At 45.5% G+C, this 144,179-nt stretch overlaps 1 protein-coding gene across 1 annotated transcript; it reads right to left on the reverse strand.

Moving 5' to 3' along the window:
• Nucleotides 1–3,866: 3,866 nt before the first annotated feature.
• Nucleotides 3,867–77,099, reverse strand: LOC129698901 (Krueppel-like factor 7). The gene is given in 5 exon segments (XM_055638318.1): nt 3,867–12,093; nt 12,929–13,052; nt 22,130–22,604; nt 22,606–22,680; nt 76,856–77,099. Coding segments are annotated over 5 exon segments (828 nt in total). The 5' UTR covers nt 76,958–77,099; the 3' UTR covers nt 3,867–12,041.
• Between the last annotated feature and the right edge of the window lie 67,080 nt (nt 77,100–144,179).

A 144,179-nucleotide genomic window follows, 5' to 3' on the forward strand; every position in this document is an offset into this window, starting at 1 on the left:
GCCTGTACCCAACTCCCACTAGCGTTTTCAGCCCCTTAGTGTTTCGCAGCTCTACCCATAACGATTCCACATCCTCAAAGCTAATGTCCTTCCTTTCTATTGCGTTAATCTGCTCTCTAACCAGCAACGCTACCCTACCTCCTTTCCCTTTCTATCTATCCCTCCTGAATATTGAATATCTGTCTCTAAACTAAACTAACCTAAACTGTATTGGTTAGGACACAACTTGACAGACATTGCCAAACATTGGGAAAACTAGATTGCTCTAAGGAGGATGCAATGAAGCAGGATGGAGTGTTTCATCTATCAGGTGAAACTAGATTGGCTGGGTTCGATTTCTGTAGAGAGGGGAATTGAGGACTGACCTGCAGAAGTGTACAATATTATGAGGGGCTCGATAGGATAGATAATGGGAAACTTTCCCATAGCAGAAATGGCAAACATTAAAGGGCATGGATTTAGGGTACTCTGTGGAAGAATGTTTTCACCCAGAGGGTGGTTGTAATCTGGAATACACTGCCCAGAGAGAGTGGCAGAGGCATGTACTCTCACAACATGGACCAAATATCGAGATCAGTTCTTGAATTGTCGAGGCATGGTGTTAATAAATAGGATTAGAAGGGAAAGGCCCAGACCATCACACAAACCTTCCATCCACATCACACTGCCTCGGCAAGGCCACAGCATAGTTAAAGATGAATCTCACCCCGATCACTCCCTCTTCTCCCCTCTCCCATCAGTCAAAAGGTATAGTGAAAACACACATGTCCAGATTCAGGGACAGTTTCTTCCCAGCTGTTATCAGGCAACTGAACCATTCCATCAACAACTAGAGAGCGGTCTTGAGCTACTATCGACCTCATTGGAGGCTCTCAGAATTGGACTTTATCTTGCACTAAACGTTATTCCGTTAATCATGTATCGGTAGATTGTGGATGGTTCGATTGTAATGATACAGTCTTTCCGCTGACTAGTTAGCACAAAATAAAAGCTCTTCACAGTACATCTGTACTTGTGACAATAAACTAAACCACTACTACCAAGATATTTGATGATCAGTATAAACTTGGGGAGCTGAACACCTTTTCGTTCTGCTGTATGTCTCTATGACTATATTTTTGGATATTTTATGCATTCATTCGGATCAGCATGGGCTCAGATTGGGTAACCAGATCCACAGCGAGGTCATGCAGAGAGAGTTGGGAACAGCTCCCTGTGCAACCTGCGTTCTCCCGGCCATTTGCTCGTTTAAAGTCCCACACTGTGTGAACCTCAGTGCATTAATTGACCAGTAGCTGTGCCAATCTGATCCATCCCCTCGTTCGATCCACCAACCGCAGTCCAATCCAGTGCAGTCCAATCCACTCCCTAGTCCAATCCCAGCGAGCAGCAGGGCTGGGAGTGTTCCCGGAGGTCGGATGGGCCGTGGGAAGCAAAGGGGGTCCCAGTGTGGAGGGGGTGGGGCTGCAAAAACAAAGAAGGACCATTGGGGACTGTAATGAACACTGAAGAAGGGTCTCGATTCGAAACGTCACCCATTCCTTTTCTCCATAGATGCTGCCTGTCCCGTTGAGCTACTCCAGCTTTTTGTGTCTCTCTCTGAACACGTAACTTTGTTGACACACTATACATACGACTCTTTGCTGGTGTATGGTATGCAAATCAAAGAATTTCACTGTAACATGTCACATGTGATCATAAAGTATCAATCAATCCATCCCAGTCTAATCCACCTCAGTCTGATCCATCCCATCCACCTCAGTCTGATCCATCCCAGTCCCATCTACTCCAAGGACAACAGTGATCTAGGATGGGTGACCCGAAGCCCACCCCAACAGACAGGATGGGGGGCCGGGGGCCAAAGCCGAGCAGCCGGGTACAAGGTGGGGGTCTCTGGAGCACTGTTGTTGCCAGGCCTGATTACCAGAGCTCAGGGTGAATTATCCAGTCTGGGAAGGATGATGCAAAGATCCAGTGGAGTGCTCGCTGCCTGAACCCCTGCATTTCCCTTGCATCCCCTCTCTCTCCACCCCCCATCCTAGTCATCATACTAGTTACACTGCCACCCTGTTGAGTTTAGAAGCATAGAAAATAGTGCAGGAGTAGGCCATTCGGCCCTTCGAGCCTGCACTGCCATTCAATATGATCATGGCTGATCATCCAACTCAGTATCCTGTACCTGCCTTCTCTCCATACCCCCTGATCCCATGATCCACAAGGGCCACATCTAACCCTCTTATATATAGTTTCAGTCTGTATAACTCATATTCACCTATCCCACAGCCAACAATGGACCATTGTGGGCTCCATTGTTCCTTGATCATCGTTGCTTTTTGAATATCTTTCATTCATTTGTTCTCTGTACCTTCCATTTCTCTCGTTTCCCTTTCCCCTGACTCTCACTGACAAGTGTCTCGCTCCGAAACGTCACCTTTCTCCAGAGATGCTGCCTGACCTGCTGTGTTACTCCAGCTTTTTGCGTCTGTCATTGTTCTACCTGGTGTGTTGGAGCAGCTCTCCCGCACTCTGCACCGCCTGCCCTCTGTCTCTGACACCAGTCCCCCAGCCATCAGAAGAAGAGACTCCAAGAGTCTCCCCCTCCATGCAGATCATCCTTCATGAAGCACCCGTAATCTCTCCTTGTTCTGGGGTTCTGGTTCCTCTTGGTTAGTTAGGAGCTGCAGGGTGAGCTCTCTGTAGCCCTGGTGGGTTGGGAGGGGACTGGTGTGCCGGCAATGACACCCGGCCCGTGGAGGAAGAGCCTCTCTGCCTCGGATCACTGCTCTGGGTGAAGATTCACAACTGCATCCGATTGGGTTGGGGGGGGGGAGTATCTTGAAACCTTTATATATCTCAAAACTTCACAGAGACATTGCCGAACCAGGCCCTGATGCAAACAGTCAGGATATTGTCTACAGTGCATCTACAGAGTGGTGCTGTGTGCCTCTCAAGCCTCATTCATCAGAGTGCACGATGTACACTCTCCAGGTTGGGGTCTGTGGGCTGGAAAATTCCTCCCCAATTCCAGCACTTCCCCTGGCCGGGATTGAACAGTAACAAAGAATCCATTAGATATTCAGAAAATATGGGCTTAAGTATTAGATTAAACTGAAAAACTAAACTGATTAAAATTAAAGATTAATCTGTCTAGACACCAACTCTAAAGTTACAGGTTGTCCAGGAATGGCAAGCGCTCCTCTGATTAAATCACTCACCTCAGTTTGCTGAATCAAATCAAGTTTAATATCATATGACCAGGTATATGAGGTGCGGGTAGGATGAAAATCTTGCTTGCAACAGCATCACAGGTACATAGACTCCTTCAACACATAAGACAGACACAAAATGCTGGAGTAACTCAGCGGGACAGGCAGTATCTCTGAAGAGAAGGAATGGATGATGTTTCGGGTCACCCATTCCTTCTCTCCAGAGATGCTGTCTATCCCACTGAGTTACTCCAGCATTCTGTGTCTGTCTTCGATTTAAACCAGCATCTACAACTCCTTTCTACACATACAAACATAAATGATATATCGATGAGTGTGAAAAGAAAAAGACTGTGCAAAAAATCAGTATAAATATATACAGTTAGAAAACAAGTCAATGGAAGAGCAAGAGTGGGTCTGTGGTGTTCCATTGCTGAGGTAGGATTAGGATTTTGTGGGTCATTTCAAGAACCTGATATTTGTAGGAAAGTAGCTGTTCCTTAACCTGGTGTTGCGGGACTTCAGGTTCCTGTGCCTCTTGCCCCATGAAGAAGAGAGAATGGTCTGGGTGGTGAGCATCCTTGATGATAGATGATGACCTTGAGGAAACACCTGATTTAGATGCTTTTGATGTTGGGGAGAGCTGTGCCCATGATGGACTGGGCTGAGTCCACCACTCTCTGCAGCTGCTTGCATTCCTGTGCATTGGAATTGGCAAACCAGGCCATGATGCACCGTCAGGATATTTTCTACAATGCATCTAGAGAGGTTTGTTAGAGGTTTGACCAGGAAAGATAGTGATAGTTTTCAAATCAGGATGGTGTTTGACGTGTTTGGGAACCTAGAGGTGGTGGTGTCCCCGTCCTTGGCTGGCAGAAGTGGCAGGTTTGGAGGCAGCCAGTGGAAGGAATGGCAGTGCTTACTATAGACAATGCAGCCACTGGAGGTTATAAATGTTTAGTGCAGTGAATGGGTTACTGCTTCATCCCAGGTGGTTCCAGCAGACTCCTGACATACGTTGTAGTTGTTGAAAAGGCCCAGGAGTATCAGGTGAGTCACTCACTGTAGGGTCCTCAGTCGTGACTCTGGCCGACACAGTATTCCTTGACAGACCAATGCTGGCCCAGGATGGCGATGGAGATGGCAACATCATGGAATGTCAGGGGCATGTGGTTAGACTCGCTTGTTGGAGATGGTCAGTGTCTGACACGTGTGTGTGATGCTAATTCTCAACCATACGCATATCTCCCTTTGTAAGTTTGGCTCTTGACTGATAACCTCTCACCGTCTTTCCATTCACATTGGAGCCATTGCTGGGACAGATGAAGAATCTGAGGCATGTGTTTGCTAAGTTACGTGATGTGGCCAGCCACCTATCTCACAAACCCTGTTTCAGCTAAGAAGTTGCACAATTGAGAGTTAAGGGCCTGTCCCACTTAAGCGATTTTTTCAGCAACTGCCGGCGAATGTCATACTCATAGCAGGTCGTCGAAAACCCGCTGACTGGACCCCCCCTATGACAATGTCTACGACAATGTCTATGACAAGCTACAACAACCTATTACCTAGTCGACATCAAGCTACGGCAAGGTACCGACAACCGGCGACCTATTAGGACATCCACCTACGACCACACCTACGGCAACCTACGTCCACCTGCGACAAGCTATGACAAGCTGCGACCCTGTCGGCAACAACTGAAGACAATTCAGTCGCCGGTATCTGTGGCCGGTTGACGTAGGTTGATGTAGGTAGTCGCCAATGGAATTCACCAAAGTCAGCATCGGCAACAAACTATGTCACCTGGCGACAACCTACGTCATCCTGGCGACAACCTACGACAGCACCTACGTCAGGAGAAGTCATGCTACACTCATTGGTATCAAGCTCACTGTTGCCGAAATGTTTTGAACACTTCAAAAGTCCAGCGGCAACCAGAAAACGCTACGACTCTTTATGAGACTATTCATGACCATACAGGTGACACCTCGGCGACCATGTGGCAACAGCCTAGTCGCCTAAAAAATTGCCTAAGTGGGACAGGCCCTTTATGCTCCAGCCATCAAGGTACTGCACTGATGGGAGCATCAGTGTGTGCACCATGGCTGCATCTCTGTGCAGTCCTCTATGTTGCTGTGAAAAACTGAGAGGAAGAGCTTTTCTTTGGAGAGATTACATAACCTGGCACCCCGAACAAAGACTTAATTTCCCCTTTTCACCTTCAAGAATTTAGTGAGCATAATATAAATTTCAGCTGTCGTCTCCCACTGGTTAATATCTCTGAGGGTTGAATTATTATGTTTGTTCTTCCCCACCCTACCTTCATGCAGTCACAGGGCAAATTCCCCACCACTGTGCAACATACCCACAGCTGCATTTGCAAAGTTAGCATCCACTAACCGGTCACTAATTCAGTCACAAACCAGATAGATGGAGCTACAGTGAACAAAACACAAAGTGCTGGAGTAACTCAGCGAGTCAGGCAACATCTGTGCATGGACTGAATAGGCAACATTTCGGGATGTAACCCTTCTTCAGACTGCTACTGAAGATCTACTACAATTAAACTGAATGGTAGAATAGGCTTAATGGGCGGAAAGGTCAGTCTTTCCATTACATGCAGTTTTTTTTATGGTGAGGAAATTAATATAAAGAAAGCCCACATTACTTTAGTATCAAGGCACCCTGTTACCAAGCGCTAGATGAATAATCAACAGGAATTTCAATGGAAACTTTGTTCATGGTTTGCATTTTTTTAATTACGTGTTCATAAATTGCACACATCAAAATAAAAAAAGGACAAGCCATATATCCCAGGCCGAGCATATTCTACTGTATTCCACACATATTACATTCTTAAATAAAAATGCTCCACATAACAAATTTTGCATAGATATCTTACAATACCAATTTAAAAAAGAATTAGGAAACAGACCAGTAACAAAAATAAATTTTTCTTCTGTTAATAATTTTGTAACATTAACGTACTACCATCATATAATACAAAGAATATTTTTTCCTTAAGACTCTTTGTACAGTAAAACTGACAAACAGCAGAACAGAAAAAGAAAACAAACAATAGAAAAGGAAGACAAAGAACAAAACATACAAAAAAAATGTTTTTGGGGGCAGGTGCATGGGACTCCAATGATCTAAGCAAGGGCATCTCACGCTTTTCGAGATCCAATCATTTCTACCTTCTTGAGTCCAATATATATTCCCAAATATGTCACTCCCTTAATCTACCATACACTAATGTACTGGTAAGTGTTTCGAGTGGATGGGGTCAGATTTTCACACCTGCTTTGGAGTTATAGAATGAATGTATTCAACTGACAGAGAATACGGGGAGCATTGTGTTGGATGGGATTAGCGCAGTTGAGGAGCGTGGGACTAGTAACTGCACGCTGGCACTGGAGAAGCCTCCTGGAAAAGCACTGCGTCATCTGTCGTTAGAACAATCCTGGACAGTGAACATTACAATTGCAAGCCCATCCCCTCCATACCCACCAAAACCATCCCCACAACCAACTTCCTTCCAAACTCTAATTATTTCAGCTGCCATACATGGGGTGCACCAAATGGAAGGGGAGGATTGCCAGGAAATAGTAAGGGGGGAGGGGGGGGGGGGGTGCAGCAGAGATTTCAGAGTTACGATAAACTCTACATCTCAATTTTTCTCCATCATCACAGGGTAGGGTTACCGACCCTCTGGGATTGCCCTGAATGTTCCAGGAACTGAACAATGACCTCCCTCAGGAGCCGCTATAAGCACAGGAAAAGAACCATATTTTATACACATGCGCACAGCCAGACTCCTGCAGATAGAGTTGCTTCGCGATCCAAACAAATGTCCCAACCCTCCAATGCAAACACATAGACGCACAAAATAAAATAACTAACCCAAAGTAAAGTAACAGGACAAGGAAACAGAAAATATATAGAAACAGGAGTCAGAGTGGAGTAGGTACCCTGTATAGAACTGACCCTAATCCATACCAATAATAAAAACACAATTAAACAGCTGAAAGACGTGGTTATATTTGATCCCTCGATTATAAATGTAAAGCCTTACGTTGGCATTAAAGAATTATGCACCAGAACACAGGAGACATATTTTCAACTGAAGTTTGGCCTAAGACAATTCCAAGAAGGTCGCCTTGGATACATATTAGGCTTTGTTGTTATAGTTCAAAGGCAGGAAATTGGAGAGGGCAGAGACACGAGGGGTAGATCAGTGTTTACACATGAATATAATAGTTGCTCTCAATTAACAAGCTTGCTATTGTGAACATTATATTTATCGAGGTTAGGCCTGGCCCCGACCAGTGCCTGCTGTATATCACTCTCCCATCTTTGGGCTGGCTACACTGCTGGTAGGCAGGGTTACAGGACCCGGAGAAAAGGAGGGCAAGACCATTACTTGCCATTCACCACCTCACCCCTGCCCTCCAACGACAGGGAGGAGGCAACCTTCTCCCATTGAAATTGGAGCCTTGCCCTGTGAGGATAATCAGGCATGAAGCTCAACTGCAGGAACTAGATCTTTGGGAGACTGTTGCATGCAAATATCTGCGGAAATGTCAAAGGGTAAATCATTAACTGTCTTTGGAATTTTTCATTGCCTGGTATCGGTAAATTAAGGGTAGTTGGAGAGGATGCTCGACCAAGGCAAGATGTGGCCCGGACAGTTTCAGAAACCATTGTCCAGTTTCCAAGTGGCCAGCGCAACTGGTGTACAGTGAGGATGGGCAAATCAAGTGACCAGTGGCAGGATGTTTGCTGATCACGTGGCAAAGGTCAAGAAGTATGAAGGACCAGAATTGGCAACCATGGTGCTGCAGGTCAGAGGTCACCGTGAGTGACTGTGCTCGATCTCCACTTTCTAGTGGAAGGCAGTCAGCAGGCAATGGTAGACCTCAGATTCAGTGGACAACATCGACTGTCCTGTTACCTCACGGAGCCGAGGGTTTGCAAGGATGCCAAGTATTGGGGTGGGAGGGGAGGAGCCAATAAGAGTGAGGCAGAGGGCATTCTGCTATCTGGGCTCTCTGTAACCCGGGCCCATCTGCAGTAACACAGGGCTTCCATTGGGCATGTTGGAGTGTTGACAAGGGAAGGCTCATGAACCAACGTGCCTGATCCAGAGATAGAAGGCATCAGGAAGATGCTGAGCCGAGGGCAGGCTCAAGGAATTGGGGCCTTCTGGTCAAATCCTGTTGTAACTCTAAAACGCCACTGCTGCTTCTGTAGTAAGGCTGCAGGAGGGGAGCAGACAGCAGCACAAGTGTTCTCAGAAGGGAGGAATAGTGTGTGGCTTTGGGCTGAGGAGGACAGGTGGGTAAGGGCTGGATAGACATTGTTGTGAACTACTAACCCCCCCCCCCCAATTACATTGGCTTCAATACAAGGTTAATCATCGGGAACCAGCCAAACACCAGGACTTGGAAGCCAGGGTTCGAGGGAGAGGAGTAAACACCATTAATAACAGGCCGTTGGCATTGAACGGCTTGAAGGGAATATTCGGCACAATTGGCATATTTGGAACCAGGAAAGTGAGAAGATATAACAGTACATGACAGCCCCGACTGCCCCTCCCTCCCACCCGGGGAAATGATTGAGACGCAAGTTCCCAGTGCTAATGCCCTGGAGGTGCACCAGCAATTCTGCTTGGAGTGCACCACTCAACAATGGTGGCCAGTGCTCTGAGATACTGCTTCACTCACTCTGCGGACTGTCCATCGACAGTGTTGATGCACAGACTCAACTGAGCCACGAGCTCAGGGTTCTTGCAAGTGCAATGAGCTAGGAGAGTGAAAAATCACCAATCGCCATTTAAACTGGTTGTCATGGCAACTGAAATCTAATCGATCCGATTGGGCATTTTCGTGTTGTGGCTCTATCAGTGTGACTACTTGATAGAGGAAATATCCAATCAAAATCTTGGACTGATGGAACGCACAAATCCATCCGGAAGGATCTGTCCAAACAAAGGCTGGATTTGACATCCAAAAGAAAAAAAAAATATTCAGTTACAAAAAGGGAATTATCTCAATGGAATGGGGTGAGAACAATGAGAGGTGGACAATTAATGAACCAAATCCTCCATTTCCAAACTTGCAATGGTTCTCAGTCACCTCCAGCAGTTTGCAAAATGATGATAGGTTTGGGCAAAACCTTCGCCTTTCTCGGCGACGTTGTGGGTAATATTTTGGCGGATCAGAGAGGGAAAATAACCACACAGAATAAGACATAGATAACATGAGGCAGAGAGAGAGGAAACACAATAAATATTCAATCTATATAATATAATAAACACTGGTGTTCAGATTTCTGAGCTACTGAAAATGTCCAGGAAAGAGTTCCAATCATTGTTCAGTGAAACAAAGTGATACTTTCAAAAACAAATACAACTTGCCCGTTTGGATATATTCAGCATGGTTCAGGTCTCCAAAGGGAAATTAAAGTGTCAATTTAAAAAAACAAATGCCTGCCAGTTGTGTTTCCCCCCCCTCATAATCTACATTGAAAGAATCCCCCTCCCCTCCCCTCCCATACCTCAGAAACAAACTAAGCCAGTAAGAATGGAACATGGTTGGTGAAGGTAGACCTTACTGGGATATCCAAGGTGCGTGTGTGTCCCTTACTGTTTGATGGTTATCGTGAGTGGCTGGCCAAGCTGAGAATGGTCGAAGCCTCCAGAAGAGCTGTTAAGGGGAGCAACTGGAGGTCTGTTGGGTGCCTTGTAGGTTGATGCCTCCGTGGATGAGGGGCGGCAGTCTGGGACCTGCACTTAGGTAAGGCACGATTCTCAGTGAGGCAGGGCCCTTGCGGACTCTCGTTGGTAACACCTAGCAAGTGTGAGTTGGGTTGAGGAGAGTCCAGACACAGTAAACTGCCCACGCACCATGGTTCAGATCTAGTGGGTCTAACTTTGGGGCAAGGCATAACCCAGCGGTCAAAAAGAAAATAGTCTGGTAGCCCGGATACAGGGAGGTTAATGAAAGCTGAGGGTGGAACAGGCTTTATCGTTTAATTCCTGCTATGATGCACAGGTACCTTAGCATTTTACACACATCTCTTTCCCAGTTAGCAAGGACGATGGCTCACCTCTGGTTCATTAATTGGAAGGAAGGATTTTTGGCCATAGCTCTCTCCTCTCCATCTACTATTGATGGGGTTGGCGCAGTTGGGTTTGACAACCAGAAAAGCCGACACAAGCCCAGTTGACCAAGGATCTGGTCAAACTGTGACCCAATGTCTTACCCATTGTAAGGAATTACCCAGTGCTAGGCACCTCCCTGAAAGCCATCTACCCTATCCCTTCCATTAGAAACGTTCATCAGGGAACACTCTTCCCATCAACAGCAGCATGGCTATCATGATACCAGGTGTTTATTGACCAAGGCAAGGCCACAAGAATGGTGGAAGGCTCGGGCCAGGTGTTAAGACCGGGTAGGCTGGGAGTCACTGTGTTCCCTTCAACTCTAGTGGGCGGGTCAGTGGGCACCAAACAAGTCCCTGGTTCCAACAGTGCAGTGAATATCCGTGGTGTAACCAGTGATGAGTGGGAAGGCCTGTGGAGGTGTGGTTGGGAGAAGGGTCCGGTGTTCCTCGATGCTGGTTGTTTATCCCATTCTTTGGTTTGCCAGGGTGGCCTTGAGCTGTGCACCGTTGACACAAGGCAGGCAGCTGAAGGGGGGGTGGACTTGGCACGCCGCTGCCATCAGAAACTGACTTAGTCACCGTGCTTCCGATCGAAACGGAAAGGGAGAAGGCGAGGAGGCCAGAGATAGGAGAGAGGTTGGATGTGTTGGCACATCAACCAAAAGTTGGAGCATCACAACGGGAACACGTGTTACTTAAAGGGAAGAAGGGAGGGGACGGCAGTATCCTTTAAAGCTACAATGGCAACAGGTCCCTGATCCACAATGGTCAATTAAGCATTGCCCTTTACAAATAGAGGCAGAGGTTGAAATCCCCTTGAATGAGCGTTTTCAGCAAGCCCTCCTCCTCCCCTCCCACCTATTAGAAGCTGTCTACACAGCCTGGGTCATTTATCAGCCAGACATTTGTTAAGTCATCCATCCACATCCATCCCATCCCAGCGCAGCCCAGAGTTTTCGGAGCAGCACTTGGGGAAGTGTGGCCGGGTCGGGATGTCACCGGGGACTGCCCACTGTTCCGGGGCGTTTCATGTGCGTGAGGAAGGTTGAGGAAAGGGGTAGTGGAGGGATTGTGGGAACGGCCTGTCAGCGACCTTCAACGTCATCATTAAGATGTTCCCTTCAGAGCGTGCCCAAGCGGGTGTCCCGTCCTGCAACAGTCACAACAGTCACGGAGAAATCCACAAGAAGTTGGCATTGTGCAGAGCCGATGCCATACCCTGGTCGCGATCACCATTGCTTCCGTTTGCAACTCCTGCCAGTCAGTCTTCTGAAGCCTGCCGTTGGCCGGTGTGTATGTGGAGCGGAGCAGAGAATGTTGGAATCCACAGTTAGGAGGCCGGGTGATGTATGCGTCCACACCGCAAACGCTTGGCAAAGTGGTGTCAGGTTTGTAATCCCCTTTGGTTTCCATGGCAACAGAAATCCAAATGCATTGTAAATCAGCAACTGTTTGGCAGTGTCTAATCGACTGGGTAAGGCAAGGCCAAGAGAGAGAGAGAGAGAGTGTGTTGTGTTTGCATCTGGAGTTAAGAGTGCGCGCGCACGGGTGTGTATGCACACATGCTCACTGCAACATGGCAATAAGGCAACCGTATGTCTGTGCTCTTCGCAAAGAAGTCCGTCTCCCGTTAACAGTCATGCCTGTCCTGTGGGTCCTACCCTCGGCTCAGACATGTCTCTTCATGTGAAGGGCCAGGTGATCCGACCGGGAGAAACATCTAGGAGAGAAACAGAAGGAAAGCCGGTGGCATCAAACACACACTTTGCAGCTGGCTCACCCCCTTCCCTCCTCCCCCGACCAGCCTCATCCATAGGAGGGTCAACGTTCCTCTGGCCCAGTACCAGGCAGACGTGTTATCCCTCTCTTCAGAACTCCGCCATGTGAACCTTTAGGGAGAGCTGTCCAGGGCCCTCCCAGGCCCCTAACAGGGCTGTACGGTTTTGCCCAACTCTGTGGGATTGAGAACTCTTTGGAAGTTTCCAACAATTAAAGACAAACATTCAGCATTAAGCAAAAGGTCTTTGGGGCATTAAATACGTTGAGTGCCAGATACAGTCCAGTAAAGTCTGATCAAAGATAGTCCGAGGGTATCCAAGTGCCTGAATCATCCGACCAACAATTAGAGAGCAGGCCTGAACTACTATTTACCTCATTGGAAACCCTTGGACTCCCTCAGACTATCTTTGATCGGGCTTTATCTTGCACTAAACAGTTATCACATTATTCCCTTAATCATGTATCTGCACACTGTGGATGGTTTGATTGTAATCATGTATAGTCTTTCCGCTGACTTGTTAGTATGCATCAATGCTTTTCACTGTACCTCGGTACACATGACAATAAACTAAACTCATAGCTAAAACCCTAATGACTCCACTGTACTGTGATCGTGAGGTCGGAGTACGGGGGAAGAGAGATGGGAAGAGAGGTTGGGAGTGAATTGTGCCGGGAAGCGGCAGAAGGGACTGCTTGCAGCGTGACCACCAGCCCGTGATCTCCCCCCCCCCCCGCACTCTCTCCGCTCGCAGACACGGTCGCAGCCGGCTCCTCACCTGTCGCAGTGGTTGCATTTGAAGGGCTTGGCTCCCGTGTGCTTCCGATAGTGTCGGGTCAGCTCATCACTCCTTGCAAATCGCCACTCACAGCCTTCCCAGGAACACTTGTAGGGCTTCTCACCTGTGGGGACGGCAACAAGCCAGGGCTGGGGGTTAAACAGGAGGACACGGGGAGGGAGTGCGCACACTTCCCCTGCACCATGCAGGTAAGCCCAGGATCCGGAGAGCACTGCACCAAAGGCAGTCCCATGCCTGGAGTGCACAGCACCAGAGTGTAGTTTTGGGTCTGCAGTGCACAGCACCATATAACAGTCTCTGGTTTATACATCAATGCACCTCAACAAAGATGTAGGTATGTTACAAAACCTAACTGAGCGTTGTTTGAGAATCTGTCCCAGCCCCGTGTGAATGATTTTGGCGCTGTTTAGAGGGGGCGGGTTTAAAACGCGATTTTTACTAGGCTGTTGCAATCGAAAATGTTCAGCCTAGTAAATCATTAACGGAAAATCGCTGAAAGACCCCGTCGCAAAAGGTATTATTAGTTTTTATGGCCTTGTATAATAGTTATAGTAGTTTAAAAATCACTCTCTCAACCCACAACCTCTCGCAGCCCCAGGGTTTTATAAAGCAAACAATTAAAGGTATGTACCTTATTTTTACATTAAAAGGGGCTTCTTAAGAACCCTGTATATAAAATTTTCTATAGCGAATAGTTCATTTTGGGCTCTTTATATCCCGCAGTATTTTTCTGGGCATTTGAGGGCACAAATCCATTGCAATGTGAACGTTCTAAACCAGCGCGTTCACAGGAACCCACTAGAAAGCTGATTTAAATTTACTTTAATTTACAGCAATTGAACACTAAATTCCTTCCATTTGGCCTATAAATTGATGTAAATGAGATTTAAAAATCATGTTTTATTGTGAATTATTTGTGAATATTATTTGGACACTTAGGCTATTTAAAAATGTTAATCATTTATTAAGAAATGGATAGATGTTTAGATCTAGTAATTGAAGTTTGAAATTAGCTACAATTGGGTAACTAACTAATTATATGCTTTAATTTCAGGTCATCCAAGTAAGATTATTTTATATTTGTTTCAGAATGGTTCAATCTATAATAACTGAAAATTTCATTCAGTTCTCTTAATTTTTGAGAAGGTTATGGGCTTTTGACTGTTCAAGATCACAGCTTTTTTTGTTATGTCCATAGAAAATCAATAGGGAACAAGATGCTAATTTCCGAGTATGAAAATGGCCATAACTTTTTTATTACTTGAGATATGAAAGTGAATTAGGTGTCAAATTAAACTTATTGTTATGCTTTATCTGATGGGATAAATTGCAGACTTGATTTTTTAAATCTCAAAATTTTGTAACATTGCTAAAAGATGTGCTCTTACAATACACAGCACCAGAACACATACCCGGGTATACAGCACAATACACCAGAACATGGTTCGGAGCACGCGGTACATTACACCCGCATGTATTCCAAGGCATGCAGTACACTGCACCAGAGTGCATTCCCAAGCCGACAGGATAAGGCACCCTGCTGCAGACCCGTTCAGGCCTACGGTTCACAGTATCAGAGTACAGCCCCTGTAGTGCAGCATTTTGCGCTACAATACAGTACTAACTTTACATAACTCAATACAAGAATACATACTGTACCTGGGCCAACAGAGCACTGCACCAAAACACAGCACAAAACCGAGGCGAAAATACAGCAACAAGTCAACAGTGTATGGCACCAGAATACACAACACACTCTGCCGTGTACAGAGCTTAAATAAAGACCAGGCAACAGTACAAGGTGCCAAACTACAGTTCAAAGCTGCATAGCAACAGAACTTTGTTCCCTACTTGTAGTTCACAGTATAAGAAACAGTACTGGTAAAGAGTGTCAGCTGCCTGAATACAGTCCTGGATCTACACTACACAATACCAGAATATGGTCATGGTCATAAAGGACAAAAACAAACCCTTCGGCCCATCTAGTCCAAGCTGATCAAGATGTTCCAGCTGCTAACCCCATTTATCCTTGTTTGGCCCATATCCCTCACATACCTCTCCTATCCACATACCTTTCCAAGTGTCTTTTACAAGTTCTTACTGTATCTGCCTCAACTACCTCCTCTGTCAGCTCATTCCATATGAGGTGCAACTTCGTGAAAGTTCCACCTCAGGTTCCTGTTAAATCTTTCTCCTTCCACCTTAAGTCTGCCTATGCCTTCTCGTTCCGGTTTCTTCTACCATGGGAAAAAGACTGCACGTTCATCTTATCTATTTCCTCATGATGTTATATGCCTCTGTAAGATCACCCCTCAGCCTCCTGCTCTCCAAGAAATAAAGTCCTAGCCTGACCAACCTCTCCGTATGGTTTATGTCCTCGAGTCTGAATAACATCCTTGCCCAACAGTACATTGTACCACAACACAGTCCCAGGTCTACAGTACACTGTACCAGATCACAGTTCAAGACATGTACCAGAATACAGTCTTGTGTCTACAGTACATTGTACCAGAGTACAGAGTAGGCAATTTAAGATCAAGACTTAAGTGGTATTGGGTCACGAAGAGCATTAAGCTGGATATTTGTACCATGTGCATATGGAGTGTGAGGTTCCTGTTTGAGTACCTGAAAAGGCAGCGCTTCAGGTTTAGCTGCATTTCAGCACCGTGCTCCTGATCTTTGGTCACTCAGTACATGGGGTGGGGAGGGGGGGGAGTTTCCCTGTCAGTTTGCTCCTGGACCTAGCCAGGATGGCCATTCACGGGTCCAGGCAGTAGCGGGTTTTGCCCGAGTTGACCACCTGGCCCTCTTCTGGGCTTACATTCATGCCCATGTGTCACTAGAGAGGGAACTCGCGTTGTTCACAGGTACTTGAGGCCTTCTGTGAATGCTGGTCACCGCGGGGGCTCCAGTGCATTGTGGATACAGAAGGCAATGTTGTAATCTGATGGTCGATGTTTGCAAACTGCATGAATTCTCCCTGGCGATATTGTTTCTGGACCTGGCCAAGGAAAGCGGGCAGTCTAGGGTTTTACCCAAGTCAAGTGCCTCTTCCAGGTTATGTCCGTGCCCATGTGTCCTCGCAGAGGAAGTATGCAATGTTCACGGGAATTCTGGAGGTCTTCAGGGAGTGGTGGGTGCCAAGGGGTCTCGAGTGCATTGTGAATACGGCTGATAATGTTGTCATTTGATGGTTGTTGTTTGTAAGCTGCACTACGAGCAATTTTGATTAACGCACTAGGGGCCGTACAGTGGCGCAGCTGATAGAGCTGCTGCCTCACAGCATCAGAGACCCGTGTTCGATCCTAACCTCAGGTGTTGTCTGTGTGTAGTTTGTACATTCTCCCTGTGATTGCATGGGTTTCCTCCTGGTGTTCCGGTTTCCTCCCACATCTCCAAAAACATGCATGTTGGTAAGTTAATTGGCTTTGGTAAACTGCCCCTAGTGTGTAGGGTAAGTGGGACAACATAGAACTCGAGTGAATGAGTGATCAATGTTTGACGTGGACACGATGGGCCCGATTCAGTTCGATGCACTACTTTGTAAACTGTGAATATGTAAGAAAGGGTCCATGTTAAGGGAAAAAAAAATACAGTGCATTTAAATGCAGTCACCAGCCTCCAACACATTGTTCTGGAGTACAGACCCAGCCTCCAACACATTGTTCTGGAGTACAGACCCAGCTTATAGCACATTGTTCTGGAGTACAGACCCAGCCTGTGGAGCAGTGCACCAAAATACAGTTCCAGACCTAAAGGACACAGAGCTGGCATTTAGTCCTGACTGAAGCACACTTGATTAGTCAAATGTCAGCATTTTCTGGAGGTGAACAGATTCTGAGCATTTCCATGCTGTCCCTCCTGTGGAAAATACTACTCTGGCACCAGTACATCCTGGAAAGGATCTCCATCTATCCTGTGAGAGAATGAAAGGAGTGCTGTTTCCAAGTTTCCCGTCACCAGCGAGCCCGCTTGCCTGCCTGCCTCAGCTGCCAGTTGCTGCACCTGGCTAGTTGGGCAACTGCCAGAGCACCTGAGGCAAACTGATAGAGGAACTCAGTGGGCCAGGCAGCATCTGTGGAGGGCAATGGACAGATACGTTTTGGGCTGGGATAGACACAAAGTGCTGGAGTACCTCATTGAGTCAGGCAGCATCTCTGGAGACAAAGGATGGGCGACGTTTCGGGTGGGGACCATTCTTTAGACCACGGCATTTATTGTCTCGTGTGGTCACAGCTGATCCTGGTGTAGAGGTCAGGAATTCCAGCTGCCTCTTGATTATTAAGATGGTTATTGTGGGAGAAGGTTATGGTTGTGGGAGTCCTGGGACATCGCTCTGGGAGTTCCTAAGGGCATTATTCGTGTCCCAAATATCTTCAGCTGTTACACTTATGACCTTTTCTCTGTCACAAGGTCAGGGGTCGATGATGGTACAAGTCTACTCACAACGACTCAGCAAATGGCGCAGACCTTGCCTGCATGTGGCTAGGCCAAGACAGCATTCAGGTAGAGGATGCGTGACAAGCAACATTGGCACCACAAACTAACAATTACCCTCTCCTATTAGACTTTAGAGATACAGGTCCTTTGGCCCACCCGTGCCGACCAGCGATCACCCCGTACACTAGCACGTACACTAGCACGTACACTAGCACGTACACTAGCACGTACACTAGCACGTACACTAGCACTATCTTACTTTCTGTGTAAAAAAACCTTTAAACGTTGTCCTTCTCACCCTAAAGTTACGCCTTCTAGTCTGACATTTTCACCCTGAGAAAAAGGTTCTGACCATCTATTCTAACTATGCCTCTCATAATTTTACAATTTTCTATCAGGTTTCATCCCAGCGTCCGATATTCCAGAGAAAATACTCTAAGTTTGTCCAATGTTAGACTGAGAAGCTGGGGTGATTCACCTGTGAGTAGGGGAGGCTATGAACAGTCAGGGTGGAGATTTGCTACACTGTTTGGAGTAAGGGCGGACTAGATAAGAACTGCTCCATCCTGGGTAAGAATCACTATCCAAGGCATGCAAAAGTAGTACAAATCATGGGAGGAATAAGTTTCTCTTATTAGAGAGGAGTGGGTATTATTGATCCATGGAAAAGGGATGGAGTGGAGGCAGACTCAACCATTGTGTACAAGAAGGACATTTAAAAGAAAAGCAGATCCCTTAAAGGAAATAATTTGCACGGGTTGGCAAGAGGGCAGTGTATTGAGACTGACTGGAGGTCTCTTAAGGTCTCAATGGCTTCAAACAGTGCTGTTACCAAGAGCCGGGATGCATGGGGTTGACAGGGGAAATGGATGGTGGAGGACAGGAGCAGAGGAAGTGGAGTGCAAGAGGAAAATGTTAGAAGAAGGAGAAAGGATGATTGGAAGGGAAGAGGATGAGAAGAGGAATGGATGAGTGCATGAAAGAGAGGGAAAGCTGTGTATAAAAGAGAGAGGGGCAAGGGAGAGGGGTTCGAGTGAGTGGGAGGAGGTGGTGAGAGAGAGAGATGGGGGGGGTGTGAGAGGGAGAGGGGGGGCACGCGAGAGAGAGAGGTGGTGAGAGGGAGAGGGTGCGCGCAAAAGAGAGGGGGGGGGCACGAGGGAAGGGGGGCCATGAGAGAGAGGGGGCGCACAAGAGAGAGAGAGAGAAAGAGAGAAAAAAGAGGGGTGCGTTAGAGGGGGGGCACGAGAGAGGGAGCACGTAAGAGAGAGAGAGGGAGCATGCAAGACAGAGAGAGGGAAGGTGCGTGAGAGAAAGCGTAAGAGGAGCAGGGGTGGTCACACAAGAGAGGGGGGAGCGAGAGAGAGAGAGCGAGAGGGGGAGAAAGAGAGAGGGGGAGACAAGAGAAGGGAGAGCGAGAGAGAGGGGAGAGTGAGAAGGGAGAGCAAGAGGGGAGAGTGAAAGAGGGAAAAAGAGAGTTGGGCAGGGAGGGGGAGGAGGGAAGGGAGGGAGAGGGAGAGAAGAGGGGAAAGGGGGCATAAGATCAGATTTTGTATGTGTATGCACATGTGTGAGAAAGAGAAAAAGAGATAGAGAGCGAGAGAGCATGCAGAGGGTGGAGGTAGGCAATGTGAAGGTGTTATCGAGAGAGAGGGATGAGAGGAGGAGGAACGAGCTGGCAGAGACAGAAGGAGAGACGCAGACACATCTATCCACACTGCGAGGAGTGATGAGAAGTTTCAGCCTTGTCTGGGGCACTGGATGAACGTGTCAGAGCCCACTGCCATCAGCAGGGATGGAGAGGTGCCAGACTGCATGCTGATTTAATTGAAGGGTTCATCCCCCCACGGGAGGAGTCAGGATGAAGCAGGTCCCAACTCGCAGCTCAGCCAATTACTGCTCCGTGCATGGTGCTGATGCAGTTGCCTGGCAACCCGAGTCTGCCCCCCTCCCCCATCCTCAGGCTGCTGCTCGGACTAATTAAGGGCCTGGCTCTCTCTGCATTGCTGCAAGCTTCTCTCATCAGCTAATTCCCTGGGGCTTGGGGTGGAGAGGCAAGAAGGATTCTCCACGCGGCACTGTAATTTTCGTTCACAGCCTTTAAGCACCTGCCGGAAATTGGGGAAAAAAGACAGCGAGCAAAATTTTTCCTGAGACTTTTGCAACCTTTGAAAAATAAATGAATCCATCAGCTGTGTGAGTGTCAGATGTCATGCTTTCTCAGAACAGATCAAGTCATCTTTGAGCTGAAGAGGATTGGACAGCAAGATCCTTGGCTGAAACACACCGGGGAAGACCATCCATTGCTGAGAGAGAGAACACCCTCCGGCCCCCCTCCCCCCCTCCAGCTTGTGTGGACATCCCAGACTCTCACTGTGATAACCACCATTGCACCACTCCATTGAATATTTATCACGGAATAGGTACGAGAGCAAAAATAGAGAGAACTTTGTCGCTCCTCTTTTTATTGTGCTGGGAATATTTTGTTTCGACCCTAACTAGGATCCTTCATCTGAAGGGTGCACCTCAGTCAGTCAGTGCTGCATCAGCACCTTAAGCTAAATATTCCACTCTTAGCTAAATATTCCACTCTTAACTTTACACCTCTGACTCATTCCAATTTCACTCGATGGATTATTAGAGTAATCGTTAGTCCACATCAATAGTCCAATCCCTAGTTATTTCCTCTGTGGTTTCAAGATTCAAATTCCAGTATATCCTCTGTGGTGTCAAGATTCAAGTCCCACTGAGGAAGCCAGGTATGGGAGCAGGTAGACCTAATTGGCAGCACAGTAGCACAGCTAGTATAGGAAGTCCAGTCTCACAAATTTATTTTGAGGGGACGACAAAAGTAATGATGAGGGTAGGGCCATGGATGTTATCTACAGGGACTTTAATAAAACATTTGACAAGGGCCTCATGGTAGACTGGCCCAGAAGATTAATTTACATGGGACCCTCGGTGTGTTGGATACAAAACTGGCTTGGACAGAGAACACACGGGGGTAGTGATGCAGGGATGTTTCTCTTACTGGAGGTCTGTGACCAGTGGTGCTCCGCAAAGATCAGTGTTAGGAAGGAACTGCAGATGCCAGTTTAAATCGAAGATAGACACAAAATGCTGGAGTAACTCAGAGGCACAGGCAGCATCCACAAAATGCTGGACCTGCTATATCTGAATGAAATATATATGTGGTCAAATTATTAAGTTTGCAGATGACATGGAAAATGGTGGAATTGCAGATAGTAAGGAAGGTTGTCAAAGGACTCAGCAGGACTTAGACCAGCTGGAACTTGAGATTTGGGCAGAGAAATGGCAGATAGAGTTTAATCTGGACAAGTTGGAGGTGCTGAATTTTGAGAGGTCAAATGCAAGAAAATATACTGTAAATGGCATTGACCATTAGGAGCACTGATTTACAAAGAGATCTTGTGGTGCAAGCCCACAGAACACAGAACTGTACAGTTGGCCCACATATTGAGCATTATGCCAAATTAAACCAACATCGTCTGCCTGCAGTGATCCATATTCCTCCACCCCCTGCATGTCCATGTGCCTTTCTAAAATCATTTCAAACATCACTATCATACCTGCTTCGACCTCCACTGTAAAAATAATTTGCCCCGCACATCCACTGTAATCGTCCCCCCTCTCACCTTAAAGCTGTGCCCTCCAGTATTTAATATTTACTATCTCGGAAAAAGGTTCTGATTGTATCCCCTCTCTACACCGTTCATAATTTTAAAAACTTCTTTTCAGATCTCCCTTCAGCCACTGATGCTCCAGAGAAAACAATCCGAGTTTGTCCAACCTCTCCTTATAACTAATGCCCTCGAATAAAGACAGTATCCTGCAAATCTCTTCTGCACCCTCTCCAAAGCCTCCATATCCTATCTGTGCGGGGCAACCAGAACGGCACGCAATATTCCAAATGCAGCCTATGCAAAGTTTTATAAAGCTGCAACATGTCCTTCCTGACACAATCTCAATGTTCCAAAACAAAAAAATAGCTCTGTGAGAGTGGCAGGTGATAAAGACATACGCCATACTTGCCTTCACAGGTAAGTGTACTGAGTATAGGTTGGGAAGTCATGTTGCAGTCATAGATTGATACAGTGTGGAAACAGGCACGTCAGCCCAACTTGCCAACACTGGCCAACATGTCCCAGTTATACTAGTCCCAGCTGCCCGCGTTTGGTCCAAATCACTCCTAACCTGTCCTATCCGTGTCGTTGTATTTAGGTTGCCCACGTCTGCAGTTCTAGTCACCGCTCTACAGTCGTTGCCCGTCGTATTTTCTCTCACACATGGTATGATTTTACTGGATAGTATGTAAACAAAGTATTTGACTGTTTTTTGGTGCAAGTGACAATAATAAACTATTACCAATACATTGCTCCAGAAAGAAAACTAAAATCTGGAAATCTAAAGCAGTTACTGGCTTTTAAAGAAAAGTCCACAAAACAGTCACAAAATCTCGAATCACTTTACTACCATCCTCCTGGGGTGAATTTGTATTGCCCTCGCCCCGACTGAGCCTTCAGGGCACTCCAGCCCCTCACCAATGTGGTTGACTCTGCCTTCTGAGAGGACAAGTTGCCCAAAGGAGGGGAATTGCCCCGGGGCAGCTGAGGATGGCGATGTTACCAGCAAATGCCACTGCCTGAGGCATGTAGGGCAGTGTTGGGACAGTATATGGCATCCATGTCCCCTCCCCCCGCTCCCCTGATTCAGACAACCTACCTGTGTGCGTCCTCTGGTGGGCCTTCAAGTGCGAGCTCTTGGTGTAAACTTTCCGACAGTCATTAAACTGGCAGCGGTGGACCCTCTTCTTGTTGTCGGGGGAGATCTCCAGCTCGCCCTGCCCGCCCTTGGTCAGGCCCTTGACCAGGCCGAGGCCTGCCTTCCTCTGGACGGCCTTGACCGGCCCGCCATCGACCACCGGGAGGTGGGGCGGCTTGGTCAGGTGCCTGCCCAGCTCGGGCGAGGAAGGAGGGGTGAGCGACGTGACGGCGTTGAGCTGGGCCGGGTTAACCAAGGCGGGGGGATCGATGGGTGGCTCCGCTGTGGTCTGCAGGGTGAAGGGTGCCTCTGGCGGGAGCTTGTGTGGCGAGGTGGGGGTCGAAGGCAGGTGGCTTCTGTCCGGGTGCTTCCTCAGCTCGAGGGGCTGCAGAGTGTCCGACAGATCCTCCTCCCCGCTGATCGCCGAGGAGGCGCTTCAGCACGCACTCCAGCAGAGGGTCCGACAGCTTCCTGGGCTCCGTCTGAAGGTATCGCTCCAACTCCAAGCATGTCTGTGGGCAATCAAGCACAAACAGAAGTATGAGCTGACCACACTTATATAGCACCACCACCAGCACTTGAACCACTAATGGGCTTGTCCCACTTAGGCAATTTTTTTGGCGACTATCATAGTCGTAGCGGGTCGCCAAAAAAACGGCGACTGGATTAATGGGCCTGTCCCACTTAGGCGATTTTTTAGGCGGCTGCCAGCAAATCCAACAATGGAATTCACCGAAGTCAGCACCGGCGACAACCTGCGCCTCCTGTCGACAATCGACGACATCCTGACGACACCCTACGACATCCTGGCGACTCCCCACATTAACCTGGTGACAACCTACGACAACACCTACTTCAAGCTACGCTCATTTAACATCAAACCCAAGGTTGCCACTATCGCCGAAAAATGTTCAACATGTTGAAAGATTTTCGGCGACCAGAAAGACGCTACGACTCTTTGGGCGACTGAGGAGACTACTCACGACCGCACAGGCAACACCCCGGCGACCAGCGGCGACCGCATAGTCTCCTGTAATCGCCTAAAAAATCACCTATAAAGGCCCATAAAGAGGAATCAATCAAAAACAGCAGAAAATGTGATGCCAGATAGTGCAAAATGCCAGATAAACTCAGCAGGTCAGGCAGCGTCTAGGGGAAGAGAAATAATCTTGTTTCAGGTCTACGATGCATCGTCAGAAGTGGGAAAGAGAGATCTCCAAGTGGTGTCCAGAAGAAGACTGTGTAGACCAAAAGGGATACTTGCGAAAGGATGAATTGACCTGGCATCAGCTGACCAAAGGTCTTTGAGCTGAAACAATGACAGTTCCGCCTCTCATAAATGCTGCCTGACCTATTGACTGTTCCCTGCTTTTTATTTTAAGTTCCCAACATCAACATTTTTTTACTTGATTTTTCAGCCCCTATAAAGCATTAATAGTGAGGGGTGGTACTTGTCCAGACTTACACCAGCACAAATAAAAAACTGAACAGGAAATTATTCTTTCCAAGAAATGGAAAATGCCAAAAAAAATCTTGCAGGTCTGGCAGCGTCTGCGGAGAAAGAAACAGTTGCTGTGTCAGACCTGTGAAAGAGAGAAACATGGTAAATGGGATTGATATACTTGGTGGGCATGGTATGATGGGCTGAAGGGCCATCCAGCCAGAGTTCTGTCACACCACCTGTCCCGTCACAAACCCTGCACTCTACACCCACCTACAGGGAGCTCAGAGATAGAAAGAGCCCAAGCACTTGGTTGAGGAATCAGAGATTGGACACAGCACAGAAGAAGGTAAATCGGCTCATTGTAGTCCGCCACCGTAACAGCCTTCTCATTCCAATCACTGGCCCCTTCCTTGGGCAGCTTGCAAATGTATTTATCCAATTCCTACCTATGCCCAGATGCCAAATACACTGCATATAAAATATGTTTCTCCTCTGAATTTTTACTCAGATACTTATAGTTCAATCATGCCCATGACGAGCATAAAACTGCCGATGCTGGAAATGTGAGATGAAAACAGATTTCTGGAAACATTCAGCCGGTCAGGCAGCATTTGTGGAGGGTAACACAGGGTCAATGTTTTAGATCTGGATCTAGTCATCAGAATTATTTTATAATAGACCAAGTGGCACACGGGAGGTCTGGTCCTCCAATGCAACCCGTTCCCCCAATGCAATATCCCACCACTCACACATAGCTCCCAAATGCGCTGGGACGGCTCATATCCCCTCATCCCCCAGCACTCCCTCCCCCTCCTCTTCGGCCTCCCTCTTTTTAAACTTTTTTTAAAAAGTGCAATTCCACACTGCCAGGACTTTAAAAAAGAATCCCCTACCTCCCCCAGCACTCCCTCCCCCTCCTCTTTTTAAACTTAAAAAACTTGCCGCCAGAACGCGGTGCTCTGTGATTGCAACATTGTTGCGGGCAGGGCCAGCAAGGATTTGGATTTTTGACACTGGGAAGTTAAGTGAAAAGTCACATTTTTAAAGTTTAAAATGTGAATAACTGGTAAAATATACCATCAATCTGAACAAAACTTGATACAACACACAGAACAATGGTGAGTAAGGTGGTTCAAGAATTGTAGCGCTATCATGTACCATCTTGGCGTAATTCAGGCCATGAATCGCACGCATGCACACACACAGACAAGATGAGAGTTTTAGTAATATCTATATCTTGACCACTTCCTGTTGTTCTGTATATTGATTTTAGAAAAAACACTGCCACTTATGGCTGTGATTTTGGGCCATCTTCAGAGTCCCCCTCCGCTGTGCAGGACAAGAGGATTTTTCCCATCGATGAAAAATAAAAGAGTTATTAGTGTTTAGAAAATGTTGAGATTCTCTCTCCTGAAGGCCACTCCCCTTCTGGTGGGACTATAAAACCCAGATGTGGTGAGTGCCACAGTCAGTCTCTGCAAGATGGGGGAGCAAGAGGGTCATGTCTCTCATTCTGAGCTGTGAATAACACTGAACACATGTCTACTAAACTGTGAGTGGGTTTACTGACCTGTCAGTGCCCTTAATGTGGTTTGAAAATATAGTTTGGAAATGCTAAATGCTAAAGCTGTGTTGCCTTTGGTTTGGAAGTGCTAAAGCTGTGTTGCCTTTGGTTTGGAAATGCTAAAGCTGTGTTGCTTTTAGTTTGGAAATGCTAAAGCTGTTTTGTCTTTGGTTTGGAAATGCTAAAGCTGTGTTGCCTAATTAAAGTTGCCATGCCTAATTAAAGTTGCCTTGCCTAATTATAGTTGCCATGCCTAATTAAAGATGCCTTGCCTAATTAAAGTTGCCTTGCCAGCTATATAATTAAAAGTCTAATCTTGACGATTTCCTGTTTGCGCTTTATATTGATTTTAGAAAAAAAGGCTACCACGTATGGCTGTAATTTTGGGCCATCTTACTCAGAATCCCCCTCTGCTCATCAGGTGCCGAGGATGAAAAATAAAAGTTATTAGTGTTTAAAAAATATTGAGATTCTCTCTCTTGTCAATCATGCCAATGAAGGCCACACCCCTTCTGGTGGGGGGGGGGGGGAGGGACTACAAAACCCAGAAGTGTGGAAATGGTTCAGTCTCTGCAAGATGGAGGAGGGAGACGACTCGCTGTCTTTAGTGGCCTTGTACCCTGCTTGAAATGATATGAAACTGCACTTGAATTTGGTGGCCTTGCATCTAGTGAAATTTCAAAGAATAGCCGTGAGTCAACTGCCAACCCACTAGCCGTGAGTGAGTGAGCTGTTAGCACAACAGGCTTGAGTGACTGAGCCGCCAACCCAAGAATCCATTCGGCCCACAATGTCCATACTAGCCCTCTGGAAACCAGTCCCTTCAATGCCCCCCATCCACTGGCCACCAATATTGGAATTGGTGGTGAGGTGGAATATTGCGTTGGGGGACCAGCCCTCCCGTGTGATGCTGGGACCCAACTGGTCCCACTTAGTCTAGTATATAGATAGTTCCTTATGATGTAGAAGTAGGTCAGTCGGGTATTGAGTTGATGCATGCATTTAGTGAAGTCCAAACAACCCCATTGCTCCATTTATCTCCCCCTTGCCCTTTAAATCACTGCCAATTCTTCCACCATGTAACCAACACCTGGGAATTATTTTCTCCTCAACCCACCTGACTGCAAGCTGGGAGGAAATTAGATCACCTAGAAGAAACAGGGCAGAAAGGCAGCTCCCACACAGACAGCAGCCAAGGTCAGGATTGAGCCTAGGTTGCGGAAGCTGCGAGGCATTTGCACTACCCACAGCACAACTGCAATGCTCTTTAATCTGCTATATTCCCCATCTGCTATAATCCACCCATTCTCAATATCTGAACCCAAAGTGCAAGTGCTTGCAATAGAGCAGTGAAATAAAAATGCCCCCCTTAAATCTAGGCAATATTGTAGAGAATAGCAGCCCTCCCACTCTTTACTAATTGTAAAGACATCTGCAAATCAGCAGGATCCACAATCCATGGAACTGTGGATCTCTGCAGCATAGTAACAGGCTCTCTCAGCCCAGCTCATCCATGCCAACCATGATGCTTATTTGTGTTAATCCCAGGTGTCTGCATTGGGTCCGTATTCCTAGGAACATAGAAAATAGGTGCGGGAGGAGGCCATTCGGCCCTTCGAGCCAGCACCGCCATTCATTGTGATCATGGCTGATCGGCCCCAATCAATAACCCGTGCCTGCCTTCTTCCCATATCCCTTGATTCCACTGGCCCCTAGAGCTCTATCTAACTCTCTCTTAAATTTGCCTCCACTGCTCTCTGTGGCTGGAAATTCCACAAATTCACAACTCTCTGGCTGAAAACGTTTTTTCTCACCTCAGTCTTAAATGGCCTCCCCTTTATTCTAAGACTGTGGTGCCTGGTTCTGGACTAGCCCAACATTGGGAACATTTTTCCTGCATCTAGCTTGTCCAGTCCTTTTATAATTTTATATGTTTCTATAAGATTTCCCCTCATCCTTTTAAACCGGTGAATACAAGCCTAGTCTTTTCAAACTTTCCTCATATGACAGTCCCGCCATACCAGGGATCAATCTTGTGAACCTACGCTGCACTGCCTCAATCACAAGGATGTCCTTCCTCAAATTAGGAGACCAAAACTGTACACAATACTCCAGATGTGGTCTTACCACAGCCCTATGCAACTGCAGAAGAACCTCTTTACTCCTATACTGAAATCCTCTTGTTATGAAGGCCAACATTCCATTAGCTTTCTTCACTGCCTGCTGTACCTGCACGCCAACTTTCAGTGACTGGTGTACAAGGACACCCAGGTCTCACTGCACCTCCCCCTTACCTAACCTAACCCCATTGAAATAATATGCCTCTCCTGTCCAAATCCTTTTTAAACATTGCAATTGCCTCTACCACCTCCTCTGGCAGCTCACCTAGTGAACTGTCATGGTGTGCATGGGGAAAACGAAATTCTCAGATCTCATTCTTTACAGCTTATTCAGCTACAAAGCAATTTTAGTTTTGCTCCTGCTGAACGCCCACCCTCTCCATCTATGGTCCAAGGTGCACAGAGGGCAGTTACAGGGGACAACAGAGTACAAGGGATGGGAACTCAGCGGGCATGGAAAATATACAAACCAGCAGACTCCGAAAATCTGAAATAAAAACAGAAATCGCTGGACCCACACAGCAGGTCAGGCAACACCTGTGGAGAGGTTATGGGGAGAAGGCAGGAGAATGGGGTTTGGTGGGAGAGATAAATCAACCATGATTGAATGGTGGAGTAGACTTGATGGGCCAAATAGCTGAATTCTACAATTTCTTATGACCTTAGTAAAACAGAGCCAATGTTTCAGGTCAAAGGCCCTTCATTAGAACTGGTTTGTTTTTGGTGGCAGAGAATCTCTCTGCGGATGCTGTGTTTCCAGTTTTCTGATCATTGTTTTTGAAAGCAGAAGAGGGTGGCTTTGGGTTAAAATATTAATAAGAACATACAATTAGTTGATAAACTGAACTTGTAATGCAGTCTGCAGTTAATTGTAATTCACCACCCTTTGTGAGAAGGCATTCAGGGAAATTCAGTTTAAATGACCACCCTCATCCCAGGCTTTGTAGCTATGTCCCCTTGCTCAAGCCTCAACCACTAGTGGGAACTGTTCAACATCCACCATTCTCACAAAGGATCCTATATATTTCAGTGAGGTTACCACTCACTCTAATAATATTCGCAATGCTCGTGGGTTTGACAGCTGTGACAATAAAAAACGTGGAGAGCGAAAATAAAAACAAAGTGTTTTACCAGGGTTCAATTACACACTGATGCAAGGGATTGAGGTGATGGACCCAAGTGCAGAGACAGACCTATGGGAAGGTGAGTGTAGATGATAATCTTGCAGGGGTTAATGGCAGCTGAACATTCCTGGGCACTGAGGTCTTTGGCAAGAAATCCATGGGGAGCAATTGGAATGAGAGGTAACAATGTTGTTTGAGATAAAAGCTAAAGCCATGAAGATGGATATGGATCATGTGCAGGCAGAAGAGATTTATTCAATTTGACATCATGTTCGGCACAGGCATGCAGGGCCAAAGGACCTGTTCTTTGTTCTATGGATGATATAAAAGCTCAACAAATAAGGATATATAGGTTGAATTGAGGAGCAAAAACAGGGCATTTGAGAGGTATATTTCCTAACAATAAAAGGCCATTCTGCCCATTGAGTCTACGCTGCTGTAGATCAGTGTCATTCATGTTATGAGTCATGCTTTTGTAGTTACGCCTACTAGCTTTACCCTGCCTGCCTGGTTCCCTCATTATTAGAAAAATGTGCTAGCATGAAGTTACCTGTGTTATGTCGTTAATAAAGTCTTTGGACCTTTATCATGGTGTAAGGCTTCAGTTATTTAGACAGCCGCAACACAACAGCTGCCTCATAAAACAATTGCATTCCTACTAATTCCCCCTGTATTCTATTCTTTGCATAATTCCACCATAAATAAATGGGGGGAAATGGTTATGGGGTGAGTGATCAGCCATCATATCGTGGATAGGAGAAGAGGCTCAAGAGGCTAAAGGTCTACTCTTGTCTCCACTCCTCGTGTGTAGGAAGGAACTGCAGATGCTGGTTTAAACCGAAGATAGACACAAAAAGTTGGAGTAACTCAGCGGGACAGACAGCATCTCTGGAAAGAAAGAATGGGTGGCGTTTCGGGTCGAGTGTGAAGAAGGGTCTCGACCCGAAACGTCACCCATTCCTTCTCTCCAGAGCTGCTGCCTGCACGCTGAGTTACTCCAGCTTTTTGTGTCTATCCACTCCTTATGTCCCGCTCTTAAGGAAAAGGGCCAAGGCAGACAGTTCTGAGGCACGGCAATTTGGCGCTGATGATACTTGGCAAAGCAGAATGAAGCAGAAGGCAAATCAGGATCGGTGCAATGCAGGTGTCCAGGAGGGGTGGTGAGAAACACAGGCCATGCCCAGAAAACAAACAGGCTCTGTTTTACTGACGTCCATTACTCAATTTAGTCCATGTTGGAAAAATACACATAATTCACTCAAAAATTATAACAAAACCTCCACAACATTGAAACGGATGACATCAAAGTTACATCAGACTGATAAAAAATAACAATTACTTTAGAAGTGGAGGGAAAGAAAAAGGAAACTGATTTATAGAAACACACGAATGTCAGATTTTAACATTTATTAGTGTAGCAGCTCCTTCGTCTGTCTAGGGGTGTTCATATGTCCCAGAGTTATACAGCACGGAAATAAACCCTCGTCCCAACTCATCCCTGCCGACCACTGAACATTTGGAGCCTGTACTACCTTGAGCTAATGAGGAGGTAGCTCACTGCCAACAGCTCTCCTCCAGCTGTACCTTTCCTTGACACAAAGAAAGGTCAGAGTAGACCTTGGGGAGGTGAAATGTTGGCCATGGTCTCCTCCATCGTCCCGAATGCTGGAAGATGACTATCAGTCTTGAGCTGCCAACAGTTTATCAGCCTTGTTAATAGAGACCTTCGGAAGGACCATGGGCCTTGGCATCAGCCGTTGGCCAAGCTCCCTGGGAGACCAGAAATATCACCCCCAAGGGCATGCAGCAAAGCGTAATATACCCGTCCCTTTCAAATTGAAGCCGGCCTTCTTTCTGGAAAAAGATATACGCCAAGACTGAATTTAAAGGCTTCTAGGAAGATGATCTGTAGATTTTTACCTTTACTTTGACATGGAATGTTTTTGAGAATGTAGTTTCTACAGGGAAGGATTCCACAGAGTACAAATGAAGGTTCTTTTTCAAGGTTTCAAGGTTCATGTTGTTAGTTATGGGTTCAATATTGGCCGAGGACAGGGATTGTTTAATGACTCCTATGAAAAGGCAGCTACTTGACAAATAAATAAATAGACTATTTACTTCTATAATGCAGCACCAACCTATACAATGCAGCACCACTGTGCCTTTCGCTCCAGAGAAAGACTTGAACCCACCACCTCCTGACTCAGGGATGGCATTGCTGCTGACGGAGTAACTGCAGCTCCACATGACCTAGCTGCTCATGAAGGTCTTTGGTCATAACCAGCTCACCACCTCAGGCCACAGGGATTCCCCGTCCCACTATCACCACCCCCTCAGTGACCCCGTCTGCCACGGCCCGCACTTACACACTGACGTTTTGTACAGGGCTCATGCTAAAGCACACAGCTTGGACCCAGCCTTCTCATGTGTGGTGAGAGGGATAATACTGGAACACATGAATGGAAATGACTCCAGTGATGAGATGATCTCCTATTTCCTCCAGAAGGAACTGAAGGCTTCCCAACATCTTTCTCCACTACACACCATGGGTGGCGATAGAGTGCAGTTGGAATCATATTTAGCATAAAGGAAGATGGATGTGGTGGGTGGAGGTCAGTCATCTCAGCCACAGGACAACTCTGCATGAGTTCCTCAGGATGCTGTCCTGGGCCCAACCATCATCAGCTGCTTCATCAATGACCATCCTTCAATTGTAAGGTCAGAAGTAGGGATGTTTGCTGACAATTGCACAATATTTAGCGCCCACGACTCCTCAGATAATGAAGCAGTCCACATCCTACAGCTGGAACTGGACAATATCCAGGCTGGGGCTGAGGTAATATTCACACCACACCAGAGAAAATCCAGCTATCACCCCCTGAAATTCAATGGCATTGCTCTCATGATCAATATCCTGAGGGTGACATTTTACCAGGAATTGAATTAGATTAACCATATACACATTGGGGCTACAAGAGCAGGTCAGAGGTTAGGATTTCTGTGGCAACTCATCTCTTGTTCTTGTTCATCATAAACAAGGATCAAGTCAGGAGTATCATGGAATACTCTCCATTTGCAACAGTATTCAAGCAACTCGATGTCTTACAAGACATAGTATCTTGCTTGTTAGGCACCCCATCCAAAAAATTCCACTCAAGGTAGCAGCAGCTTTCTACCTCCTTTGGAAGCACCACAGCAATTCACCAAGGCTCATTAGACAGCACCTTCCAAACCAGTTAGAAGACAAGAGCTACTAAAGAACACAAGCAGCACCAATAGAATTTGCCCTCCAAGCCAGACAGCATCCTGATTTCAAAATATATCACCATTTCTTCACCATCACTGGACCAAAACCCTGGAATTCCCACCCTGACGGCACAGTGGGTATACCCACACCTCAAGATCTGCAGTGGATAAAGGAGGCAGCTCACCACCATCTTCTCAATGAAAGCTGGCAATGAACCATTAACTGTGGGCTTGGCCTGTGAAGCTCACATCCCTTGAATGAATAATAATGTCTTCTACCGCTTTAGGAATCCCACACAGGAATCACATCTGTGGAAGCCCACTTTGGCAGTGATTCTCACATTCTCGCCAATGCACTAGGGTCAATTTACAGTGGCCATTTAACCTACCAACCCGTAAGTCTTTGGTGTAGGGGGAACTGCAGATGCAGGTTTACACCATAGACACAAAATGCTGGAGTAACTCAGCGGGTCAAACAACATCTTGACAAATCTGTGAGAGATGGTGCCTGACCTGTACATCTTTGGGATGTGGGAGGAAACCGGTGCACCTGGAGGGGAGTTCTGTAGGGAGACCGTGCAAACTCCACAGAGGCAGCACCGGAAGTGGGGATTGATTTCAAGCGGCTGGAGGCACCAGCCCTACCAGCTATGCTAATGTGCCACCCTGTGTAGGTGTTAGCAAAATCTCAAATCTTAACAAATCTTACAAAAACAAAACTTCACATTGAGATGAGATATTGATGACAATGGGAGGAAAATGGGGAACCTGCAGGGGGAGTCAATGAACAGACCATCTCAAGAAAACAAGGGCAATTGTAGGCCACCCAGCCCCTCTTTCCTATCCTATATATGTGTGCACCATGCCTTAGACGTTAGAGATAATGCATGGAAACAAGCCGTTTAGCCCACCAAGTCCAAGCCAACTAGCGATCACCCCGTACACTAGCTCTATCCTATACACTAGGGACAATTTATAATTTTGCCGAAGCCAATTAACCTACAAACTTGTACGTCCTTGAAGTGTGGAAGGAAACCGGAGCACCCTGAGAAAACCCAAGGGGACACATGAAGAGCATGCAAATTCCGTACTGACAGTACTCGTAGTCAGGATCAAACCTGGGCCTTTGGCGCTGTGAGGCAGTAATTCTACCGCTGTACGACTGTGCCATGCTCCTCTCCTGTGCCTGTTCCCCAGGCCCTCAATTCCTCAGAAATACATCCACTGCCTCATTAAACACCTCCAATGATCCAACCTCCATAGCCCTGTGGGTCAGAGAATTCAAGAGATTCCCCCCCTCCTCCCATCACTAAGGTGGACCTGACGGACAGAACAGGTTCAAGATATCCAGTGGCCTGCCCACATTTCTGCAAGTGTAAACTCATCGCCCTTATTTCCCCGTCATGAGTCAACTGCAACAATCTGAAGATAATAAGACATGTTAAAGCCAAGGGGCACAGCAGCGATCATTTTATTTCTAAATCACACCCAAACTCAAACAATTTGCCTCGACAAAGATTCAAATTGTGAGCATTTTCATGGCAGGCTTTGTGTGTAAAAGGAGCCGCTGGAAGCCCAAAAGATGGATAAGGAAGCTGTGGGGAGTTGTTGATTGTTTAAAAAAATATTGTATGAATTATTTTGCTGGAGGACATTCATATTCAGATTTGCGCAGTGTACGGCTCAGCAGACACAATCCATCACCAGAGTTTGGCTGCTAATAGGATTAGACTGAGAGGGAACGACACATTAGCTAATAAGGCAGTAAGTCCCAATCTCCCTTGAATCGCAGCCCAATTTCATTCCATTAGCTTCTTCCATAAGGATTACTTTGGCTCAAATAAGATTGGATGGACTTTTATTTGTTTTAAAATGCAGGTGTTCAGGTCAAATCCAATTAACGTAGATGGATGCTGATGCTTAAATGTTTTGGTTATAAGTTTGTCTGCAGGTTATTCCAGGCAATTTTCTGATGCCGTATTCCATGCTGCTCTGTCAGTCAGCCCCTGGTCACGAGAAGGCACTTACAGGCAAATGTGCAGAAATCCTTTCTTCCAACCATCTTGTTGAGCTTCAGGAATTTGGAGACACAAAAGGTTTGTAGAGAACTGGATGGATTTTCTCAAAGGGAAAGCAAATCTTGGGTGGTGCAGGAAAAAGCAGATAAGTGGCTAATTGATGGCCAGCTCCTTCAAAGAGCCAGCACAGACACGATAAACCAAATGGCAGGGCCGGCCTTAGGAATTGTGGGGCCCAATTGGGAACAATTTTGGTGAGACCCAGGTTACCAGCCAAGGTCTGTAGATTCATAGAAATATAATTAAAGTCTATTATAGACTTTGTATCTCTATGGTAGAATGGAAAATAATCAAATTGTGCACTTAAAAAGTGCCTGCGACTTAATGGACCAAACAGATCTAAGCTACATTTTAATATAAAATTGCATACATGTAAGCCTACAAGTAACAAACAAAATGTGTAGATCACCTCTGAAAAGTACATAGTTACAATACCACTTGTTTTAGTGACTGTGAAATGAAAAAAAAAAGTAATTTAATTAAATAGATCCTGGAAAACCAATAACCATTGGTGAAAAACCAGTCCAGGCATTAAATTTTGGGCTTCAGCCCCATCCTACCCTTTGGGCTTCTACCCCATCCTAACTTAGTTGTGTGTGTTAGTTGTCCGTGCATCATATGTGTGTTAGTTGTCTGTGCGTGATGTGTGTGTGGGAGGGAAGGAGAGGAGGGTGGGAGAGGAGGGAGAGAAGGGAGGGAGGGATGGAGGGAAGGGAGGAAGGATAGAAGGGAGGGAGGGAAGTAGAGAAAGGAGGGAGGAAAGGAGAGAAAGAAGGGATGGAGTGAATGAGGGAAGGGAAAAGAGAGAGAGGAAGGAGAGAGGGAAGGAGAGAAGGGAGGGAGGGCGGAAGGGAAGAAGGGAAGGAGAGAAGGGAGGGAAGAAGGGAAGGAGAGAAGGGAGGGAGAGGGCCGGCGGCAGGAGCGGATGCCGGGGTCCGGGCGGACGGGTGTGAGCTGAGGCCGATGTTTGTAAACGTTGCTCCAACCCCCGGCCCGGCCCTCCGTGTATTGTTCACCGCGTCTCCCCGGGGGAGAGGGGTGGAGCCGGGGCTGTGTGCGTGAAGCACGGCGACTGGAGGGGCAGGAGCGCTGCTGTGAGCGAACTACCCACCCCCCCCCCCCCCCCCCCTTCTCCATTCCCCTCACACCCCCCTCCCCGTTTACCCCTTTCTTCCCCCTCTACTCTCTCTCCACCCCTCTCCCCCCTCCACCCGGGGTAGATCTATCCGAGCCGAGAGTAGATTACTATGGCGTGGGGCTCCCTTACTCGCAGGGCCCAATTGGGCGCAATCGGTCCAATCGGCTTAAGGCCGGCCCTGCTAAATGGCATTCCCCACTACAGTGGAGGGAAGCGAAGGAAGAAGCATCAACCATGATTTTTGAAGAATTGTCATGAACTGCACAGCACCAGAATTAAGTTGCCGATGGCACATTTACGTCAGGTCATCGGGTCAAGAGTTCACATTCACCACATCAGGGGTGACACGGTGGCGCGGTGGTAGAGCTGCTGCCTTACAACACCAGAGACCCGGGTTCAATCCTGACCACAGTTGCTATTTATACGGAGTTTATACATGTTCCCTGTGGCCGCGTAGGTTTTCTCCTGGTGCTCCGTTTTCCTCTCATAATCCATACTCCAAAAAGCATGTTTGTAGGTTAATTGGCTTATGTAAATTAAACTGTATCTAGTTGTGAGGATTGTGCTAGTGTAATCACAGGTCAGTACGGACTTGTTGGGCCGATGGGCCTATTTCCATGCTGTATCTCTAAAGTCTAAAGTCAATCCATTCCTGTGCACTAGGATGTGCTGACTGTCAGAAGTATCTTAAAGTGAGATGCTAAACCAAGTCTAAGGCCTTTCAGTTTAGTTTAGCTCATTGTCATGTGTACCGAGGTACAATGAAAAGATTTTGTTGCGTGCTAACCAGGCCTTTTCAAGTGGATGTTACCACCCCACGCACAACTTACAGTCATACTGCAGAGAAAAAGGCCATTCGGCCCACCATGTCCATGTAATCATCCATATAACCTGTCCATGCTAATCCTATTTGGTCTGCAAACTTCTGATTCAATGTTAGATTCAATTGCTTTCAAGACGGTTCTTAGATGCTGTGAGAGTATCTGCTTTTGCCCTCTGAGGAAGCACACTTCAAACCCCAACTAACCAATGTGTGAAAACTATTCCCCCTTAGATCTCCTCTGAACATCCTACCTCTGGTCTTGGTTTAGTTTAGTCTAGTTTAGAGATGGAACATAGAAACAGACCCTTTGGCCTACCTAATTCATGCCAACCTGTTCATGCTAGTTCTATGTTCTATCACTTTCGCATCCGCCCCGGACATATTATGGGCAATTTATAGATGTCAATTAGCCCACAAACTCGCATGTCTTTGGGATGTGGAAGGAAAGCAGAGCACCCAAAGGAAACGATGCGGTCACAGGGAGAAAATGTATACTTCGCACAGACAGCACATGAGGTCAGGATTAAATCTGGGAACCTGGAGCAGTGAGGCAGAAGTTCCACTAGCTGCACTGCTACAAAACGTATGCCTTCTTGTCCTAGACAACTCTTAAATTGGTGGAAAAAGATTCTCACTATATAATCAACCTATCAACATTGTTCACCTCTATCAAGTTTCCCCTGAAAGATAGATCATGCATGATTGAATGGTAGAGTAGATTTGATGGGCAGAAAGGCATAATTCTGCTCCTAGAACTTATGAATTGAGCCTCCTCTGCTGCTGGTAACTCAAATTTCGCTGTGGCTTAATTGGTACATGTGACAATTAAATTGAATCTTGGATCTTGCAGAAAAAGCAGTGCTAGTCTTTCCTCAATTTTAATGCTTCAATCAAGACCATTTAGTTAGATTTTCTTCCCATTGACCTCTCTGAATTGGATAATCAGCTATTTGTCAGCACAACTGATTGCTGCAATTCTAGACTGCCAACAGCATCAGAATGCCTGCAAAAGTTACAAACCCTCTCATTCTCTTCCTGTGCTTTTCCCAGTCATAAAATTTGGCAGTGATGGAACTGCCCTCTAACCCACAAGCGATTCTGTAACCAGACAAAGGAGGTGGGTCACAGGCTGGGCTCCTGGCTGCCTAAGTACCTACATCCCCATGCCTCTTCTTCAGATCATGCCTCCTCCAGCCACATAGGATTGTAGACCACTTAGTAGGCCACTTTATTCCACCAGCTGGAACCACAATACCTGAGCCACAAAAGTCATCTGTGGTGCAACAAAGAATTGATCACCTTTCCATCCTTAAAATGCAAGAGCCCTGTTGGTAAACAGAATTGTGGGAGGAGAGGTGAGAGGCATTAAATCTCCGTCCCACCACTACTGGTGCAAATCAGGAACCAAGACTCGAGAAGAACGTGGAGAAAGATGTCTGATGATGACAATGACAAACACAGACCCAGCTCAGGATAAAAAGAACACCAGTCCTAACAGGCAATCCCAGGTCCAGCACCATTGTCGACAAGTTTCCTCACTGAAGCAAGTCATCCAGTAGAATTACTGCAGGGAGCCCAAGGTTACAGCTTTCAGCTGCACCTGCCAGCCCTGTGCTCACTGTGGGAACATGGCCTATAATTATTCATCAAAGTGTGCTCTTTGTTCACCAGCACACACGTTCAAATCCAACTGCAACAGTCGTGGAAATGTAGGCACTGACATCTTGGAGACAGTAACGAGGTTTATAACTCAGCGTTTGTCCCATCTGGATTGCCAATTAGCCACATGTGGCTAACATATGGAGCACCACTGGTCTGCAGATGTTGCCTGACCTGTTGTGTGCATCCGAGCATTCTGCTCTTTATAGAACTGGGACTGCCTTGGTACAAGCTCACTCACTCAGTGCACAACGTGAATGTTATGCAGTAAATGTCCCTCAGACAGCTTTTGTAGTTAAAACACTAAGCAGAACGGGCAGTGTTGCAGATATAATGTCGCTTGACATAAAAACCTCGCATTGGTCTCAAACAGGTCCTGCTTAAAGCCCAGCATCCCAACATTCAATACTTTCATTCCCCTGTCTGGTAGCTTAACAAATAAAATTCACTGGCTTAAAACAAGCAGCAGCAAAATAAATTATGTCCAAATATAGTGAAGGTTTTGTTTGCCAATTTCTGGTTTTCCTGTCTTATGGAACACACCATGATCAAGAGACTTGGACTGAATCGAGTGGCGTGATGGATACTCACGAGCTGTGGCTTACACCCTTCACTCAGCAGGTTATGGGGTCAAATCCAGTGCAGTGCTGAGGGAGCGCTGGCTGCACTGCTGGGGGCCTCATCCAAAAACTGGTCTGCTGAAATTTCACCCCATCAAGGAGAGTTCTCCTCAACATCCAGTATTTCAGCCCAAACCATCCCCGAATTCAGAGGACAAAATGGCTGCTGCGTGCCTCTATGTCACATCAACTTCCACTCACCTTCTCGCATAGTGAACAATTATATCTGGCAACGTTCCCATTCAATAATGTGCTCCACTTTCCTAATATCCCGCTCGCACAGTTAACAAGATTCCGCGATACTGGAACTCTGCACCTGGTCAGCATGGACTTGGTGGGCCGAAGGGCCTGTTTCCACACGGTATCTCTAAAAGTAAAAGCTAAAAAACTAAAGGTAGCACAAAGAAATAAAGATTAAACTGCACATTATAGTGAAAGTTACAGAGAAAGTGCAGGTTAAAAAAAAGTGCCCAGGCTATAAAAAGATAGGCTAGAAGGCAAGGACCACACCCTTAGCTTACGAGAGAACTGTATAGGAGCAAGGAAGCAAGTATTCCTGAATCTCTTGTTACATGCCTTCAAGCTTTTTAATCTTCTACCCAGCGGGAGAAAGAGAAGACTAAATGAAGAGTGGTCCTTAATTATGTTGGCTGCTTTCCCTACATAGCGTGAAGTACAGACAGAGATGATGGAAGGGAGGCTGGTTTGGGTGACGGACTGGGCTGTACTCCCAACTCTGCAATTCAAGCTGTGATGCATCCCAACAGGATACTTTCTATGGTGCATCTGTAGAAATTGGTAAGATTTATTGGAGACATGCCAAATTTCTTTGGTCTTCTGAGGAAGTCGAGGTGTTGGTGTGCTTTTTTGGCCATAGCTTCCAATGTAAATGGTCCAGGACAAATTGTTGATGATATTTACACCCAGGAAGTTGAAGCTCTTGACTATCTCCTCTTCAGCAATATTGATGCTCTTACAATGCCGTTGCCTTGCTCTGGCTTAGGAGTGATATACTTAAGTGACTAAACCTTCCTCAGGAGACCTTTGCGGATCTACCTCCATGATCAATCCCATTGGCTACAATATAACCAGGCTGTGTGGAATTACTATAACATTGGAGGCCTTTCAGCCCATCGGGTCCATGCCAGCTTCCCTGTGACATTCCCTTGCATGACCATTTGCTCCCAGTTCACTTGTCTACCATCTACCCACACACCAGCAACACTTCTACAGGCAGCTAATTATCCTACTGGCCCATACTTGGGATGTAGGAGGAGATCTGAGTACTCCCAGAAGACACTGAAGAAACCCATACGGCAGCGAACCACTGGATGTTGGGATTGAACCTGGCTCACTTTGGGAACTTTGCTAACTAATGTGTCAACTGTGATGCTCCAGTGTTATTCCAGGCAACACAACAGTGACAGTGTAAATGAATGGATAATTCCCATCAAGCAAGCTCAGGTATCGGTCTGCTACCCGTGTCTCTAAATGAAAGCGAAAAGCAAAGAATTGTGACATTACAGGGTAGGGGATCTATTCTGTTGCTGCAGCCAATCCCACTACATTTGGTGAGACTGTGTTTCAGAAACACACACGTATCCACATGGACAGCACATTCGAGGATGTACAAATAACTTTTCACTGTACCTCAGCGCACGTGACAATAAACTAAACTAAACTAAGAACCAGAGGACATAGGTTTAAGGCGAGGTGGGAAAGGTTTAAATTCGTACCTGAGGGACAACATTTTCACCCAGAGAGTGGTGGGTATTTGGAAAGTGCTGCCAGAGGAGGTAGTTGCGGCAGGTACTGTAACAAAATCTAAAATACATTTGGACAGGTACATGGATAAGAAAGTTTAGAGGGATATGGACTGAATGTGGGTAGATGGGACTAGCATGGTGGAATATCTTAGTCGCCGTGGGCTGTTCGTGTGATAGGAGTAGAATTAGGCCATTCAGCCCATCAAGTCTACTCCGTCATTCAATCATGGCTGATCTATCTTCCCCTCCTAACCCCATTCTCCTGCCTTCTCCCCATAACCTCTGACACATACGACTCTACGAATTTACTTTCCCCTCTACAATATTCCTGCTCAATCGCTCAACCAACCTGTCGCTCTGCAGCCTCTGCATGCAAGGAGCTCATAGTTTTCCTCCCACCTGGTCTGTACTGTACCAGCAGCAAACCTGGACAATTACACTCAATTCCTCATCCAGATCAACGGAGAATGGCTATCAACAGCTCAGGCCCAAACATGGTTCCACAACTCGGGCCCAAACATGGTTCCTTGAAACAGATGACAAAACTAACCAGGTGGGAGGTAAAGTATGAGCAGAGAGCTCCTTGCATTCCTTAATTCCTACTGTCCTTTTAATATGCTAACCATTCTTCATAATAAAGCTAATAATACATTTCCTCTTAATTTTAAGAAGTGACATTATTATAGCTTTCAATCAAATGATTTTTCTGAAACATGCTACCCCCCCAGTAAAAGCATCCCATTCTCCCTCGTCATAATATAACCGTAAGGGAGTACAGAGAAGGTTCACCAGACTGATTCCTGGGATGTCAGGACTTTCATATGAAGAAAGACTGGATAGACTTGGCTTGTACTCGCTAGAATTTAGAAGATTGAGGGCGGATCTTATAGAAACTTACAAAATTCTTAAGGGGTTGGACAGGCTAGATGCAGGAAGATTGTTCCCGATGTTGGGGAAGTCCAGAACAAGGGGTCACAGTTTAAGGATAAGGGGGAAATCTTTTAGGACTGAGATGAGGAGAACCTTTTTCACACAGAGAGTGGTGAATCTCTGGAACTCTCTGCCACAGAAGGTAGTTGAGGCCAGTTCATTGGCTATATTTAAGAGAGAGTTAGATGTGGCCCTTGTGGCTAAAGGGATCAGGGGGTATGGAGAGAAGGCAGGTACAGGATACTGAGTTGGATGATCAGCCATGATCATATTGAATGGCGGTGCAGGCTCAAAGGGCCGAATGGCCTACTCCTGCACCTATTCTCTATGTTTCTATGTACCCTGTTGTTACATAGTCCCCCATTGACTCTCACCCCACCCCACCGTCACATTGTGTGGTTACATTTGGTTATTCCTAATCCACTGGATCATTGAAAAATTTACAGAAAACCGTCTGGTCACAAGCCAATGTAGTTACCATCTATACTCACTTCTTAAAATCCTACATATGAACAACTGATGCAGGTTTCACCCTTTAGGCTGAAGAAAGGTCCCAACCCAAAATATTGTCTGTCCATTCCCTCCACAGATGCTGCCTGACCAATTAAGTTCTTCCAGCACTTTGTGTTTTGCTCAGGATGAACACCTAAAGTCGGATTAGGGAACCATGTGCAACGGAACACTGGTGAGACTTCAACCACAAACCATATGCAATTTGGTTCTTCATATTTAAGAATAAACTAATGTTATCTCATACAATATATATACTGTGTCAGACAAACCAGCTCCCTTCAATCAACATCTACACCACGCTGCCTCAGGAAAACAACCAAAATAATCAAGGGCCGATCATTGGAGCAAGCTCAAGGAGCAAACTCGTTCACTCCTGATCTCAGTTTTTATCATTTTCATCACGTTTAGGTTTAGTTTACAAAGTGAGTATTGCGGTTTTGAGGTATTTGTGCCGACTTTCGACAAACGTCCCGGCTGTTAGGAAGCTGACGGTTTGGCCCTGCCATAGTTCACCCTGTTTAAGAAGGAACTGCAGATGCTGGAAAATCGAAGGTACACAAAAATGCTGGAGAAACTCAGCGTGTGCAGCTGCATCTATGGAGCGAAGGAAATAGGCAATGTTTCGGTCCTGAAGAAGGTCTGAAGAAGGGTTTCGGCCCAAAACGTTGCCTATTTCTTTCGCTCCATAGATGCTGCTGCACCCGCTGAGTTTCTCCAGCATTTTTGTGTACCTATGGTACCCCCTGGCCTTGCTGCCCTCTCCCACCACATTTCACATGTTTAGTTTAGTTTAGAGATACAACATTATCCTATACCCACTAGGGACAATTTTTTTTTACAGTTACTAAGCCAATTAACCTACAAACCTGTACGTCTTTGGAGTATGAGAGGAAACTGAAGATCTCGGAAAAAAACCCACGCAGGTCACGGGGAGAACGTACAAACTCCGTAGAGACAGCACCCATAGTCAGGATCGAACCCGGGTCTCCGGCGCTGCATTCGCTGTAAGGCAGCAACTCTACCGCTGAGCCACCGTGCCGTGTTGTGTGGCAACAACATCGAGGTGCACCGCACTCACTGACAGCTTACCGACAGAACATCCTTGTTTAACTCCCTATGCAAACAAGGACCAAATCATCCAGAATAGTCAGGAATCTGCTGTGACTTAAGGTGGGCCAGCGACATGGGAAGCCTCAATCCTTGGCTCTCTTGGTTCATTTGAATTTCTATTTTATTTGATTTTCAAGGACAGGGCACAGTTGGCAGCCAATATTTATTGCCTACCCTGACTGCCCTCTTGGACAGCTGCAGTGAAAGTGTTCCCCACAGTGCTGGGAGGGGCAAGAGTTCCAGGATTGAGACCCATTGACCATGATGGATTGGCGACGTATGTGCAAGTCAGGGTGTTGTGTGACTGGGAGGGGAACCTGCAGGAAGTGGTGTTCAGATGCACTGCTTCCCTGGATCTTGTTGGAGCTGGGAGGTGGGTGGTGTGGCACAGGCCGGTGGGGTAGTCTGAGCGTGTGCCCTCAACACAGTCCATGGACTCAATACAATACATGCCGCACTACAGCAACTGAGTGCCAGTGGTGGAGGGAATGAACGTGGCTTGGGACCGACCACCTGCAATACCTGCTCCATATTCTGGGAAACTGGAGTATTGTTTTCATGCCTCCCAACTTTCACAATTCCATAGGAAAGGTGAAGAGGCATATGGGCCAAATGCAGGCAAATAGTACTAGCTCAGGGATGCACCTTGGTTGGCATGGATGAGTTGGGCCGAACGGCCTGTTTCACTGCTGTATGACTCTATGACACCCTGCCCACTCCCATTCCTTCTTATCTGCACGTGGTCCGTCAACAGGCAGCTCACCTTCTATCAGGGATAAGCACGTCACTGCTCAGCTGAAGACAAGAGATCCCATCTGAAAGCAGTGACACTCCAGCTCTCCATCAGTTATCTGGTGACCGTGATTAACGTCAATGCTCCATGAGCAGTTCACGTTCAGCACACCAAGCAGCATGAAATATAACTTCAGCTCGCTACGTTTGACCTCACCTCCGTTCCCTTATGTTACACATCTCTCTGCTGGTGTCCATGTGGACACAGGTTGACTCTCACTGACCTCTTCCCTTCCACAGAAACATGGACATAATTTCAACCTGTATAGGGCCACAAGAGAGGAAAGGAGGAGGCCATTTGTCACCTCGCCCTTGCCCTACAATTCAACAAGATATGGCAGATGCAACCTTCCTGTCCTCAATTTCCCCAACTTGCTTGTGTCTTCTGTTTAAATTCAATAATGTTCCACTTTTTCAGTAAATCAAGGAATCAAAACCTCAATCACAACATTGCAAACCTATTCCATTCAGCTTTAAATTCTCATTCTCAACAGGTTAGCCCACCTTAATGTAACATAGCAACATAGAAAAATAGGTGCAGGAGTAGGCCATTCGGCCCTTCGAGCCAGCACCGCCATTCAAAATGATCATGTCTGATCATCTAAAATCAGTACTCCGTTCCTGTTATTTCCTCTTATGGCTTTTCCTTTAGCCTGAAGGGCTGAATCTAATTCTCTCTTGAAAACATCCAGTGAATTGGGCTCTACTGCCTTCTGTGGCACAGAATTCCACAGATTCACAACTCTGTCACCTGGCAACAACCTACGTTAACCTGGCGACAACCTACGGTAACCTGGCAACAACCCACGTTAACCTGGCGATAAATACGACAGCACCTATGTCAGGAGAAGTCAATTTACGCTCATTGGCGTCAAACCCCTTTCTGGTTGCCAACTGTCTCCGACCATTTTTCAACATGTTGAAAATTCAGCGGCAACCAGAAAGACGTTACGACTCTTTGGGCGACAGAGGAGACTACTCACGACCGCACAGGCGACACCCCGGCGACCATGTGGCAACAGCCTAGTCACCTGAGTTGCGTAAAAATTAGCCTAAATGGGACAAGCTATTACCCTTTACCTTTTTTTTATCCTTTCAAGGAGTGCAGGGGGAGGGATTGAGAGCACGGGGGGAGGGAGAGGAGGGGAGACAGATGGAGTGTGGAGGGAGGGATAGAGAGAGAGAGCGGGGGGGGGGGGTGAGGGATAGAGTAGGAGAGAGAGAAGGGGTGAGCAAACACAAAATCAATAAGATCGTTGGTGCACAGCGGTGAAGTGAATGCTGGAGGGCAGTGAGATAAAGTGAGCCCATTGTTCCTGTCACATCTAATATTGGACAAGCAACAGTGGCTGGCAGTAACCACAGCTCTGCAGGGTGCAGGCAGTTCTAAACCAACCCAGCTACCAGTTTGCCACTTGGATTCCAACAGTGACAAAGGTCATCCTCACAGGCTGGGCGGCTGGGGAAGGTCAAGGGCTGGGGACACGCTGCCCTGCACCCCACCCACTCCATACAGGCTCATACACTGCAGCCGTGCAATCCCCTCTCCCAGCTGTGTGTAGAGCTGCAGCCTCACCCCATTCCGTCCCTCCCCACACTGAACACAGGCGGTCTGAGGAGACACCTCCACCTACTATATGGAGGTGATGGGACTGACGGAGACACTACCCCTGCTAGTGTATACGTACCTCTACAGATCTGAAGTCCTGCTCGCCCATAGAGCCCTGCACTCCCTGAACCCCCCTCCCCACCATGTCCCGATTCATTGAAAACTAAACGGAAGTGGTGGGTGGAATAATACCGCAGATGTTGGAAACCCGAAACAATTAAACGGCAGAAACACTCATCAGGTCAGACAGGATCTATGGAGAGAGAAATAGAAATATTGCCTCTTGTTCTCTCCACAGATGCTGCCTGACTGGCTGGGGTTTCCCATCACCCTCTCTCACTGTAACTGGAGTCACGACTGTCACATACACCAGGAATGGAACATTGAAATTCTTACTTGCTGCAGCTTTACACGGACATTAACGCAACTGCACAACAAATAAATAATCGATAGTACAACAAATGATGTGTAATACACGCTAACCAGACTATAATTTATGAGACTAGCTAGGTTGACCGATTCTCATTGGTGGTCAATAGTTCAGATCCCAAGGCGATTCATGTTAACAGGTTGAATTCACCAACTTTAAACAATGTGCGCCACACCCTCCCTCTTTCATTCCCCACCCTCCCATCTGTGCAAACACATATCTCCCACCATCTCCCACCCACTCCCTCCCCAGCTACTCTGATCGTTTCCGATCCTTCATGTGCTTTTTTCTTATCTCCAAGTCACCCACTCCCCCTTTATTCCCCCCCCCCCTCTTCTCCTCCACCCACATCCCCTTCCACCCATATCCCTTCCTCCAGTTTTACATTTCCCTCCTCTTCTTCTCTCCTTATCTCACATTGTTCTGTCTCCTTTTTACCTCACTTACTCCACCCCTCCCACTCAGAACCTCCCCCCCCCCCCCCCTCGCCTCTATCCACCCATCATTTGCCAGGCTTTGTCCGCCCCACCTCCTTTCCAGCTATCTCTTCCCTGCTCCATCAGTCTGTAGAATGATCCCAACCCAAACAGTTCAACAGATGCTGCCTGACCAGACCTGTACACCAGCACTTTGTGTTCTGTTTAATATTCCAACATTACAGTTCCTTGCTCATAAGTGCATGTCATAGGAGCAGAATTAGGCCATTCGTTCCATTGAGTCTACTCCACCATTCAATCATGATTGATCTGTTTTCCCCTTTCAACCCCTTTCTCCTGTCCATAACCGTTGACATCCTTACTAATCAAGAACCTGTCAATCTCCACTTAAAAATACCCAAAGACTTGGCCTCCACAGCCCTGTAGCAATGAATTCCACAGATTCATCATCCTCTGGCTAAAGAAATTCCTTCTCATCTTCATTCTAAAGGTATACCCTTTTATTCTGAGCCTATGCTTTCTGATCTTATCTCTCCCACTAGTGGAAACATCCTCTGCACATCCACTCTATTTAGGCCTTTAATTATTACAACAGTTCTGGTGGGCATGGGTCAGTCACTATAACACTGGGATACATTACTGGTGGAGACAGGTCTGCCAGTGTATACCACTGTGGTCAGTACTGGTGGGGACGGGTCTGCTTCAGTCAGTCTCCTCCTCCCACTGTAAAGAGGGAGCATTTAGCGAGCTGTGGCAACGAGTGCCAGTGGCTGCCCAGTGTATCGGGCAGGGCTGGCACACGGTGGAAGACAAGCTGCCAACACCCACACACGGTGAAGTTTAACAAACCCGTGGGGCACGATCGCTGCTGGTGCACTGGTCCATCAGCTTCACCCAACATTAATACTGCATTGCACACCTCAGCAAAGATAAACCAGCGGAGAGCCAAGACTCCAGCGGCCACCTCTGACCCCCACCCCCATCGCCCCCCACCTCCCAACTGAATGTTCTCTCAGCTGCAAGATGCCCACAGTCGGCCCTCTTAGGACACACTGGTGAAGTGATGGAATTGACCTCTTGCCCATGGAACCTGCGACTGTCTCTCCCACCACCCCACCCCTCTGCCAACCTGGCAGCTACAGGGGGAGACAGGGGCTGTCGTCACAGGCACCTCTGTCCGAATGGAGATAGTGAGCAGCCTCTGCCTCACCATCTCCCACCCCTGCAGACACAGAGTGCCATGACGACCCAGATGCCTCCATTGTAATCATGTATTGTCTTTCTGCTGACTGATTAGCACGCAACAAAGGCTTTACACTGTACACGTGACTATAAACTAAACTCAACTCTGTGGCATCAGCTCCAGTAAGAGGTGAAGTGGGATCTTTCTCATCCTCTCCAACAGCCAGCATGAGCCTTGGTGTAATGTCTCACCCACAGTGCAACTCTCCCTCTGTACTGCCCGGCCCATCGGCAGAAACACAAGCAGGATTATGCCACTGTTGAATGGCTGGCAGGCTCAACATCATGGCTGATCTTTTACCTGCACCACCTGCCCTCATTAACTTCTTGACCCCACTCCCTGATTTGAATGTAGTTGCTAAATTAATCTCAGCGTCCCGCCTGGATAGAGAAAGGAGGAGATTCACCACAAGCAGAGGGAGGAACTGTGTTTCTCAGTTGTCAACCTATGAGGACATTCGGCCCATCAATTCTCTGTCAGCTTCTAAAGCAACCCCATTCCACAACTTATTTTCATTTTAAATTGCCCCTGGTGTGTACATGTGAGGTAGAATCAGGGGAGTTAAAGTCATAGAGTCATACGGTGTGGAAATGGGCCCTTCGGCCCAACTTGCCCACACCGACCAACATGTCTTATCTACACTAGTCCCACCAGCCTGTGTTTGGCTCATATCCCTTTAAACCTGTCTTATCCATGTACCTGTCTAAATGTTTGTTAAACGTTGCAAAAGTACCTGCCTCACCTCAACTACCTCCTCTGGCAGCTTGTTCCATACACCCGCTAGCCTTTGTGCGAATAGGTTACCCCTTAGATTTCTATTAAATAGACAATAGGCAATAGGTGCAAGAGTAGGCCATCCGGCTCTTTGAGCCAGCACCGCCGTTCAATGTGATCATGGCTGATCATCCCCAATCAGTACCCCATTCCTGCCAATCTTTCCCCCCTCAGTTAAACTTACAAAATGGGGAATGGGGAATGAAGGGAGAATAAAATGGGATCAGTGTAAGTGGTTACTTTATGGTTGGCACGTACTTGGGTGGCTGAATGTCCCATTTCTGCACTACATGACTATATAACATTTCCCTGTAACCTTGCTCTCATGCCCAATCTGCTCCACACATATTCTACCCACCATCCACACTCTGGGGGAAACATACTGCAGCAAATTCACCTACCAACTGGAATGTATTTGGGATGTGGGAGGAAACCAGAGAACCCTGGAGTTACCCACATATTCTCAAGAAGAGCATGAGAACTCCACACAGACAGTGCCCCTGGCAAGCTTTGAGATCTGACACCTGTAAACAGATGTGAGGACAGATCCCTTAATGTAAGCAGATTTGCATTCACCATTCACGATGACACTTTGAAATCTCTCACTTCAGCACCCTTCACTTGAAGCTGACTGGCTGGCTGGCACACAACAAACGCTTTTCACTGCACCTAGGTACACGTGACAGTAAAGTAAACTCAACTAATCTAAGCAGAAACCTTTGCCACCTCTCTGACAGAGACAAGGCCTTGTTGTTTGGAAGTTTGGAGTCCCTGGTGGTGTTTTCTTCCAAAGTAGCATGTGCTCAATGCGGTCTGGACCGATTCCCACAGTCATCACTCATGCATACAGGGAAGCGCATACATGTCCGTCACAAACACATGCGTGATAGTGTTGTGACAATCACGTGCACTACATAAACATCTCAGCTGACTGGAAACACAAAGCAACGCAGGCAACTGTTTTGATCATATCAGTTAAGTGAAGGTTAACATTATATAGTTATTAACTGGAAACGTGCATGATTTTTGCATTCCATAACATGGCGACCATGTCTGGCACCCACGTCCAAGCATTGGGTGCGTTTGTAATGTACGGTGCAGAGGCCAAAACTGTGAATGCAAACTTCTATCAACCGTTCACCAACCAACCAGAATGTCTTTGGAATGTGGGAGGAAACCAGAGAACCCTGGGGTTACCCACATATTCACAGGAAGAACATTCAAACTCCACACAGACAGCACCCCTGGCAAGCTTTGAGATCTGACACCTTATAACAGATGCGAGGACAGCTCCCTTAATGACATGCCATGGTAATGGCGACTGATACCTGTTCCCAGTATGTTAGTCAGATTGGGAGGTTGGCAAAGAGAGTGGAAACTGATCTTCATAGTGCCAAATTCCCAAGGGGTGACGAGTTTAATGGTTCCTTTGGTGGAGAGCACCTAAGACAATGCCGCACTCCTTCAATACAGCACTGCATGCTGGCTGAGCTTAACTCTTCCGTTTCCTGGAGATCCTTCACCCAACTGCACGTCATCACCAAAAGAGCGATGGAATTATGAAATCTCCCTCCCTAACTCATCCATGTCGACCGAGATGTCCGATCTGAGCTAACCCCATTTGGCCCATATCCCTCCACATCTTTTCTAAACATGTGCTGTCAAAGTGTCTTTTAAATGCTGTTATACTGTAGTACCTGCCTCAAACACCTTCACTGGCAGCTCACCATATAGCCATTACCCTCGGAGTAAAAAAAGTTGCCCCTTGGATTTCGATGAGATCTTGCTCTTCTTGCCTTAAACCTATTTCCTCTGGTCTTGATTGTCCAACCATGGGTCAGTACACTCGCCTATCACCCTACACTGTATCCATTATATAGAAAGGGACATGTGCCATTACTGCACTCACTATAAAGTAAACAACATGCACTTTCCAATACAACACCTGTAATACATTGACAGAGCCACACTCTGCTGTACTGAACGTGTCATACCGTCACAGTTCTCTTCAATATTGCATTGTTATACAGTGACAGGCATGCACTCTCCATACTGCACCCATTCAACAATTAAAGACATGCACTTTCCAAAACTGCATCTGTTATACAGTAGATAATTACAAAGTGCTGGAGTAACTCAGTGGGTCAGGCAGCATCTTTGGAGAAAAAAGGTAGGTGACGTTTCAAGTCTGGACCCTTCTTCAGATCAGCCTCAAGAAAGGTCCTGACCGGAAACCTCACCCACCCTTTTTCTCCAAAGCTGCTGCATGACCCGCTAAATTACTCCAGCACATTGTGTCTATCTTTGGTATAAACCAGCATTTGCAGTTCCTTGTTTCTACACTTCTCCGTTAAACAGTGACAAGCCCACTCTTTCCAATACTGTACTTGTTATACAGTGACAATCACACTCCACAAATATTGCACCCATTATTCAATGACAGATGCACATTCTCCAATTCTCCAGGGCAGCATGGTGGCACAGCGGTACAGCTGCTGCCTTACAGCGCTTATAGCGCCAGAGACTCGAGTTTGATCCTGGCTACGGGTGCTTGCCTGCACGGAGTTTGTACATTCTCCCTGTGACCTGCATGGGTTTTCTCCGAGAACTTCGGTTTCTGCCCACACTCCAAAGACGTACAGGTTCGTAGATTAAATGGCTTGGTAAATATTGTCCCTCGTATAGGATGGTGTTAATGTGCGGGAATCGCTTGTTGGTGCCGACTCGGTGGGCTAAAGGGCCTGTTTCCACACTGTATCTAAACTAAACTAAATAGTTGGTGGAGACAGTAGGTAAGCACAGTGGATGTACAATGGATGCACAATGGAGGGTGTGGGACTCTCACTGTAACAAGTGCAGTCTTGGTGAGTACCTGTCTGCAGAAAAGATTGGTATTGGATAGTGCAGGTCTATCAATGGTTAGCAGATGTAGTGTTGCTGAGAGAGTGTTTCTGTCACAATATACTTGTACGATGAAAGACATGCAAGAACCTGTTGAACAGAGATAGGCCCCCACTCTCCAATGCTGCACCAAGTATAGAGTCCCAGCCCCATACTTCCTATACTACATTTGTGATAGGTTGAAAGACCATCACTCTTGAATACTGCACCTGGAATCCAAAATGTGACCTGGAATCTCCAGCACAGTATCTCTTAAATATTATCAGATCCACGCTCTTCAATACTGCAACCGTTATACAATGACAAATACATTACCTGCAGTATTACACCCCTTATAACATCATAGACCTACAATGCCCAACACAGCACCAGTGATACAGTGACAGACGCACACTTTTCAATACGACACACTCCAGTAATGTAGACACAAACAGAGACCAGCACTCTTAAATACTGTTTCCGTTATACAGTCAAACGTTCGCACTCTACAATGTCATTACAGTGTGGTGTGAAGAAGGGTCTCAACCAGAAACATTGCCCGTCCATTCCCTCCCTAAATACTGCCTGACCCGCTGAGTTCCTCCAGCGCTTTGCATAAAGTAACATCCCACTCTTCCAGAATCTATACCTGTAACAGACATGCATTCTCCATTAGTACCAATTTTAACGTGACACTTCACAACCCACACCGTTTGCAAGTCAGAAATGCGGCCGCGACACCCTCGGATGCCGGCAAATCCATCCCGTCGGTTTCCCAAATGCTTATTGTATGTTCTGGCTGTTGTTAAACTGGACATTCATAACATGAGGAGGAATTGTACAGCAACAAGCCTGCTCTCTCCAGTACCTGACCCTATTATACAGTAACGGACAGGCACTCTCTAATTCTGTAGTCATCTTAAAAGGGATTGACAATCCAACTTAGTACCCGCTACACTAGGACAAACATACTCCCTAATGGGCCTGTCCCACTTTGCCAAGTGCCGGCAACTGTCATAGTCATAGCAGATTGCCGAAAACTGGCGACAACGTACGACAGCACCTACGTCAGGAGAAGTCAAGCTACGCTCATTGGCGTCAAACCCACTGTAGGCAAAAACGTTTCAACATGTTGAAAATTTAGCAGCGACCAGAAAGACGCTACGACTTTTTCCGCGACTGAGGAGACGACTCCTGGTGGCCACCGGCGAACATGTGGCGACAAACTAGTCACCTGTAGTTGCCTAAAAAATCGCCTACGTGGGACAGGTCCATAATAGTGGAACTGTTACACTATGACCGACACATGCTCTTCAATACTACACCCGCTAAACAGTGACAGACCTGCACAGTCCAATCTTGCACCTGTTCCACAGACATGTCCCCATCAAGTCTGCACCCGTTATACAGTGAGAATCCTGCACTCTCCATTACTGCACACATTGCACCGGGAGAGACCTGTGCACCAATTATCAGTGACAGACCCACTCTTTCCACAACTATACTACTTTAGAATGAAAAACCTCTCTCTCTCTCTCCATTACTGCACCTGCTATTCTGTGACAGACCCTGTTATTCTCTCAAATACTGTACCCGTCACAGTACACATTCTGGAATGACAGAGCCACATTCTCCAAACTGCCCCCCCATTATACAGTAACAGACACAATCTCTCCAATAGAGTACCCTTTATAGAGTAACAATCAAAGAACCAATCAGCCCAACTCATCCACACTGACCAAGATGCCTTCCTGAGCTAGTCCCATTGACTGTGACATTTCACCTTATCCATTTCTCTCATAGTTTTCTAAATCTCTATCAGGTCATCTATCATTCTCTTTTGGTCCAGGGAAAACTTGCAGCCTATCCTGTCTCTCATAAAACATAGAGAACATAGAACAGTACAGCACAGGAACGGGTCCTTCAGCCCTATCTGTGCTGAACATGATGCCGTTAAACCAATTTCATCTGTCTGCACATGATCCATATATCTCTATTCCCTGTACTTCCATGTGCCTATCTAAAAGCCTCTTAAATACCATTATCTATAACTTGAACCCTCCAGACCCAGCAACATAATGGAGAATATTTTCTGCACTCCATTTAACAATCACATCCTTTCTAATAGTATGGCAAGCAGAATTGCACACAATGCTCCAAGTTTAGTCTCACCAATGTCTGTAACGTGACGTTGCAACTCTTGTACTCAATGCCCCGTCCAATGAAGGCAACAAAGCCATACTCATTCTTCACAATACCGTTTATTTGTCATTTGAACCTCACATGAAGTTCAAATGAAATTTGGTTTCTGCAGTCATACAAGAAAAGAACCAAGACACACACCAACACAATTTACATAAACATCCATCACAGTGAATCTCCTCCTCACTGTGATGGAAGGCAAAGTCTTGTCTCTCCCCTGCTCTCCATTCCTCTCCCGGTCAAAGTCAAAGCCCCCGGCGGGCGCTAGCAAGTCCCACAGCGACTTAAAGCCGCGCCGGGCGATGTAAGACCCTGCTCCGGGTCCCGATGTCGGAGCCCCCGGCGGGCGCTAGCAAGTCCGCGGCCATTTAAAGCCGCACCGGGCAATGTAAGGCCCCGCTCCAGGTCACTTTCAACCCCGCAATTCGAGCGGGAGAAGTCGCCGTTGCCGGTGCCCCGCAAAGCGGTTTCCCACCGGGGACCCACGAGCTCCCGGTGTCACCATCCACCATTCACTACCCTGTCCAACTGTTCTTATACACTCCCCAATACAGTACCTATTGTGCATGACAGAAATACACTCTCCAACACTGCAGCAGTTACATTCTGTAGGCCCAGACTACCCCATATTGCATATATATACGTCAGACCTTTTTCTTCATCAGAGGTGAATAAAACCAGGGGATATCGATTTTAAGGGGGAAAAGATTGTGAGGCGGATATGAGGAAAATCTTTTTCACCCAGAGGTGGGTGAGTACCTGGAATACACGGCTGGAGAGAGTGGAGGAAGCAGAGTCACTGACAGTATTTAAAAAGTGTCCAGGTACTCACATCACCAAGGTAAAGGACCAAGTATTGGGGATGGGATTAAAACAGATGGGTGCCACCCGTCAGCATTGACATGGTGGGCTAAATGGCCTGTTTCCATGCTTTGTCCTCGATGACACTCAATTCCTGCTGCCATAATACAGAGTCTGGCCAAGTCCAAATCTGTGCCCATTGTGTAGTAACAAACCCGTAATCTCCAATGTAGAGACCGTTATACGGTGACAATATCCCACTCTTAAGCTGCACCACAAAACGTACATTTTTATACTGTCCCACTAAACAGCCTCCAATATTGCACCTGTTATAGTGCCAGATACGCACACTTCTATACCACACCTGTTATACAGCGAGAGATCCACACACATCACCACTACATTCATTAGAGTGACAGACATGGATTCTCCACCACTGCAACCATTCTACAATGACAGGCCCATTCTATCCATGGTGCATCCATTTTACACAGACAAGCCCCCCGCTCTATCTAATTCTGCAACAGCTATTCAGAGACACTCTATTATACAGTGCAATATCTCATCACTATACAAGACCTGCTCTCTACAGTGCACCCGTCACACTGTGACATACCCGTACTCTAAAAAACTGCACACATTAAACAGTTACATGCCCACACTGCACCCATCGTACAATCACAGACACACTTGCTCCAGTAATACGCCTATTATAAAGTGACAGGCAGTGTCAGAGATTACAGGTCTTTCACTGTGTAACAGATGCTATATTGGAGAGCACAGGACTCCAATACCGCAACTGTACTAAAGTAACAGACATGCACTCTCCAATACCGCCTCGTTAAACAGCAATTATGCATCCATTATACATTGACAACCAGGCTCTCTTCGACTGCACCCATTACACATGACAGTCACGTACTCTCCAATACTGCACCCATATTGTGACAGATACGCACTCTCCATTACTGTGTCCAATGTAGTGAGAGATTTGCATGGTCCAATACTGCACCTGTTATGCATTGACAAATGCAACCTCTTCAATGCAGCACCAGATATGCAGTGATAGAGCCACATTCCCCAATACTGCATTTGTTATATAGTGACTAACCAATGAACTCAAATACTGCACCCACACTTCAATACTACAACCGTTATACCATTACAATCCTGTGCTCTTCCATGCAGCACCTGTTATACAGTGAAAAGCGTGCATTCTCCAACAGTGCATCCATTCTACTCTCCTAAACTGCATCCATTATACAATGACAAAGCCAGACTTTCCAATACTGCACTCATTATACATTGTCAGACACACACTCTGCTATAATACATATATTATGCAGTGACAGATCCATATTCTGCAATACTGCACTTATTATACCATGACAGACCCGCTCTTAGAAATGCAAGTCCCATTATACAGTAGCAAATGCACACATTTGAGAACTGTACAGACTGTTCCCAAATATTAAATGGGTCTCATTTTTCCAGATATTCATAAAGTCCACAAAAATTATTCACTATGGCAACGCCACCTTCACGATATTGTAATGAATGGCATCAAAACCACATAAGGCTTATAAGAATGAACAATGATTAACAGTTGCGGCAGGGAAGAAATCAACTCTGATGATCGTGGGAAGAAGTGTATGTATGTCGGATTTTAATAATTTTATGGGAACTTGTTTTTATCCAGGGCTGTCCATGTCAGGGTTTCATAAACGGGGGTCAAACTGTACTCCATTCAGTGACAGACCCACAGTGACAAATCTGTTTACCTTCATTGGTTGGGGCATTGCGAATAAGAGTCAGGAAATCATGTTTGGATGAAGTCATGACTTTGGTTAGGCCTCAGTAGGAGTATTGTGTGCAGTTCTGGACACCCAATTACAAATGAGATTAAACGGCATCTTGTTCAGCACAGATATTTTGGGCAGAAGGGCCTGTTCCTGTGCTGTATTGTTCTATGTTCTATGTACACCCATTTTACAGTGACGAATCTGCCTCTGTCCAATACTGCATTTGCAATATAGTGTCAAATCTGCACTCTCTAATACTGCACTCATAATCCAGCGAAGACCCATACCTTTCAATACTACTCATTATACTGCGAGATAGAGTTATAAACCTGCATTCTCTAATACTACAATCACAGTACAGAGAAAGACCTACACTTTCCAATACTACACCCATTATATAATGACAGATAAACCTCCACTCTCTAATATTGCAGATATGATTTGGTGAAAGACCCACACTTTCCACTACAGCAGCCATTATTCAGTGACAGAAGCACACTTACCATCTGTACTTATACATGGAGAATCTCCAAAGCCATACCCAGTATAAAGCGCCAGACTCACACATTCAAATACTGTACTGTATTCTCTCATTATATAATGACTAATAAAACGTTCTTCAGTGTTGTAGCCATTGCACTGTGACAAACTTACACTCTCTAATGTTACACCCATAACACAGAAAATCACATTCTCACGCACCGGTGATACAAAGCATCCTCCAATACTGTACTCACAACACAATCAGACATTCACAGTTATCAATTCTGCACCCTTTATGGGGATCGACTGCATTTTGCAACACCTGTAATACAGTAACATACCTGCACTCTCCAATATTGCACGTTATACACTGCCCATTGCATTTTCCAATAGTGTGCCCATTATACAGTGTGATCTGCACCCTCCAATGATGCACCATTATACTGTGACTGGGCCATGCTCTCAAATATTGCAACTGTTATACAGTTAGAAACACACTCTGCAATACTGTATCCTGCGTAAATTTGCAGATACACACTTTGCAATATGGCATTTGTTAAACAATGACAGACTTGCACTCTCCTGAGCTGCAACCAAGGGCGGAAATCGCTATCAAAACATGGGGAGGGGGGGGGAACAAACGCTTGGCAGCCGCGCGTGCACACACACACACACACGCGAGACTTCGGAGGCTTCGGCCGTGGGCCCTGTGGACGGTAACATCGCGAGCTGACCTGGTTGGTGACCGATTCCGAACTCCAACAACAGCAGCTTCGTCCGCCTCGAATCGTGGGGCTTCAATCGGCCCGTCCGCGGGGCCTTTCATCGCCCGGCGGAGCTTAAAACCAACCGCGGGATCTTCCCCCCAGCGGGGCCTCAACATTGGGAGCCTCGATCGCCTCGACGCAGCAATTTGACCGCGGGGCGATGGAAGATCCCGCGGCTGATTTTAAGCTGCGCCAGGCTGGGCGATGAAAAGCCCCGCGAACGGGCCGATTCAAGCTCCGCTCTATGATCTTTGCTCCACCAGGACGTCTCCCTCCTCCAATCACTGTACTCTATCCTCAGTCCCACCCCCCTACTTCCGCCTCTGACCGGCACCTCCCTCCTCCAATCATCGCGCTGAATCATCATGTCCCGCGGGAATGGGGATCAGTGTGGGATGTAGAGGAACGGTCCCAGGATAAAGGGGGGGGGGTGGAGGGGGTGTACGAGAGAGAGAGAGAGAAGGGGGGCGAGGTGGGGAGGAAGGAAGGTCAGCGCTCCTCGGACAATATCGTCCCGCTGCCTAGGTGGTTGGGAATTCCTCGCCACCGCCTCCCTCCTCCGCCAGCCAACAGCAAGATACGGGGCCGAGCGGTGCAGCTCAAAGATCCTACAGCTATAGTATCTTTGGTGCAGCTGCTTCAGAAGTGTCGGAGCGAATGACGGGTCCCGCACAGTGGCTGCGACAGCGGCTCCATCTCCTCCTCCTCCCTGATAGCGGCCGCTGCTTGCAAACCTGCTAACGGCAATAACCGCTTTTAAAAAAACCCTCCTGCACGCCTTGGCCTCCTCCTCCTCCCTCCCTTCTCCCGGCCTCGGCGTGCGGGAGGGTTTTTTTTTTTAAAGCGCCGTTAGCAGATTTGCAAGCAGCGGCCCTTATCAGGGCGGGCAGGGGGGCGGGAGGAGGAGGAGGTGATGGAGCCGCTGTTTGGTGCCCGTCATTCGCTGCGACTCTTCGTCACCCCGCACCTAACATCTTTCCCACGCAATACAGCCGTCACCGCCGACACAAAACGTCGCGTTCCTTTTCTCCAGAGATGCTGACTGACCCGCGGAGTTACTCCAGTTTTTTGTGTCTATCTTCGGTACAAACCAGTATCTGGTTGCCAAGCCGGGCAAAATGACTCGGTGTTTAGTTGCCCGGCAGCGCTTTGAGTGGTCAAGGGCACCCGGGCAACCGTTAATTTCGAGCCCTGTTCTCCAATACTGCCCTATTAAAGAGAGAGATCTGTAGTCTACAATACTTCACTCTTATACAACAACAGATATGCGTTCTCCAATTTTGCACCTATTTCTTGTGCAGACCCATACTCTCCCAAATTGAACACATTATATGTCGACAGGCCTGCCTGCTCTAATTCTTCACCCATGATTCAATGACATCCATTCTTTCTGGTTCAAGGCTCCTTATACATGGACAGATAAGGAGTCTCCACAACTACACCAATGATGTGGTGGCAGGTTCACACGCACCCATATTGCACATGTTGTAACAGTGACGCACCCTCTCTCTGCGTTATAACATGTCCTCTCCAATAAAGCACCAGTTACACATTCATAGAAACCGTTTAATCTCTTCCCTGTACGGGGACCCGACATTTTTGCTGTCGGGTCTCCGATGTCGTTGGGCCTAACATGAGGGCTCCAGTCGCAGAGCCTGCGGACTTGCCATTGCGGAGCTGGCCGACTCCGGAACGGGGAGAGCTGTGGTGGCGCGCGGCTGCGACCCGACTTCGGAGCTTCGGAGGCTCTGGCCGCAGGCCCGGTGGACAGGAACATCGGGAGCTCACAGGTCCCTGGTGGGAGAACGCTTTTCGAAGCTCCCGCAACGGCAACTTCTCCCGGCGGAATTGCGGGGTTTAAAGGACTCGGACGGGGCCTAACAACGCCTGCGCGGTTTAAACGGCCGCGGGACTTGCCATCGCCCGTCGGGGGGTTTAACATCGGGTGCCCCAGTCGCCTCGATGCTGCAGTTGGACTGCCGGACCGTGGGAGAAGAACAAAGGAAAGAGATAAGATTTTTGCCTTCCATCACAGTGAGAAGATGTTGGAGATTCACTGTGTTGGATGTTTGTGTAAATTGTGTTAAGTGTGGGTCTTGTTTTTTTTTAAATAATGTTAAGACTGTAGAAATGTAATTTCGTTCAAACCAAGCTGTTTGAATGACAATAAAAGGCATTCTATTCTATTCTATTCTATTCTATACGACTGAACCTGCACTCTCCGATACTGTACCTCATATACAGCCTGAACCTGTACTCTCCAATACTGCTACCTGTTACACAGCCCAAACCTGTACTCTGCAATACAGCACCTGCTATACAGCCTAAACCTGTACCTCTCCAATATAGCAGCCGTTATACAGCAGCAAACACATGTAAATACTGTACCCGTCATACGGCAACAGAAAGCACTTGTCATACTGCACCTGTTAATCAGTAGCAGACACGACCTCTTCAATGCTGTACCTGATTTTACTGTGACAGACCCGCTCTCTCAATTATGCTGCTGTTATAAAGTTACAGCCCCGCATACTCCAGTACAACAACTGTTTCCTGTGGCAGGGCCCGTACTCTCCCATACTGAACCTATTATACTGGTTATTTACAAAACCGCTCACTCCAATGCTGCATTACGATTCAGTGACAATCCTTCAACACCGCACCAGTTATATTGTGACATGCACTCTTCAGTTCTGTAGCCATTATACTGTGACAAACCTACACACACCATTACTGCATCTATTATACAGTGACAGACTTGTGCTCGGTAATAAGTAGCCATAATACTATGCTGCAATCACTTTTACTGCACCTGATACACATGCCCTCTCCAATACAATTCTACAGTGATGGACCCAAATTCTCCAATTCTGCACTCAATTATACATTGAGAAACTCATTCTGTCCAATATTGCAGCCTTTATACATAGACCCTGTCCAATTCTGCACTCATTGTTTAGTGACAGACCCGTTCTCTCCAATTCTGCACCTATATTTCCACTAGTGGGAAAGTCTAGGACTAGAGGTCATAGTCTCAGAATTATAGGACGTTCTTTTAGGAAAGAGACGAGTAGACATGTCTTTAGTCAGAGGGTGGTGAATCTGTGGAATTCTTTGCCACAGAAGGCTGTGGAGGCCAAGTCAGTGGATATTTTTTTAATGTAGATTTATTCTTGATTAGTACAGGTATCAGAGGTTATGGGGAGAAGGCAGGAGAATGGGGATAGGAGGGAGAGACAGATCAGCCATGATTGAATGGCATAGACTTGATGGGCCGAATGGCCTAATTCTACTCTTATTCCTCATGACCTATGATCCCATCACAGATCTACATTCTTCAATACTGCACCCATTGTGAGTGAGAGACACGCCATCTCCAATAAACCCGTAATTTAGTGATGGACCCAAATTCTCCAATATTACACCCCTGACAAAGTGAGATCCACATACTGCACAGGTTATACCTGATCTGTCCAATGTTGCATCCATTATACAGTAACCGATCCAACCTCTCCATTTTGTCAGTGGAAGACATGTACTTCCATATACTTTACCGGTTATGTGATATACCTATGCTCTCTATTTCTGCAACCATTATACAATGCCAGATCTGTACTCTCCACGCTGAACCTATTATACATTGACAGGCCTGTTCACTCCAATAAGTCACCCATGATTCAATGATGTACACTCTGCAATACTGCACTCTTTATACAGTGACAGACTCGCACTATGCAACAACACATTTGTTACACAATGACAGATCCACATTCTCCAGTACTGCACACTTTGTATATGGCGAGGAGACACATCTCCAATACTAGATCAGTTATATACAGTGACAATCCCACACTCAATAGTGCACTCTTTGCATATAGTGACAGTCACGCACCCTCGAATATTGCATCCATTGCACAGTGATGGAGATCCAAAGAACTGCAGATGCTGGTTTACAAAATAAAACATAAAGTGCTGGAGGAACTCAGCAGGTCAGGCAACATCTCTGGAGAACATGAAGGACAAGAATAGGTGATACTGTGGGTCAGGGCCCTTCTTCAGACACAATGACGAACCTGATATTTTCAATTCTGCAGTCATTTTCCAGTTACAAACCTACTCTGTCTAATTCCTTATGCACCAACAAACCCACATTTTCCAAATTTACAACCATTATTCCATGACAAACATGTATTCCTCACTACTGAACCTGTTTTGCAGTCACAGATACGCATCCTCAAGTATTAGCGGCACGGGGAACAGCTTGTACAACCATTGCCTAGCAGTGTCAGACACCTGGATTCAATCCTGTCCTTGGGTGCTGTCTGGGTGGTGTTTGCACTTTCTCCATGCGAATTACATGGGTTTTCTCTGGGTGCCCCGGTTTCCTCCCACATTCCAAAGATGTGTAGGTTTACATCTAAACTCTAAATCTAGTATACTTGTTATGCACTGATGAACCCACCCTTTCCAAAACTGCATACGTGATACAGTAATAGACACAGGCTTTCCAGTATTGCACCGATAGTAGACATGCAGTTTTGAAAACTGCACCCATCACTTAGTACCAGACCCACTCTGTAATATGTCATTCATTTTATCAGCAACAGGCACGTACTTCCCAATTCTGCTCTTATAATTCAGTGTTCTTTACTCTCCCATACCTTTGATTTAGTGACACACCCACATTCTACAATACTGCTCATGTACACACTCTCCAATACAGCCCCCATTATATATCGATAGACCTGCTCATTCTCTGTGCCCATTATTCACTGCCAGATCCGACCTCTCCAATACAGCACCCATTTTGTCAGTGACAGATCTGCACTCCCCAATACTGCATTCATATAGTGACAAACCCTTATTCTGCAAAGACACCTGTTATACAGTGACAGAACCCACACCGTGCACCACTGCACCCATTATATACACTCAGGCCCAGCACTGCCCTGTTACAAAATGACAGGCCTACACCCTCCAATACTGTACCAGTTATAGATTGACGGACCCACTCACTCTAATACCTCATCCATGATACAGAGAAAGACCCGTTCTCTGAAACACTGCACCCTTTGTTTATAGTGACATACTCACCAATACTTACCAAACCCACGCTCTGCAATTCTGTGCCTGTTGTACAGTGTCTGACCTGTGCTCTCCAATGCTGCACCCGTGCAGTAACATTCCCACTCTGTGCAGTACGGTAACCAACCACGCTCTGCAATACTGCACACGCTGTACAGTAACTGACCTATGCTCTGAAATACTATTGTACAGTGAAGACCCGCTCTCTCCACCACCGCACCCTAGATAGAGTAACAGACACACACGCTCCTATACTGCAGCCATTATATAGTGACAGAACTGCATTTGCCAATTCTGCACACATCATTCAGCGACAGACCCGTCAGACACCTGCTGACTCCTATACTGCACCCACGTTTCAGTGACAGTCTTGCACTCTGCAATAGTGCACCCTTTGTACACCGTGGAAGTCCTACATTCAACAGCACTGCAATATTATTCTGCAACAGATCCACACTCTTCTATATTGCACCCATTATGCGCACTGACAGTCCCATACTGTGCAATATTACACCATCTTTATGCAGTGACAGTCCTGCACTCTCCTGTACTGCACTGCTACACAGTAACGCACCTGCTATGTCCAATAACGCACCCAAACTGCATTCTCCAACTCTGCACCATCATTCAGTGACAAACTCAACTTCAATCATTATTCCACAATGTACCCGCACTCTCTGAAATTGCACCCATTACACAGTGACATTTGATATTGCATCTGCTCTGCACTGTCCAATAATTCACACGTTCTATCACTGACATTCACAAGCATCCCAATTGAGCACCTCACAGCGCCAGAGACCCGGGCTCAATCCTGACCTCAGGTGCTGTCTGGGTGAAGCTAGTACGTTTGCCCTGCAACTGCACGAGTTTCCTCTGGGTTTCCTCCAGTTTTCTCACATATTAGGTTAGGTTTATTTTATTGTCACATGTGACTAGGCACAGTGAGATTCTTTGCTTGCATAAACAATGTATGTGAATAGCAGCCACGTACAGTTGAAAGCTTTGTTTCACATGCTATTCAAACAGATCATACATAGATACAATCAGTTCAAACGCAATCACATTAAATAGAGCTATGGGGAAGATACTGAGTGCATTCTCAGCATTGTAGTGCATCAATTCCAAAGAAAAAAATCCACTGTCCTCAATGGAGTAGAGATGAATCGGACAGTATCTTAACTTATAGAAGGCCCGTTCAGGAGCCTGATACAAGAGGGGTAGAATCTGTTGCCCAGTCTGGTGGTGCACACTTTCAAGCTTCTGTACCTCATGCTGGATGGGACCAGGGAGAAGAAGGAATGATCAGGGTGGGACATCTTTGATTATGTTGGTTGCTATTCTGTGGCAGCGTGAAGTGTCAATGGATCCCAATGACGTGTGGGTTTGTAGGTTAATTGGCCTCTGGAAAATTGGCCCTAATGTGTAGGGAGTTGATGAGAAAGTGGGCCAACGTAGAATTCATATGAACTGGCGATTGATGTCCGGAGTCGACTTGGTGGGGCTGACGGGCATGTTTCCATGTTGTATCTCTAAAACAGCCATATACTTCCCAATACTGTATCTATTGTGCAGTGACAGATTCACTCTCTCCAATTCTACACCCACTAGGCAGTACCTTCATATTTAAACCATTAGACATGGACAGACTCACAATCTCCAGTACAGCACCCATTACATAGTCAAGGCCCTGAACTCCATACTTCACCTATTTGTCAGTAATAGACATGTACTTCCCAATACTGCACCCTCGGTGCAACGACACACCGTTAAATATTCTGACAGTCCCACGCTCTGCACTGACACACCCAGTGTTCCTAATCCTGTACCTGTGGGGTCTGACCTCTCGAATATTACACCTGCTATACAGTGATAGGTCTGTACTCACCAATATTGCAATCATTTTATAGTGACAAAGCCAACCTCTCCAACACTTCCCCCATTTGTCAATGACAGATCCACAAGATATCCAATACAGCATCTTTTGAAATACCGCACTCCACTTCTCCAATACCACACTCATTACACAGTGACAAACCCTATCTTTCCAATACTGCAACCGTTATACAGTGACAGTCCCGCACTCTACAATACTGCACCGTTTTGCAGTGTTGGCACCGCACTCCAATACTGACCTCTGCTGCTCTCTATGTGGAGCGTGTACGCTCTCCCTATGAACTCCAAACTCCCTATGACTCTCTGGGTCTTGCAAAGATGTCGGTGGAAACCAGCAGGTTAGCTACAAATTATTGCCCTTATTGTGTTAGTGAGTGGCAGATTCTGGGGGGAGAAAGTATGGAGAATACAAAAAGATGGGGTTAATGTAGGATTCACACAGATGGGGCGGAACAGTGGCACATCAGTAGAGTTGCTTCATTACAGCGCCAGAGACCCAGGTTCGATCCTAACTACGGGTGCCATCTGTACGGAGTTTATACATCCTTCCTTTGACCATGCGGGTTTTCTCCGAATGCTCTGGTTTCCACGTTCAAAAAATATACAGGTTTGGAGGTTAATTGGCTTTGGTAAAAATTGTAATATGGCCATAGTGTGTAGGATAGTGCTAGTGTGCAGGGTGATCACTGGGACGAACGTCCTGTTTCTGAGCTGTATGTCTAAAGTCTAAATTAAAGTCTAAAGATGGGTGATTGATGGTCAGTGCAGCCTCGATGGTTGAAAGGCTTGTTTCTGCATCATACGTGTTGTTGAGTCATAAAGTCACAAAAGGAAGATTAGTGACAGAGTGGTAACTAGTAGACATGAAGGAGTCATGGTGGTGTCGGCCGAGAGGGAGTGTAAAGGGTGTGCCTGAGAGTGATGCCATAAAGGAGACATGAAATCTGAAATACCAGGGGAGATGAGAGTAGAATACAAAATGCCAGAAATGCAGATCACAAGACTGAAATGGCTGGTTATCTAAATTATTGGATCCCGATGGTTGTGATGTGCCATGTTGGAAGGTGAGATGATGTTCCTCAAGCTTATGCAGAGCTTTATTGAAGCAAAATGGGAGTGGAACGGAGAATTAAAATGGCAGGAGACTGGAAGCTGGTCAGCATGGGCGTTGGGTCAAAGGGCCTGGTGCCATGCTGTGGGAACCAAGATCACCCTGATATTGGTAGTGCCACGTACCAAGACGCTGTGCAAAAACCTGTTTTGGGTGCTATCCATACAAATCATATCGTACAAGCCATACACAGATCAGATTCAGATTCAGATTCAATTTTAATTGTCATTGTCAGTGTACAGTACAGAGACAACGAAATGCATTACAACAGGTTATGCAAAGAGAGAAAGACCAGAGTGCAGAGTATGGTTTTACAACGTACAGTGTTACAGTTACAGAGAAAGTGCAGATGACAAATATGCAAGGGCCGTAATAAGGTTGGTTGGGAGATCCGGAATACACCTTTAGCTTATAAGAGCGCCAATCAGTAGTCTGATAACAGCAGGAAAGAACTGTTCCTGAAGTGCGGTTCGTACTTTCAACCTTTTGTATCTTCTGCCCGATGGTAGAATGGAGAAGAGGGAATGACCAAGGTGTAAGTGGTCCTTGATTGTGTTGGCTGGTTTCCTGTGGCAGCCGGGTGCAGGTGGAGTTGAAGTGGGAGAGGGGGTGGAAGCTGGTTTTGTGCGATGAACTACACCGCATCCACAACTCCCTGCAATTTCTTGTGGTCTGGGGGAGCAGTTGACAAAGCAAGTTGTGATGCATTCCAACATGAAGCTTTCTACGGTGCTTCTATAGAAATTGTTAAGAGTCATTGGAGGCGTGCCACATGTTCTTAGTTTTCTGCGGAAGCAGAGATGTTGCAATGCTTTTATGGCTCTAGTGTCAATGCAGTTAATCCAGGACACATTATTAGTGATATTTAAGCCTAGGAACATGAATCGCTCAACCATCTCCATTTCACCGATGCTAGAGGGGGGCATGTACACCACCTCATGTCCTGAAGTAAGCGACAAGCTCCTTTACTAATGCTGAGGGAGAGGTAGTTGTCTTGCCTCTGTATTACTAAGCTCTCTATCTGCTTCTTGTCCTCTGTCTCGTCATCGTGCAATATACGTCCGCCTCAGTCATATTGTCCGCTAACCTGTAAATGGAGTTAGAGTAGATGTTGTCCGCAGTCGCAAGTGTGTATCCTTGCAGACTGACGGAGGCATAGTGCAGCGTCACCCAATCTCTGTTTCTTTCTTCATCCAGAGGAGACCATGCTGATGGGGATGGGTGCAGGACATTCCATTGGAAGTGTAAGTGGACTCACTGCTTCATCTGAAAGGAGTGGGTGGGTCGCTGGAAGTCAAAGGGCAGGTCAAAGGGCACCCCTCTACTGTCATGAGAAGGGAAGGAATAACTGGAGGAATGGAACAGCGATATGCAAAAGGGAATGGTCAATGAAATGTTGAAAGGAGAGATTTGGAGTTTAGGTATCCCATGGCTGATTATATGATTGGAGACAATCATTTAAACTGAGGTATTTAGCAACGGCTTCTTGCAGAAGTGGTCAATCTATGGAATCCTCTACCCTAGAGGGTTGTGACTGTCAGATAATAGGGGGGAGTTTAAGATAAAGTATATGCATTTTTTGAAAGGTCAGGGAAGTGAGGGACTGTCACAGAACTGGCAGAGAGAGGGAGATGAGGCCTGGGGCAGATCAGCGGTGATCAAATTGATTGGCGGGTCAGGCTTGAGGGCTGGATGGCTTATTCCTGCTCCTATGTTCTAGTGTTGTGCAGAGAACACCTGACCTTTTACTTCCAAAATGCTGGGACCCAAGCCTTTCCTCCAAACTAGTGAACTGCATCTGGTGCTCACGATGTGGCCCCCCCCCTACACCAGGAGAACCAAAAGCTTCAATCCAGTCCACAGGGGATTTGCAGACTTTCATTTGCCTGTCACTTTAACCCATACAGACCTGCCTGCCCCTTCATTGCTATGCCCAAGGAAAAGCTCCTCATCCTCCCACTGAAGACAACACAGCCTTCAAGACTCAACACTGACTTCAATAATTTCAGTTAACCACTCATTCCTGCATGTCAGAAGGACCACAGATGATGGTTTATGCCGACGATAGACACAAACTCACTCTTATGTTTTATGCCCAATCTATGAGGGCAAGTATAGCATGTACATTCTTTGCCCATGTCGCCACTTCAGAGTTGTCTGCCAAGGTCTCTCTGTTCATCAACACTCCTTTGGCTCCTATCATTTACTGTATAATGTCCTCCACATTTGACGCCACAAAATGAATAAACCCCACATTTGTCAGGATTAAATTTTATCTATAATTCACCAGCTGATATATATTTTGTTGTAGTCTTTGACAACCTTCCTCACTTTTTCTCACATTTCCCACATTTCCAGAATTCAGTTCCTTTCTCACTGGTGTTTCAGATTTAATTTGTCTTCTCCTATTTACACCCAGAAATAGCAATGCTGCTTTTTCAGTTGACACTGCCAATCCTTGTGTTACTCTGATCTTCTGATCTTTACCACAGCATAGGCACTCCCTTTAGTTCTCCCCAGCCCTTGGCTCTCTTTACAAAGTAAAGCTTGTCCCATTTCTAAATTTCACCTGTTCTGATGAAAGGTCACTGACCTGAAATATTCACTCTGTTTCTCTCTTGCCAGTTGCTGTCTGACCCGCTAAGTAATCCCAGCTTTTTGTGTGTTTTATGTTTCTCATATAATATATACAGTGATTTTTCACACAGAGAGTGGTGAGTCTCTGGAACTCTCTGCCGCAGAGGGTAGTCGAGGCCAGTTCATTGGCTATATTTAAGAGGGAGTTAGATGTGGCCCTTGTGGCTAAGGGGATCAGAGGGTATGGAGAGAAGGCAGGTACGGGATACTGAGTTGGATGATCAGCCATGATCATATCGAAGGGCCGAATGGCCTACTCCTGCACCTGATTTCTATGTTTCTATAACTACTGAGAAATAACCTCATGATAACAAAATGCTTAGTTGCCCTAGTTCCAGAACAAGGGGTCATAGTTTAAGGGTATGGGGGAAATCTTTTAGGACCGAGATGAGGAAAACCTTTTTCACACAGAGAGTGGTGAATCTCTGGAATTCCCTGCCGTAGAAGGTAGTTGAGGCCAGTTCATTGGCTATATTTACGAGGGAGTTAGATGTGGCCCTTGTGGCTAAAGGGATCGGGGGTATGGAGAGAAGGCAGGAACAGGATACTGAGTTGGATGATCAGCCATGATCATATTGAATGGCGGTGCAGGCTCGAAGGGCCGAATAGCCTACTCCTGCACCTATTTTCTATGTTTCTATGTTTCTATCATGATTATAAATTCATTATTAATCTTTAAGAAATAGAAACACAATCTCAAACCAAGGTTTTAAATTTTGTTAACAGGTTGAGGGACTGGTGAAATAAGACAGGAATTCATCATTGGAGATTTGATAAGATTACAAATAAGGTACATATCCAGAGAGATATCCAACAGTTATCAAGCCCTGTATTCCCTACAAGAGTGGGGATTCAGTGTATGAGTGTGTGCGTGAGTGTTCAGTCCTCAGCTCCAATACTGTGTGGAGTATCTCCGTGACTACAAGGATTTCTACTGGGTGCTCTGGTTTCCTCCCACTTACCAAAATATGTGGACGTTTAAATGGCCACTGAAAAATTCTCCCATTGTGCAGGCAAGTGGTGGAATCGAGGGGGGGGAAGTTGATGGGAATGTGAGAGGAAATAAGTAACAGCGAAATGCGGAAAAGTGGGAGTGATGGGAATTCTGCAAGAACCAGCAGAGACTTGATGGGCCAAATGGCCTCCCTCTTTGTCATGTGGGCATGGAAGTAACAGATACAGGTGATGTTGTAATTGCAACCTTGAAATGTCACATTTACTACAGAGCTCCTGTTCCGTACATTAAAGGACAGCAATAAAGCACCAAGGTTTCAAAGGAAAAAATAAATCAAGGAGAGGAATTAATTGGATTCAAAAGATTAGAAAAGATAATTGAGAAGCTAACCACATTAAATATAGTAAATCTTCCTGGACATGACTGCTTCACCCCCAGGGTTTTTTCCAAATAGTGAGAAATTGTTGATGGTTTATTCATGATCTGCCAATCATTCTCAATTCAGGAATCATCCCCCTAGTTTGCAGTATTTCCAACATTACTTGAATATTCAAAGCCAGTAGACAGAAACTAGGAAATTATAGAGCTATTAGTCCAAAATCAGTTGCAATGAAGTTGATTGAATCATTATTCAGAGTAGAGTATTAAATAAGAACAAGCGAATGCAATTTTTTTTTCTTTAAAAAGGCAGTATAAATCTGATAGATTTGGTTTAAGAACAATTGTTAATCATGTGGGTTTTCAGAAGTTGTTTGACAAAATTACACAAAATAATGACACAAATTCAGCCTGACCCGCTGAGTTGATCCAGCAATTCGCATCTATCTTTCTTACGCAAATTGATGGCGTTTACAAAATGGGGGCAAAGGGGCATAGAGAGTACAGCCTCTGCCTCAAAGCGTCAGCAAACAGGGTTTGATCCTGACCTCCAGTACTGTGCATGCGGAGTGTGCATGTTCTCCCCGTGACAGTGTGGGTTTCCAGCCACATCCCAAAGATGTGCAGGTTGGTAGGTTCGACATTGTCCTGGTGTAGGTAGAGCAAGGAAGGTGGTGATGGGAATGTGAGGAGAATTAAATAGCATGAGTGTGAATGGGTTTTTGATGGCGGGCATGGACTTGGTGGGTCAAAGGTTTCCATGCTACACGACTCTATGGCAAAAATTAAGGGAAGGGAATTTCGGGATTGGATATAGAATTACATTGGAGGCAAGAGGAAGGAGAGCTAATGATTTTATGTTCAAATTGGTGGAGTGTGACATGTGAATCCCCGGAGATGGGCCTTAAACATCACTCTTTTCTTTCCACACATATCTGTGAGTGACTTGAGTGATGGAGTGCCATGCATCTATGTTCGCATGTTAGGGGATAAAAAATGTAGATGGAATCAGAAAGTTTCAAACAGGCACTGGCAGATTAAGTGAGTGGGCAAAACTGTGCCAATAAACAGCTGGCTCTAGCCTGGGTGAGACAGTTCACTCATGGACGGCAGCTTATTATCTCAGTGGGGCTGCAATGCAAAGAGGTGGACATTGTGTCATGGACATGTATAGTTCTGGCTAGACCCCTGGTTGGAACATGATACTAAAGTGCAGATTCTGAAAACCCGAAACAGAAAATGCTGGAAAGACTTGCAGGTCAGGGCAGCGTCTGTAGAGAGAGAAACACCATCCTAATCCAAGATGGCGCCGGAGCCAGGAGACTCTGCATGCTGGTCACAGAAGTGGATCTGCAACCATTCATTACAATCGCTCCACTCTTTTAAACCTCCACTCCACCAGCAGGTTTTCTTACTCTAACTATGCTTTTCTTAATCTCCCTTTAACGTGTGCACTGCGGATGACTTGCTGGATAGCACAATGGCAAAAATGTTTTGCACTGTACTTTAGTACACATGACAATAATAATAAACTAAACTAAACTGAGCTAAACCCCATATCTGAACTGGAGAGGAGGGAAAACAGCAAGAGCGTGGCATTGACCGCACAACGGGAAGGATATATTGGCACAGATGAATGAAACTGGCATTAAAAGGAGTTAAATTAGAAAGAGTTGCTGAGAATTGTTTAATATTCCCTTAGATACAGGGTGCAATGTAATGGTGCAGGGGTTTAAAATGATCACAGATGATACATAATAAGGCAGGAAGACAGGTTGTATTCTCTCTGATGGGGTGGCCCATATTGGGGAGACAGGATTTCACACAGAGCCAGGTCTACCATGGGCAATGAAGGCAAGTGCTTGCCCCACCAGACATTTTTTTTAATCCACAAGCCTTCCCCAAAAACTGGTCAATTGAACTTTTCAGACCAGTAATTGGTCGACTTTCATATTGCATAATTCTAGTTTTCTCCCAAATCTGCAACACGTGAACTCAGAGCAGAACAGGCTGGAATGGTTGAATGGTTTATTTGCTATTATTCTCAGTGCAGGCCAGAGCTGTAAATGTCACTGCTGTACCCGACTGTGCGAGATATGCTGCTTCCTGGCCAGACATCCTCGGGCAGAAAGTCTGCCTACACCGAGCATAATCGTTCTGTCATGATGTGAATGCAGAATTTTAAAAAAATCATCCAGCCACCATTCCACAGTGGCTGGAATCTAACTGACAGCTCAGCACTCAATACCTTGTTGCACTGCACTCACATCCAGTTCAGGGTCCACAGAGATTAAAGCATTAAAGGCATCCATTTTTAAACAGCACTCCACATAATCAATCACACACAAAGAAAAACAAGTCTCACGCCACGACTTGGCACCCATCCCGACAGACGATCACCCATTACAGCGGTGGCTCTGTGAAGATAGCTCTACTTTCACTCTCGCCCAAGTCAGCAGGTCATGGGATCAATTCCCGCTTCAGCTTCGAGCACACAAAATCAGGCTGGCACACTGCGGTGTAGTTACTGAGGATAGAGATCCGTCAAGCTACTTTACAACCCTTGATACTCAATAGATAACCAGTTTGTGTCAGAACCTGCCACCAGTGAAAATTTCCATCATCCTCCTTTATTTCAGATTCCCAGCAACTACTGTGTTATGCATCTCGCATTTCCAGCCTGGTTATTGTATTTCTCCCATTCAACCTCTTCAGACCTAAACCAGCTTCAGACAGGCCAGCTTTAATAAAAGCTATTTATCATCTTTCTTAGACATCAGCAACTGAGTCCAAGTTACTGGACAACCTTGGTATCTACCCTATCACACACATTATTCTCTCCATCCCTCCCTCTCTATGCAACTTAATACATGCTTACTTTCTCACTTTTCCAAGATCCAATAAAGGGACATCAACACGACCCTGTTGTGGAATTCTGGTTCTCTCTCTCCACAGATGCTGCTGATCTGCAGCGCATCTCCACCATGTATTGGCTTTTATTTCATCTTCTGCAATGTTTCTACTTTTTTTTTAAAAATCAAGATTTTTCATCCTTCCTGTGAAAAAGCTAAATCAAAGACTGAAATGTCGAATGGACACTCTGCTGCATTTATTTCAAAGAAGAATTGCAGCATGTTTTCCCGTATATCTTGGTTCATATTTGTTTTCCAAATAAAATTATTAAAGCAGACTAATCATTTTCTTGCTGCTGTTTAAGGTAACGTGCTGTTTGTAAAATGGCTGACACAAGAAACTGCAAATACTGGTTTACAAAGTAAGACACAAAGTGCTGGAGTAACTCAACGGGTCAGGCAACATCATTGGAGGACGTGGATAGGTGACATTTCAGGTTGGGGCTCTTCTTCAGGATGTCCATAGTAGGAGGGAGTAAGTTAGGTGAGATGTGGGGCCGAACAAAGCCTGGCAAGTGATAGGTGGATACAGCTGAGGGGGAGGGGAGGGGGGTTGATTAGCAATTGGGTGGACAAAAGCCACCAGTGAAAACACAACAAAAGGCTGTGAGAAATGGCAAGAATTATTAAGCCAGAGGGACAGATATAGTGGAAATGGATGGGAAGAACAGATAGTGGGAGATGTGGGTGTGCATCCAAGTGGAACATAAGCGAGAGAGAGGAAAAAGGTGGTGGGGGGGGGGGGGGGGGGGGGGGGGGGGGGGGGGGGGGGAGTGGGGTTGGTGGCTAGGTACCTAAAATAAGATAATTCAATGATTGAAATGGCTGCTACAGATACCATTGACTGCAGTTTAACATTCTTCAATAACTGGGATGCATCCAAGGTGGTGAAAGGAGCAATGTAAGTATGTATTTATTTACATTGGCCAATATTTAACCTTCAACCAACATCACTACCACAGATTTTCTGGTCAACATCACACGTTTGTACAACCGGTTATATTGGCTGCCACCTAACATTAAACCACGAGCTCCCAGCGCGAGAACCGGGGAGAGTGTGGTGGCACATGCAGAGGGGGAGAAGATGCTCGGCTTCCTGAACCCTGCACTTCCAGGCCTGGCCGTCATCTCACCCCGCCACCACCTGCCTGGCTGCTCTCAATTTCTCCCAAGTATGCCACCCAGCTACACTGGACCAGGAACAAAATCACATAGCAGTTCAGAGAGAGCTGTGCCAGAAGATAACTGAATGGTCACGGACAGAAGGCAGCCCTTTAGCCATCCTATGCTCTTTGAAGAAACTCTCTACTCTCTCACACTCCACCCACAGTTCTGCCTAGATTTCTGTTCCCCTGAGTGTGGATCCAATTCCCAACAACTGAATGTAAAAAAAAACAAATGGCTGGAGGAACGTAGCACGTCAGGCAGTGAAGGAAAATGGACAATCAACGTTTCGGGTCCGGACCCTCCATCAATCAGAAGGGTCCTTACCTGAAACGTCACCTGTCCATTTCCCCACACCATATGCTGCCTGACCCACTCATTTCCTCGAGCGTTTTGCTTTCCATTCCAAGAGACCAGCATCAGCAATCTCTTGTGTAGGAAGGAACTGCAGATGCTGGTTTAAACTGAAGATAGACACAAAATGCTGGAGTAACTCGGCAGGACAGGCAGCATCTTTGGAGAGAAAGAATGGGTGAAATTTTGGGTTGAGACTCCCCTCACATCTTTTGTTCAAACTAATGACCGTTCATCAGAAAATAATGAAAAATAAGTCTCAAAATTTCTATTTGACCGACTGATTCTCCATCTTCCAATCAAGCATGAGACAGTACAGTAAAAGCACACTGCCAAGTGGCACAGGTCCAGCTGAGTGTAACCACAACTGCCAAAAATGTATTTAGTCCTTCAATTAGGCGGCTGGCCTGTATGTATATTACGATCACGATAGCTAATTAATGTTGTTGCTGTGAGAGGTCGTCCTGTTACCGTGCAAAGCTTGTTGCAAACACAAGGCCAACAACAAAGGAGTCATCGTCATCCTGCGACAATCTAGTGGATTCCACCGGTTGCCCATTGATCTTTTCTTGAGAGCAACACAGCAGCTTGATAGTGGTCCCCCTCTTGTTCCAGGGATGCTCTAAGTGACTGCAATTAAAGAGCCTTTAGGGAGCCCCTTCTCTCCCTCCCCATTTCCCGACACATTTAAACTTGGAATGCCTACCCAATCGCTCGAGCACAGAATCTGGGCTGGTGGCCTCTGCTCACACCTCTCAGCTAACATACTCACCCATCTGCCTCTCAGTAAGCACAGAGTATTATGAGGAACAGCAAAGAACATTCTCCTTTATGTCCTGGCCAATATTTATCCTTCAACCAATATCACTAGTAGAGAATATGTAGGAAGTAACAGCAGATGCTGGTTTAATCCGAAGAGAGACAGAAAACTGGTGAATGTCACGTGGTTGTTGCTTATGGGAGTTTGCTGTACAAAAAGTGGTGGTGCTGCTGCAGTCTCTAAATGATCACACTGACCATGCTTCAAAAAGTACTTATTGACCTTAAAGCATTTTGTGAGGTCATCAAATTTGGACCAGGGGTCGTAGATTCAAATTGCTGCTACACAAATAATACAGATTGGCTTTTCACACTTAGAATTTACTTTCTGGTGTGTGTTTGAGAGAGTAAAAGCAACACTCAGAGAATTGCTGCTCCAACAACCCAGCTTCAATCCTGACCTTGGATAGAGTGGATGTGGAGAGGATAGTGGATGTGGAGAGGATGTTTCTACTAGTGGAAGAATCTAAGACTAGAGGTCATAGCCTCCAAATTAAATGAGGTTCATTTAGGAAGATGAGGAGGAATTTCTTTAGTCAGGGGGTGGTGAATCTGTGGAATTCTAGGGCACATAAGGCTGTCGAGGCCGTCAGTGGATATATTTAAGGCAGATAGATAGTTGATTAATACAGGTGTCAGAGGTAATGGGGAGTAGGCAGAGAATGGGGTTAGGAGGGAGAAATAGATCAGCCATGATTGATGGCTGAATGACCTAATTCTGCTCCTATCACATGATCTCATGACCTCAGGTGCTCTCAGTGTGCAGTTTGCATGTTCTCTCAGTGGGCTCATGGGTTTTCTCCGGGCGCTCCGGTTTACTCCCACACCCAGTCATGTGGCTTGGTCGGTTAGTTGACCACTGTAACCTGCCCAGCATGTGTAGTGGGATAAACTGGGGGGGGGGGGGGGGGGGAGTTGATGGGACCATGGGATGAATAATAATGTGATTAGCCTAAAACAGGAGCGTAATGGTTGGTGTGGACACAATGGGCCAAAGGGCCTGTTTTCATGCTCTATTACTGACAAGTGGAAAGAGCTGCCAGTTGGGGGACTGGAAGCTAAATCCTTCTTGAGATTGACATGTGTTGGATTGTTGGAAATTTGCCTTCCCTGCATGTACAATATCCTTTAGACAGCCTTCCTCATTCTCAAGGACTAGTTTGTAATATTCACAAATTAGCGAGACAGTCGGTTTATTGGATGAGAAATTTGCTCTACATGTCTTTGCCCGTTGCATGTGATGAGTTAGAAAAAGAATGAATGCAAGATGGTGAAGTAAAATAATTGAGGGCAAGTGAAGAGGCAGAGAAAGCAGGAGGAAGCATCATGTTTCATTAAGCTTTGTTTCAAACCGAGATTGGACATTAGTGACTCATCACTGGATGAGCAGAAGATTGGAACAAGGAAGGCCATTTAATCCTACAATCAAATCTGTCATTTTAATGCAATTCATCCACTTCATGTGATCAAACCTTACGAAAATCAACCTCTTTGAAGGAAGCTCCGAGTTGCTGCTTTCCAATACATTTATGCGCATCCTAGTTTAATTCCAAAAATGTCCATTTCTAATCCTTTGGGCTCCCTCGCCAGAGGTAATAATCTCCCTCTCATTCGCTGTATCCTTGTCTTATTTATCACTTTATAGACCTCCATCAGATCATCCCGATTAGTCTGAGAAACACGTCCTGATAATCTAACCCTCTTTAGGTCCAATCCAATATGGAACATTAACACGGTTTCTTTTTTTTCCAAATCTAAGCAGTTAAAATTGACGGATTTAAAACCTCAGCTAATTTTCTAAACGATTCGCCGATTTGCCAATAACGTGGATGCTATGAGTCTCTTTAAAAAAGTCAGTGTCATTTTTTTATCTCTGCAAAATGAATTACACCATCCCGCAAACAAATTAATAGCAACATGCTGAAATGAACGTCCCTGTGACTGTAGATGGGCCACGCCGTAGAACGCTGATCTAAAATGTTGCAAAAACAGATACCAGGAATTGGTTACAACACAAGAGATATGCTGTGTAATACAGCTACCAGAACTGCACAGGTAAAAAAAAGTCACTGTCAATGGGCATCTCAGCAGTACGAGAAACCCCATTGTACAGTGCCGAGGACACAAATGACTGTAGATATTTAAAAGCAAGGACCCCTTTTTAGTGATGTCTACCTCATAATTAAGCCCACAGCACGCTTTATTAGATCGAATCTTATTACATTAACCACCGGAAACTCGCACATTAATCAACACTATATTGCGTTGCTTCGATCATTGACACATGAAGCAAAACACGCTACAAATCTGCCACTTAATCAGGTATTGTTATTTTTCACTAAGGTCAAATGAGGCTGCCACTGAATTCTTCCCTTTTGAATGACATGGAGACTGGCCACTTGCACCACCTCCTAGACAGTCATAGCGGGAGAAAGAGACCGACAAATAATGTCCCTGGATCAGTGCAATGGAATGGGATGTTTTAAATAACCATTAATATTAAAGGAAATCATTTTGGACCAAATAGTCACAATGATTAAACGGTACATCGGCTGGTAGGAAATCTAAACAAGTCACTTATAAACGGTTGGAAAATATACTTCGCAGATTTGAAACTATGTCCCAGAGAAACTGAGGGACATCGATATTGTTTGTTAGTTTATTACCCTGTTGACTGAAGCAGGGATAGAAGCTCGTCAAAAAGCAAATGATACCATTTTGAATTAATGTGGCTAAACCAATGACTTAGCTGTAATAAAATGCATTGGACTGCCAAAGTTGCACAAGCAGCACATTCAACTGATTTCTAAGCACAATTCGTGTTTCAAAATCGGAATAAATATTGCTTTAAAACTCTGTCACAAGCGAAATGGTCAGTATAAATGACAATTGCATTTATCCGTTCGGTTGGCGTGATAGCAATATTTCCTGTTGCACTCCACAACGTACACACATCTTAAACAACCTGATCCCTGCCAGATGCCCCCCCGGAGCCAGTGCATAATATTTTTAAACATTCACCTGCTGCCAGTTTTCCTCTAAAGAAGGCTGCGAAGAGAAATAACCAGTGTCGTGGACAAGTTGCAGCTCCTGGAATATACTGTAATTCGCCAAAACATCCATGATGATGATGATGATGATGGAGAAATGGGAAGGGGGGGGGGGGGGGGGGGGGGGGGGGGGGGGGGGGGGGCGAGGAGGGGGGGGGGGGGGGAGGGGGGGGGGGGGGGGGGGGGGGGGGGGGGGGGGGGGGGGGGGGAGGGGGGGGGAAAGGGAGAGAGAGAAGGGGTGATTATTGATGACAATGAAGAGCAGATCGGATCCCGCTGCAATTAGCACCCAAAAAGCAGCCAGTCTTTGGTCATCCAGGCAATGCAAAGCAAACCTCTCCAAAAACAATAATAAATTGGAAAGTCAATATCTTTGATTGCAATCCTTCTGCAGACTCCAACGCTAGCAGATCTTTGGACAAGAATGGACTCGGGGACATGTGATGTCCATGTATTTCCGCATTGGCGATGCTTCTCCTTTGCAATCCTTGCTTTAATTTTTTTTTTCTCTCTCTCCCTCTCTCTTTCTCTGCCTCTTTAGCAGAAGGCACCACTGGGCTGCAAAGCAAAGGGGTAGACTAGCAGGGGGAGAAACACAGTGAACGCAGCCAGCTGAGGGGAGAGCAGTGGGCAGCTCCTGTCAATCACAGCGGCCGCCCGCGCCGTAAAAGGGCAACGCACGCTGATGTCACCGCCAACCAATGGGAGAGCCGGAGATGGAGCGACTCGTCGGCTCCTCCCTCGGCGGGTGAAACGCGCCCACCCATTGGCTGTCGGCGGGGCTCCCTGCTCCCTTATTTGGTATTGAGAGGGAAGTTATTTTTAGACGCCTTTATAAAGGCTGCAACAGGGTTTGGACGAGCTAGAGAGAGATGGTTAGCGTGGTGTGTGGATGCATGCAAGCAGGCAACTTCTGCAATCTAGACCCACAGACATGCTTGCTAAAATAAGAAGCTGCTGTAAGTAGGCTCATCTAAAAACAGAACAGTGAATGAAGACACTGCTATAGTTTCTTTGGCGGGGATCCTGAACTGAGAGCTGGGAATGAGACACTTAAATGTTCAGACCACCGTTGCCCCATCTGCATTGCGAGACCGATGCTGTGGAATGTTTGTAGGGTTAGTCATTGAGAATGCCGCTTGATAATTAAAACAGCATGGAATTTCTCATCCCCTGTACCAATCTGATCACGGTTTATGAAAATAGAATGCTTACTTCATTTGGAACCTTGGCTTTAAATGGCATTATTTGCAAGTTTTGTTTTTGACTGAAACCTTTTTAGCTTCTTAAACCAACAACATTTATGTGACTAGCCACCACTTTCTCACCAATGACTGATCTTCTCTCCTTATTTGACCCCTTTTATTATCTTTTTATCTCTAGCACTTGTCTGCCCATCTGCAAATCCAAACCCCCTATCACATCCAAACTTTGTCCCGCCCCCATCTGTTTTCCAGCTTTCTCTCCCCTTCTGAGTCTGGAGAAGGGTCCTGACTCAAAACGGTGCTTGAGCTTTCCTTTCAGAGGTGCTGCCTGACCCATTGAATTGCTTCAGCACTTTATGTTTTACTCAATGTTCCAGCATTTACAGTTCCTTGTTTCACCAGATGTGTGGGGTCCAGTTTGGCTTTCACAGGACCACTTGGCTTCAGACCCTAAAGAGTTGAATTCCTGAGGTTTAGTGGATGTGATTGCCTTGACATCCAGATATAATTCGACTGTGATATTAAGGCACACTGATAAAATAGGTTAATGTGCAACAATGCTCCAATGGTTGAAGTCATCCCTCATGCAAAGGAAGGCTATTGTGGTGACCCACAAGACTGCAGTTGCTGGAATCTTGAGCAAAAAAACAAAGTGCTGGATAAACACTCAGTAGATCAGGCAACATCTGTGGATGGAAATAGAGCTAGAACATTACATCACAAGAACAGGCCTTTCAGCTCATGATGTCTGTGCCGAACATGATGTGAAGACTATCGCTTATCTACCTGGAGGTGGGAGAATCCATCTCCCTCCATTCTCTGCATATCCATATGCCTATCCAAATGCCAACGGATAGATGGTGTTTGGGTCAGGATCCTTTGTCAGTCTGACAAATGGTACTGACTCAAAATGTTGATTGTTCATTTCCCTCCACAGATGCTACCAGACCACTGATTTCCTGCTGTAACTGTTTTATTGCTTAAGGTGGTTGAAGTTGTATGGAGGTTCCATGCCGCAGTCTCAGGACGTCACTGCAGGCAGTTCCTGAAGGCACTGTTCAAAACTCAACCATCTTCAGCATCCTCCATCACTAACCTTTGTTTTATTACAACATCAGAGGAGGAACATTGGTGTGTATTTACATAATGTTCAATTCCATTTGTAACTCCCTGGCAATGCCTGCCAGCAGCAACGTTGGGGACTATATTCAAGCATGGGCTGGTAAGTTGTATCTAGGCCAGAATGGTGCCCAGCAATGACAAGTGCTAACAAGTGGCAGTGTGATCACTAGCCCTTCACATTCAATGCCTTCACTGTGCCTAAGTATCCCAGCATTTATGATAACTAGAGCCAGGATGTTTAGGCACAAAAAATCTCTGAAATAGGCAGGCAAAAACTATGCCGTCTGTCAGACAGAATATGCTTCAATTGTGAAAAACTTCTTTCTACCCCAGCTGAGGTCACTGGTGCATTCCTGAAACAAGCTACAAACACTACATTCATGTTGATATCTTGTGCATTACAACTACCTTTGAGAAATGCAGCTATGTTTTGTACTTCTTCAAGATCTTTGATAGCTAAAAAACCCTCTCACATTTTCCTTGTATGTCTTTACCTGCATTCAGATTAAGATTCAATTTTAATTGTCATTGCCAGTGTACAGTACAGAGACAACAAAATGCATTTAGCATCTCCCTTGAAGAACGACATAGCAAACGGTTTGAATAAAAAAAATAAAGTGTCCGGGGGGGGGGGGGGGGGGGGGGGGGGGGGGGGGGGGGGGGGTAAGGTATACTGACACGGAAAGAAGCTGTTCCTCGACCTGCTGGTTCGGCAACGGAGAGACTTGTAGCGCCTCCCGGATGGTAGGAGGGTAAACAGTCCATGGTTGGGGTGAGAGCAGTCCTTGGCGATGCTGAGCGCCCTCCGCATCTGAGTGCTTGCTTTGGACAGACTCAATGCGGTGTCTGCATTGGGCAATTTTCACCACCCTCTGCAATGCCTTCCGGTCAAGAGCAGTTGCCATACCATACTGTGATGCAGTTGGTAAGGATGCTTCTTGGGTGCAGCGGTAGAAGTTCACCAGCTGAGGTCACTGATGGACCTTCTTCAGTTCCTCAGGAAGAAGAGACTGATGAGCTTGATACAAGTAGAGGTATTGTGGGTCCAAGAGAGGTCATCGTGAGATCTTGTGACTTACAACTGAAGCTTTGAAACACGTTCCAGCTGGATGGGGGTTTTGCCGCCTCTGGACTTCCTTCAATGATCCTTGGTCTTCTTGGAGTTAAGGGCCAGGTTGTTGTCAGTGCACCATGCTGCTAAGTGCTGGACCTCCTCCCTGTAGGCCAGCTCATCGTCACATCACCAGGAACTTTAAGTACAAAGTACAACTAGTGAAGATGTAAACAACTGAGCAATAGTTGTGCTTTTTGACTTCTCCAATACTTCCAATGTCAAGAAATGCTCCTTTGATGGATGACCTGCCTCCAGTTTACCGATGATCACATTGGCAACAAATCTCCCCACAGCATTGATTTTCTCGTCTATTGAGATCCATATTTTGATGCATGCAACTTCATCTCTAATTTTCTGCACAACAATGTTGAAGTTGCTGTCAACATAATATTTCTGTAATGATGGCTCGCTCGGTATAGGTTCCTTTGTGTATTTCCCTAAAAAACCTCTGAGAAATTTGTTTTCCAATTTCCACAGTGAAATTCCAGCATCAATGAATGCTTTGCACAGATCACTCGAAAACTCAGATTTGCGACTGGAGCTCGCAGTAAATATTGTGAGGAGACAAGCTTGCGTATTTCCTACCTTCAGTATCTCTGCCGCCGACTTGTGTTTAGCTGTCTGCATGCTGGGAGACAAAATATTTCTTATGATTCACTGCTTTCTCACATGCTTTGCAAAACAGCACACAGTTGGCTGTAGAGAATATATCACTCCCGTACACTGTCAAAGGTATCAAAGGTATTTTATTGGTCACATTCACATACACCTAGGTGTAGTGAAGTGAAATGCTTCTTGCCATTTTGCAGCACATAAAGAAGGAATACAGACATAACATTAATAAGAGTTTTAAACATAAAGAACATCCCCCCACAATGGTTCCCATTATGAGGGAAGGCACAAAGTCCAGTCCCCAACCCCAGTTCACCCATGGTCAGACCTATTGAGGCCTCCACAGTCGCCTCTACGGAGGCCCGATGTTCCAGGCCGTTCTCGCCGGGTGATGTTGCTCCGGCGTCGGGAGAGTCCTCTCAGCGGCTTGGGAACCCTGGAACGGCTGCTTCCGTACTGGAAGCCATGGCTTCCGAAGCCAACAAGGCTGCGCCGGTTGGAGCTCCACAACTGGCGATCTCATCTAGAGATCCCAGGCTCCCGGTGTAAAGTTCAGCGCCGCCGCCCGCAGCTGGTCGCTACACAGTCCCGCAGCTCCGCGATGTTTTCCTCAGCGATCTTCAGCTCACCGGAGCTCCAGCGCGGCGACCCGGGCAAGGCATCGCCCGCTCCGCGATAGCGCTCCAGTGCTGTGCCGCCGCTGAAGCCGAGGTTCTGGGCGGTCCCCGACAGGAAACGCCGCTCCCGACCCGCTGGTAGGCCGCGAGGACGGGTCGAAGCTGCAGCCCGGAGAAAAGCTGCCTCTCCGACCAGGTAGGGACCCTGAAAGGTAGTTTCCCCCTCCCCCCCACCCCCCACATAAAAAAGTCTAGACCTCCAAACAAAACACTTTAACTAACTAAAATAAAAATAAAAAGATGAAAAGACAGACAGCTGCTGGCTGGGCAGCCATACACAGGACAGCGCCCCCTAATAAATCTTTCCGTTTTTCACAAGGCGTTGACTTGACTAGGCATTTTGAAGCTTGCAGGGGTAGATTCTACAGGAGCGGGGATGCAGACCACTACAGGCAGGCCAAGTACAAGCTGAGAAGAGGAATCAGAGCTGCCAAAGAAAGGTACTCTGAGAAGTTGAGGAGCAAGTTCTCAGCAAATGACTCGTCTCCAGTGTGGAAGGGCTTGCAAGAAATCACAAGCTACAAGAGGAAAACCCCCCGCTCTTTGGGCAATCGTCAGCTGACCAATGACCTGAACGAGTTCTACTGCAGGTTCAATAAACAGAAGCTTAACCCTGGTAGCAGACACATGGTAACACTACCATTGCAGGTTCCCCTCCAAGTTGTACCTCATCCTGATGTAGATCCTTCAACATTGCTGATTCTATATCCCAGATCTCAATTCCCAACAGCACAGCCTTTACTGAAGAGATTTCAGTAAAGACTGAGATCCTGAAAATTGCTGAGATCCTGAAAATTGAAGAAGGAAGGTTCTGAAGAAAGGCTATCCAGGTGTAATGTTATCTTTGTTTGATGCTTGACCTAATATATTTGCAACATGTTCTCCCTTTAGGTGAAGTAAATTTTCAAATTATTCCTTGATTGGGGTGAATGTTAATGGACGACTGGGTGGGATTTATTATCCACTCACTCTCGAATGGAATAGCTAGCCCAAGTCAAAGTCAACTCATTAGTGAATATGTTATAGCGGCACCTAGTGGTGGCCTGGGGAATCACAAACCCTCGCTATTGGCTGGAGTGGTCACGTGATCGCGGGAGTGTTTTCGTGGGCTTTTGTATAGCATTCATTCAAGCTCTACCCTGTTAGAAGGAGCTTCGTATTTTTGGCTGTTCTAAAAGCGTTTTAACTAAATCGCTTTATTGTCGTTCAAAATAAAGAATTTCACTTTACACTCAATCGCTCAACTCGCCAAAGTGGTGACACCGTCAGTCCGACTTTGATCATGCAAGCTGCCGGTAACTTCGACGCCCATCTTCCCCAGCAAAACGCCGTGGGCCTGAAACTGCCCGTTTTCTGGGCGGAGCAGTCTCAAGTGTGCGTCACCCACATTGGGGCCCAATTCCACCTCAGAAACACAATATTTCTACGTGGTTGGCGCGCTTAGCCATGAGATGGCCACGCGATTGCTGCCCTACCTGCAGAATCCTCCAGCAATCGGCAAGTACGAGAGCTTCAAGTCCCTGCTGCTCCGCACTTTTGGGCTCAGCTGCTGCCATCGCGCCGCCCGCCTGCTCCATATGGACGGCCTCGGCGATCGGAAACCGTCCGCGCTCATGAGCAAGATGTTCGCTCTGATGGACAGCCACCGATCCTGCCTGCTGTTCGAGCAGGCCTTCCTGGAGCATATGCCCGATGACATCCGCCTGCTCCTCGCTGGGTCGGTCTTTGCCTACCCCCTCACCGAATGGGGTGACGAACTATGGCTCGCCAAGCAGCAGGACGGTGGGTCCATCAATCAGGTGTCCGCACCCGTGCACCAGCAGCCTCGCAGAGACGTCCAACCCTCCGATGCCATCGCCGCGCCGCAGCCGCTCGCCGGAGACCGAAGTAAGCGCCAGTGGTGCTACTACCACCAATGTTGGGGTGCCGAGGCCCGACGATGCCGCGCCCCCTGCTCATTTGCGGGAAATGCCTTGGCCGATCGTCAGTAGAGGCTATCGCGATCGACCAGAATCACTGCCTCTACGTTCGGGATCGCCGTTCCGGACTTTGTTTCCTCGTGGACTCCGGGGCCTTCGTGAGCATCCTTCCCCCGACTGGACTGGACACCCGTGCCGGTAAGCAAGGCCCCGTCCTGACCGCCATCAACAGCAGCATCATCTGCACGTATGGCATGCGGACTCTTTCCCTCATCTTTGACTCCCGCCCGTATTCCTGGACTTTTACCATCGTGGACGTGGCCCAACTGTTGCTGGGTGCTGATTTCCTCCGGGCCTTTTCGCTACTGGTGGACGTGCGGGGCAGGCGCCTCGTTCCACCAGTGTGCCCCAGGCCCGCGACACCGCAGCCCGCAGCTGAGATTTCCGATGGATATGGCTCGTATGCTTCCCTGCTCGCCGAGTTCCCGGGGCTTCTCACCCCCCCCGTTTTCGTAAAACCGCCCTTAAGCGCGGGGTGGTGCAACATATTCCCACCGCGGGCCCCCCCGCTGCATGCACGGGCGTGCAGGCACCCAGCTGACAAGCTGCGGATCGCTAAAGAGGAGTTCAGACAGATGGAGACATGGGAATTGTGTGGCCGTCGAGATAAGTGACTGGAAAAGGTTTCCCCCAAGTGATCGTCCAAAATCAGTACCCCATTCCTGCTTTTTACCCCATATCCCCTGATTTCTTTAGCCCTAAAAGCTAAATTAACTCTCTCTTGAAAACATCCAGTGAATTGGCCTCCACTGCCTTCTGTGGCAGAGAATTCCACAAATTCACAACTCTCTGGGTGAAAACGTTTTTCCTCATCTCAGTCCTAAATGGCCTACCCTTTATTCTTAAACTGTGACCCCTGGTTCTGGACTTCCCCAACATCGGGAAATTTTTTCCTGTATCTAGCTTGTCCAATCCTTTAAGAATTTTATATGTTTCTCTAAGATCTCCTCTCATTCTTATAAATTCCAGTGAATACAAGCCCAGTCGACCCATTCCTTCATCATATGTCAGTCCCCCATTCTGGGAATTAACATGGTGAACCTACGCTGCACTGCCTCAAGAGCAATAATGTCCTTCCTCAAATTAGGAGACTAAAATTGCACACAATACTCCAGGTCTTACCAGGGCCCTGTACAACTGCAAGTAGTTGAACTACTTGCCCATACTGTTTTGGCAGTCAATGGCATTGTCACCACCTATTTTATCTCCCTCCTCTTCTACTGGAGATCCTGACATTAATTCAATTTAAATAATAATTAGAAGCTGGGCATCTCTTTAGCATGTGGTTCCACTTTTCACTCTTATAACACACTGGTCAGGATTGGGATAAAGTACTCTCCAGTTTTTCTCGATTAATGCAAGTGTAATGCTCAAAGGTTTCACCATCATCTAAGACAAAGCAGACCACTTGACCATTATACCAAGCTAAAAACAAGCATAAAATAAACATTTTAAACCAAACCATAAGATACTGAATTGCAATCAAGCACTAAACGTTCACCCTCACGTGTTCCCATAGTGCTTGTCTTTCATGCACATTTACCAACAGTAATGCTGCCATGCAATGTTGTCTCAATAACTGGTTGACCTCTGGGTGGACCTTGGAAACAGAGTGGCTCTCAGCTTTCATTGCAGTATTTATACTTTGGCTAGCTTCTTCTGGTATGGCAATGGAAGGTGATAGGTTTGCCACCAGATAGTATACGATGGTTGCATCAACACAATGAGGATTAATTCCTGATCAACTTCATTGGTGCCCTTGTACTTTTTTTATTTGGACATTCCCTGGAGTTGCAACACCTTAATCTACACTCTGCATCCTTTCCCTTTTTACTACCTGTTGTACTCATGCATGTGCAGGAAGTGCATATGCTGGTTTACACCGAAGATAGACACGAAAAGCTGGAATAGCTCAACGGATTAGGCAGCATGTCTGGAGACAAGAAATAGGTGACATTTTGAGCCAGGACCCTTCTTATATGTGGTTTGATTGACTTATGTATGGTAAGATCAGACTGTGTATAGCATGCAAAATAAAGGTTTTTCACCGTCAGTACACTTGACATTAATAAACCAATTCCAATATGTGTGCAGTTGGATTTGTCCCCATTTCCACATGGAAAGGACGATAAGTTCTGTTCTAACTCCATGCAGGTTGCAGCTGGAGTTTCTATGCCCCTTGACTTTCCACGGAAGTTCCAGCAGACCTGCCAAAGCACCAAGTGTTCCATCGTGCAGACCCTTCTCTCTCTCCGGGAGTCTGTACCTTCTATACTTGCATGTCTAATTTCTTTAACCATATAACAATTACAGCACGGAAACAGGTCATCTCGGCCCTACAAGTCCGTGCCGAACATCTTTAGTGAGGGTAATTACACTGAATTTCAAGCTGTGAATGATATAGAGAATTTGAATGAAGAATTTATAGCCCCTTCATACTGTTGCTTAATTTATTAAATAATGTTCAGCTGGGCTCTCGTAAGAATGTGGAAGAGAATTTTCAGTATTTTATGCTACAAGTACATACTGGTGTCTGAATTACGTAGTAATTTCTGATCTAAAACCACCAAGCACATTATAACTGCACACCAATGGATCCCATTTTATTAGAAAGGGTATATCAGGTTGGCACAGTGGAGGAGTTAGTAGGGCTGCTGCTTCACAGCACCAGAGACTCAGGTTTGGTTCATGTCAGGACCCTTCGCTATATGCTGCCTGTTTGGAATAAATTCATTCTACAATACCTGGTAAAGTATTTTTCTTACATTTATTTTAAGTCCAATTCCAAGTAGTTTCAGTTTGCAAAACTCTGTTCCTGTTGTCATTTCTGTTGCATTTCCTCATTCCCTTTCTAAACGAGCGAGCCCATGCCTAAATTAACCCATCACCCTCTAATTGGACAGTCTGGCCACAGGGTGATTTCCCCTTCACAAATATGCTAGCAAATGAGCCAGCCGAAGTGACGCATTGTGGATTTCAAAGTCAGCCACCCCTCACTAATCTGCTGTAATTTATAGAGTGAGTGATTGCATTAGTGAAGAAAGGCAATCCAATAGATATAATTTACTTTGATTTGACAAAGTTCCAATTCTAAAGGTTTTAAAGAAGATTAAAGATCATGGAATTGATGGCAATTCGGTTCACATGACTGGAAAATGGCAGGCATCAGAGATCGATGCAGAAACCTTGAGCTTGACCTGATGGGAAGATGGGGGCGGGGGTGAGGTTGTGTTGGTGGGGGAGGGATATCTTACGGTTCTCCTGGTCAGGACGTTACCTGCCCATGATGGCTGCAGCCATGTGCAAATACTCCAATTGATATGAATTGTAGTTGGTGACCCTGTAGAGAACCATCAACATGTTCCTGACTATACAGTTTCAGGACGCAGCACTGAACAGCAGAATGAGCTGGAGATTGGACACTGGTGGGACTGATATCCTGCTTGGATGCTGGACTCAAATGGAGTCTGGGACAAAGCATAGCTGAGCCTAGGAACTGGAAGCACTGAGCTCCTGGACCTTGAGGTTTGTTTTATACCGTGTAATGCTCATTCTTTCTAGAAATGGTTGCAAATTAATGCTTGGTTCTGTTTCTGTTTAGGTTACGTAATATTAATGCTTTTCATCAATGTAAGTCATAGTCACAGAAGGATAACAGCACAGAAACAGACCCTTCAGCTCACCAAATCCATGTCGCCCATCAACCACTCACTTGTACTAATCCAACAACAATCACATATTTTTTGTATTCTCCCCACATTCCCTTTAATTCCACTCCTTGTTCTAACTCTCACCGATACCGGGGGGGGGCAACTTACTTGGGGCAGTTTAGTAAACTGAAGCATCTACGCAGTCACAAGGACAATGTGCAAACTCCACACAGACAGCATCTGAGACCAGGATTGAACCCAGGTCACTGGAGCTGTGAGGCAGCATCTCTGCCAGCTGCCCCGCTGTGTTTATGACTGTGTATTTTTATGTAAACTTATTCTATTTAATTGTGTAATATATTTAGAATAACTTAAAATATGATTTTAATTCTTTCAGGATTGAACTTGTCCCGCTGGAACTGAGGCGACAACTCTACTATCTGTGCCAATGTACCTTCCATCTGCTTCCACTGGTTTGATTGCAGCTTTGTGAATATCCTCGTGACTTACTCTTATGATGAGGCTCCTGCATAAGTATAGGTTTTTGTTGAATTGATTCCCTTTCTTTAGGCCTGTGGAATGTTGGTCCATTCCAAGGGCCAAGTGTATTCCCACACGGTGTGCCACAGGAACCGGGGATACTGAGAAAGGAAAAGGGGGCCATTCAACCCTCTCATGTTGTTCTAGCATCCAATGCATCAAGCTTGTCTGCCATTCCCACTTCCCTCACATTCTGCTCCATCCATATCTTCCCACATCATGTGCGTTAAGGCACTGCCTCACAGCACCAGAGCCCTGGGTTCATTCAGTCCTGACCTCCAGGCTCATGCGTGTTCTCCCTGTAACCACATGGGTATTCTCTGGTTTCCTCCCACATCCCAAAGATGTGTCTGTGAGCGAGTTAATTGACCACTGTAAATTTCCCTTTAAACATAGGTAAGTGGTGATGAATGTGTGGGGAGAATGAAAAAATAGACAAGTTTGTGTAAACGGTTGATGCAGGCTCAATGGGCTGAAGGGCCTGCTATCTCTCTATGGCCCTAATTTATTTTGTAATGTTCCTTTACAATACCACACAGAAGTGATAATGGTTCCACATTCATGATGTTCTTAATCGTCCTGGTGATAGCACTGGATGGCTTAAACAAGCATTTGATCTGAGCAAATTAGAGAATTGCTCCTTGGGAGGTCAAATGTAAGTGGAAAATATAGTTAACGGCGAGACCCTTAACAACGTTGATATACAGAAGGATCTTGTGGTCCAAGTCCATAGCTCCCTGAAATGGGAACGCGTGTAAATAGAGTAGCAAAGAAAGCGTTTGGTATGCTTGCCGTCATCTGTCGCGGCATTGAATAGAAGAGTCAGTAAATCAAGTTTCAGCTTTATAGTACATTAGTTATGCCGCATTTGTAATGTTGTGTGCAGTTCTGGTTGCCTCGTTGCAGGAAGGATGTGGGGGCTTTGGAGAGGGTGCAGATAAGGTTTACCGGAATGTTTCCTGGATTAGAGGAAATTAGCTATATTGAGAGGTTGGACAAACTTTTCCTCTGGAGTGTCGGGGACTGAGGGGAACCCTGAGAGGAGCATATAGAATTATGAAACGCAGAACCTTTTTACCCAGGATGGAAACGTGAAAGTCTAGAGGGCATAGCTTGAAGGTCAGAGGGGGAAGTTAAAAGGAGAAATCTGCCAGGCGAATCTTTAGCATAGAGGATGGTGGGTATTTGGAATGCACTACTAGGGTTGGTGCTGGGGATAGATACGATAGGGGCAGGAGTATTTAAGAGGCTTTCGATTACCACATGGATAAACCAGGAATGTAGGGATGTGGACCATTTCATGGAGTCATACAGCACAGAAACAGGCCCTTTGATCCAATACGTTCATATCCACCATGATGCCCCCACCAAGCTAGCCCTATTTGTCCATATTTGGCCAATATCCCCCAAAACCTTTCCTATCCATGTACCTTTCCAAGTGCAAGCAGTGGCGATCATTTTAACTTGTCATCATGATCGGCATGAGGATTGTGGGCCGAGGAACCTGTTCCTGTGCTGGGCTGGCCTATGTTCTATGTTCTGAGCCAGTCCAACAGCCTACGGTAGGTTTCAGCATGACATGCATGTGATGTGCATGCAAGCAATTTCAACACGGCACCGGAACACCAATATTGAAACAGACTTTAGTTTAGTTGGTTTAGTCTTCTCTCCACCAGGTTATCTCTGAATCCTGAGACGGAAAATGGTATGGGATTTTTGAACTTTGAACTGCCTGTTATTTCTCTTGCCAATGTTGCTCAGGATGGGGCACTGTTTTTGCAACCATTTCGCAAAAGACCCACAAAGTGATATATGGTTTGTGCCCCTCAAAACACACTATGAGCTAGTGGTGGCTGGAGAAAAGATGCTTTAATTTCACAAAAGGTCAAGTCAATGCAAGTTTATTGTCACGTACAGCGAGATACAGGTACAGATACAGCATTGTAGGCACATACACACAAACACACACAAACATAGATTATACTTAAATTACAGATGAGCTCTGCAAGACAGTAAAAATTAAAGAAAAGACATTGCAGAAAAAAACCAGAAGACATTATTGCAAAACTCAATTGAACTAAAAAAAATAAGTCCATAGTGGTGCAAGAGGTCGCCCGTGACGGTCTATTTTGAGGGAGGGTTAGCATTGTGTTGTCCATTAATGTTTTATTATTATTAATGTTTAGTGTTTTCTGAGTCTTTCGTAACTGTCACTATGTCATGTTGTTACTTGTGGATGGAGCACCAAGGCAAATTCCTTGTATGTGAATACTTGGCCAATAAACTTACTTACTTACTTACTTGTGTGGGTTTGTTCCCTAACCTAGGGGCAACAGGCGCATGAGGAAACTATCAGCTCTAAATCATCCTATCCTGGGATTGACAACCCTTATTCCATTGTCATTGAGGCGAAGTTCTGCTCCATGTGGAGGGGGCTGGGGGAGTTATTTCCAACATGGGGCACCCATCACATCTACCAGAGCAGTAAGGGCCCTTAGCAATAAATGCTGTTCTTGCCAGCAACACCCACAACTCGTGCAGAAGTTCTTTAAGAAACTGCAACATGTCAGGTCCAGTGTGAGATCCCCAGAAACTCTCCAGTTGCCCATATGCTGAAACATTGAGACTGGGCGATCATTTCGTTGAACACCTTCATTCAGTCCACCTGAACCAACCTGATCTCTCGGTAGCTAAACACTTTAATTCTCCTTCCCACTCCCACACTGACCATTCTGGCCTAGGGCTCCTCCATCATCAGAGTGAGGCTAAACACAAATTAGAGCAACAGCATCCCATATCTTGCTTGGGCAGCTTACAGCCCAATGGTATGAATATTGATTTCTCTCTCTCCATCCATCCCCACCTAAGTCATACCAGCTTCTCATTTTCACGCAACAAACAGCTAACAATGCCAAGTTTCCTTTATCATTGTTACTTTTTTGCATATCTTTCATTCATTGTTCATTATCGCTCTACATCATCATCTATATCTCTTGTTTCCCTTTCCTGTGACTAGTCTGAAGAAGGGTCTCAACCCGAAAAGGCATCCATTCCTTCTTTCCAGAGATGCTGCCTTTCCCGCTGAATTACTCCAGCCTTTTGTGTCTATGCTGAAACATTGAGATGTCTGAACTTTTAGACAGCAGGCAACGCTTAAAACTGAAAAACTTCCCCAACGTTTACGTCGAAAACTCTCCTTTTTATCAATTCTGCACTTGCCATAAATGTCAGCCATACAGTATTTATATTTTTGTTTATTTTGTTTTGCATTGGGCTTTCAAATAGCTTGAGTGGTATACTGTGCGATCACATGTGTGTGAAATATGTTCTGATCGATCAGGGACGAGGTAAAGAATAAAAGTAGATGTGGGAATGGCGCAAGACATAGAACGTGAAGTTTAATGTAAATCTGAGCCAGTGCCCGATTCCTGTTGGCATAGATTTTTCTTCCTTTGGTTGTTATAAATGCATGGGGCAGGATTGAGTCAGAGGAGATCGCGGGAAATTGGGCCCAGTGAGTGGAAGAGAGCATTGGAACCTGGGTCCCAGTCAGTTGTTGAACCATTGGAATCTCAGCATAGTTGGATAGCGGGTTGTTGGAGGATTACTGTGACCATCACCATTCTAGATTTCTATCAGATCTGTAGGTTTTCCACTATAGAGAGCAGCCTCATATTTTTCTTCCTCACTGCTGATTACCACTTCCGTACACAAATAACTATTTACAGCTAATGAATGGGTTGGAAATTCAAAGCTTCTTCTTTCTCAATGACAATGTGCAGTCTCCACCTTGAAGGTATGGCCTCTGACTCACACTTTCTATAAATTGCCCCTTTCATTGTTTGAAGATTGTTTGTCATTATCCAGGATCACAATTGATCAAAGTATTGTGCATTCAGTCCCGCTGTTGGGAATTGCAATGGGTGTGAGCAGCTTCCCAGTGTTCAATGAATTGAATCTTCAGTCCTCAATGAATTGAATCTTCCTTCCTGCTCCTATTATATGGGAAATTATTGAGTGAGAGCTTTCTGATTATTTGTCGCTTTTGTAAAAAGACGGGAAACTCCCAGAACCGACTGAGGGGATGAGTTTTCTCAGAAAGCTAATAGAAGGAATACTGGCTGCCACAGCCCAGCACCCATCAAGCTCAGGTCTATTGTGCAAAACAGCCCTTGATTTGGCACTGAACATCAATGTCATTCAAATGTGACAAAGGGTAGTTTAGTTTAGTTTAGTTTAGTGATACAGTGCGGAAACAGGCCCTTCGGCCCACCGTGTCCGCACCAACCGTTGATCACTGCACACTAACGCTATTCTACACACACTAAGGACAATTTACATTTATGCCAAGCTAATTAACCTGCAAACCTGTACGTCTTTGGAGTATGGGAAGAACAAAGATCTCAGAGAAAACCCTCATGGTCATGGGGAGATCGTACAAACTCCATATGGACAGCACCCGTAGTCAGGATCAAACCCGGGTCTGGCACTGTAAGCGCTGAAAGGCTGCACCTCTACCACCACGCCACCGTGCTGCTGCCCGCCGGTGGAATAAACTGAACCCAAATATCTCACTGACGATTGAGTAGGGAAAGACACAGCTGGTCATCGAGTCATATAGCGCAGAAAGAGGTCCTTCGGCCCACCATGTCTTTGCTAACCATCAAGTACCCATCTGTCATAATCCCATTTTTCTAATTCATTAATTTACCTAGCTTCGGCGGGTCAAGTGCCTATCCAGGTGTGAGCGTATCTGCCCCCAACACCTTCTCAGACAGTACCTTCCACATTCCAACTATCCTCTGAGTGACAAGATTCTTCATCAGATTCCCATTTTTGTTACCCATTTTCGTGTCATCACCAAATTTAGCAACCTTACCTTTGTGCTTTCATCCAAGTTGTTTATATGCAGGCCGTCCTTGGGTAATAAATCTGTTCCATTTTTATAGATGTCTTGCCCATAAGTCCGAAAAAACACAAAAACTTCCCACTATGGTAACCATATGTTCACAGTAATGACTAGCGTCAAACCCACATTAGACAGACAGTTACTAGGAGTGGAGAGAAGGGATATTGGTTCTGCTGTTTATAGGAAGAAGTATCTGTCAGATTTCTCAATCTAATATAATTTTACAAGCATGTTCATTTTTCTAGATATCTGTAAGTTGGCCGATTGTAAAACATGTGTATTGCATGTGCCTGTGTATTGCAAACTATTGAGGCAAATTGGCTGTAATGCTGACAACAAACAATCAGCTGGAGGAACTCATTGGATCGAGCAGCATCTGTGGAATTGTCGATGTTTCGGATCAAGAATCAGGACTGGAATGGTGATGAGAATCATGGACTTCCTCCAGGAGAGCAGCTTGAGGAGCCAGGGCTGTTCACCCACAGCGAGGAAGGTTGTGGGAGGTGTTCAAGACTGTATTGGATTTTCACAGAGTAAATGCCAAGAAGTTGATTCGCTCATCCATGAGTCAATACCCAAGGGGGTCACACACCTATGGAAAGGTGCAAAGGAGTGGAGCCGGTTATATTATTCTCTCAGGGATAAACATGATGCGTCAAATGGCCTTCCTCTTTGATGGACAATTCATGGCACAGACCACAGTGGTAGAGTTGCTGCCTTTCAGCATCAGCGACCTGGGCTCGTTCCTGACTATGGGTGCTTGTCTATACGGAGTTTTGTATGTTCTCCCCGTGACCTGCATGGGTTTTCTCTGGGTTTTCTGCCACCCTCCAAGAAAGTACAGGTGTCTAGGTTAATTGGCTTGGTAAAATTGTAAATTGTCACTAGTGTGTGTAGGATAGCATGAGTGTGCGGGGATCGCTGGTCGGCATGGACTCGATGGGGTGAAAGGCCTGTTTCCGTGCTGTATCTCTAAACTAAACTAAACTAATTCATTGGTGGTCTTCTGAGCTTTGGTAGTTGGGCTAAAAAAGAAGAGGCATTACATTGCATCGGGCTGAGCCTGGTGCTAGGAATGGTTGCCTGATATGGATGTTCTTCCGCAGTGACATCCCCCACCTTGGTGAGTGTAGATAATAAACACAATTGATACTGTATTTAATACAAATTTTCCCCTCTATCAACTTCACTGTTTCCTGATTCCTTCTTAACCTCCTGCTTTCAATCTTTAAATAATTTGCTTGGGCAAATTCTCCCACAAGAAGAAGTTGTCTTTCTAACGCACCCTTTTGTGACCTTGGAATTGCTCAAATCCTTTCAGTCAACGAATTACCTTTGTGGTGTAGTTGGTGCTGTAATGGAAATAGGACAGCTAATTTGTGCACAACAATATCCCAGAAATAACACTGTGGTAATGGGTCAGTAGGTTACCCCACATATGCTAGGTGAAGGATAAATCTTGCCCGCGGCTCCAGGGCATCACACCTCACCTATCATCAACTACGTTTTCATCACCCCTCTACCAATCCACTCACCTGGTTGGGTTAACATTTAACACCAGGGGCTTAGACTTTGGGCCCCCCAAGTCCAGAGTTGAGCTTGCACTTGTAACACATTGTGGCAGTTGCAAGAGATCCCCTGGTGAACTCTTATCTTGAAGGGAACTGCATTAAAGGGAGATTCAATCGAAATTTTATAACACCTTTGACTGTCGAGCGAGGAATCAGGCCATTTGGCCCACCATGTCATGGGCAGCACTGTGGTGTAGCTGTATAGTTGCTGCCTTACAGTACCAGAGACCCAGGTTTGATCTTGACCATGGGTGCTGCCTGTACGGAGTTTGTACGTTCTCCCCGTGACCGCGTGCGTTTTCTCCGAGATCTTCGGTTTCATTCCACACTCCAAAGTTGTACAGGTATGTAGGTTAATTGGCTTGGTAAATGTAAAAATAAAATTGTCCCTAGTGTCTGTAGGATAGTGTTAGTGTGGGCCAAAGGGCCTTATTCCGCGCTGTATCTCTGAACTAAACTAAACTAAAATATCCATACTGAACAGTGAACACCCATCTCACCATCCAGCACTTGCCCCACACCATTTTCTGCCTGTATGATTCAAGTATTTGTTTAACCATTTCTTCAATGCTGTTAGCGAGGGTGTTTTCCCCAGATTCAATTTTCAGATTCAGATTCAATTTTAATTGTCATTGTCAGTGTACAGTACAGAGACAACGAAATGCATTCCCCACTCTCTCAAGCAGTGTATTCCAGATACTCACCATTCTCTGGGTGAAAAGGTTCCCCTCAGATCCTTACAAAATCTCTTCCACCTTACCCTAAATCTATGTTCCCTAGTTTAATCTATCTCTGATATGGGAAAGAGGTTTCTCAAACCGAGTTCATCGCATTAAATTATCCCCTCAATTATGTCCCTCTTATCCTCTTCCCACTCCAGGGAGAGTAGGTCTAACCTCAAGCCCTCCATCCCAGACAATATCATGGTTAATTGCTTTTGTACCCTCTCCAGCATTATCCTTCCTATAATGTGGCGACAAGAACCGCATTCAGTACTCCAGCTGAGGTCTGACCAATCTTTCAGAAAATTGGTTTATAAAGCTGGATTGACCTTCAACGCCAGTGTGAGTATCCTATAGGTTTCACCTAATCAGCGCAGACCTTCATCCATTTGAAAACCAATTCACCACAAAATTCACCGATCGATGGTCGGTGTGCCAAAAGAATCTGTTGCCATGCTGTATCTCTAAAATTAAAACAAAAATAAACACAGGAAAAGGTCACTTCAGTCCATTAAGTCTCTGCTGGTTCACTGAACAATCCTTTCCCCCAGTAAATTTCCCCATATTTCCCACATTACAGCACAACTACATTGGGAACAATTTACAATGGTCAGTTAACCTACCGACTGCATATCGTTGGACCATGGGAGGAAACTGGAACACCTGAATGACACCCAAGTGTTCACAGGAGGAATGCACAAACTCCACAAAGTCAGCACCCAAGATCAGGACTGGACCCAGGGTCACAGACCTGTAAGGCGGTAGCTCTATTAGCTGTACCTTCCTATTCCACAGATCTTGCAGCATATCCAGTTCAAAAACAAATTCCGTCTCTTTTAAAGGTGTGCCTTGCACATTTTCCGAGATGGAGGCATGGTCACTGTGACTGATAAAAGTGGAGATAGACACAAAATGCTAGAGTAACTCAACGAGTCAGCCAGCATCTCCGTGGTTTATGTCGAGACCCTTCTTCAGAGCCTGAAGAAGGGTCTCAATCAGAAAGGTCACATTCCTTTTCTCTAGAGATGGTGCCTGACCTGCTGAGTTACTCCAGCATTTTGTGCCTATCTTCAGTGTAAACAAGCATCTGCAGTTCTTTCCTACACTAATAAAAGTGACTTCAACATTGCTGGGTAACTAGCTGGAGAAATATATACAATTCTTGGAAGGAAGGATGACCTAATGTTATTATCAAAAATATTAACTAGATCATGATGTGCTTCTGAGTCACAATATGAGAAGCCAGCCTGGAATTCCAATCCACTTTTGATTGTTGGTTTAGGTGGTTGCAACTACAGTTCTTGCCTTTTCCTGTCCCTGATGGATTTTTAATCATTCCAGTTTGGAACATTAAGGGATATGGGAATCCAATTCAACACAGTTGAATGAGTTAATTCAGTTTGGTTCATTTCATAGCAGCTTTTCATCGTCCAATGTAATGAAGAGATCTACAGAGTTTTCTACACCTTGAGCCAAGGTGGCCGAGCGGTGATTGATAACGGCAGACAAAATGATGAAGTGGGTAGATAGGGTAGAGAGTACTGGGCAGGTATAAGGCTCCTGGTGTAATGGATGCTGAGATATTGGCTGCCCAACATAACCTGTTGCTTTGCAAGCTGAAGGTTGTTATGACTGGACGGGCCTTGGACATCCTGCAGATCTCCAACTAGCCACCCTCCAGCTCATAAAGCTACCTTTGCGGTAGGTGTGGAACATAGAATGCAGGACAGCACAGCACAGGAACAGGACCTTCGGGCCATCATGTCTGCATTGACCATGATGTCAATCTAGACTAATCCCGTCTACCTACATAGGTATAAAATCCCTCAGCAAGAGTACTTCAATGATTACAAAAATATTGTATTTAAGCTGTGTATAGAAGCAGAGCACATGAGTTTGGTAATGTTCATTGTTTCCTCACCTTAAATGCACATTGTTGCGAATTTGTATTTCCATTGATACTGACTTCGCCTTTGAAACTTTATCAATTGTAATTCAATTGTAGCAATTTAAATTGTGTTTGACCACCAGGAATGTAATTCAGAATTAAGACATTGTAACATAAAAGATGTATCTGTCCTGTTATATTCCATGTAACCTCGTCCTGGTTACATTCTACATAATCAATACACTCTTTTCTGCTATACTCTATATAACACCCTCTCCTGCTGTGCTCCGTATAATCAATATCTTCTATCCTGCTACATTCTACTTAATCAATGCCTTCTCCATTGCTACGTATATATCATTACCCTCTCTTCTACTATATTCCATACAATGCCATTACTCCTGCTGTGTTCTATATAACTGATGCCGTTTCTCCTGCTGTATTCTATATCATACCCGTCCCCTGCTCCCACACTCCAACGTGTACAGATACCCCTGAGGGTATAATCAATACCCTCACTCCGACTACATTCTACATAAGCGATGCCCTCTTTTCTAGATATCAATTCTGAATATCTCATTCCTTTGCTGAACTATTATATTCTGCATAATTCTCAATTATCCTTCCATCACCTGAGTAATTCCCTTCCACTCACTGATTATCTCATCGTTGCCAAGTAATCATCCCTTAGCTGAAGGAAATGATGAGTAATAAGGGGTGAAATATAAAGTGTACTTTTCAACTAATCCCTAGTGTTTCCTGCCGCAGGGTTGGTTAAAATTATCACCATTGTGTGCGTTATATATAAAAAGGCCACTGTTTCAACCTCCTTTTTAAGTTGCAATTAGTGAGAATGAAATGATGATTTGCGCTCAGGGTGAGGTTAAGCTGTGGCTGTGAGGACCCACTTTACTGCACACTGTGAAGGTCAGGAGTGCATGTCCCATCTGAGAGAGTAGAGCACGTCTAACCTGTTCTGATACACCAGTGACATTTTGGAGGAGTGCGACCCTGTTTGCCTTGGTGTGAGATGAGAAACAGAAGCCTCAGCTGTCCTCAACAGTTCATAGAAACATAGAAATTAGGTGCAGGAGTAGGCCATTTGGCCCTTCGAGCCTGCACCGCCATTCAATATGATCATGGCTGATCATCCAACTCAGTATCCCGTACCTGCCTTCTCTCCATACCCTCTGATCCCCTTAGCCACAAGGGCCACATCTAACTCCCTCTTAAATATAGCCAATGAACTGGCCTCGACTACCTCTGGGGCCGAGTTCCTCTGGGGCCTCTTGGCTTTAAGGCCAGCAGTTGTCCTCTGTGTCTGGTCCAACGGCTGGTTCGCAGCCATGCCACTGAAGGCAGTTCACCGTACCCAGCAGCCACTTCACGGGCAAGGAGAGGCGGTTTTAAAAGGAAGGGAAACGCTGTGGAGGACACAGGGAAAAGCTCTCGATGCAGAGGGTGGAGACAGCCCTGGAACTCAGTGCCTGTAGAGGATGTATGAATATTCAATGGGAACTGATCGGAGAGAAAGTGATGTAAAGGGGCACCACAAGAGAGCAGGAGCATGGGACAAGTGTTTGCTCCACTAGGAACCTGCATGGACTCAATGGGATCCTCGCCCTCCTTCAATAGCATTACAATTCCATCCTTTTGATTTTTCTTTTATGGTACCCGTCACATTCTGCACTGTACCTATTTGCTGCTGCATTGCAATAAACAAAGTGGCATCACAAGGGCTAGAATGGCATGATAAAACTGAATCGCTTTTGGTACTGGCATTGGTATTGGTTTATTATTGTTACATGGACTGGGATTTAGTTTAGTTTAGTTTAGAGATACAATGCAGAAACAAGATCTTCAACCCACCGAGTCAGCGCTATCCTACACACTAGGGGCAATTTACAATTTTACCGAAACCAATTAACCTACAAATCTGTACATGTTGGAGTGTGGGAGCAAACTGGAGCACCCGGAGAAAACCCATACGGTCACCGTGAGAACGTACAAACTCAGTACAGACAGCACCCATAGTTAGGATCGAACTCTGGTGCTGTAAGACAGCAACTCTACTGCTGCATCACCCAGTCAACCTGATACAGTGAAAAACTTTATTTTGCATGCTTTCCAGGCAGATAATGCCACACATGAGTACATCAGGTGGTTCAAAAGAGAAAGGAAACAGACTGCAGAATATGGTGTCACAGCTGCTGAGAAAGTACAGATATAAAAGAAGTGCAAGGACCACAATGAGGTAGATTGGAAGATTGGGTATTTATCTTTAACCTGAGAGAGGTCCATCCTACCATTTGTTAACAACGGGGAAGAAGCCGTTCTTAAATCTGGCGGTGTGTGCTTTCAAACGTTCTTTTTTGTCTCTGATGAGATAAGGGAGAAGAGAGAATGGCGTGTGGTGCGAGTGTTTTTTGATCATGTGGGCTACTTTCTCAAGGCAGTGTGAAGTGTAGATGGAGTCAACGGGGTGGGGAGGGGAGGAAGGGTTGTTGGTGTAGCTGTGTTCACAAATCTCTGCAATTTATTGCTACCTTTCAGCAGAGCTATTGCCAAACCAAGATGTGGCAAGGATGCGTTGACAAAGATGACAAGTGCACCACAAATAGGTTGCAGTTTTTGGAAGCTGCAGGAAGGTTTGTTGTCGGGAACATTGTCCCGGGGGAAACAGCAGTTTTAGTGCCAGATGTTGCCGAGTAACTGGTGTGGTTTCTATGACATCGGTGGTGAATGGAATGAAACTTGAAGATGAGAGGGAGCAGAATGTGGGACCAGCCTGTCTCCAAATCACCTGTCTGAGCAGAGCCCTTGTAATTCTGAAACTACCTCAACACCATGTTGCAACAGTTCAACAATGCACGAGGAGAATCTACAATGAGCAGGGAAACCCTCATTAAGTAGCATTCCTAGTACAGAGCTATTGGAGGGGTGGAGGTTGGGCGGGGGGGAGGGGGGGGAGGGGGAAAAAGATATTGCACACAAGGGGCGGCATGGTGGCACCACGGTAGAGTTGGAGCCTTACAGCGCAAGAGACCTGGGTTCGATCCTGACCATGGGTCCTGTCTGTAAAGAGTTTGTACATTCTCCCCGTGACCACGTGGGTTTTCTCCGAGTGCTCCAGTTTGCCCCCACACTCCAAAGATGTACGTACTAGTTTGTAGGTTAATTTGCTTTGGTTTAAAAAAATTATAAATTGTCCCCATTGTGGAGGATAGGGCTAGTGTATGGGTATTGCTGGTCGGCAAGGCCAAAGTGCCCGTTTCTGCACTGTATCTCTCAACTAAACTAAACTAAACTAATGAAAATAGGAGTGCAGCCATTTAAAACTGACATGTTAGTGCAGCGGATGGTGAATCTCTGCAATATAGCCTGGATAGTTTTAGAGGAGGCTTTTCAGAGGATTGGGGAATTGTGGTCTGGAGGCAATTGGCACAGGGGAGATGCTGAGGCTGGGACAGATCAGCCATGATCATATTGAATGGGGGGGTGGGCTTGAGAGGCCAAGTGGCTTACACCTTCTCCTATTTTCTTTGTGCATAGAAAGCTGATAATGCAGTCTATCTCCAAGTTACATAACATTACATCCTACATAAGAATGAGCTGCCAGTATATTATTTAATTCAAAAGTCCTACTAAATTTGTTCTTACGGATGGCATCACTGCTTTCCGCTCTCTCTCCACCTTGAGTAATTGTTCTTCCTTATCAACACTATGTGCTTTTGATGCCATTCATTACAATTCCATGGAGTGGAGATATGGTTATCATATAGAGTGACTTCTTTGTACTGTATAATTTCCAACATGGATAAGATCAACATGGACATACGTAAAAATGGAATCTGTATGTCATGCGAGAATAGCCTGCAGTCAGTTTGCCATTAGCTTTGCATTTCAGAAACATGGTCTCTTCAGCGACTTTCTCATCAACTTATTCTTTTCAACCTAGTTGCCTTAACTCCAGTAAACAGTGGTGTCATCCTTCAGATGGCGGGTTGAGGGAGAGTGATTTGACAGCAAAGGCCAACCAGCCTACCAAGGCTGCCCTTGTCCAGAGCTACCTATATAGCTACAACCCTATCTGGAGCTCCATTTTGAGCCATGTTGCAAGGTCCCCTGCCTCTCTTGACAGAACATCTCAGACATGGTGCTGACAAGCGAGAGAAGGGAATAGGCCGTGGATTTAATGCAGGAAGACATTAAAGGTCTGCTCCAAACAAATGACAAATGGAATTCATTTTGGAAAAATGTGAAGTGATGCATTCTGGAAGAGCAAATAAGGCAAGCGAATGCATGGTAAGTGCGAGAGTGTTAAGAGGTGTAGGGATGTAAGTCTCCCTCAAAGTAGCAGGGCAGGCAGAGAAGTTAAGTGAGGCGCACTGACTTCTCTTATGGCCACTTCATAGAGCACAAGAGCAGAGTCAATGCCAGAACTGTATGAAGTGATAGCTAGACCACAAGCATGAACAGTCTATCCATGATTCATAGAAAGGATGTGGTAACACTAGAAATAGGGCTGAGGGGATTTGCCAGGATGTTGTCAATATTCGTTATTTTTCACAATTCCTAATGATGTAGAAAGAGGCCATTTGGCCCATTGAGTATGCTAGCTCTCAGATCATTCCCATTCCCATGTTTAGTTTAGTTTAGTAAGTTAGTTTTGTATTATCACGTGTACCAAGGTACAGTGAAAAGTTTATGTATTCTGTTTCACAAGCCCATCAACTTCAGCCTGGTTCTAATGACATCGACCTGTACTCGGAATAATTATACCCACCAACCAGCATGTCTTTGGGATGTGGGAGGAATCAGTAGCACCTGGAGGAAACAAAAGCGGAAGATTGTGCAAAATCCTCTCAAACAACACCCAAGGTCAGGAGCAAAGTTGTTATCCAGGATGTATGAGTCAGCGGCACCAGCCGCCACACCACCGTGCTGCCCAGATGGTGAGAGATTGTGGAGCCTGTTGTTGTTTGGAGCAAAGGAGGGTGGGGGACGAATTAGTTGCGATCTCCACACAACACCAGGAACCCAGGATCAATCCCAACCTCTGGTGATGCTCATGTTCTCTCTGTGAAAGCGTGGGTTTCCTCTGGGTGCTCTGGTTTCCTTCCACATCCCAAAGATGTTCAGATTGACAGGTGAATTGGCCCCTGGTGTGCAGGTGAGTGGTAGAAACTGCGGGGAGCTGGGGAGAATGATAAATGGAATTAATGGGAGATTAGTGTGTATGAATAGTGAGGCAGGCATTGACTCTGCACTGAAGTGCTTGTGTCCATGACCAAATTTAAAGTTATAACTTGTCGTTTCAGGAGCAAAAAGAAGGGACTATTTTCCTTGGGAGAAAGGTAAAAAACTAGGGGACATTTATAGAATGATTAGAGGAGATTACCCTGCCCTCTGTGAAGCATGATGGGTCTGGGCCTCACCGCCTGGACCACCTGTGGAGGCAGAGATATCCATCACAGTTTGATGTGGATGCAGCCCAGGATATCTTGTCAACAACAGGCAAAATCCTTGCTCGTGTCCTCGCAAACCGACTTCTACCACTGTCTGAGGAGGTACTCCCAGAATCACAGTGTGGCTTCTGCCCATCCAGAGGTACAGCGGACAAGATATTTGCAGCATGCCAACTCCAGAAAAAATGGTGTGAACAAAGGCAGCCTTTGTACATGGCCTTCACAGACCTGACAAAGGCTTTTAACTCGGTAGACTGCCGGGTTCTTTGGAGCACACTATCAAGGTACGGTTGCCACGGCAAGTACATCATAATATTGAGGCTTCTGCATGATGGCATGTTGGTCACAGTGCTCAACAAATGTGGCTCAGAGTCCGAGCCCTTCACTGTGGAAACGGGGATCAAACAGAGACGCATCATCGCACCCACCCTGTTTGCCGGCTTCATTGCTGCCATACTTCACCTCATTGGTGAAGAGCTGCCACAGGGGCTCCCAATCCTCTACAGAACTGACGGTGGGCTCTTCAACCTTAATAGGTTGAGGGCCAAGAGCAAAGTCAGTAACACCGCCATCATGGAGCTTCAGTATGCGGATGACTGCGCCATTGCAGCACACCATGCAGTAGATCCTCCAGGGCATCCTGAATGCCTTTGCCAAAGCATACAGAGCCATGGGCCTAGCCTTGAACATCAAGAAGACCCAGGTCTACATCAACCTCCACCCAACCAGCCATCTACCCAGCCCACTATAAAAGTGGACGACACCACTCTTGAAAACATTGACCACTTCCCCTACCTTGGCAACATTCTTTCCTCAAAAACTGACATCAACTCTGAGGTCGACCATCGCCTGAGTTGTGCCAGTGGAGTCTATGCCAGACTCGGGAAAAGAGTCTTTGAAAACTGAAACCTAAAGGCTCAAACAAAGCCGCTGGTCTACAGAGCCGTTGTCCTCCCCACCCTGTTGTATGGAGCCGAGTCATGGACCACCTACAGCAGGCACCTGAGAGCCCTGGAACAATACCATCAAAGATCCTTACGAAAGATTCTGAGGATCAGTTGGGAGAACAAACGCATCAACATCAGCGTTTTGGAGGAAGCCAACATGACCACCATCACCACCACAATAATACAGCACCAACTTCGATGGACTGGCCATGTCATCCGCATGTCCAACACACATCTCCCTAAACAGATCCTGCACTCTCAACTGAAGGAAGGTCGGTGAGCCCCTGGCGGGACAAAGATACGCTTCAAGGACAACATCAAGAACAATTTGAAGAAATTCCACATCACATCGAGCAACTGGGAGCACGTTGCTCTGGACAGGCATTCCTGGAGGAAATCTGTGCAGGAAGGAGCACATCATAAAACTGCACTGCTATCATTGAAAATGTAAACTTAAGCAAGAAAAGAAAAGAAAACAAAAATCTTACCCTTTATTGAAGGTCAGTGGCCCATTCAGAAGAATAAGGCACTGTTTGTGAGTCAGCAGTGGTTGGCATTAAGCTGATGGTCCAGGGATGATGCTTGATCGCAGTGCATAGACACAATAGTGGAAGTCATGCTTAATGATGGAGTGACATCCTGCAGTTTCCAGTGGCAATTCCCTTGGGAACTGCAGCCTACGTTGAATTTGATCCAACGAGAGGAGAGTGGAATGGGTTTAATGGCCGTCTGGATTTCCACCATTGTCTGATTATGAGAGATCTCAGGCTGCTTTGGGAGATGTACCATTACAACCCATATCTGCTGTTGTTCTTCTTCTTGCGTTTGAGGCAACAGAAGTCTGCAGCAGGGTGATGCCAAAGGCGCATGCTTCGGGTTGGTGCCGAGCTGCTGTTGAGGCTCCTTTATATTACAGGTTCAATATAAGAGAGAAATGCAGTAACATGTGATGCCCTTGGCAACCACAGGACATCCCAAACTGCTCCATGACCAATCTCTTTTGGGTGAAGCTACAGATGGAAATGCCAAGACTGCAGCCATTCCCAATGCAGTGATGATGGACAAGGGAGAGCCAGTGGATGTAGTGCATCTGGACTTTCAGAAAGCATTTGATAAGGTCCCACATAGGAGATTAGTGGGCAAAATTAGGGCACATGGTATTGGGGATAGAGTGCTGACATGAATAGAAGATTAGTTGGCAGACAGGAAACAAAGAGTAGGGATCAACGGGTTCCTTTCGGAATGGCAGGCAGTGACTAGTGGTTTACCGCAAGGCTCGGTGCTGGGAATGGCAGCTATTTACAATATACATCAATGATTTAGATGAAGGGATTCAACGTAACATTAGCAAATTTGCAAATGACACAAAGCTTGGTGGCCGTGTGAACTGTGAGAAGGATGCTATGAGATTGCAGGGTGACTTGGACAGGTTGGGTGAGTGGGCAAATGCATGGCAGGTGCAGTTAAATGTGGATAAATGTGAGGTTATCCACTTTGGTAGAAAAAATAGGAAGGCAGATTATTATCTAAATGGTGTCAAGTTGGGAAAAGGGGAAGTACAACTGGATCTGGGGGTCAATGAAAGTAAGCATGCACATGCACCAGGCAGTGAAGAAAGCGATTGGCATGTTGGCCTTCATAACAAGAGGAGTTGAGCATAGGAGCAAAGAGTCCTTCTTCAGTTGTACAGAGCCCTCGTGAGACCACACCTGGAGTATTGTGTGCAGTTTTGGTCCCTAATTTGAGGAAGGACATTCTTGCTATTGAGGGAGTGCAGCATAGGTTTACAAGGTTAATTCCCAGGATAGCGGGACTGTCATATGCTGAGAGAATGGAGCGTCTGGGCTTGTATCCTCTGGAATTTTGAAGGATGAGAGGGGTTCTTATTGAAACATATGAGATTATTAAAGGTTTGGACTAAAGGTTTGGACTTAAAGGTTTTCACCCAGAGAGTTTTAAGTGTGAAATTCTCCGCCTTAGGAGGCTGGTTCTTTGGATACTTTCAAGAGAGAGCTAGATTGGGCTCTTAAAGATAGCGGAGTCAGGGGATATGGGGAGAAGGCAGGAACGGGGTACTGATTGGGGATGATCAGCCATGATCATATTGAATGGCGGTGCTGGCTCGAAGGGCCGAATGGCCTACTCCTGAACATATTGTCTATTGTCTATTGGTACATTGCCACAACCAATATTGCATCCTTCCAATAAGCCGTCTGTTCTCTCTGGAGGTGGTCTCATATTGTCACGCTGAATGCTGGCAGCGTGATTCTCTCCGTTGTCCACGATAATCTTTATAGTTCAATTAACAACACCTCATTATCTTATTGCTGTGCGTGTCACCTTACTGAACACACATTGGGTGCCGGGTTTCCTATTACCCTGTACAACAACAACCACACTTCAAGAGTATTTGATCAGCTGGGATTGGTTGAGATGTGGAAGCATTCAGGGGAACCCAACATGGTCACCGGGAGAACATGGCGAGCCCTGGATATTAAGATCAAACCCGGGTTCCACTCTCTCCTGCCCCACAAACAATATTTTGATACTCCGACCAAACAATATGATTCACAGAGACACAAGCGATTTCAGATGTTGGAATCTTGAACAAAAAACAAAATGCTGGGGGAAGTCAATGAGGCGGCAACATCTGTGCAGGGAAATGGGGACAAACCCAAAGGTCACGATTGCCGCAGAAGACTGTGGAGGCCAAGTCAATGGATATTTTTAAGGTGGAAATTGACACATTCTAGATTAGTAAATGTGTCAGGGGTTTTGGGGAGAAGGCAGGAGAATGGGGTTGAGAGGGAAAGATAGATCAGCTGTGATTGAATGGCGGAGTAGACCTGATGGGCCAAATGGCCTAATTCTGCTCCTATAAATTATGAATTTATGGGTTGGTCTAACATTGGTCAGAACTTCTCCCATTCTTCATCAGCATGAAGGTGCAGACAGGGTGTCAGTTGAACGACCCATTCGCGAGATGGCACCTCTAACAACACCAGCTCCCCACAGCACGACTGCAAGATGGCAGGTTGGATTAAATGCTCCAGTCTCTCTGGTTTGGCTCAAACTCACCTCCTAACTCAGAAGGCAGCACTGCCCAGATTCAGGAACGGTTTCTGCAGCTTATAGGTGAACTGGTGTGAGCCCTTATTTCAAAAAGGGAGAGAGGGAAAACTGACATGTTCATGTTACCTAACTGCAGGGAGTCATTGGGATGTTTTTACAGAACACCATGAAAAGGATAGTGGAATTAAGAGTCAACATGGATTTCTTAAGGGAAAATGTGTATGAGTGATGTACTGGAGTTGTTATGGATGTCAATTCGTCAAGTTAAGTTTATTGTCATATACAGATGAGGTATGCCTGATAGGATAGGAGAGGGGAGTAGGGAAAATGCCCAGAGTAGGATAGTTAGTTTAGTTTATTGTCACGTGTGCCGAGTTACAGTGAAAAGCTTTGTCCTTGAGGTCCTAGATTATGTTGTCTGCTTTCCCGAGGCAGCCTTTAGTATGGATGGAATTGATGGGGGGGGGGGGGGGGGGGGGGGGGGGGGAGGCTAGTGTGCATGATGGACTGGGCGAAGTCCACAGCAATTTCTTATGGTCTTGGGTAAAGCAATTGCCATAGCAAGCGGTGATATATCTGGATAGGACACCTTCTACGGTGCACCTGTAGACATTGGAGACATGCCAAATCTCCTCGTGCCCTCCTCAACATGTACACTTGCTGCCCTGAGCTGCTCTGCTATATTGTGAGACTGGCTGATGCCGATGGTCAAGGCAAGAGCTGACACCCGGGACAATCTATTTGACCTTGTGGTGCCCCAGAGACCCATTGAATTTGAAGGCCTCTCTTGATCCTGGATGGTCCAAACAGTCCAACAAGGACACTGGTTTACTTCAAATCATATGAAATATATTAAAGATGGCGGAGTGCCTGTTTAAAACTTTCCCTCCCATAGCAGAGCCCCTGCCAGCAACTTTGAATCTTGGGCGACGTCTATGTGGAGTTTGCATGTTCTCTCTCTGACCGCAAGGATTTCCCCTGGGTGCTCCGATTACCTCCCACATCCTAAAGATGCAAGGGCTAGCAGGTTAATTGGCCGCTGAAAATTGCCCATAAAGTGTAGGTGAGTAGTGGAATCTGGGGGCGTTGGTGAGAATGTGTGTGTGGAATAAATTAGGATTCATATAATATTAGTGTAAACGGGTGATTGATGGTTCATGCCGACTTGATGGACCACTGGAATGTTGTGTCGCTCTTTGCCTCAATTACACTTTAACCTTTAATGGGATCATGCTATGTACATTGCCTTGATGCATTCCTGGCATTAAAGCAGTCGCAAGTCCTCGAACTAGTGCTTCACACTTGTGAACAGTACCTTAACCTTCTTTTAAAAATTCACACTCAGACATGAACAATGAGACACCACCCCACATAACCGTCACTCTCACATAACTACCCCCGTCATATAACCCCCCTCCACATAACCCCACCCCCCACATACCCCCACCCCCACACCCCCACCCCACATACCCCCCCCCACCCCAATTAAACCCCCCCCCACATACCCCCCCACATAACTCCCTCCACATAACCCCCCCACACATAACCCCCCCACATAACCCCCCTCCACATAACCCCATCACATAACCCCACCCCACTAACCCCCCCATATAACCCTCCCCCACACCCCCCCACAAAAACCCCACCCACATAACCCCCCCCACAAAACCCCCCCCACAACAACCCCCTCCACATACCCCCCCCCATACCCCCCCCCCCACACCCCCCCCAACATACCCCCCCCCACATACCCCCTCCGCATAACCCCATCAGATAACCCCACCCCACATAACCCCTTCCCCCCACATACCCCCCCCCCCCCCACGTACCCCCCTCTCCTCCATTTAAGTGACTTGCATAGACAAACAACTTAGTTGTTGTACGACCCGCTTTATCCTTCTCTCGTGGGGACAGGCATCTCCCAGACCTGGTGGCTCTGCCAGGGAGCTTGTTGTGATGCCAGGCACCATCTGTTTGGAGCGGCTTGGGATGGAAGCGCTGCCACAGCTCACCGCTCCGCCACCAGCCGCCACGATCGGCATGCTGACGTGTCTGTCTGGAATGCTGTCAGGCAGGCTTGCTTAACCACAGTCAGCTCCCCACTGAGATCTGTCACTAGCAAAGGCACCCAGCTGGCAAACTGTAACACCACTGTAAGCACAGCTTGCTCGACACCCTTCACAGGATTCTCCACCCATCCTCTCCCTTCTGCTACTCACTGCGATGCCCTTCATCCGAGAGGAGTGCACAGCGATCCTAATGTTGTCTTCCTGGGACACCCTACATAGGTGACCCACTCTGACCTAAAGCCAAAATTTCAAAGCATGGTTTGGTGGGTTTATTTGCGTAAGGTTTGTCATCATGGTGCAGATAGTAGACCAGCACCACTGATCCGCTTTGATCCTGACCTCTGGTGCCCTCTGGGTGGAGTTTGCACTGTCTCCCTGTGGCCACATGGATTTGCTCCTGGTGCTCCGATTTCCATCCATGTCCCAAAGACCTGTAGGTTGATAAGTTTATTGGTTGCTGGAAACTGCCTCTAGTATGTAGCAGAGTGGTAGAATCTGGGGGGTAGATGATGGAAATGTACGGAGTATAAAACGGGATTAGTGAAAATTAACAATTGATGGTACGCAGAGTCATAGAGAGATACAGCATGGAAACAGGCCATTCAGCCAATCAAGTCCGCACCAACTATCAACCATCATTTACGCTAATCCTACATTCATTCTATTTTATTCCCTTTGCATTCCCATCAACTCCCCCCAGCAACATACACCAGGTTCAATTTACAGCTGCCAATTAATTTATGAATCCACATGTCTTAGGAATGTGGGAGGAAACGGGAGCATCCCATGGGAAACCCACGTGGTCACAGTGAAAAAATGTAAACTCCACACAGGCAGATGGAGGTTGGGATTGTATTGGGTACCATCCGCCTTGCCTCCTTCCTACACCTATATTGGCTAACAGCCCCTCAACATCCTCAATTCCTTCCCACCAGTAGTAACCATACCTCTGGTTTACTCCCTTCCTCATTATCTCCATTCTTCTTTGATGTACTTCAAACCCCCCTCCACCCCACCCTGTTTGCCAAATGATTGGATCACTATTATTAAGAGCTACGTTGAATATGCAGTACGGTGGGTGTGCTGCGCTGTCGGAAGTGCTGGCAATCCAAAGGGGGAGAAACCAAAGCCCTCGCTGCCCTATCGGGTGGATTGCAAAGTTCCCAGAATGTGACTGGAGAAGACAAGGGGAGCTGTGCACATTAGCCAACAACACCGCTGCTCACTACTGCATTGCTACTTGTTACTCTGTGCACATGTAATAGCTGTGTTTCCTGCACTTCAACAGCACATCAAAACCACTTCATTGTCTGCATGTTGCCATTCGCTTAAGTCCATGGAAAATTACAAGGGCCTTTAAAGACTCCAGGGAGTGAAATTGTTGGATTGATAATAGTTGATATTAAATCCACCATCCAGAAAACGGGTCAAAATCAGTTGTTTGGTGTTACCTTGAGACACCCCGCTAGTTCCGGGAACATGCTAGAACCTGGTCTGTTGTGTGTCCTTTCATGGACATATCCAGCAGTTGCTGTGCTGGTCATTCTGGTAGGTTTGGAGTTGTGAACCTAGTCCTTGACACAGTAGGTTTGCATTCATGGCCTTTGCCCTTGACACAGTGGATTTTGAAATTGAAGCACCCGGAGGAAACCCACACAGTCACAAGAAAATTGTGCAAACGCCACACAGGATTGAACCTGGGTCTCTGGAGTTGTACATAGCAACACCACCAGCTGCGCCTTCTCTAAAGTGATGTCACGGTGTGGGAGAGTGGGAGAGAATCTGTGGGAAGATTTGTGAAGAATGTGGGGATAATAAGAAATGTACTCAATGTAAATTGAGTCATAGAGAAATATAGCACCCAAACAGCCCTTCAGGCCACCATTGACCATCAATGCTAATCCTACACTAATCTCATTTTTAATTTTTCCCATATTTCCATCATCTTCCCCCAGATTCTAGCCCTCATCCACACACCAGGGGCAATTCACAGTGGCACCACTTCATGATGCTCAAAAGGCCAAAGGACCTGTTTCTATACCAAATGATTATTTATTTCTATATTGGACCTTCAGCTTTGTAAACACCAATTAAGAGTGCCAGGCAGGATATTATGTCGAGTTTATGTTGAAGATTAATTTGGACAGTTTGAGTACTGTGTCCATTCAGGTGACAACAATTTAGATTCATACACAGCATGAACACAGGGTACTCGGCCCAACTCGTCCATGTTGATTAAGTTGCCTAACAAAGCTAGTCCCACATGCCTGTGGTTGGCTGATATCCCTCCAAACCTTTCCAATCCATGTATCTGTCCAAGTGCCTTTTAAATGTCATAATTGGACCCATTTCTAGCATTTCCTCTGGCAGCTTGTTCCACATATGCACCACCGTCTGTGTGAAGAAGTTGCCACTGAAATCCCATTTAAATCTTTCCCCTCTTACCCATACAGGCTAGATGTAGGAAAAATGTTCCCAATGTTGGGGGAGTCCAGAACCAGGGGTCACAGTTTAGGAATAAGGGGAAGGCCATTTAGGATTGAGATGAGGAAAAACCTCTTCACCCAGAGTTGTGAATCTGTGGAATTCTCTGCCACAGAAGACAGTGGAGGCCAATTCACTGGATGTTTTCAAGAGAGAGTTAGATTTAGCTCTTCGGGCTAAAGGAATTAAGGGATATGGGGGAAAAGTAGGAACGGGGTCCTGATTTTAGATGATCAGCCATGACCATATTGAATGGTGGTGCTGGCTCAAAGTGCCGAATGACCCACTCTTGCACCTATTTTTCAATGTTCTATGTTTCTACCTTAAACCTATGCCTTCTAACTTTAAACTCCCCTCCCTTGAAGAGAAGATTGTGGCTATTAACCTTATCTTCACCCCCTCATGGTCAGTATCAGAATGTCTGCTACTTTGGCCATTCCCTTTTCTCTTTTCTACCTTTTGGGATAAGATACCGGACACTTTAAAGTTTGGACATCCAGACTTAAGAACAATTTCTTCCTCACTGCTATTATTATTATTATTATTATTATTATTATTATTATTATTATTATTATTATTATTATTAAAATGTTATAATATTACAACATATTATTATTTAATAATAAATAACCAATTATTTTGTTCACTCCTGCCATGTACCGTACTCTCACTCTTAACTATCTCATTGTGAAATTTTACCATTTGTTCTTGCACTACTTCAGATTGCACTGCAATCTTTGCACGATTCTGGTGCCCTGGTTTATTTATTGTTGTATCGAGCATTACCATGTAAACTGTTTACCCTGTGAGCTTCATGCAAACATGGAACTTCCTTGCACCTTGGTGTACATGACAATAACTTAATCTGAGATCTGAAATATGGTTTTAAGTATCTCGATATGATGACCCCACAGTATCCCACGCTCCAGTGAGGAAGATCCTAGCATTTCCAGGTTTTCCTTGTAAGTCAACCCCTCCAGTCCCAGTAACGTGCTTGTAAATCTTGTTTGCTTACAACATGCTTGTAAATCTTGTTTGCACCCGTTCTATTAGTAAGGATGCAAACAACTTACATGATCCACAATTGAGATCTTCCATTCATTTCTGGGGAGTGGAGTTTTCTGACATTGATCATCCATCCATAATTGCCCTTGAGCAAGGGAGGCAGGCAAGACTCACCTATCCTGGTGGACATAGAGTAGGTATGTTACAAAACCTACCTGAATCGTGGCTGAGCATCTGCCCCACCCCTTGTGTGTGATTTTGGAGCTGTTTGGAGGGGGCGGGTTTAAAACCCGATTTTTACAGGGATTAGATCGCAGATGTGCAGCCTCAAAATCATTAACTGATCTGGCTGTTAAGACCCAGTCCCAAAATCATTATACGTTTTGTTCTGGTACAGTCGCATAGTAGAGCTATTCTTGTTAAAAGCTCTGGCCTTGAGAACCTCTCGAAGCCAGAGGGTTTGTAGGAGCAAACCACTTAAGATAGACACAAAATTCAATTCATTAAATTCATGTTCAACCCTTTATGTCATCGCAAAAATTTCTATATCAGTAGCTCAAATTGGGTTTTGCGTCATCCCGTAGTAGTTGTACATAAAGAGAAATTTGAGGGCACAAAAAAAAAAAAATTTGAAAGAGAGAACCAGCAGTTCATCAGGAAACCCACTATGAAAAACATTTAAATGGGGAGGGATTTACAGCAAGTGAACACTCGGGACTCCGAGTTCAGCCCTGTAAATTGTGTTGTTATAGATATTTTCCTCATCCTGCTGGTACGTGATTTGAGGCTCCTGTACCGGACACTTAGGAGGATTTAAAACAGTCCATCTTTCCTTAAGAAATGGGGCTTGATGACTCCCATCCAAGATCACAGCGTTTTTTGTAATGTCCATCCATGGCAATAGCGGGAACACCGATGCTAATTTGCGAGCGAAAATGGTCATACCGTTGTAGTGCTTTCCTGTCCGCATGAAAGTGCAGCTGCTGTACCAACCGTGAAGCAGGTGGTCATGATACTCTCTATGGTACAGCGGTAAATTGCAGGACTTGATTTTTGGGCTTTCTGAAAATCCTAACATTGTAACATAGAGTGTGACTTTTTGATCAGGCTGGCTAAGGAGGGCAGATCTCCTTCCCTCTCCCACAAGCTAAGGTGGTGAACCTGATGCATTCTACCAACAATCTGGAGGTCTCTTGATCTCATCACTTCAGGGATTAGAGTCAGGCTTGCAGGTCAAAGTTTCCTGATCTGGCTGTTAGTCCAGTAACATTTTCATTATACGTTGTTCTGGTACAGTTGCAGAGTTGAGCTATTCTTGTTATGCAGATGGACTAGAGAAGCTGAGGAAGACAGAGGAGTGTAGGAAGGAACCACTTAAGATAGACACAAAATGCTGGAGTAACTCAGCGGGTCAGGCAGTGTCTCTGGAGAAAAGGAATAGGTGACGTTTCGGGTGGAGACCTTTCTTCAGACTGTCAGGAGAGAGGGAAACTAGAGGTATGAAAAAGTTCAGACCAAATCACAGCCGGCACCGATGACTTGAGAAAGGTGGGGCCCACAATGGCCCATTGTTGGCTGTGGAGGAGATCTTATCACCTCTTATCAACAATGGACCATTGTTGGCTCCACCTTTCTTGAGTCAGCGGTGCTGGTTGTGATTTTTTTTGAACAACTTCTCTCCAGTTCATAGGGATTATAGTTCCCACTGAATTCTGATTGTGAGGCATTTCCACGGGTTGCCTCTTAACCTAGCTCCTGTCATAACTATTGTCCCCCTCTGCAAATATCATTATGCTGAGAGCCCTATTTTCTCTACAGTGATATTTGTGGCAGGGGCACAGTTCATGATTGCAATCCCACTGTGTAAAGGGCAAAGGTCCATTGGGTGGCACCACCGCGGTGGCTGCCTCGCCAACAGTCTGTCAGTCCCCTCTGTTTTTATTATTTTATGCATGTTTTAAAGGTATGATTTAGTCTGAAGAAGGGTCTCGACCCGAAACGTCAACTATTCCTTCGCTCCATAGATGCTGCCTCACCCGCTGAGTTTCTCCAGCATTTGTATCTACCTTCGATTTTTCCAGCATCTGCAGTTCCTTCTTAAACATTTAGTGTTTCTTGGTTTGTTTTATGTGGGGGAGGGAATCGAGGGAAACCTTTTTGTCACTTACCTCGACGGAGATGCAATTTTGTCGCATCTCCGTCCCCCCCTGCGGCCTACAACATGGAGTGGTGCGGCCTTTCCTGGAGACCGGCCCGCTGCTTCAAGCGCAGGCGTGGCACGAACGTTAACATCGGGAGCTGCGATCCTTTGCCAAGGGTCGCTAGTGGAGCTCCGATGGCGGGGCCTGTGGACTTTAACAGCGTGAAGCCGCAGTCTCCGGTAAGAAGAAGCCGACTTGGGAACTCCATGCCACGGAATGTTACGATCCATCCCGACGGCGGAGTTTCGATCATCCCAACAAGAGGGCTTGAACAGCGAATTGTCGGCAACGGCCCCGTACAAAGGCCCCGACCGAGGTTGAACAAAGGAGGAAGATGACTGAACTTTATTGCCTTCCATCACAGTGAGGAATGTTGATTCCACTGTGGTGGATGTTTATGTTAAATTTTATTTGATGTGGCTCTGTGTATTGTTGCTTTTCACTTAGTATGGGTGTATGGTAACTCAAATTTAACTGTACTTTAGTTGGTTAAGTGACAATAACCGCAAACTTGAACTTGAACTTGATTGCAAGGCCAAAGGTCATGGCTACAATCCCACTGTGGTCAAAGGCAAAGATCATTGCTCCAAACCCCCCAGAATTACCATCATAGCAACTGCTGACTACAACCACACAAGGACCTGCAACAGACCAGGTTCCTGCCTGTTTCTGGAACTAGGGGGGGTGTATCAAGGCAACACCAGACAATTGCATTTGACTAGTTTTCTGAACTGGATTTAACATCAGCTGCATCAGTAATGTACCAACAATTTCTACTTCCTGGACATTAAAGGCCCTTGTAATTTTAATAATCCATATGAATTAGAGAGAAATTGTGCAGAACACATCACAACCAGCACTGATGACTCATAAAGGTGGAGCCCACAATGGTCCATTGTGGGCTGTGGAAGAGGTGATAACACTACTTCCACGGCCAACAATGGACCATTATGGGCTTTCTTGAGTTATCGGTGCTGGTTGTGATTTGTTCTGAACCTTTTCTTACCTCTAGTTTCCCTCTCCCCTGACAGTCTGAAGAAGGCACTCGACCCGAAATGTCACCCATTCCTTCTCTCCAGAGATGCTGCCTGTCACGCTGAGTTACTCCAGCATTTTGTGTCGATCTTTGGTGTAAACCAGCATCTGCATTTCTTTCCTACACATTAGGAAAGAATGAGGCAGTCTCACCAAGACCTTTGCAATCACCTCCCAGCTTCATGCTGTTCACCAGCTCAATGGAATAATGCAGCAAAGACACTGGAACAACACCACCTGGAAGCTGCATTCAAGCCACAAGCCATCCTGACGTGGAAATATATCGCCGTTCCTTCACCGTCACTGTGTCGAAATCCTGGAACGCCCTAACAGCATTGTGGATGTGTCTGTGCCTAAAGGACTGAAGCAGTTCAAGAAGTCAACTCACCATCACCTTCTCAGGCAACTTACAATAGGCAATTAAACACAATCCCTGACTGCGAAGCCCACATCTCTCAAATGAAAAACAAATGGCAGACAACTTGGGATAGTCTCCAAAAGAGGCAGCACAAACTCCATCAGCCAAATAGCCTCATTGTATGATTCTATTGGCAATAAAGGAATCCCTTTTCATGTTTCAAGCTGGGCAGGAAACCATTAATTTGGGATAATTAATTCTGTTTCCCGAGGTTAATTAAGCCTGACATTCGATGAATAAAAGATTAATCTTCTCACTGTAGGTGTCGAGATGGGAATGAGAGAAATGCCAGATTTTTAGCCTCCAGTTTACTTCTGTTTTCATTCCTTTCGACCAGCTGTAAGAGTAAATAATGTGATTGGTCCAGCTGTTCTGGGTGACAACAGAAGGTTAATCTACTGATGTATTGGACGTATGGGAAGGATGCTTGGGTTCCTCAGCTGTGGGGAGGGCAGTTATCCAAGCTGCGTGTCAGGGCTTGATGCTTCTTATAAAACACATCACAGTCTGGATGATAATAAAGGTGTTTTGGAGAAGAATCATTGACCTACATGGATAGGACAGGTTTAGAGGGATATGGGTCAAACACAGGTAGGTGGGATTAGTGTAGATGGGACATGTTGGCTGGTGTGGGCAAATTAGGCTGAATGGCCTGTTTCCATGCTGTAAGATTCTATGACTCTATGAGGACACCTGCAATGATACGTGGCAGATCGTGCCATGATTCTAGACTTGAAGGAGGAAATGATGAGCCAAAGTGTAGTGCCATCTCCGTCCAGTCCTGAAGGGTGATCCTTACAACAGTAATCTCCGCCCTACTCCCACTTCAGCCTGTCTAAACCCTCTTACTCAGGGATTTGAGGTGGGCTGGTGTAAAAGAGCCGTCATGATCTTCCTGAATGACGGAGCAGAGATGAGGGATGGATGGCCTGTTCCTTATAATCCTTGTGTGCTCCCATAATCCAGGCCTATCAGACTCTCTTCTGTAGGAACACATTTCTATCAATTTTCCCTTTCATATTAACACCTGCACCACCAGTTAGTGGAGGAATTTGGAAGGGTAATTAGGGAGAGGGTTTGCCTTTGATGTTGGTCTAATTAGTCTACAATCTTTTGACGTAATTGCCCATCTCCATGGTCTAAAGTAGCAGTGGCTGGAAGTAAAGGTTGTGGGTATATGGAACGAGCTGCCAGAGGAGGTTGGTGAAGCAGATATATAACAGCATTTAAAAGACACTTGGACAGGTGCACAGATAGGAAAGGTTTGAAGGGATATGAACCAAACAAGGGCAAATGGGACATCTTGGTCAGCATGGATAAAGGCCCTGTTTCCATGCTGAATTACTCTATGACCCTATGACTGAATAAATCTGTCTATAAAGTGTTTGATCTTGCTATATTTGCACAATTTCTGCATTTTTACCCAAAAAATGAGATACTGTGTTCCTCTTCCCTAACACCCTGCCAACCTTGTTGGAGGACAGATCAAGCAGCACAGGCCATCCACTTTCGGGTTCATTTTAAGATACTGTTATTTGTTTTTAAATCTCTGAATGGGCTCGCCCCGCCTTACCTCTCTGAGCTGCTCCACCCATACGCTCCTGCCCGGTCCCTCAGGTCAGCTGGTCAGCTGCTCCTGGAGGTACCGAGGTCTAGTCGGAGGCTCAGAGGGGATAGAGCCTTCTCTGTTGCTGCTCCGGCACTCTGGAACACCCTGCCGTTGCACATCAGACAGGCCCCCTCACTGTCCATCTTCAAATCCAGTGTTAAAACGCATTTGTACTCCCTGGCTTTTGACCATACCTGAGGCTTTGCTTCTGTTTGTGGTGTTTTTGATGTTTCTTTATTTTACATGTCTTTTCCTACTATTTCTTTTGATTGTTATTTTTGGTGTGTATTAACTTTTTTGTCAATGATTAGTGATGTACAGCACTTTGTTGCAGCTATGTTTGTTTTTAAAGAGCTCTATAAATAAAATTATTATTATTATTATTATTATTATTATTATTGCCAACCTCAGTCTCTGACAGAGGCCCAGCCAGTAATGAAAACAAGTCCCACCAATTCATGTTGTAGTTTCATTAGTAACAGTTTGGTGTGTAGTTCTGGCAAAGCCACTATGGCAATGTTGTGAAGGCATCAAAGGGCAAAGAGACTTCAACCTGATATTTTACCTCCATTTCTCTCTCCACAAATGTTGCCTCAGTGGAGAATTGCACCAGAGGATCTGACATCAAGCAGTAAAGACACGGAGAGGTTTTGGCAAGGATTCTCACTGCTTAGATTGGAGACAGCAGAAGGCTAGACCACCAGTAATGGTGTGGAACTGCATTATGCACATGAGTTCAGAATTATTTCAGCATCACTCAGCATGGAAAGAGGCCCTTTGGCCCACAGAGTCCATGCTGACCATAAAGAATCCATTAATATTAATCCAGCATTAACTCCATTTTATTTTTCCCACATTCCCCATCAACTCCCCCAATATCCGACCACTTACCAACACACTGGGCCAATATACAATGACCCAATATGTCTACCATCCCGCAAGTCTTCGGGATGTGGAAAGAAATCTAGGGTGGCACAGTGGCACAGTGGTAGAGTTGCTGCCTTACAGCGCCAGAGACCTGGGTTTGATCCTGACTATGGGTGCTATCTGTATGGAGTTTGCATGTTCTCCCTGTGACCGCGTGGGTTTTCTCTGAGTGCTCCGGTTTCCTCCCACACTCCAAAGGCGAAGAGGTTTGTAAGTTAATTGACTTCTGTAAAAACAATGGCAAATTGTCCCTAGTGTGTAGGATAGTGCTGGTGTACGAGGTGATTGCTGGTCGAAGGTCGATGGGCCGAAGGTCCTGATTGCCACTCTGTATCTCTAAAGTTTAAAGTCTAAAGGCTAACGTTTAACTCGGAGCACCCAGTGGAAACCTGGTCACAGGGAGAATGTGCAAACCCCACATATAAAATTACTAAGGGAATGGACAAGCTGGATGAAAGAAACATGTTCCCGATGTTGGGGGAGTCCAGAACCAGGGGCCACAGTTTAAAAATAAGAAGTAGGCCACTTAAAACTGAGATGAGGAAAAACGTTTTCTTCCAGATAGTTGTGAATTTGTGGAATTCTCTGTCTCAGAAGGCAGTGGAGGCCGTTTCACTGGATGCATTCAAAAGAAAGTTAGATAGAGCTCTTTGGGCTAGAGGAATCAAGGGATATGGGGAGAAGGCAGGAACGGGGTACTGATTGTGAACGATCAGCCATGATTACATTAAATGGTGGTGCTGGCTCAAAAGGGCCAAACGGCCTACTCCTGCACCTATTTTCTATGTGTCTATGTTTCCACGAAGACAACACCCGAGGTCAGGATTGAACCCAGATTTCTGGCAGTAATTCTAACTTTTATCACTGCCAAACAAGCATTCAGGTGCAGCCTCTGGAAAGAGTATATATCTGACAATGTGCAACAGGAAAATGTAGACCCACCACACTGATTAGAGGAACAGAGAGATCCAAAAATGTTCTAGGATTTGTGCAGATACACGTTCAGGGAGGGGTTAATCCCCCAGGCATTTAGTAGCAACTTAGATGATATCATGGAAGACTCCCAATGCCCATCTGGGTATCAAACTGGAGTCACCAGGACCCTCAGGGGAAGGAAACAACAGGGAAATACAGTAATGGCTGGTGATATCATGATACAAACCCAGGTTAAATCCTGACTACGGATGCTGTGTGTACAGAGTTTGTACGTTCTCCCTGTGGATTTGCTCTGGGTGCTCCAGTATTAACCCACAGTCCAAAGATGTTCATAGGTGGCTAAATACATTAATTCTCCTTCCCACTTCCAAACTGAATTTTCTGTCCTGGGTCTCCTCCATTATCAGAGTGAGGCTAAATGCAAATTAGAGGAACAGCATCTCATATTTCACTTGGGCATCTTACAGCCCAGTGATATGAATATTGATTTCTCCAACTTCAAGTAACCCCGACATTCCCTCTCTTTCTATCCCTCCTCCGTACAAGTTGCACTAGCTTCTCACTTTCACCCAACAAACAGCTAACAAACAACAATGGCCTGTTCCATCTATCTTTGTTACTTTTTTGCATATCTTTCATTCATCTTTATCGCTCTACATCATCTTCTATATCTCTTGTTTCCCTTTCCCATGACTGAAGAAGGGTCTCGACCCGAAATGTCATCCATTCCGTCTCTCTAGAGATGCTGCCTTTCCCGCTGAGTTATTCCAACATTTTGTGTCTAGTGCGTAGGATAGAACTAGTGAATGGGTGATCGCTGGTCGGCATGGACTCAATGGGCCGAAGGGCCTGTTTCAATGCTGTATCTCTAAAAGTCTAAAAGTAAAAAGTCTAAACCGACAAAAGAACATAAAATAAACAGCAACAGGCCATTCTGCCAATCAAGCCTGCTCCAGCCTTCACCAAGATCATTATTACTCTTCAGTTTCCCTTTCTTGCCTTATCCTCATATCCTTTGATTTTACTAAAATCTATGCACCTATAGTTCAAATGTCATCAATGATCGGACCTGCTCATGGTGGAGAATTGACCATCCTCTGCATGCAGATCTTCCCATCAGTACAATAGTAGTGTACGGGTGATCGCTGGACCTGCTGGGCCGAAAGGCCTGTTTCCACACTGTATCTCTAAATTAAATTAAACACAGGGAGAACTTGCAAACTCCACATGGATCGGACCCAAGGTCAGGGTCTAACTCAGGTTTCTGATGGTTTTCTAAACATTTTTCCCCCACTGTCACCTCAATCTAAAACTGTCTTACTTTCTCACTTTCCTAGTTCTGAAGAAAGGTCTTCAGCCTAAAACATTAGTTGTTTCTCTCTCCTCAAATGCAGCCTGACCTGCTGACCTTTTTCCAGCATTTGTCGATTTTATTTCAGACTTCCAGCATCTGCAGGCTTGTTTTGGCTCTCAGTTATGGAACTGAGGGAAAAATAGGCCAGAGAGTCAAGAACCATCTAATTACAGAATACAGAGCTAATTTTTACACAATGGTTCTGGGAAGCAACTCGCTACACCCCCTGGTGAGTGTGGGGGAGTCATGGATTAAAGGAAGTCCAGCAATGAAACTTCTAGAACCACATCCAGCTGAATGTTTGTACAATCAACACACATATGTTAACCTCAGGATGCTCTCAGGTAAGTGGTTACTCAAATCTCTCAGATAGCAGTAAAAGATCCTTTGACCCTGTTGCAAAGAAAAGCAGAGACATTCTGGTATCTTGCCTTGAATGAACCCTAGTGCCATCTCAGTAAAAGTCAAATGATCAGATCATTATTATGTGTGAGACCTTGTTATTTGCAAATTGGCTGCTGTAAGCCGTCCTTTACATTAGTACATTGATGGTTACAGAGCCTTTGAGGAGCTAATCAATTGAAACTTCTTCCGAATGTAGACACAAAAAGCTGGAGTAACTCAGCGGGACAGGCAGCATCTCTGGAGAGAAGTATTGTGTGATGTTTTGGGTTGAGACCATTCTTCAGACTGGTTAGGGATAAGGGGAATGAGAGATTCAGAAACTTCTTGCTTTCAGTTTTGCTGCCAGACCCTAACAGTGCGTTAGGGTTGAATATCCTCGGTCTGGACTGGCCAAAGACGTGTTGCTCCCTTGAAATTGTTCGTCCTCTCATTCAGCTTTCACTGGTGATCAAAGTCTTTTTTTTTTTAATGATGAATGCATGCAGAACAGTGTCTGGGAAAACTGCTTCTGAATCCACCAGTTTCTGTAATTGGTCTGAGCTTATAATCAGCCCACTGCTGGGAAGCTGTGATGGTGTTGGCAAGCGGTGCTTCTAATTGTAAATGTCAGACTACTTCCAGCAATCCAAACTGTCACCCTCAGCAACTACATCCATTTACAAATTAAGCACTCACTATTGACGGGGATATTTGCAGTATTTTGAAGGAGTCAAGGGCACAGATAGGTTGTGACAGGACAGAGTCTCTAATGTCTAGGTAGCTAAAGATTCTTTGTTTGAGAAAGATTAATACGAAAAATTCAAAGTTAGGTTAATGGTAGACTATCGCAAAGATTCACTATCCACTGGGTAAAGAAATGTAATAGATTGAATTGATAATACAGCACGAAATAGGCCCTTTAGCCTAGTTCTATGTTATCCCACTTTCGCATCCACTCCCTACACATTAGCGGAAATTTACTACGGCCAATTAAATTACAAACCTGCACATCTTTAGTATAGGGGAGGAAACTGGAGCACTCGAAGGAATCCCACATGGTCACGGGGAAGATGTGAAAACTCCACACAGGCAGTAATCGAGGTTGGGATTGAACCCGGGTCTCTGCTGCTGTGAGGCACCAGCTCTGCCAGTGTGTCACTGTGCTGCCATGAAAAAACATATTTGTTACTCAGCCAGCTCTCTCGTCTTGAGATTACAACCATTTGTTCCACACGTCTCAGCTGAGGAAAAAACTATGTTTCTACTAAGATCTGCGAAAATGTTGTACATTTCATGAAGTACCCCTTATTCTGGCGATCTTGAAAATGGATCCAGTCTGCTTCATCTCTCTTCCACATAGAGAGTAGGAGGTGCCTGAAATGTGTGGTCAAGGAAGGTGGTAAAAGCAGAATGGGTAGTGATGTTTAAGAGGCATTTAACCATTAAAGTGAACAGAATAGTAATGGAGGGATGGGACAATGTGCTGAATACGTTTAACTGCAGATGCTGGAGAATCGAAGGTTACACAGAAAAGCTGGAGAAACTCAGCGGGTGCAGCAGCATCTATGGAGCGAAGGAAATAGGCAACGTTTCGGGCCGAAACCCTTCTTCAGACTGATCGGGGGTGGGGGTGGGTGGGGACAAGAAAGGGAAAAGGAGGAGTAGCCAGAAGGCTGGAGGGTGGGAGGAGACAGCAGGGGAGCTGAGGAAGGGGAGGAGACAGCAAGGACTAACAGAATTGGGAGAAGTCGATGTTCATGCCCTGGGGGTGTAGAGTCCCCAAACGGAATATGAGGTGCTGTTCCTCCACCGCACCGGAAATTGGAGGAACAGCACCTCATATTCCGTTTGGGGACTCTACACCCCCGGGCATGAACATCGAATTCTCCCCATTCTGTTAGTCCTTGCTGTCTCCTCCCCTTCCTCAGCTCCCCTGCTGTCTCCTCCCACCCTCCAGCCTTCTGGCTACTCCTCCTTTTCCCTTTCTTGTCCCCACCCACCCCCACCCCCGATCAGTCTGAAGAAGGGTTTCGGCCCGAAACGTTGCCTATTTCCTTCGCTCCATAGATGCTGCTGCACCCGCTGAGTTTCTCCAGCTTTTCTGTGTAACCTGCTGAATACGTTTGATTGGCTTCATGGTGAGCATGGATGGTAGGCTTAAGGGCCTACTCCTGTACTGTACTGTTCTATGTTCTATTAGATAATACAGCCTTCTTCAGGCAAAATATTTGATTCCTTTTAATTATATTCTGCTCACCCAACCTGCAAATGGCATTTCTGTTCAAGTTCAAGTTGAAGTCAGTTTATTGTCATGTGGCCCTGTATAGGACAATGAAATTCTTGCTTTGCTTAAGCACACAGAAAAATAGTAGGCATTTACTACAAAACAGATAAATGTGTCCATATACCATGATATAAATATATATACACATGAATAAATAAACTGGTAAAGTGCAAATAACAGAAAGTGGTTATTAATAATCAGAGTTTTGTCCGAGCCAGGTTTAATAGCCTGATGGCTGTGGGGAAGTAGCTATTCCTGAACCTGGTTGTTGCAGTCTTCAGGCTCCTGTACCTTCTACCTGAAGGTAGCAGGGAGATGAGTGTGTGGCCAGGATGGTGTGGGTCTTTGATGATACTGCCAGCCTTTTTGAGGCAGCAGTTCTTTGTACATTTTAATAAGAGAGATGATTGGACATATTTTAAAACACAATAAAATAGGACTGAGGCAGAAGTAGTTAGTAATCTATATTCCATCCATCCTTTCCCACTGTGAGAGCGTAAATGAACTAAAATTGTCCATCCATTAAAAAAACCTGGAATACTAGCCACTGAGTCTGCTGATGCTCATGTTATTCTACTGGCAGCATTGACATTTGCGTTTATTCCCATGCAATCAGGGTTGATAAAATTTGTAAACAAAATGAAATCTAACAAATATATAATCATGCCATGAGTATTGTGATTAGAAGTATTGTAAAATTATGTAGTTTAAATGAAGTTACCAATAAAAACACAGTGAAAATAAACATGTTTCAAAAAAGTAACATTAAATGTGGTTTTCTTTAAGTAGATATGTTCTACTGCACAATCTGTACATTTCCTTGTTTTCAATGTTGAAGTATTTCATATAGACTATATTTCTTTCTTTTGAATCTGGTGGAACAATATAAAAAAATATTTTTATCTCCAACACTGGAGCAATCAATTTGTCGCTCACCGTGGGAAAAACATTGAGTTATGAGAACAAGGCAAACTTTTCATGATCGGAGGCACAAGAAACTGCAGATGCTGGAATCTTGAGCAAAGAACAAATTGTGGGAGGAACTCAGTGGGTCAGGCAGCGTCAGTGCAAGGAAATGGACAGATGACATTTTGAGCTAGGACCCTTCTTCAGACTTTTAATGATTGTCCTAGAAAAACTAGGTTGAACGGGAACTGAAGTTGCTTGTATTGAAAAGATAAATCAGATGGAATAATTGGTATCAGGATGAAGATATTTTCCCAACAGCATTACCAGTCATTGTTTTAGCCTCAACTCCATGTGATAGTAATTTTTGAACTGACAATCTTGTGGCAATGCTCAGTATTGGTAGATCCAAATTAATTTGTGGCATGATTGGTGGTTCTTTTAGTTTAGGTGATGGAACACAAGATGTTACAGAGAGTCGGCTTGTACAGCCCCGTCCATATCTGTCACACTGCCAATAGATTTACACTGCATTCAGAAAGTATTCAGACCCCTTCACTTTTTCCACATTTTGTTACTTTACAGCCTTATTCTAAAATGGATTTAATTCATTTGTATTTATCATCAATCTACACACAATACCCCATAATAAAAAAGCGAAAAATGTGTTTAGAAATTGCTGGTCTCTTACAGAAACTTGGTGCATTAATATTCCATTTCTTATTGTGGTTCAGGTAGATCAAAAGTAGGTCAGGTCCACCCAAATATTTAATGCCTCAAAAATAGATCTGAACGTATCTCATCAATTTTCAATGGGTAAAATTAAAATTAGGCCCCCTTTAGGCTGTGTAGAATCTCCTGCAGGGGTTTTAGTAAAAGGGATAATATAGCGCATGACCTTATGCTAAGATTAACTTACATTCAACATTTCTGATTTTAGTTTAGTTTAGTCTAGAGATACAATGCGGAAACAGGCCTTTCGGCCCACCAAGTCCGAACTGACCAGCGATCCCCACACATTAACACTACCCAACACACACTAGGGACAATTTTACCTTTAAACCAAGCCACTTAACCCACAAACCTGTACAGCATTGAAGTGTGGGAGGAAACCCATGATCTTGGAGAAAACCCACGCAGGTCACGGGGAGAACATACAAACTCTGGCTCGTTTCATTGCTGAACAAGTAGACACATTCTACTTTACTGTAAATCTTTAGATAAATGGACCAAATCCTAATATCAATTCCCATTATGAGCAATGGAGCAAGACATCTGCCTATTTCAACATTCTGGATGGATTTACTGAACCCTAGCCCTTCCAATTCTATTGTTTTACAGTGAATTGATGAACAAGAACATAAATAGGGGGATTGGGAATAAAATCAGTTAACTGGTTGTTTTGATCCCACATATCAGATATTGATTAGTAAACAAGGCCTGGTTTCATTGGGATTTATTTTCCTGTAAAGGCACGCTATTGATCCAAGGATATCACCTAACATGAGCCCTCAGTGACAAAGCATTGATAAAACACTCTGATAAAGGCATGGAAATTCTGTATTGATCTATTGATTTACAATCTTCATTCCAGATGGTTTGATAAGGAGGGCGATGCTCTCAAGGAGATGGGCGCATGTGAGCAAATGAAGTTATGGAACCTTACAAATGCAAAGAATGCATCAGTCCCTTGTCTTTCCAATGGACAACTTGATCATTTATCTTCTTGACCCTGCTGTGCAAATTAAATCGGGCCTTATCTGTATCTGAAAAATGTACTAGCTGTAGCTCCTCGATATCCTTACAAACAGTTTAGTTTAGAGATGGAATTAGGATTACAGCATGGAAACAGGCCCTATAGCCCACCGAGACCACACCAACCAACAATCACCCAGACAATTTACAGAAGCCAATTAAACGTCTTTGGAATGTGGGAGGAAACCAGAACACCCGGAAAAAACCCACGCGGTCACAGGGAAGAACATACAAACTCCCTACAGATAGCACCCATAGTCAGGATTGCACCCAGGTCTCTGGTGCTGGAAGGCAGCAACTCTACTGCTGATCCACCGTGCTGCCCCAGTGTGCCTCCCACTTTTTTTTTTTTTTTAATCAAAAAATTTATTCAATTATTAAAAAATAATATTTACACTACAATAAAACAAGCCAGAACCCACCACCATAAATACAATACAAACATATATCCATAATAAACTATTATACAATTATGATACAATCCTTATTGAGGATACATTCAACACCCTGCGGAGCCCAGCGGTCCCAGAACTCCCTCAGGGTGCCCACGGACAGGGCATATTCCCTTTCTAATCCCACCCGGGCACGGACGTAACCCCGGAAAAGGGGCAGGCAACTGGCTCAGGTAGAGCCCTCCACCGTCTGGCGCCGTGACTCGCGGATGGCAGTGTGCCTCCCACTTTGCAGGAATAACATTTTATCTGACTGTAATATTCTTGTTATTGCCGTGTGACTGTTAAACTGTTCAACCATAATTTATTTTACGTCAGCTGCGGTTTCTGAGCCTGAAGGTTATAACTTCAATTCTTATGTTGGAGGCTTAAGCCCAGAAATCTAAGCTGATGCTCCAATCCTGTCTAGTACTGTTGGAGGTGTTATCTTTGAGAGGGAATTTTAACCCAAGCCACATCCACTACCCAAATGTTGGTAACTAATCCCATGATGACTGGAGGAGTTCTCCCCAGGGTTCAGGATCCAAAGAAGGGTCCCGACCCAAAATGTCATCCACTTTTTTTCTCCAGAGTTGCTGCTCGACCCATCCTGTGAGTTACTCCAGCATTTTGTGTCTACGTCTGGTTAAGGTTCTTTATGGGAACAATTGTGTTTGTTCCAACATTGCTGCAGTGACTAAAGTTACAAAGTATTTCACTGGTTGTCAAGCACACTGGGCCATCCCAAAAGGTGCTATAAAAAATGTACATCTGCCTTATCTTTCTTTCTTTGGATTCCATTTGGTCTCTTGCCAGTTGCTAATCAGTTTCTCACTATTCACATAAAGGAATCAGTGGAGATATAAGCGTTAATAAGTTATACCACGGATTATGGTAGTTGAAGTACAACCCTTGGATTAAATTGGATTCATTGGCTGCACTTCACATGAGGAGTGTCACCTCAGAATATTTTACAAAGATGAAAGGATGCCAGCAAGGGGGGGGGGGATTCACGGTTGGTTTAGTGGTAGGAGGGAGACGGCCAGCGTTTATACTCATTGAGTGAGGTTATAGGATCAGGAGCTGTTAAAGCATTGAGGGGCAGCATGTCTTTCAAATGGGATCTACTCAATACATCACCTACCCATGTTCTCCAGAGATGCTGCCTGACCTGCTCAGTTACTCCAGTATTCTGGGTCATTTTGTGCATAGAGCAGCATCTGCAGTTTTTTGTTTCTTCATCAAGACCGTGGCTGACCTCTTAAAGTGGATATAAAACATTATTTTGAAGTGGAGTCTCCTGGATAATAATTACCTCTCCAGCGACATCACTTGACCAGATCACCTGGTCATTATCACTTTACTGATGGTCTGATCTTGCTGTGAGCTGATCGGCCACTGCTGCTGCGGAAATTCCAACGTGAGAAATATTTGCATTAATTTAGCACCTCCAGAAGTTACAAAATATCTTAAACTCATTGAAGCATTTTAAAGGTAGACAAATCTCCTGGGCCTGATCAGATATATATTACATGTTAGGTAAACACAAACTGCTGGAGTAACTCAGCGGGACAGGCAGCCTCTCTGGAAAGAAGAAATGGGTGACGTTTTGGGATTGTGAACTTAATGTAAAATTCCCTTACAGCAGAAATACTCTTTCCCAGTGTGCTCTTTATTAACACTCTTTCATTACACCGTGCTGGATCTAAAATGTCCTATTCTCTAATTATTTTATATATTCACACATTTCTCACTACATAGGACATCATTCACCCATTGAGACCATGATAGCCCTCCAATTCCATCAGTCCCAATGTCCTGCCTTTGTTCTCTCGCCTATCACCACTGACAGGGAGAATTTTCATTAACCTACCAATGGCAAGTAATGTGGGAGGAAACCAGAACTGGGGAGATGTCCCACACAGTCACAGAAGAACATGTAAACTCTACACATTTGAGCAATCAACCTAGAAGTCTGCCCTCATATGCATTTCAGGAATGAATTATCTATATTGTTTGAGCTAATTTGATCTGCTTTAACTGTATGTAGATTAACATCTCTCGTGATTACTGTATTACCCCATTTCATGTGTATTTATGCTGTGCTCTCCACCGCAGCCATGATTTAGAGGTCTATAAATCACTCCCACTGAAGTTGTAACTTCCTCCAATTCTTGCTTCTGCCCAAACTGATTCTATTTCAGCACCATATTGTTGAGCCAAGATGGTTGACTAACCACAATGAAGAATATGACGGGGCATTCATTATGGGGCTGTTCTAAAAAGAGGATTGGCTGCTGCCCCATGTATCCAGGCGGTTCTATCTCCAAGCTTTTGCCAATCGGAGGATTCTGATCTCTGAACAGGGAAGCTCAGTCCGCGGGAAGTCAGTCGTTTTCCCAGTTGTTGTTGAACTCACCATGTTCTCCCCCAGCGACACCAGATCAGCCTGTTCTATTTCACAAGCCACATGGGGTCTTCTTGAAAAATGGTACAAGACAAAGAGAAGGAGAGATAGCTCATGCACACCAGACATTTACACCTCATTCAGTCAAATTAACTTTGGCACGTCTACACTCAAGGAGCATTTTAAGTGTGCTTAAGTGCCAGAGTGCCTTGCTGTTGCCATCTTATTTGCGATAATTACGGAACATCAGGCATAGTCATCTTACATGACAGTGACATTTACCTGAGGCCAAGAAGATAGATAAGACCATCCAGTCAATTCCTGTTAAACACACTGCTGAGACATTTGAAATACTAAACTCTTTCTTCACTCTGTCTGATGATTTATATCCTGTGCCCCAAGCCACTCTCACAGAGAAAATCTGAGCTTCCCCATTAAATTCCAACCTGCAACTCACTCCCAGCCATCCATTGGTCTTTATGTAAACCCTGTGAACCCTTCAAGTAGATTCTAGCCCGTATGGGTATCCTTTATTCTGAATATAAATCACTTGAATCCCGCAACTACTTTCTCTTCCAAGGTAATGGCTATTTCTCACAATTCATCCGAATACTTAGATACAAGTCAAGGCACTAACTCACCCGCAGGTATCATTCATTCTAAACCTAAATTACTTGAACCCCACAATTAGTTTCCACCTTATAACTCACCCTAGGTGATTTTAGTTTGTATGAAGAGATACAGTGCAGAAACAGGCCCTTTGGCCCAACAAGTCCCCGTCAACCAGGGATCACCCTGTACACTAACACTATCCTACACACTAAGGACAATTTACATTTTTACTGAAGCAATTAACCTACAAATCTGCACGTCTTTGGAGTTTGGGAGGAAACTGGAGCACCCGAAGAAAACCCACACGGTCACAGGGAGAACGTACAAACTCCGTACAGACAGCATTCCCTAATCAGGATTGAACCCGGGTTTCTGGTGCTGTAAGGCAGCTGCTCTACCGCTGCACCACCATGCCTCCCAATCTGAACATCATCTGAAGTCTACCATCTGAAGTCTATGAACATCATGTCTAAATTCGAACTCACTCCCAGATATCCATTATTCTTAATACAAATCACCCAATTCAACAATCAGAGAAAAATCTCCTTGTAACTCATACCTGATCAACCATTATTCTATATATAAGCTATATAAACCTGTTAATTAAATTATATACACCAATTCACTCCTGGTTTCCATTATTCTATGTACAAACCATCTGCAACCCGGTTTAAAATCCAGACTCAAATTCATTCCCAGAGGTCCATTATTCTATGCACAATTATTTGTATTCCTCAATTAAATTCCAGACTCCTTAATTCATTCCCAGGTATTGATAACTCCAGGCATAAACTAGCTGCATCATGCGATTAAATTCTAGCCATAACTCAATCCATGATTCTATTTGCTACATGGCATTCTAACCATCTTCAGATGTACTCTGATGTCGTATATTGCCTGTTGTTTCATATGTTAAATGGTGCTTTATATTCTGCCCATTGCATTATTTATTGTCCTGTACAAATTGTTCTAATTTGAGATGGGCAACAATAAACTGCAGTGTGTGAGGAAGATTAACACGTTTAAAAAGGGATTTGAAGTGTTTATTTATTGGTTATTTGTTTGTGTAGGTATCAGATCGGTGTGACTGAGATGTATGAGCAGAGCATCTACAGAACAGACAGTTGCTTCTTCATATATTTATCCTAGGCTGCATGCAAACTAGTCTATCTGACAGTGAGCCATTACACAGACCCTGCTCCCAAGCCTGTGACTGAACGGATAATTCACAAAGTAATTGTGTGAGGGAGAGCGTTCAGCACGAGCCCACTTTCCTGTTAGACATAATAGAGCAGCAGTCAAAAATAAAGCTCTTTAAATATTAACATGATTGACAAATTCAGATTGGATTTCTTTGTCTTTGATTTTACAGAGGTTCTAATCGGATTTGAAGCATGCCTCCATGGATTGTTGAATTTAGATGCTATTTTTCCCCCTCCATTGTATTTGCCCAGTTATAAATTAATATTAAAGCATGAATTTCACAAAGTGAACTAAGCCGGAAGCATTGTGTGCTGTCAGCTGCCTGCTGATAATGCTCAACCATTCCTCTGCAGTTTCCCACCTCTCGCTTTCCCGGTTTTACAGGATTAATGTCTTTCCCTTGAAAATCTGCCCTATCTGTTACCCTTGAAGCCTAAACATCCCTCCCTACCTGTGTAACCCTTTCTAATCCCTCCATCCCTCCCTATCCTTGTCACCCCTCCAACCCCTACACTCCTCCCTATGTCTGTAATCCCCTTCATCCCCTACACCCCTCCTTATCTTTGTAAGCCCTCCATCCCCTACACCCCTCCCTATTCCTGTTACCTGGTCAAGCCACTACACTGTTTTTCTGTACCCTCCTATAACTTCCACATCCCTCGGTATATCTGTAACCACCTCCAACCCCTGCATCACTCACTATCTCTGTAATCTCCTTCAGCTCCTACATGCCTCCCCTTATCTCTGAAACTATCCTTCAGCTTCTACAGCCCTCCCTATCTGTGCAATCTTCTCAAGACTCTACCCCCTTATTGTAACATCCTCCAATCACACCATCCTGCCCTATATCATAACCCCCTCCGACCCTACAACAGTTCAAAGTCTCAGTCTTCATTTAATTCTGCTTTCTTGGCTCAATCCCAATCTTAGCATCTCTTCCTGCAGCTGCACAACTTCAGATTCCAAACCATAGTACTCCCTCTCCTCCCCCCCCTCCCCCCACACGTAACTACAGAGCAGGTCAGAGGCGAGTTATTCTGTACTTGCTGAGATACAGTTATGGCGCAGTGGCAGAATAACTCTAGCACCAGAGACCCAGGTTCGATCCTGACTATGGGTGCTGTCAGTACAGAGTATATACTTTCTCGAACTGGCCACATGGGGTTTCTCTGGATGCTCCAGTTTCCTCTCACTTTCAAAAGATGTGCAGGTTTGCAGGTTAATTGGCTTCTGTAAATTGTGCCTAGTGTGTAGCATAGAACTAGTGTATGGGTAATCACTGGTCGGCATGGACTTGGTGGGCTGAAGACCCTGTTTCCACGCTGTATCTCTGAAGTATTTAAAAAAAACACATCAGACATAGCCCGGATTGAACTTGTATCTCATCTCTGGCGCTGGAAGGTAGCAACTCCACCATTGCATCACCGTGCTGCCCTGGCTCAGTCAACCACCTCTACCAGCAAGAAGGACAAAGGCAGCAAGCATCTCCCAATGCAACCATCTGCAATCCCCTCCAAATCATACACCATGCTGACTTGGAAATATTAACGCCAATCTTTCATTGTCACTGGATCTAAATGCTGAAACTCCCTTCCCAATGGCACTAAACTCACAAACCAGCCAAAGGCTGAAGAAGGGTCTCGACCCGAAACGTCGCCCATTTCTTCTCTCCACAGATGCTGCCTATCCCGATGAGTCACTCCAGTTTTTTGTGTCTATCTTCGGTTTAAAACCAGGATCTGCAGTTCCTCCCTACACAAAGGTAATCTGCCTCTGAGTTTAGCTACCACCAGAGATGTAAGAGGGGAGCATTACTGAATGAACAATGGAATTACTCTGTGTAATCCACATGGGTGATGTCATAAATTGACAAGGTGCGAGACACTTGCATTTGAAGCACACTTGCTTTGCCTGCGACAGATTAACACAGAATGCAAAATGCTTGCGATTGCCTTATCTACTTCTGGAAGCCCCATTTTATAGCCTACTTGTCGAGCAATCCCCTGGCATCCTGCGCGACCCCCCCCCCCCCCCCACTCTCTTACATAGTGGGCATAGAAAGAGAATGAGGAACACACAGTGAGAAGGTCATGGTGAGAAGGGCAGTGAAAGAGATTGAGAAAGTGTAGGTAAGAGACCACAGGCACGTCAGAGACAGAGAGACTGACCAAGGCACCGAAATGCACAGGGATGTATTCAAATATGACATGTAATGTTTGCAGGGACACAGCAAATCCATATACAAATAGGTAAACATGAATTTACAATACAGCACTTTGAAAACTAATTACATGTTCTGAGTTGCAACAAACCGATTGTCTGTGACAATACAACATTGTTGCAAAGCAGACACACAGCACGAGTCTATGGTCCTTTTGGGTCAAGTCAAGCCAAGTCAAGTCTGTTGCAGAGGTACGATTAGGGTCATGCAGGTTGGTTCAAGAACCTGGTGGTTGTAAAAAGTAGCTGCTGGAGTTACGGTCTGTGAGGAACACGGTCAAACAGAGGAGATTAGTTTAAACAACGGGATATAGATTAGCTACAGAAATGGGCATAGATATAGCAATTAAGTTTAATCCGAACAAGTGTGAGGTCTTGCACTTTGGTAGGTTGAATATAAGGGATAAGTCTACAGTTAATAGCAAGATGCTCAACAATATTGATGTACAGTGTGATCTGGGGTCCAAGTCCATAACTCCCAGAAAGTGGGAGTAGATAGAATGGTAAAGCAGGTGTATGGTATGCTTGCCTTCATCAGTCAGGAGACTGAGTATTTGGTTAGGCTGCATTTGGAGTATTATGTGCAGTTCTGGTCACCCCATTACAGGAGGGATGTGGAGGCTTTGGAGACGGTGCAGAAGGGGTTTACCAGAAAATCTCCCCAGTATGGCCGTGCTGGCTCGGGGCCGAATGGCCTCCTGTACCTATTTTCTATGTTTCTATGCTTCTATTAGAGGGTATTGGCTATATGGAGAGATTGTACAAACCTGGATTGTTTTCTCAACAACTCTACCGCCTTGCCACTGTGCCGCTCCCTGCACCATTGTGCCACATGGGAGTTTGCATGGTCTACCCATGACCACCAAGGTTTTCTCCCACATCCCAAGGATGTACAGGCAGGTAGGTTATTTGGCCGCTGTAAATTGTCTCCACTGTGTAAGTGAGGGGTAGCATCTGGGTGTCGTTGGTGAGAATGTGGGGGAATAATAAATGAGATTAGTGTAGGATCAGTGTAGATGTGTGATTGACCAAAGATGTAGACTCAGTGGGCCAAAGGGCCTACTTCCGCAATCTATTTCTGGATAAATATTGAACAAGACACCAGGAGAACTCCTCCAGGCCCTTTGACATGGGATCGTTAATCAAGTTGTGGCTCAGCTGAAAGCCAACAAGAGAAGTGGTGAAACTTGATCTCAGCTAAAGTTAGTCTCTTGTAGAAGGAGGGAAAATATCATGTTCATAGAGGCAAGGGCAACTTATATGTGGGAGACACTCTCTGCTTGGATGAGTGAGAAGTGAATCATAACTATTCATGCAATGAGTTGGTCTCTGGTGTTGAGGACAGATGCAGTAATTAACATGGAGGCCACACTGGGGGGAACTCACAGCTGAGTGATAGTTACAAAGGATATGAAAATAACTCCAGGAGATAGTGAGAGGAAGGAAACCCGGACAGTTACTAAATGCACTTACAGACTACTGCGTTAATATATTTTACACCATTACAAAGGAGGAATTTATCTAGAAGTAAACATAGTTTCAGCTGCTGTTTGCTCACTTCCACTGACGTCAATGAAGCCAACATCCATGAGATGCGGACAACCTATGGTCAGTGCTCCCACACGATTTGGATCAAGGATAATTTCACCTCTCTCCCAACCGTATGAAGTGCTGCTTCTCCCTGTGCAGAGTGCTTCATCTCGGAGGACTGGACTGAAAAGGAGAGGTGTTTGAGCTGAGCAGTGCACTGAACAGTGGCCAGATGGATAGTCTTGCCTTTAGCTCTGGATGCTGGGACTTGGGGCCTTAGTCTTGAGGATGTACAGTTTAGACTCATCAGAGCTAAAGGGGAAGTTATGAGGTCAAACTCTAGGGACTAGATCTATAGCCCTTTGAGCAGTGATGATTGGTGATGAAGGTATTTGAGGTAATTTAAAGAGTTAAAGCAATAGATGAACAGAAACTTTAAAAGCGAAGCCATATCTTCACACAGGAAGAGGAAAAATATTGTTCACCCCAGAAAACTCTCGAGCCAGAAAATATTCATTTTCTTTCACAACGGCATCGAGGCGGGCGGCACGGTGGCGCAGTGGGGGCTGCAGCAGGCGAGTTGTTGCCTTACAGCACTTGCGGTGCCAGAGACCCGGGTTAGACATAGAAACATAGAAACATAGAAATTAGGTGCAGGAGTAGGCCATTCGGCCCTTCGAGCCTGCACTGCCATTCAATATGATCATGGCTGATCATCCAACTCAGTATCCCGTACCTGCCTTCTCTCCATACCCCCTGATCCCTTTAGCCACAAGGGCCACATCTAACTCCCTCTTAAATATAGCCAATGAACTGGCCTCAACTACCCTCTGTGGCAGAGAGTTCCAGAGATTCACCACTCTCTGTGTGAAAAAAGTTCTTCTCATCTCGGTTTTAAAGGATTTCCCCCTTATCCTTAAGCTGTGACCCCTTGTCCTGGACTTCCCTAACATCGGGAACAATCTTCCTGCATCTAGCCTATCCAACCCCTTAAGAATTTTGTAAGTTTCTATAAGATCCCCTCTCAATCTTCTAAATTCTAGAGAGTATAAACCAAGTCTATCCAGTCTTTCTTCATAAGACAGTCCTGACATCCCAGGAATCAGTCTGGTGAACCGTCTCTGCACTCCCTCTATGGCAATAACGTCCTTCCTCAGATTTGGAGACCAAATCTGTACGCAATACTCCAGGTGTGGTCTCACCAAGACCCTGTACAACTGCAGTAGAACCTCCCTGCTCCTATACTCAAATCCTTTTGCAATGAAAGCTAACATACCATTCGCTTTCTTTACTGCCTGCTGCACCTGCATGCCTACCTTCAATGACTGGTGTACCATGACACCTAGGTCTCGCTGCATCTCCCCCTTTCCCAATCGGCCACCATTTAGATAATAGTCTGCATTCCCGTTTTTGCCACCAAAATGGATAACCTCACATTTATCCACATTATACTGCATCTGCCAAACATTTGCCCATTCACCCAGCCTATCCAAGTCACCTTGCAGTCTCCTAGCATCCTCCTCACAGCTAACACTGCCCCCCAGCTTAGTGTCATCCGCAAACTTGGAGATATTGCCTTCAATTCCCTCATCCAGGGTTCGATCCTAACTACGGGTGCTGTCTGTATGGAGTTTGTACATTCTCCCCGTAACCGCATGGGTTTTCTCCGAGATCTTCGGTTTCCTCCCACACTCCAAAGACGTACAGGTTTTGTAGGTCAATTGGCTTGGTGTATGTGCAAATTGTCTCTAGTGCCTATAGGATAGTGTCAATGTGTGGGGATCTTTAGTCAGTGTGGATTTGGGCTGAAGATCCTGTTCCCACGCTGTATCTCTAAACTAAAACTAAAATGAACAAAAACAGGGAGTCTGTTACAACTGAGATGAATAGATTAAAAAATAAATAAAAACAGGGAAAGCCAGAAATACTCAGCAGATCAGGCATCAATCTGAAATGACAGCTCTGTTTCTCATTCTTCACAGATGCTATCTGACCAGTGAGCATTCTGGTTTCCAGCATTTGTAGCGATTAGTGTAGGAAGGAACTGCAGATGCTGGTTTACAATGAAGATAGACACAAAAAACTGGGGTAACTGAGCGGGTCAGGCAGCATCTCTGGAGAAAAGGAATAGGTGGTGTTTCAGGTTGAGACTGTTCTTCAGGCTGAGATTCAGTAGAACGTGGAAAGGATTTCAGTGGGGCTGGGGCAGGCAGAAACAATGGGTCTGCAGGAGCTATTGTGTTTATGAATTTTGGGGCAAAATTGCTATATTCTCCAGTTTGTCTGAAAAAGGCTCTTGAGCTGAAACATTACCTATTCCTTTCTCCAGAGATGCTGCCTGACCCGCTGAGTTGCTCCAGCATTTTGTGTCTATCTGTGATTAATTGCTTTGTAATGGATAAACCTGCAAGGACAGGTATTAAAGAATATTAGAAACTGGTAAATGAGATTAGAATATAAACCAGATATGATTTCATAATGTAGAGACTGTAGGTCCTGTCCATGTTGCTGTGCTTCAGGAATATTTTTTTGATTTCCCCCAAAGTATTAGACTACTAAGCACCACGGAATAAAGTATTCCTCTGATTACAGTGGGAACACGATCCAGAAACCACTATCAGCATGTCCTTAGCCTAGTGTTTCTTGTGACGAGAACCGTTCTTGTGTTGCTGCATAAGAACGAGAGGATGGTGCAGTGGCGCAACTAATGGAGTGCTGGCCTCTCAGCATCAGTGACCCAACTCAGATCTTGTCGTCTGTGTGGAGATTGCACGTTCTCCCTGTGAATGTGTCAGTGTCCTCTTAGTCACAGATTCAACAGTTATAGTTGTACAGCACAGAAAGGGGCCCTTCAGCCCACAAGCTTTGTACCAGCTACAATCATCGCACTTTCCTGCATTAGCTCCACATCCTTCTTGGCGTTCCTTATTCAAGTGCCTGTCTAAATGTCTCTTAAATGTCGTAATTGTATCTAATTCCACCACCTCCTCTGGCAGTGAATTCCAGATTTCAACGAGTCTCTGCGTAAAAAAAACTCTCTCCATAACTAGCCTGAACTAAACTAAACCAATCCAGGCAATATCCTGGTGAATCTTCTCTGCACTCTCCAGCACAATCATGTCCTTCCTATAGTGTGGTAACCAGAACAACACACACTACTTCAAGTGTGGTCTAACCACTGTTTTATAGTGTCCTAACTTTTATATTCTCCGCCCTGACCTGTGAAGGCAAGCATGCCATATGACTTTATTCACCATCCTATCTTAATTCTACTTTCAAGGAACTATGGACTTAAACCCCCAAGGTCTTTCTGTTCATTAACATTCCTTAACATTCCTTAGCATCTAACATTTATTGTATATGTCGTGCCCTTACCTGACTTCGCAAAATACATCAGCTCAGACTTCTCAGGATTGAATATCATCGGCCAACACTCTACCCAACTTTCCTTCTGCTCTATATCCATTTTCAGCTTTGACTCACGAGCCAAATTCCTCATATATTGCAAAACAAAGTTGGCTAATAAAGTACGATTATGATTATTATGATTATGACAAACTTGCTCACTATCCACAACTACACACACTACAAATGCTGTTCACAAATGTACTATTTATGTTTCCATATCTAAAAGACATGCAGGTTAGTAGATTAATTGGCCACTGCAAATTGCATTCTATGTAGGTGAGTGGGAGAAATAGTGCGGGTGGGGCAGGGTGGTGGGAATCTGGGAAGACTATAAAAAGGGGTTCAATGTAAGATTAGTGTAAATGACTAGCTGATGGTCAGTATGAACTCAGTAGGCCAAAGGGCTTGTTTACCTGCTGCATGACTGTACTATCTAGCTTGCAACACAAGTGTAGTAACATGGGAGCCAGTGCTGAAGGATGAGCCTTCCTTCCATTCGCACTTTGAACAAGATGGTTCTTGCTCACACAGCAAAACTGCCCAAAGGCTATACTGAAAAAAAGAACAGGGTTTTCTCATAGGTCCTGCCCCATAATTACATCCCAGCTTATCAAACTAAAAACAGATAATTGATCATTAACACATTAGTGGCCATGTGCAAGCTCACTGCTATTTCTCTTAAGTCAGTGCTTCCACTTCTAATAAGGTTACAAAGCACCTTGAAAGCTCATAGAAAGGGAAAGGCATTAAATGAATGAAAACTTTTCTATGTGTAAAGAAATTTAGTAAATTAACCATTAATTACTGTCATTTAGCATCTCTGCAGAAAAGGAATAGGTGACATTTCGGGTCAAGACCCTTCTTCAGACTCCATTTCCTAAATAGATACTTTTAATGCTGTGCACTGTCAACATTTAAAGCTACCTGATGAAATTCAGCAATAGCTATTTTGAGATATAATATGATAAATACTATTAAAGTCCAGAAATGCTTCTGAAGAGTATATCCATTCAAATTTTAGATTTAGTTTAGCTTATTGTTATGTGTGTCGAGGTGCAGTGAGAAGCTTTTATAGTGCTTGCTGTCCAGTCAGCATGATCCCAAACTTCCAATGTGTGATTCTCCTCTCCACTGTATGCGTGTGTGTTTCCCAGAATCTCTAATCTAATTCTCCTCTTTTCCATGACCTTTCCTTTGTGCCACCCTAATCCACATAGTTAATCCTGGAAAAGGACACTGTATCTGCTTTGGAATAATATTATATTCCTAAATCTGCGGTGGCTGAATCCCCGTCCCTGTTTGTCGAAGGACGAATCCCTTAAATCATAACCATCTAGTATGAGCTGTCTGAACAAGAATCTCTGATCGTCTAATGTGGAAATTCCTTTATCAATGATTTCCCAGTGTGAATCCTGTCATCTCCAATCCTCCAGTGTGTAAAACCTTCCTACCCTGAGCTTGTTGGGATGGCAGGCATTGATCGCCAAGGTTCTGCAGGGCTCAGTGCTAGGACCATGGTCTTACATTATATATAACAACGATTTGGATGAGGGAACTAAATGTAGCATTTCTAAGTTTGTCAAAGATACTAACCTGGGTGCGGCTGAGAGATCTGAGTAAGGTGCAAATATTTGAAGGTAACTCAGAATGAGTAAGAGCACTAAAACATGGCAGTTGCCAGATAACGTACATAAATGTCAAACTATCCATTCGTAGAGATGGCAGCACGGTGACACTGCGGTAGAGCTGCTGCCTTACAACGCCAGAGACCCAGGTTCGATCCTGTCTAGGGATGCTGTCTGTAGGGAGTTTGTACCTTCGTGGGATTTCTCCAGGAGCTTGCGTTTCGTAACACACTCCAAAGGCGTACAGGTTTGTAGGTTAATTGGATTGGTAAATTTGAAAATTGTCTTTGGTATGTAGAACAGTGTTAATGTGCGAGGATCGCTGGTCGGCGCAGATTCGGTGGGCCGAAGGGTCTGTTTCCGCGTTGTACCTCTAAACTAAAGAAATACTGAAAGGCAGAGTATTATTTAAATGGTGATAGATTGAATAATGATGATGTTTAAAGTGGTTAGGTGAAACTTGTATACAGTCACTGAAAGTTAACTTGCAGGTGCAGCAACTGTTTGTGAAGGCAAATGGTATGTTGGTCTTCATGACAAGAGGGTTTGAATACAGGGGCAAGGATATCTTGCTGCAATTATGCAGGGCCTTGGTGAGATTACATCTGGAGACTGTGGGCAGTTTTGGTCTCCTTATCTAGTAGAGGGCACATGAAAGGAGATCTAATTGACACAGTGTGTGAATTCTTCTGTGTCCCTGATCCCCAGTAAAACCCTCTGTTCTGATCCTACTGGCAGGTGAATTTCTGAATTCCCAATTCTTGATCTGCAGGTTTGCGATTCCCAGCATTCTCCAGTATAATTGCCTAAATGGATATTCTGCTTACCTGTAAATCTCTCTGTCTCTCATCCTCCCTTGTGAAGCTCTCTCTGTCATTATGTCTTGTGGGTACTCCCCTACCGCAGTCTACCCAACGTCTGACACTCCCTATCCCAATCCATGTATCTGACTATCCATAGTGTTGAACACAGACATTGTGGTTGGTTCATTTCTTTATCCTCCATCTCCATAATTTGTGTGTGTATGTGTATGTGTATGTGTGTGTATGTGTATATATGTGTATGCGTGTGTGTATTTGTCAGTGTGCTTGTGTGTGTTTGTGTAGATCAGTGTGTGTGTATTTGTGTCTCTAAGTGTGTGTATATGCGTGTACATCTGCGTGTATCTGTGTGTGCGTGTATATCTGTGTGTATATCTGCATATAGCTGTATCTATGTGGGTATATCTGGGTTTGTGTGTATCTGTATGTGGCTGTGTGTATGTATCTGTGTCTTTGTGTTTCCGTGTGTGTGTCTGTGTAAGTGCCGGTACCTGTGTGTCTCTGTCTGCATGTATCTGTATTTGTCTGTGTGTATCTGTGTGTGTATCAGTATATGTCTACATGTGTTTTGTGAATGTATGCGTCTGTATGTGTTTATGTGTTTTGTGAATGTGTGTGTGTCTGTGTGTGTGTGTTTGTGTGTGTGTGTGTGTGTGCGTGTGTGCGTGTGTGCGTGCGTGTGTGTGTGTGTTTTCCAGAATCCTAATTCTCCTCCTTTCCATGACCTTTCCTTTGTGCATCCCTCTATCCCTGACCTTTCCATCTCTATGTCTACTTTCCCCTCCACATTCATGTCTGCTCGGTTGGGCCCTAACCTGTTGACCCTTCCCAGATGAATCACACTATTACTGACTGCACCTCCCTTTCTCTGTTGGTTTTGTAAACATTGTCTTTAAAGCCCATAATAATGAGAGACCCCCTTTTCATTCTGTCGGCTTGAAGCAGTAGTCAATTGGCAAACGCCCATTTATATTCATCCTGATGTTGGTACAATAGCCTTTTTAACTAATGTGATCAATCCCTGTGAACACAGCTCCAGTGATTCATGACGGTGTGTAAGCAGACAGCCGCATCTTCCAGTGCTTTTACTTCCCTCTAAATGAGCTGACAGCTCTCACACACATGATTAAACTGTGAGATGGATGGATGGCTACACAGACAGGCTCTCCTTTCTCAGACGTGTGTTTGTATTGTGGGCAATTAGAGTGAGTAGCTTGCAAAACAAAGAACTGCCCTCAGCACAAAGGAACAACATCCCCTCTCCCTGTTACCCTCCCTCCCCCTCCACTGTGAACCACTCCACAGCCAGAAATTGGCTTGCTTGTAAGGTTCATGTGCTGCACCTTTGGTCCATCACATTGCTGCTAGCTCTTGCTAAGCATCACACAATTCACCCTACTACCCTTCCCCCATGTTTCCTAAAGTAATCATGCAAGTACAGCAGGCAGTCAAGAAAGCTAATGGTATGTTGGACTTCATAACGAGAGGAGTTAAGTATAGGAGCAAATAGGTCCTTCTGCAGTTGTACAGGGCCCTGGTGAGATCACACCTGGAGTATTGTGTGCAGTTTTGGTCTCCTAATTTGAGGAAGGACATTCTTGCTATTGAGGGAGTGCAGCGCAGGTTCACGAGGTTAATTCCCAGGATGGCGGGGCTGTCATATGCTGAAAGAATGGAGCGACTAGGCTTGTATTCACTGGAATTCACCAAGAATAAAATAAACCTCATCTTAGATTCCACACGAGAATTGCTTCATAGGAAAGTTAGCAAACAAAATTTTACAGAGCTAAATGCAGGGATATTTTTAATGAAAATGTGCGTACCCCTCCTACAATCTCTCTCATTGATTTTTGGATCCACTCTTTAAATTATTCCTTTTCAGACAAGCTACTAGTTAAAAGCAGTGAATGGGAATACAAGATATTGTAGATGATTTTTAGCCTTGTTGTGAGGTTTTCATACTTGCATTAGCTGGTTGTAAGGTCCCCATGTAGATTTTGGTACCTCCTTGCTGCCTTGTTCAAAATAAACAGAGAGTGAGAGGGAGAGAGATAGAGAAACAAAAGGAGGAAGAGAAGTGGGGAAGAGAGAGAGAGAAAGAGGGAGAGAGATGGGAGCCAGCGAGACAGAGAGAGGGGGAAAGAAAGAACAAAAGAGAGGAGTGAGAGAGTAGGAGAGAGAGAGGCAGAGGGATAGAAAGAGAAAGGGAGGGAGAAAGATTGAGGTAGGGAGAGAAAGGAAAAAACAAGAGCAGAAAGAGACAGGGGGAGAGAAAGGGAGAATGCAGAGAGGGATTGAGGAAAAGAGTAGCCAAAAAAGGAGAAAAGGAGACAGAATCGGAGGAAGTGAGAGGAGGGTGGGAGAACGGTAAAGAGAGGAGAGGTGTAGAGAGAGGGAAAGAGCGGAGAGGTGAGGAGAGAAACAAATATAGAGAGGTGGAGAAAAATAAAGAAAGAGATGAGGAGAAAGAGATAGAGGCAAAGAGAGAGACAAAGATGGAGAGATGGAGAGGGGGGAGAGGGGGGAGGGGAGGGGGGAGGAGGGGGGGGGGGAGGGGGGGGGGGAGGGGGGGGGGGCGAGGGAGAGGGAGCGGGACAGGGAGAGGGCAATTTCCATGAATATTTAATATGTGTTGTTGATCAATGCATAATGAATGACTAATCCATCATCTACCTCACTGACAAGTGAAACAACATGCTGTAACTTTGGTGCTGGAAAGAACTACTCACACCCAAGCTCAGGATGTTCTCATTACTCAGCAGGTGATTTAGCAACATCAAATCACTGCCTCACATCTAATTACAAACATTGTAATTGAAAACTATCAGTGCAGCACCTAGATTCACCCAGTCCATTAAATCTGAAGCACCACTCCACTGTGGGAATAGCTTGTTTGAGGCAATTTTCTCTTCACTAAATCAGACCTTGTTCTTTTTGCCGAATCTTTTCCGAATCCTCAGCCACTATAACATTCTCCACGCCATTGTAGTTACTGTGCAATTCTGCAGTCTGCCTGATTTTTAAAAGATTACTTTCACTTGTGGGAGATTTCAATCAAAGACTTGTGAATGGATTGGTGCATGGGCCACACATAGAGAAGCTGTTCACAATTGAACAAACATGTGCATAAAAATTAAATCACTGGAAACATGTAGGAAGTTTCCTTCTCTCCAGAGTTGCTGCCTGTCCCGCTGAGTTACTCCAGCATTTTGTGTCTATAACGATTTCTGGAATTGTTAAATAAAAATCAGCAAATGTTGGAAACACAGCATCTGTCAAGATAGAATCTATGATACCAGTTCAGGTCCATTTTCCTCCATCAGAATGCAATAAAAGATTTCCCTCTATTGTCCCAAAGAAGTTGTATTGTTGGTCAAGAACCTTTTGTAAAGTCTCCACTACACGGGGACCTCGCACACAGCTAGTGCACGTCTGAGCAGTGGCGGACTGGGTCTAAAAATATTGGTTGCCAGGAGACAAAGGGGGCCCACTTCATCAGGGGCCCACTTGCCATCGGGCAAGCTGACACTCTGGCCAGTCCACCACTGCGTCTGAGAATCTCACAACAACGCTCACAAAATCCTCAACCGGATTGTACATTTTCAGTCACCACCTTTAACGAGTAGATTGTCCCAAAGGAAATAATTTAAAGAGTGGATCCAAAAATCAAAGAGAGAGATAGTAGAAGGGGTAAGCAAACTTTCATCAAATAGCTGATTTGCAAGGAATATTACAAGATGGATTTCCAAAGAGAATATAATTTCTCATTTTCTTTGTGACATCGAAGGCCATTTGGCCCAATCCCACTTCTTTCAATTCCATTCTCCCACTTAGTTCCCTATAACTGATTTTCTACCACACAACCAATAACCTCCCTCATCATTCTATTGCTACTTTACCCTAATAAATTACCCTAGCAACCATTATGATGACCAGTAATATGACTTCATGTTACTGAACAGATGCTTTGACAACTAAGCACAGCCATGTGCACCATTATCAATACACATGGAACACAGAACAGTGCATCACAAGAACAGGCCCTTTGGCCAACAATGCTGATAAGCTAAACTCATTTCCTCAGTCTGCATATGATCCATTTCCCTCCATTCCCTGCATAACCAGGTGCTCATCTAAAAACCTCGTGAACGCACTTTCATATCTGCTGCCACTACCTCTGATTTTGCGCTTAATG

The sequence above is a fragment of the Leucoraja erinacea genome, chromosome 7 (genome assembly GCF_028641065.1).
Source record: "Leucoraja erinacea ecotype New England chromosome 7, Leri_hhj_1, whole genome shotgun sequence".
Lineage (NCBI taxonomy): Eukaryota > Metazoa > Chordata > Chondrichthyes > Rajiformes > Rajidae > Leucoraja > Leucoraja erinaceus.